The 141,802-nt window shown below is 45.8% G+C and overlaps 5 protein-coding genes across 15 annotated transcripts in view; 3 read left to right on the top strand and 2 right to left on the bottom strand.

Moving 5' to 3' along the window:
* PRKAR1B (protein kinase cAMP-dependent type I regulatory subunit beta) overlaps positions 1–20,736 on the bottom strand; it is a 105,120-nt gene extending 84,384 nt beyond the window's left edge. Inside the window, exons 1-3 of the mRNA XM_044433851.1 lie at positions 20,644–20,736; positions 18,316–18,519; positions 905–1,075 (exon numbers count right to left, since the gene is read on the bottom strand). Of these exons, the coding sequence (XP_044289786.1) occupies positions 905–1,075; positions 18,316–18,492 (348 nt within the window). The 5' untranslated portion in view covers positions 18,493–18,519; positions 20,644–20,736. The remainder of the gene's footprint in view (positions 1–904; positions 1,076–18,315; positions 18,520–20,643) is intronic.
* Positions 20,737–24,799: 4,063 nt separating this feature from the next.
* On the top strand, positions 24,800–57,813 carry DNAAF5 (dynein axonemal assembly factor 5). Its single transcript, XM_044433658.1, has 13 exons — positions 24,800–25,358; positions 28,839–29,023; positions 30,868–30,992; positions 32,546–32,661; positions 36,037–36,269; positions 39,248–39,460; positions 40,204–40,347; positions 43,048–43,216; positions 44,561–44,708; positions 50,095–50,245; positions 53,701–53,848; positions 55,088–55,279; positions 56,041–57,813. The coding sequence occupies exons 1-13, from the start codon at positions 24,800–24,802 to the stop codon at positions 56,184–56,186; spliced, it is 2,529 nt and encodes an 842-aa protein (XP_044289593.1). The 3' UTR covers positions 56,187–57,813.
* Positions 57,814–60,464: 2,651 nt separating this feature from the next.
* SUN1 (Sad1 and UNC84 domain containing 1) lies at positions 60,465–103,818 on the top strand. Of its 8 annotated transcripts, none has more exons than XM_044433870.1 (23): positions 60,821–60,893; positions 73,353–73,449; positions 78,797–78,997; positions 79,870–80,060; positions 81,487–81,513; positions 81,600–81,794; positions 84,188–84,310; positions 85,875–85,958; positions 86,868–86,978; positions 88,302–88,400; positions 89,820–89,913; positions 90,615–90,673; positions 91,797–91,942; positions 92,623–92,859; positions 93,751–93,837; positions 95,658–95,701; positions 96,681–96,819; positions 97,583–97,837; positions 98,147–98,231; positions 98,984–99,099; positions 99,771–99,938; positions 100,834–100,926; positions 101,570–103,818. In XM_044433870.1, exons 2-23 carry the CDS (start codon positions 73,373–73,375, stop codon positions 101,681–101,683), a joined length of 2,745 nt encoding a protein of 914 aa, XP_044289805.1. In that variant the 5' UTR covers positions 60,821–60,893; positions 73,353–73,372; the 3' UTR covers positions 101,684–103,818. The 8 variants fall into 8 exon arrangements, with proteins under 8 accessions (XP_044289810.1, XP_044289807.1, XP_044289805.1 ...); XM_044433871.1 differs by lacking the exon at positions 60,821–60,893 and adding an exon at positions 60,934–61,000; XM_044433869.1 differs by lacking the exon at positions 60,821–60,893 and adding an exon at positions 65,915–66,109.
* A 3,198-nt stretch (positions 103,819–107,016) lies between these two features.
* GET4 (guided entry of tail-anchored proteins factor 4) lies at positions 107,017–125,461 on the top strand. The gene is made up of 9 exons (XM_044433258.1): positions 107,017–107,229; positions 117,059–117,137; positions 117,885–117,966; positions 119,056–119,205; positions 120,267–120,405; positions 122,002–122,142; positions 122,229–122,304; positions 123,666–123,738; positions 124,156–125,461. Exons 1-9 carry the CDS (start codon positions 107,072–107,074, stop codon positions 124,242–124,244), a joined length of 987 nt encoding a protein of 328 aa, XP_044289193.1. The 5' UTR covers positions 107,017–107,071; the 3' UTR covers positions 124,245–125,461.
* A 6,308-nt stretch (positions 125,462–131,769) lies between these two features.
* ADAP1 (ArfGAP with dual PH domains 1) overlaps positions 131,770–141,802 on the bottom strand; it is a 55,358-nt gene continuing 45,325 nt past the window's right edge. Inside the window, exons 9-11 of one of the 4 annotated variants that reach the window (XM_044433254.1) lie at positions 140,493–140,564; positions 138,145–138,373; positions 131,770–136,962 (exon numbers count right to left, since the gene is read on the bottom strand). In XM_044433254.1, coding sequence (XP_044289189.1) covers positions 136,928–136,962; positions 138,145–138,373; positions 140,493–140,564 — 336 coding nt within the window. In that variant the 3' untranslated portion in view covers positions 131,770–136,927. Of the gene's footprint in view, positions 136,963–138,144; positions 138,374–140,463; positions 140,565–141,802 lie in introns of those variants that run through there. The other 3 variants (XM_044433255.1, XM_044433256.1, XM_044433257.1) reach the window with 3 other exon arrangements.

Here is a 141,802-nt window from a genome sequence, read left to right as displayed (position 1 = left end):
GCAGAGAGCTCCATTCATCATGCAGCTTGCTTTTGCATCCTGGGTGTTTGCCAATGTGACTCTGCTTAAACCCTTGCAGAGGTCGTCTTCCAAGAGCCTGCTGAGTCCCTTCCTCCCTCCAGAGAGAGAGAGAGAGAGAGAGATGGGGCTTGTTTACTTATTTATTTAAATTTTTTCTATACCGTCCCATCACAGACGTCTCGGGATGGTTTACAAAAGATTAATACGATAAAATAAAAATAGGAAGGAGTTCCATCCCTCTCCCTGCATGGAGAAAATTAAATAGAGCCAGGGCAGTGTAGGGGTTAAGAGCACATGCCTGGGACTCAGGAGACCTGGGTTCGAGTCCCCGCTTGGCCATGGAGCCAACTGGGTGACTCTGGGCCAGTCGCAGGCTCTCAACCCAACCTGCCTCACAGGGATGTTGTGGGGATAAAATTGAGAGCAGGAGCAGGAGAATGATGGAGCTACTCCGAGATCTTTAAAAAAAAGAAACTCTAATAACTAATGAGCAGGTGGGTGAGGTGGGATGGATCATGCCAGAGGAGGGGGCAACACAGAAGCCAGCAGAATAGGGACCCAGACCCACACTGTCATTCGCACACAGACAACCTCAACACTTGTCTCTCCTAGATTTTGCTCCTGACAATCAGTTTTGCTCCACATGCTTGGTCCTTGGGCCACAGATCTTGGACCACAAGCGGGATTTTCTCAGTTTTGCATTTCTTTCATGCTGTTTGGAGGGGCATTTTCTGCTGGGGTGGGGCAAAATTTACACTAGATAAACAGAGACAACAATCAGGAGATGTGGCAACACTCCTGAGTCCCAGCACAAAAGCGGCTGTGTGCATCCACAAGCCATTTAAAGGCCCATGCCCAAGCCGAGGATCGTGCAGAATGTTACCTTCCTGACGTAAGAAACAGCGTCTTCCTCGGTGTACACCTCAGCACTGACGCCTCCCCTTCTGTGCCGGGCCTTGACCACTGGATTTGGAGGCGGCGGAGAAATCTCATCATCATGGGAATCTGACTGCGAATTGGATTTTTGCCAGGCCAGGATCTGTTTGCATTCTTCCTGCAGGGAGGAAAGAAGGATGAGAAAGCTTGTTTTCCTCTCTCTCCACCATGAAGCTCCTGAACCAATCTGTATTTGCTGAAGTCCATGTGCAAAACTTGGGGTGGATTTTCGGGGGCAACAACCTCTCATGGAATGCAGCTACAAACATTGCTGGTTTGGTTTTTACAGGGCTGAATTTCTGCATAAGTATTTCTGCTTCTGGATAGTCTCCTGGGGAGCTTGAAAACCTGAGATGATGACGGTGACATATATAGCCTCACCTCTTTTCCTCTTGCAGGGAACCCAAGGGGCTTGCATAAACCTCCCCCTCCCTGTTTTATCCTCACAACACCCCTGTGAGGTAGGTTAGGCTGAGAGTCAGGGACTGGCCCAAACTCACCGAGGGAATTTCAAGGCTAAGTGGAGATGCCTACAATTAATTTTATTCTTTTGGTGCCCAATTGCTAAAGACCTCTGGTGCTGTACAGCATTTAAGTGGCTACCTAGGAAGGTCAGACTGCTGCCCATCAAGGCCAGTACCTTTTGCTCAGCCCCACAGCTGCTCTTTCAGAACTCAGGCCGAGAAGGTCTCTCCCATCCCTCGCTACCGGGTTCTCTTTGAACGGTGATGCCAGAGACTGGACCTGGGCACTTCTGACACCAGGCAGGTCCCTACCACCGAGCTTCGGCTCCTCTCCAAAGCAAGCTCGCCCAAGGACATTTGGGATCCCAGCAATCTGGGATCCAGCAATCCAACAAAACAGCCGTGGTAGGAATTTCCTTACTACCAGGGCAAGAAATATAGATAGAAAACTGAGACGACCGTGTGAGCTCAGTGCAGTCAGCTGCCCATTGATAAACGACCGCTTGCATTTCACCCAGTACCTTTGCCCAGCAATGTGATTTTGGTGGGACTCGACTTCTGAACTCTTAGAGCTGGGGTGACAAACATCACGGCCATGGGCCAAATCCGACCAGCCTAAAGTCCCCAGAGGGCTACCCCCCTTCCCCAAATCACCACCCATTTGGGGATGTCCGGGCTGTTGTGCCATTTTTCGCACATTTTAAAAGGCTGAAATGCCTCTTCTAAGAGCTCTTCTTCCCTTTTTCCACATTTCTTTTAGCGTGATGGGTAGTTTGCTTTAAGCTAAAATATGCAACGTTCGTGGCATTTTGTTCTCACCCCCTTCTGCCTTTGGCCACGCTGATCACTGGAGCTTGCCCCAAAAGCATCTTCAAGGCTGAATTAACTTCCCAGGCGGTCTTAAAGGGATTCGCCTAGCAGCTTTCCCATGGAAGAAAACCCAAAATTTGCGAGCAAATTCTTTACTGTGAGCTGCCATGCCATATCCTAAGCCAGACAGCCTTCCAAATCTTGTCTGCTCTTGTATCACACTGGCAAGACAGCTTGGGAAGTGTGTCTTCCATACAGTCGGGTCTGGAGGTGGGAACAGCATGGCTATCGGCGGTAGACATGTGGCTAATTATCATCTTAATCACTTGGTTGTTATCGACACAGGAAATGAGTTATGATTAGCTCATCAGAGGTAGCAGGAGAAAGAGTACGATACTTAGCAAACGGTTTCCTAATTGGATGGCATCCTCCCAAAATGTTGCGGAAAGACACCAGACGAAAGTATCAGTCACCAGGAATAACTGTGAGCCCATTAAAAAGGAGACCATTGAGCTGGAAACAGTGCAGAAAAAGGCAGCCAGAAGGGATGTATTTAATATTTATTTTGGCGATTCGCAAGCTGACTTTTAGAGCAAACCCTAAAATGCTGCAGAACCCCCAAATGCAAAAAAAAAAAAAAAGTAACAGCTAAAAAAACAGAATTTACCCTTAAAAGCAGAAAACAACACATACCAAATTGTGAAGTCAATTATAGGCCAAGCTAAACAAATATGTCTCCCAGATCTACCTGGACTTTTTCCCTCCCTGAAGTCATGAATTGGCCAACATCAAGACGGGGGTCAGAAGCCCGAGTACTTTTCTTAGAAAGGTCAATTGGTGGTCCTTTGCCCAATTTCATCCTTGGTCCTCATAAAGGTATTGTTCACCTGTAAATTTGGAAGGAGTAACCAATAATGCAACCAAAGCAAGTGTTTTCCTAGCCATATTCATAATGCCCATGAAGTGGAGGCATCGTGCCCCAAGGCACACTTGTGTTATACTGCACTATCACCCCCCACCCTTTGGGTACCACTAAATTGTCTCGATGACTTTTTTTCAGATAGCCAGCTCTGATGAGCGGAAGTGATGATTTCTAGAGCCTCTTCCTTAATTTTGATCAAATACTGCAATGCTTTTCGGAGAGAAAACTGTTTCTTGATGCTGATGTGAACAAGGAACTGTTCTGATTGCCACATATCAATTCAATGTGTGACTGCTCTTGGAACAGGTATACTTAAATCTGAATTTCATTTGGTTAGTTGGTCAGTTTCACAGGGAAGTTGAACATGCGACCCAGTGCTGAATGGGGGAACACTTCTGGATCGGTCCTCCCCATCCGGGCATCCAGATGCATTAGACTCCAACTCCCATAATCCCCCAGTCATAGCTTTTACACATTAGTCTATGCACATTTGAAATGCACATTTTTTCAGTCCAAAAAGAGGGTCGAAAGCTCAACATTGGGAATGAGATGAACTGAACTCCGGGGTGAATAAGAAGAGTCTTACAAGCTCACATCTCACGGATTTGCTGTTCCTGAACCATGAGTGGTTTTCTCACAGGCAACCCTTTGCAGGAACCATGGGTGCCCCCATCTGATGCCACAGACGAAGATTAATCAATGCACTGTCAGCACACAGGTTAGCCTTTGCATCGGATGGACTCAACCAGAAGAAGCTTCAACAGGTAATGCAGTGGACGTTCCCAGTGTCCAAAAGCCAGGAAGTTTCTTGCCGCCGTGCCAAAGCCTTATGACTTCAGCTTCTTTAGGAATAGTAGTAGAGATAATTGGCTGGGAGCTGTTTCCCCCAACCATTCTGTAGATAAGAGCTCTTTTTGCTGTGAGAAGGAAACTGTGCACCAGAAAGGAGGGTTGGAAATTCTGAAAAACTCAGAGAGAGGAACTTTATAAAACCCATGTCTGGAAATGAATGGGCATGTTATTCAACTTTGGGGGCCATGCCATATTCAGGGAACCAACAAAGCCGGAGGGAGGTAAGCGTTCTTTTGCTTGTTTCTCTTGTGCTTCTAAATTTAATTGCTATAGTCAATAAATTGTATATCCCCTTTGACACACAAGAGTTCATCTCCTCCCAAACATCCTTGAACCTACAGAAAGGTGCCTTGATTGGATAGGCTCTTGGGGTTGAAACGCCTTCCCCAGCCTGGTGCCCTTCAAATGTTCTAAATGACCCCCCACACACATCCCTGACCACACTGCCAGGGGAGAGATGAAACCCAAACCATTTCAGGGTGCCAGGCTGGGGCATATTGACAACACACTTTGGAATGGGCTAACCCCGCTCATTTCCTCTCACTTTTGTACTCTCCATAATCATGCCAAACCACGGATCACTTTTTCTTTCAACAGACATGTCTTTGCTACGAATTTAAATGGTTTTGGTACCCATGAGGATTTCTGGTACCCAGAATTTTTGGTACCCAGTTAGGTACCCGCAAGAATTTCATTTCCATTCACAAATCATCAGAACTTTCCCCATTCACAGCCCCAAACACGAGTGGACGTGCACTTTTTTCCAGAAAAGGTTCACACATCCCTGAACTTGCAATCACATTAGATAAATGTTGTTTTTTTTTTTGGGAGGGGGGAGAATGCTTAGAAAGGTGCATTTTTCAACAAAAACTCATTTTCACACTATAGCCCACAGTGGGGAAATACACACTTTTGAAAAAATGTACATAGAAACACATCCTTTTCCCAATTCAAATGTGCACTTCCTATGGTCAGATTGCAAAGGAAAATGGAAGAGAGTTGGCACCCAGCTTCAGCGTGATGTTTGCAAAATATCACGAAGTCAAGCATCCCTGGCTCATCCACCCCAGGACCTGTTTAATCCAAAAGGCATCCCTGAAATCCGAGGAACTATAAGATGGAGAGGCTGCTGCTAAGGATAATACTCTGTTTGGAGACTGATAGCAGCTCTCTCAAAAACAGTTCTCAGAGCTCCAGGGAGAGAGAATGATGTTAAACCAATTTAAGTTTGTCGGTAAATAAACCTCGCAGAGCTGCAACACACACGCACATGTACCTCTCCCCGGATGCATGATGGTGCGGGCGTGATGCACAACAGAGCATAACAATGCAAACATGTTGAAAGAAATGTATAGAAGAAGCACAGTACCTCTGTAAGAGTAGTGAATGGCTGCTGATCAACCAAATCGACCATGTTCCCTGAAACTGAAGAGAGCTAGAAGCAGCCTCAGGGTCACCTGCTCCCAGCTTTAGGCTTCGCAAATACCGAAACACCACCTCATCCTCAGATTCCCCCAGCGCTAAAAATTGCGCCACAGTCCGGCCACTCACACGGAGACCTCGCAGTATGTCGAACTCTGCCAAGTGCTTAAAAAGAAGCACACTGTGACTCAGTGACAAAGCAGATAATACGCATCGTTGCAGGAGAATCAGTCCCTTCTGCACCTCAGCATCCGAACACGGAAGTAAACGCTAGTAAAAGCTAGGCTTTGGACCAGCCGGAAAGGCTTTATAATACTTTGCCACCAAAGTACCTACCACAAATCATTTTTGTTTCTTGTTCAGGACCTTTTTGTGTATTTCAAGGTTCCCTCAGAATGTATGTCACACTTTCGCAAGGGTTAAGCACTCCTCCTGAAGTACAGCATAGATTTCCCCCTGCTCTTTCTTGGATTCATCATGAACTTCATGGATTGTCCCTTATTTGACTGGCTGTTCCAAAAAGCACTACTCAGACCAGTCAGGAAGAATTAGTATGATCATTTGAACTGGCCAAGAAAGGTGAAATTGGATAAAACACTCAGGCAAACATAAAAATCGGTGGTTATTAAAATTTACATGCTCAAGTAGCAAAGGACTTAGAACAATAATATAGAACATGACATTCCAGAAGTTGCACCAAGATATACATTTCATACTTTTTCAAAAGGAACTTCCACCCCCTTTGATAAAAACAACAAAGGAAAGATAAAAGAAGTAAGTTACCATATGGTTCAATTTTTAAAGAGAAGTCTCTTCGCTATACACTCCCTTTCTACGCGGTGCAGAAAACTGACCAGCGAGCTTCTCCATATGATGCTATTTGCTGCTTAGGTATGAAAATCCATTACAGGACTCAGCTTGGAAACTCAAGGATATATGACGTCCAAGGCTAAGCTTTTAAAAAGTCATCATCCATGGATCATGGCGGGGGGGGGGGGGGAACCGCACACACACTCACACACACTTTGAAACAATAAATAAACATTTCCAAGAGTGGCCCTTTAAATAACGAGCGTGCAGTCTGGCTTGCCATGAAGGCTTGTACAAAACTCACTTCCAAGGAAACACCACCCGTGCTTTTAAATAATACAAAGCCCATGTTGTCATGACAACAAGCTCTCCTGCCGTACCGGAATGGCACGTACAATTCACAAGTGCAAAGATACCATGGGTTTGGATGGGTGCTTGAACTCTCCCCCATTCTCTCCGGTCATGCTCAGTTCAGAACGAAAATGCTGTACTAGTGAGAACAGAATGGTTCTCCTGCAATGTTCGGAGAGGTGACGTTGCAGGGGATGGAAGGAAGTGGACTTCGGGGAGTGTTGCATGTTTACAGCAGCGGAGGTGGGACAATCTTGTCCAGCACTCGGACCTGTCGCCTTCCAGGTATTCCAGTCCCTCATCCACAGAAGAACTATGAAGCTAGGAAAGATTCGGCCACTGGAAGCCATTGTAAGGCTCTGTCTCGCCAGGACCCAGTTCTCCAGCGGAGAGACAGAGGGATGCTGCCCTGCACCTAGAGGAGGCCCCAGGACCACCCTCAGACCGTTGGGATCCAGGCCGCAAAGCCACTAGCAAGCTACAACCACAACTCTGTACCCTGAGGCTGCCAAAACAGACCAGGACCAATACACGTGTAGGGTCCCCAAGAGGTCTCCCATTCAGACAGTGGTTAGGTACAGAGCGGCTTGACCTCCGGCGTTGCATTATGTGCACTGAGTACCAGGTTTGGCATCACTGGGCATCTGCTGAGGGGGCAGCACTGCCCCCAGAGCTTCTCTTCTGTTTTGCTGCCTGGATATCTACCTCCCTCCAGCTTGGAAGCGGCACGAATGGTGAGAACGGGCAACATTTCCCTGGTCGCCCTTTCTGGGCAGGGGTGCAAACTGGGACCAGAAGCAGAAGGGCCAAGCGGGTGGGCTCTGAGAAGATGTTTCCCCCCAAAATTAGAGGTGGAACCAATGTGCTGTCAGAACAAGCACAAGTAAGCAAGCCATGTTCTTACGAAAGATGCCCGTTTTCATATCATCTTTTGCTACGGACATGGGCATCATGGGATGATAGCGCCCTACACAAAATCATGAGCAAGACTGAACAGCCCAGCCCCAGGGCCTTGAGATCAAAGCAGAGGGACTGGAAAAAGGCAAAAATACCTGCAGTGTGTAAACCATTCTGCTCTGCACTGGGATCCAGCATGATGCACCGGTTAGAGTGTTTAACTGGGACTCAGGAGATCTGGGTTCTAGTCCCCACTCAGCCATTAAGCCAGGGTGACTAGACTCCCTGGGTAGCCTTGGGCCAGTCTCTGACTCTCAGACTAACCTACCTCGCAGGGTTGTTGTAGGGTAATATGGAGAGGAGGAGTATGATGTGAGCCTCCTTGGGTTCCGTGCAGGAGGGGAAAATGAGATGGAGATATACACAGAATAAAACAATAACATAAAGAGGGAAAGAGACAAGCTTTGCTGATATCTAGACATGGTGTTAGTTCTTATTTAGGACTGAGAGACTGGATCTACCCCAGCCTTTCCACCTGGACTACAAACCCCTTTCTCCTGGACCCTCCTGGACCAGCACTTGGAAGGCACCAGCTAAAGGCAGGAGTCACAGGGAAATTCCCAGCTCCATTTTAATACTACAGAATAAGTCTCCCAGCAGGTCCACTAAGCACACCTCTTGCAGAGCAGCCGCCATTCCAAGAAAACCATATTTTCTTCCTCGTGGCTATGTCTGCAGACTTTCTCTGCTATTATCTTCTAAGAAGTTCCACCATATAAGTGCTAGACTCGAAGTAAAGATATGGATTTTTAAAAGAAAAAAAAAACACATTCCGGGAAGAACTTCAAAAGCGAAACCTAGCCATTAAGTCCCACCTAGGTGCTCTCCTGCTGACCTCAATGTTCTAAACATCACAGCATGGAATGGGTTCCCAATAAATAATTCCACTCTTCTCTTTCCATCAAGTTCAATCCTCAAAAATATAAGCCAAATTATCCTGAAGTAAGGAAAGGGCGAATGTTGCAAGGGAAATCTTCCAGAGATGCTTTCTGGTTGACACATCTGTTTTCAGACAGATCTGGCCCTTCGATTATTCAGAGACATTGCACTCTTTGTTCCTTGGCAGCTGGCTCTCCTTCGGTGCCAGTACCAGCAATGGAAGGCAGAAGGCAGCCCTGGGTCTTGCGGGACATGAGCAGGAACCAGCGATGGCTCCAGGTTTTGGAGGGCACTTGGGCAAGGAACCCTTCGTGGGCCCCTCCTCCGTGAATTTACCTTCTTAGCACCTTGCTACCAACCACTTGCTGGGTGGGCAGAGAGCCAGCAGGGCCCTCTCATCTCTGCCTGGTGTGCTTAAAGAAACCCTGTCTCAGGAGCCAGCCTCCTGCGCAGGCCTTTTGCCTGGCATGGCTACAGAACAACCATCTAAGTAGCCAGCTTCATAAAGAGCGTGTTTCCCTGGAGTGGCTCGAGAAAAACGATTGAAGCACCTAGCCTCAGGAAGATGATGTTTGCTAGGCGTGGCTAGAGACCCCTACCTGAAAAGCAAGCCTCGTGAAGAGGACTTTCACCTGGAGTGGCGAGAGAAGCTCTGTCTCAGCAGCCACCCTCGTGAAGAGGATGTCTGCCTGGTGCGGCGAGAGGGCACTTATCCAAGCAGCCAACCCCGCGTAGCGGGGGCTTGCCCAGCAAGAGACTAATCTGGCACTCAGCTCAGGGCTCCCCATGAAGAAGAGGTGCTTTCCCTGGCATGAGTGAATCCTAGCTCCAAGCTCAACTTACTCCCTGAGGGGAGAAGCTCTCCTGCTTCTGCTCCTCTTCCACCCCATCCACCACGAGGGGCCCACAAGCAAGCCAGATGAAGCAGAAGAACACCTCTGGGGGACACCCCTGGCAGATGCCCAGCCATTCCATGCTGGCCCTGGCAGGATCACAGCGCCAGAACCTCTGCCCCAGCAGCGCCTCCGGTCCGTCCTCCTTGCATCGACAGGCCAACTTCTGGTAGACCACCGAATGTTGTTTGTCGGCATTCTTGGAAAGAACGCTGGACCAGCTCGGCCGTTGCTAAGGAAGAATCCCATTTAGGATAATTTAAAACAGGCTTGTTACAACTTAATAAATAAGGAATCCTAGAAACATTTAGATGATAATTTGCTAAGCGATGAATGATGTCCTTGTCTGTGCACACAGCACCCCTTCACACAAGCCAAGAAAGAAACCAAGAAAGGTTCCATTAAGTAGAGTTTCCTGCTTCCTCGGAACTGGAAAACTATAATTAACAGCTTTAGAACAAGCAAGGATCCCGAAGTGACTTCAATGTGTGGTTTCCTAGACCCGGTGTTGTCCTGAAGCTCCTAAGCATCACTTCCAGTCTGAGGTCAACAGAAACACTTCCAGTTTGGTGGATGCCTCCAGATGAGGGCATTGCCCTACCTCATCATGGGATTTTACTGGGGGTCCAGATGGCACTGCCCTCCATTCATACACTTCCCATATTTTCCTACCCTTTTTTCTCAGAGTGAAAAGAACCATGAGATTTCTGCGCAATGCATTCTGCTGCACAGTGCTAGTGAATGACTCTGGGGCTTTATTCACCCCCCCCCAACCCACCCGGGCAGTCATGCTACTGGTGATCACACTTTCCTTGCTTGTAGCAATGGTGAAAAAAGAGCCATCTATATAGGATTGCTGGGGAAGGGGTACAGAGGAGGCTAGTGGCACAGGGAATACCGATTGCACTGCTATAGTTGATGGAAAATATCCTGCTTCCCCCAAGGCAAGGTGCCAAAGGGCAGAGTGCAAGCCAAAGGTTTGCTTGAACCTTGCTGGTGTGTTGAACCTCAGGTGTCCGGGCCAAAGCCAGTGCCTTACGTTCCACAGACAGGCATGCCTTCTTGCTTGGGTCCCAGCTTCGGACTCCCCGCTACCAATCCTTGGTGGCTTCCCGGCACGTGTGTTTGAGTGGTTTTCTTTCCCCCCATTCTAAAATTTGGAATTCCTTTCCTAAGCTGCAGTTGCTGGCAGTAAGAGCTTTAAGCTAAAATATGTCGGGGTTGTTTTGCTTTTCATGTTGGCCTTCCCGCTTTTGCCTTTGCCTTGTTGACCTCTGGAAGGGGCTTCTGGGAGCTTCTCCAACATGGGATTTTGCAGCTTGGGCTGAGCAAGTATATATATCCAATTTCCCTAGTATCTTGAACTGCACCATGCGAAGGCGGTCCCCATGTAGGTGTCCTTCCCAGACAACTTAGAACGCACCAGTGAACCGTCAGAAGATGAAGGCGGCCACGCAAGGCGAAATCTGGCCAGGCCTGATAGGGAAGGACAAGGGCAAGTCTGTGACCTCTGCAGCATCCATCAGCCAGGCAGCCAGCTGTGTCTGGCACACGGTGCCCTTGGCGGGCCTGGACTCTGTGACTCACACCAGGGCCCTCTTGCATCACCAGATCCTAGAAGCCTCTTTCGAAGCACGGAGGTCGATTTTGTGGATCTTTTTGGAACTCGGTCCCTCTCTCTGCTTGTTTCTTTCCGTTTGCATCATTTCGTGCAGGGGTTAAAAGAAAACTTGCAAGAAAATACAATTCTCACTTCAGAGTGCCACCTTTGAAGCAAAAGTATGAAATGCCTTTTCAGGCACAGAAGGGATGTTTCTTCCTTTCTGGAGGTTTAGGCTCCTAAAGGCGAAACAGGTGTACATAATCACCTCTGGGCAACTCTTGTCACTGGGGAGGCTTAGGATGCAGGTCCAGCCAAGCCTACTCTGCATCCCGTCCCTGCATGGGATCCTGGTGAAGGGAGGGTCTCTTTCTGTTGTTGGAGGGTGGGGTGCTCAAGGTGCTTTCTGTCTGCCCCATTTTTGCTGTGAGTTTCATGTGGGTCCCACCCTGCTGGTTAGGCCCCTGAGCACAGACAGATTCTTTAGGGAAGAGTTGGGTGCTGGGTATTGTTCACTGACCTGCTGGCATGTCTTGTGTTCACTTAAATGTGGATAAGCTTGAAATGAGCATATCAAAATTCCATGAATGCTACTTCATTATGTATCCTAATTAGGATTGTTGTGTCTGTTTTGCAAACTGCTTTTGAACACCGTGTATTGTAGAAAACGTGTTATGCAAATAAACGGAGCATGACTGATTTCTTTGGAGAGGGAATTCCTTGTGCTCCAGTGCTTAGACAAGTTATTTTCCTTTTGCCTCACTCATTTGCCATTTCAGAAATTAGTGTTTTCCGATAGCCATTTTATGAATGGACAAGGTCTCTCCATGGCAGTCGCTCTGCCAGAGCATCTCTGAGTCTCCATCAGAATTCCAGATGTGCCCACCAACACAAAAAGATCGGGGCCCCCCTGCATATATCATTTACACAGCTGACCCATGGCACCGCAGCCCTTCAGCTCTATTTCTCCTCCCAAGCTATTCCTTCTCTTATAGGAAGGTGAGCTGATATTTATTTGACCTCTTTAAGAAAACACACGGCGATCACCCCGGGCCATCCAACTGCAAATTACCAGAAGAGTTAGATTCTTGGGAACTGCCTTGTTCACTCTGTTCCCAAGGCACTTCTGTCTTCTGCAGTTCCAGAGCCCCTCCTCAAGATGCTACGGCACACCTCTGCACAGGTACACCTCTGCGCAGGTACGCCTCTGCACAATTTGGCTGCCCATTTTGGCTGCCCATTTTGACTTGCAGCCTGATTGGCTGATGGCTTCCCATCCAAAGTTCCAGGTCACAATTACAACTTGCACACAATTACAATTTGTCGATGCATTCTTGCATTTCCATAACACCCAGGAGGGGACGCTTCCTGGGTGTTTTACAACACAAAGCTTAAAACCAAAACATTCAATGATATAGTCCAACAGAATACCAAACTATAGGTTTCAAACAGAATCAAAGCAGAAAAGTATCCCAGATAAAACCCAGTCTCAGTGCAAAGAGCTGAGAAGGCACTATCTTTAAAGCCGAAGGACTGGGAATATTAAAAGGTCTTTCCACCTGATGCTGGAAAGATCACCGGACAAGCCTTTCTGGGGAAGCCATTCCACAATTGGGGGCCACCACTGAAAAGGCCCTCTCCATGCTAGCTCTACCTCATTCAGTGGAGATCATGCAGATGTTTCTGCAGCAAGTTTACCTCCTACGATGTCTGCAGTGCATTTGGGATGCATAGCCCCGAGTCTCTTAAATAGCAGAGCCAGGTTAAGAGTGCAGTCGGGGAACTTCCAGAGAAGGGTCTCGTATGCTACCAATTCAAAGCCATTGTGCAGTCCCGCCTTTTCCTCCTTAACCAGTTTTTTCCTGCCTGGTACCATAAAAAGGAAGATGCAGCAGTGGGAAAACAGAGGTTGCACCATCTCAGCAAGCCTTAAAACCAGCCCTGTAAGGCGGGCCAGGATTATTACTCCCCTATCGCTAGTGGAGGGAAGGGCTTGAAAGATAAATGGTTGCCAAAGCCCCCCCCCCCCAGTGAATCTGGGGCAGAAGTAAGGGCACCCTTCTTTCCAGATCTTCTGCTGATGCCCTCCTTGAAGCTGAGTCAGCCGCTGACCAGAGATACCTGGTCAGTGGCTGGTCAGGGGCCTTTTTGGCCTTTTTGGCCATGGCACCCAGTTTGTGGGACGAATTATAATGGAATCAAATCTGAATCAGGAACTATCTGAAAATCAAAAGAAACGACTACAGGTAGCTTTGGCAGCTGATGGGTAGAAAAGAGCCTCCCTCCATTTCGGCAGCCATTTCGGGCATGGTTTTTGGGGAGGGGGATCCAGTCCAACCCTCTCCTTGTCAGCACCATGCCACAAAAGCATCCCAGAAACGCCACATCTTCACCAGGCAGTAACGGTGAGGCTGGGTGGGATTCCCCAGGCAGGGCACTCCCAGCATGGGCGCCACACCTGAGAAGGCCCTGTCCCTCGATCTCGCCTGTCGCACTTCGGTCTGGACCTCGCATTGGATCAGGGCACCCAGGTGGGCACATAAAGGGGCTAGCAAAATGCCTCTCCGTCATGACGGAGACAATGTGCAGCTTTCAAATCCAGGTCTTGCCTGCTGCTCCAGAAATTACGCCTCTGCATATGACTTCTGGGATTCATGTAAAAATTCTGACCGCAGAAGATCCGTGCTTCATCTTCACGTTCCTACCATGACAGTGACCTTTTCAGGGCCTCCATCCCTGTTTTCTCCCAACTTGTTTCGCTGTCACGCACATGAGAATCGCATTTTCGCTCCTTCCGAATGCATTTAGCCTAACCGTCGTTTCCAAATGCAAGCTTTTCATGCAAAATTCATGCTCGCATCTCGGCAGACGTCGCTTTTATGATACATTTTGCTGTAACGTCAAGCCACATACATAACATGCTGCTAGGAGCGCTTTGTGAAACATCAGGCACTAATGAGGGAAGGTGAAAACTATTCGGATGAGACAGAAAGAATTGACAGCAGTTCCTTTAAGACAAGCAGGAGAGCACCCAGTTCCTCAGGGTCCCAAGCAAGAGTTGATGTCTTGGTTGGTTTGAGGTATTTTATGCTACCCCTCAGCTTAAAAACGTCCCCAACGAGGCTTCCAGTTAATCAATTAAATCAGGGCATCCCTCTGTGCAGGTTTGCAATCCCAAAAGACATAGCATGCGAGGAAAAAAAGAATGGGGAGGGAGGAGGAAAAATATACTTTCAGCAGGCCTAGGGGCATAGCCCTGCTTTTCCCATTCATCTCCTTCACTGTGGCCAGCTGGACTCTCCTCAAGGTCCCCACAAGTCCCAGAGTGTGACAGGCAGCAAACAGTTCCACAGTGGTCATCCTCCTCTGGAGTTCTGAGCCTGATGGGTTCGAATGCAGAAGACTCCGAAACTTGCAAAGTGGGAGGGGCAGTAGGCTCTGCAAAGGGGATTCCTGTGCATTAGGGACTAGCTCCTTGCTGGCCGGAAGAGAGAACTACAAGCTTCTCGAGCTGGGACACTGGCACGTCAGCCCAGAATCCTCCTATGTCATGGAGGCAGCTGACACCAGAAGGCCAATCCTATGCCTCAGACATGCTTCCTGCACCGGAGATCCCAGATTGAAGACCACAGCTGGGAGCTTTTAGAGCAATGTCGGCTTTGCCTTGAAGCTCTTCAGGGTACCATGCAGCACTCCCCTTTCCCCGCATCTTTGAAGCCCCACATGAGATGGGGCGCTTCAAAAAACAAGAGTTGCCTTGCAGGGCAGGGACAACATGGTACAGTCCATGGTGAGTTTCAGGGAGGACAAGGCATCTCCCCCCTCGCCCCTGCCCATAGCCACTGAAGTGGTCCATCCCTGCCCTGGACCACCAATCAGCCTGCCGCTGACACACCTGCATCCCAGGTACCTGTCTAGCCTCTTACAACACCTTGTGTGTAGAATCCACCCCCTGGGAAGACCATGGGAAAAGCTCCAATATCCATGACCTTTTTTTTTTTTAAAGGGTAAATATTAGAGGCCACATCAAAGTAAGTTCCCTGGAGAAGTGCCCTCGCGCACTTGCCTCTGACATCCACCACGCCCTCATCGTTAGACAAAAACTAATCACTGAGGGAGGAAAGAAAGGGATGGCTGTGTTCCTGGGGGGAGGGGAGAGTCATGATTTTGCTAAGCCTGTATCTTTACTTGCTGGCATGAGGCCAATGCCGTAAGAAACAAAGCTTCTTTCTCGTGCACCGTAGCTGGCTCTGCCGCTGGCGTTTCTCGAAATGCGTTTTGCAAACACAGAGGATTCTTATTAAGCATTATTTATACAGCACTCGCCTGCTGGCATCGCATCCGCGGGGCTGGTGCGCTAGATGGGCAAGGGAGAGAGAGCAAGCGATGAGGTTTCAGGACGCACTTTCAAAATCCTTCTGGGACGTCGCTCAGCCATTTTGCGGGCAAGCCGAGCCTCTGTACGAGCCATCTTTGCAGGTGGGGCTGAGGCACCTGGACTTCTTGGCCGCCAACCCGTCCGTGAGCCACCTCCACCGTTCCTTCAGCCCTTGCCCTCTGAAGCAACAAGGCTGGGCCAGATCGCCAGTAGCCAAGGGCTGCAAGAAGATGGCCAATGCACACCGAGGCTAATTGGAATCCCCTGAAGAAGACACGCTTGGTGGGAAGAGCCCAGTCTAAATAGGAAGGAGGCTTTCCTGTGGGAACCGCTGCGAAGTCCAGGCATCCAGCACAAAGCAGAAGAGGCTGTGCAGATGATCTGCCTTTCCATCCTGCAGCCTGGCTTTTCTGCTAGCCGAGCGTTGTACCTGTCTGCCTGGAGTGTTTGGAGGGGGAAGGATGGTGGCTGGAGAGGACAGCTCCCATCCTTTCACCCCTCTCCGAGGTCACTCTCCCAACCTCAGAGAGCAGCTGCGCAGTGTTTTCAGCAATGCTTTTAACGGGGAGGGTGTTTGGAGCTCCGATCCCAGCTTGATGGTCAGAGCACTATCTCTGACCTCTGACATGGGGCTACACCATATCCAATGGCCCCTCAGCATAAATGATTCAGAGCAAATGTGAATAACCTCCATCCCAGTCTTCTGCATTCTGCAACACGGTGCAAAAGCGGAATTTCCCTGCAGTGACATACCGAAGCTCCAGATTTGGAAAGGTGATGGTGTTCTCCTTTGCGTATCTTAGACTGAATGGGATTGCAAAGAAGGCAGGCAACCAGAAGGACACCAGCCAGGAATGTAAAGAAATCTCCCCCCTCCAACGCAACGGGATTTCCATTTCCTTGACCCTACTGGCTATGGTTACCTCCATGCTGACCAGAGGTGTAGAGGGCCCAGAGTTCACATGGACCCAGGTCTGGCACTTTTTGATGGGCAGGAGGCATGGAGCCATCTGCCAGCCCTCTCGGACTTCCCTTTTCTCTCCGCGTTTAGCTGCGGCCCTCACAACAGCTGGGCAGAAATGGATTTTCCCAGCAAGGGTATCTCGTTCCCTGCTGTATGGCAAAATACGTTGGCGTTGCTTGGTCTGGAACAAGCTATTAAGGCTCATTAGCTTAACACAACAGCTGCTCCCAGCCAGAATGAAGATGGCTCCATTGGGTTTGTCGGCATGGATCAGCACAGGTGCCCGTGCTCCTGGACTTGCCTTGAGGGCAAGGGAATGGGAACTGCCAGGATGAACCTGACACTTCTAAAGCAGGCATCCACCAGCCCTGATTGGCACTCGCTGGCCGTGAGTTCGGGCAAGGTGCTTCTGCTTTCCTTGGAAATGCTGGGAACGCACCCAAGACCTTCTGCATGCAAAGCAAGGACTCCACCTCTGAGCTCCAGTATCTTTCTGAAACCGGAGAGCCCTGGGTTTAAATCTGACCCGTGGCAAAACCTCAGAGTTCCTCTCCTTACACAGTTGGCCAGCCCTGAGCTTTCAAAGGTTGTCCACATATACAAACACTCCTTCCAAGGTTGGAAAAAAGACATAAAATTAAGAAAACAGTCGGTTTTTCTCCCACCGTGTGATTCCAGTTTTGCTTTAGCTTTTAGATGATAGCCATACATCTCAACAAACTGAGCTTCCCTCAAGCTTCACGGTGGTATTGTGCTTCCCCCATCTTTCATTTTCAAAGCAATGCATAGATTCATGTGCACGGAATCTCCTTAGTTGATTAAAAATGCAACAGGGAAGGGAAGGAAGGTTTCAGAGCTGCTCCAAAGACACACATGGAAGGCCGCCAAGCCACAAGCATCTTTTCACTGGTCAAGCTGACCCACACATGGAATCCCTGGACAACCAAGGATGATAAAGAAGACGCATCTCAGTTCCCAGGCGGCAAAACTGTCCCCATCACACCTCCTGCAGCATCATTAAGAACACCCCAACAATACTTCCTGCTATGCCAAAGGCGCACAACAATCTTATATTAGAACGCACCACGGCCTGATTCGGAATTCAAATGTGTGCAGTACGGACCCCTTCCTCAGTTATGGAAGGGAGGTCTGGACTGGTAGCACTGCTTCCACACTACACACTAGGAAATCCCCTATGCAGTTCAGTTTTGCAGACACTGACTGGCAGCAGCCGCTCTCTTTCCAGGGTCTCAGGGGAGATCCTTTCCCAGCCCCACCTGGAGCCGCTGGGGATCAAACCTGCAAAGCACAAAGAGCAAAGCAGGGGCAGTAAAAGTGACCCAGCCATTGCTGCCTCTGGTCCTGCCCACTGCTGACATGTGGCCCCAACAGAGGACTCCCCAGGGGCACCTGACCCTCGAGGGAAACGAAAACAAGGCAGAGCAGAAGGCAGGGTTCTTGCACCCCTGGAAAAAGTCTTCGCAAATGACGTTAGAAGAGTTGCAATTCAGCTTTCAGTATATCCTTAGCGTCAAAATAATAATCAAGCAATTATATTGGACTGGTATGGAAAAAGAGAGACACAGACAGACAGACAGACAGACAGATGGGAGAGAGAGAGAGACAGAGAGAGAGAGACAGACAGAGAGAGGCAGAGAAAGAGGCAGAAAGAGAGAGAGACCTGTCCATTGAACCATTCTGGGAAGAAAACCAGTCTCAAGAAAGTTCTACATTGCAAGAAGAGACCATAGTTCTCTCAAACCATAGTGACTTTTCCCCCCAGTTATTTTTACAGAACAGAACATAAATGCAAACAGTTGAGATACAGTGTATATCAAACCACAGTGACCTGAGTGCCTTTTTTTGCACGTGCAAAGTCTTGACTTCAGTCCTCAACATCTCTGTCTAAGGCTAGGAAAGTCTGAAATTCAGGACAACGGATGGACCATGCTCTGAGCTGGACTAAGGCTGATTCCTAATCATTGGAAAGATGCTGATCCTGATTTGCTCTTAAATGTGCACACGCTGCCACAGCAAATACTGAGCCGCCACTGACCTTTTCCAGTTTCTCAAAGTGCTCCCGCAAGAACTTCATTGGCCGATCCGGTTTGGCAATGCAGAGGTTCACAATGCACTCTTTCAGAATTTGCTGGATGTTGTGCTTCTGAACATAGAGTTCGCATCCCTTCAGGCTCTCGTCATCTTCCACATTGCAGGAGGAAGAAGAAGCCATCTTGGTGAGTGTAAACAGACGACAAACCTAAGTGAGAAAGTGGCGGGATTTTAATGTAGCGGATCGTCTAAAATCTTCATGCACCGGAGTGGATGCAAAGCTTTCAGATACTGGGCATCTTCTCTGCCCCATTACTGTACCTTAGCCAAATTAAATAATCTATATATAGTTTGCATACTGTCCTGAATAGCAAACTACACTAGTGGCCCTAACAGCTGAATGTGTTACAACTGAGCAGCTCTTCATTATAGGATCACAAAAAATTGATGATCCAGGCAATTCTCTTTCAATTGTGCAGCACGAACCCTAAAACACATCAGCATTTGAAGCATTGATGCCTGCAATTCTCTGGTTTGCATTCAGGTATTTTTGAACACAAATATTTGAATATTGGTTCACAAGAAGCTGAGCTGATGGTTTGGCCTTTGGGCATATTGAATATCCCAAGCAAAGTTTTTCTCTGCAAAGGGTAAATGGCAAAGAAATCCCAAAGATGGCATTCAAACCATCGCCCAAGATTCACCACCTTCCTAAATCATTCAAGACATTCTCCAGCATCTGTGGTCCTCAACATAGGCTGTGCGGAAAGCAAACCTCTCCAAACCTTGACATGTATTTATGGTCCTACGTTTCTTTACCCCAATGGGAAGAACTCTCCCATGGAAACAACCTTTGTTCATACAAAAAAAGAACGGCCAGGATGTGAAAGGTACTTCTCTTCCATCAAAGCAAAACAGCAGAACATATCAATTAAAGAATGGATCATTCTCCCAGGGAATCTATAGTGGATGCTACCAAGTTCATTCAAAACAAAGGGACACATTTCCAACTGAAATGGTTGTGATTTGAAATGTCCATAGCAGCCTTGTACAACCAAAGGCCATGCTGGTCAAGAATGGTGAGTGTTCCAGTCTAGCCGATCTGAAGAGCCCCAGTTTGGCAAGTTCATTCACAGAGGTTTCAAATATTATGCATTCGCCACTTCACCCTCCTTATGGGTCCAAGATCCAAAGGTGCTTTGCAGGCAAAGATGCTGCACTGTGAGGCGAGGCTGAAATCAGGGGTCTTTGGAAGCCAATTCCCAAGCCGCCTCAAAGAGAGAAGATACTCCCTTCTCACAGCCAGGAGGCACAACCTCTGTCGGAATCTCGAAATCAAATCGGTTTAAATCGAAACTGATTTAAATTAGGAGCAGGGTTAGTGCCGAAGTGTGGCAGAGAAGGGCCAAGGACCCCAGCCCCCTGCTCTTCCAAAATCGTCTTTAATGCCTCTCACAACGAAGGCAAACCTTTAGCAGATGCTATAGACCACCTTCCCCAACTGGGCACCCTCTGAATGTATTGCATTACAACTCCCATCAGCCCCACGGTCTTTAATGTCTCTCAGCTAAGCCGTGGTTTTAGCCGTGTGAAGAGATTATTTGTACCACACCTTCTGCAACCTGCCGCTCTCCAAATGTGCTGGACTACAATGCCCATCAACCACGTAACCATTAATGCCTCTCTGGACCAAGCCGTGCCTTTAGCGGCAAGAGGCAGCAATTCAGAACAGACACACCAGGCTCAACCATCACCTATAGAAACATAGAATAGCGGAGTTGGAAGGGGCCATGAAGGCCATCGGGTCCAACCCCCTGCTATTGCAAGACACCACGTTACGCCATCCCATGACCTGACTTGGCCACGCGGCTCGGGGAGAATGGGAGTTGTAGTTCAACACATCTGGAAGGGGCCAGTTGTGGGGAGGCTGGCTTTGGCGTCCTTCCTGCACGCAAGGATAGCAGCCAGGCATGGCTTTCGGGGCGGGGGGGGGGGCTGGAAAAGCACCCCTGGCGATCTCCTCGGTCCCCAGCGGGGCATCCCCAGCCCGGCCCCCGGGGTCGTCCTCGCCGGCGCCCTGGAGCAGGGGGCGCCGGCTCGGCCTCCCCCACCCCACCCCACCCCCGCCTCCATCGCCCCCCCTTTGCCAGAACCAGCCCTTTGTGCTGGATTCAGCCTCAGCCATTGTTGCTGTGGGAACCGGCTCCAAAACGCCAGCGAGGGAGGGAGGGAGGGAGCGAGGGAGGAGGGAAGATGGATGAATGGAGGGCGCGGGCCGGAGAGCGGAGGAGATGGGGCGGCCGGCTGCGCAGGGCCGGGAAAGGCGACGTACCTGGGGGCCGAGGGATCGGGCGACCCCTCTTCCTCTCCGGTCCTGCTCTTCCGCAGTGCAGCGCCTTCTCTCCCTCCCCCCCGCCGCTGGCCGGCCCCTTGGCGGAACGGCCCCCCCCCCTCCCCCCCCTCCCCCCCCTCGCCGGCGAGAAAAGCCCCCGCCGGGCGCCCCCGCGCCCCCCCCCCCCGCGCACGCAGGCGCTCGGCCGCCCCCGGACCGCTCGCCCTCCCCTCCGGACTCCGATTCCCCCGCTGCACACAAAGCGTTAAGCCTCCCGAGCCAGCACGGCGCGCACAGGAAGTCCGCGCAGCTGTCAGTCAGGAGCCCGGCTCGGCCTCTCTGCTGCAGGCAGGGCGCACGCAGCGCACACGCACACGCACACGCGCGCCCCCGCGGCTGGCACACGCTCCCGGCCCGCGGGCGTGGGGAACGGGGCGCCCCTGCGCCCGCGGCCCCGGGGGAAGGCTCCCCGGACCGCTGCAGGTGCGCAGAAACGGCGCCCAAGGCGCAGCCGCCTGGGGAAAGGGCCACGCGCGCTCCCGGGGAGCGGCCGGAGCGGCGCGCAGCTGTGCGAGAGGACCAGCCCGCACCTGCGAGGCTTATGCGCTTCGGAATCGGGTGTCTTCCCGTGCGATGCACAGTGTGTGTTTCTAGGCGAGGCACGCACCTTTCGCGAGCGTAAACAGATGTGCTCGCGCGAAATCAAAACGACACCAGCTGCAGCGAAATGCTGCCTGAGAAAATCATTGCACTAAACCAGTGAGTGTCATTGCCTAGCAGCCACTGATACCCTTATATAAGTGTGCAAGAAGAATTAGAAATAATCATTATGATTTAAGTAGAAATGCATCTCATCTGGGTGAGGAATACTGACCAGGTGACACATACCCGCTCCATATTCAGGAGGACTGTACTCTCCCTTCTTAGGGTTGTCTTTAAATCAAGCTTAAACTGGGCAGCCCTTTAAAGAGAGGATTGTCCTCTGCACAGTAACACACATGGCCACTCTAATTTCAAAGCAGACAGACATTTTCTGCTGGAGGCCTTCCAAATCCTGAGAATCACAACCCCAAACAGTTCTTCAATATTCACCTCTCCCATCAAAAGAACCCCAAAAGGGCCTCTGGAAAGTTCATGATGGGAAGTACTGTCTTGAGACTCTATTGCAGATATAATACGTGAGTATAATCCGTAATAAATAGAACGTTTCAACATAGGTTCAGCATCAAGCACCAAATTGCCAAACAAAATACTTAATTTGATTTTTCTGTGTGTACATTTGTCTCCTGCCTTTCCCCAGATGATTCTCAAGATAGCAGACTGCAATCAAATGGCAAGTCAAATACAAACTGAACATAAAAGCAGGGCAGAAAAACATTTTAAAAATCAATACAATTTATTTATTTATTTATTTATTTATTTAAAACATGTCTATGCCACCCCCATCACAACACATTAAAAGCTGTTAATCAGTCACAGCAATTTACAATAGGCATAACATGTTTGTTTGTTTGTTTGATTGATTTATATCCTGCCTTTTTCCTACAAAGGGCTCAAGGCAGCTTGCATCTCCTCCTCCATCTTATCCCCACAACAACAACCCTGTGAGGTAGGTTGGGCTGAAAGACTGTGACTGGCCCAAAGTCACCCAGCTGACTCCATGGCTGAGTGGGGACTAGAACCCAGATCGTCTGAGTCCCAGTCCCATGCTCTTAACCATTACTCCACATGTCCATTTATGAAGGCAAATAAAGTCTGAATTGAAGTCTTTGCTTACTGCTGGAAAACATGGGCATCACAACCCTCCCTCACTCACCCCCCCCCCCACTAAACTGGCTTCCAGAGCAGATGGGACAAAAGCATTGTCCCAAGGAACTTAAAAGCCCAGGCATGCTTGCATGGTGAATATATTTTTGGTGAATATTTTTCAAATATTCTGGTTGCCATAGTGCTTTCAGCTCACTTAGGACAAAACCCCTCCCTAAATATTGTATTCATCTTTGGGAAGTGGATGAAAGTCACCAGCCTTCCAAGTAAAGGGGCTGGCCTTTTCCAGGATAGCTCAGAAGGGGAAGGGGCTTGTGGGGTCGCTAAAAAAGAGGTTATAGCTCCATTCTAAACAATGCTTGAGCATACTCAGCAGTCCACCTGCCCTGCTGGAACACCCCTGGGAACATTGCATGACGACGTAGGATGATTCCCAGGAAGATTCTTAGGGACTGCAGTGGAATGTGGTCACTTCCATGAGTTTTGGGGCAAGACTCTCGGGTCAGCTCTTTGCCCTTCATGAACTTGCATGCTCTACAGTGCAGCTATACAATACGACAAGGGCCAGGACTGAGCAGAGCACACTGCTCCAGCATGTCTGCATGGAAAAGGTGCCTATTTCAATTCCTGGCCCAAGTTAAAACAGATCAGGTAGTAAGTTACATGACAGGCCTCTGAGATCCCGAGAAGGTCATGTTCTGTTCAAGCTCTGTTATGAGGAGGACTTTCACTGGTGTGCACTGGTGAAGTCAGAGTTGCAGGTTTAGGTGGCTTCCAGGGTTGGAGGCAGCAAGAGTTTAATGGAGAGGCCGGAATTCAGCACCTTGGAAAGCTCTGAGGAGTGCTAGAACTGGAAGGCTCACCATTGTTCCAGCAAGGTGCAGCTCAGGACAGAACTTTTACTACGCTTTATTTTTTTGCTACTGCCTCTGCCCCAAGACTTTTGCCTTTTGTCCTGGCCTATTTTAGTGCCTCAGACTTTCTTTAGTGCAAGTTCCTTCACAGCTGGGGTCCTCAAGTTCAGAGACGGCCATGCAACCTCATCCAGATGGAAGCCAGCAAGTCTCTGGGGCTTTCCGACAAACGGGATCCCAGGAAAGTAGAAGCCTCGTGACAGCTTTCTGTAAAGAAACCCTGTCCCTGAACCAATCGTTTTACAGACTCTTTTTTTCTGGGGATGCATGAAGAGGAGTCTCCAAGAACGAGGGACTCCCAGGGCATGGCATGCTGCCTGTCAACGCAGCCGCTAGTGGACTAGCTAGATGCACAAACACTTTGACCTAGCATAAGGCAGCTTCCTGTGTTCCATGCAGTCCATGATTGTGCACTGCTAAGAGCAACATTGTCTGCCATTATTTCATTCCTGCTGCAGAGCCCCTAAGAACTATTGACTCCTGCTGTCGACAGACTCCCGCTTGGCTGCCTTTACGAAGGATTTAGACAAATTCATGGAAGAGAAGGCTATCAAAGGCCATTCGGCTGTATATTACCCACAGTAGCACAGGTGGTGTGCCTCTCAAAACCAGTTCCTGGGGAGGGCACTGTGGCAGGTATTGCGGTCCCAAGACTTCGTAGGTTAAAGCAGCACAGTTGAATTGGCCTCAGGAACATACACACTGCTGCTGCTGCGAGCAGACCGGAACAGCTAATTCTTTAAGGTAGGGGTGAGGAATCCGTGATCCTCCAGCAGTGGATGGATCATTACTCCAGTCAGCTCCAGCCAGCATGGCCAATGGCAAGGAATTTCCTCCAACAGCAGGGGGCTGGACCTGATGGCCTTGGCGGCCCTTTCCAGCTCTACTATTCTATGATTCTATGAATGATGGGAACTGTAATTTAGCACTACCAGGCAGCCACCGGTTGTGTGCCACACTGCCATGGTAAATGCAGCTGCCTAGTGATAAGCCCCCTCTATGGAACACCATGAGGATGCTTCTGAATGAATATGCATAAGGCTGGACTGCGATCTCACTTCCTTGAGTGTAATTCCCACTCAGCACACCTGCCTTGATGGGTTTCCACCCTCAAAGGTAGCCCAGAATTAATTTTAGACAGAGTGGCCTTGCCTAGTGCCCGCTAGATGCGATGGAGTTCAACTCCCATCAGCCCCAGCCATGCTGGAGCTTGTGGTGAGGAAATATCTGGAAGGCACTAAGCTGGAGGAGCCTGCGGTGTTCAGCAGAGATTACTATCGGGTAACGGGAGCAGGAGACACGGGCTAAACGGAACACAGAAGCAGCGCCCCCTGAAGCCGCTTCCTCGATTTCCGGCCGTGCCGTAAAGCGCCCCGCACGCCGTCGCAAACCAGCCGCGGCGGCGGCCGCGCGAGCCGCGGCGAGTCCTTAGCAACGGGCCTCGCGCGCGTCCGCCTTGGCAACGGGGCCGCGGCATGGCCGACGAGGAAGGGGCCTTCGGCGACCACCACCCGCGCGTGGCCGAGCTCAGCCAGGCGCTGGCGCGGCACCTGAGCGGCCTGCAGGATGCGGCGCGGCCGGCGCGGCTGCAGGCCCTGGCCGGCCTGCGGGAGACGGTGCTGGCGCAGCGCCTCCCGCCGCCGGTGCTGCAGGAGGTCTTCGGCAAGGTGCTGCTGCGCCCGCTGACGCGCTGCCTGGCGGACGACCCGGCCGAGCGCTGCCGCGAGCTGGCGCTGGAGCTGACCCGCCACGGCCTGAGCCGCGGGACGCGGCCCGCCAAGGCGCTGCCCTTCCTGATGCCGGCGCTGGCGCGGCGCCTCTGCTGGCCGCGGGCCGACGGCGAGGCGTGCGAGGAGCTGCGCCTCGGCCTGCTGCAGCTGCTGGGCCTGCTGCTGGAGGTGTGCGACGCCGACGCCCTGGCGCCGTACCTGCCCGAGGTGGTGTGCGTGCTGCGCAGCGCCCTGCTCGACCCCTACCCGCGGGCCAAGCGCGAGGGCTGCGCGGCCGCCGCCGCCTGCGCCAAGGCCATGCCAGGTGCGCCCGGGGGGGCTCGCGGCGGGAGGGCAGGCGAGGAGCGCGATGCCCTTGCCGGGGCCGAGCCCCCCAGGGTCCCCGACGACCGCGGGGGCGGGGGCGGGTCACGCAGTGACTGCCGCTCAGGAGGGCGGGTGGACTTTGGCGGAACCGTGGATCCTGGTTGAGGCATGCGGGCGGCCCCAGCCGAGTGAACAAAACATGGCGAACAACTCTCAGTTCAGAACCCACGGTTTGTCCATGATTAACAGACCATGGCTTGTTGGTGCGGCACAGCTCAGACAACATGAGAGTTCCTGTTTCAAGAACACCACATTAATTAATTAATTAGATTTTATCCTACCCCACTAGCTACAAAGCTCCCTGGGCAAGTTACAGGTAACACATGTTTGGGTGAGAAGTCCTGCTCGGCCCTTGAGTGTGGATTATCATCTTTTCTGAACCCAGTGAGTGGCTAGTGTTGATGTTTTCAAGGCAGTGGAAACAAACTCCCATTTTATGCGTGTAGGCAGGGTTAGTGGTGTAACAAGTGAATTTAAAGTACACAACTGCTCTCACTCCAAGGAGATACATGCATACATGCATACAGAGAGAAAGATAGAGAAAGAAACAAAAGGTGCTAGGGAGATTCCACTATGGAACATCAGAACCACTGGTGAGGATGGAAGCAGTAAGAATGTTTTGAATTACTCTGTTTTTAGTTTCCTTGACTTTTGTAAAAGAGGTAAGCATTAAGTAGCACAACAGGAAAAAACAAGGAGGCTCTGGATACAAAGTATATAAGAAAGACAGACTGACAACAGAATAAATTCCAGGTATAGTTAGAGTAAAATAATTAAGTCTTCCATTTTCATCAGTGGCTGCAGTGTTAAACTGGTGCGTATAATCATGAGAGGTGAGCAATTTTGTTGTTCTCAGGGCTGGCATCAAAAGTAGGCATGGTTTGGCCCTGCTGGGGCCCACACCTCAATGGGGGCACGGACAAGAGCTTCCCAGACTTGCTCCTCCTCTTCCGCATTGCTGCCTGCTTGTGCACTCGCTTTGCAATCTGGCCAGACGACAGTGGCAGTGAAAAGGAGGAGCAGCAGATGCCGCTCTGCTTGCTTCCTGACTTTCTGGCTATGGTAGCATGGATGAGAAGGAGGATCAAGAGCAAGCCCAGCTGGTAACAGTGGTGTTGAGAAAGTTGTGGGGATAAGAGTGAGAGCAGGAGGGGGAGAATGATCTGAACTGCTTTGAGTTCCTAAGAAAAAATAAAAGGTGGGATATAAATCTAATAAAATGAAAGGGTAGGGGAGCCATCAAGTCAAGCTTTTCATAGCATAGAAATATAGGGATGGGAAGAGGTGCTCTGGAAGGACTTTATTAGGACCAGCTTGTTTCAAGCCTTGCAGCTCTTCTGCAAGGGCAACTAAGCCTTACCAGAGGACCCAAATGGGGAAGAAGCCCGTATCTGCAGCTGCTTTTGTACCTTTCTGCAGAAAAGATAAACAGCATGAGAGGGAGGCCGGTGCCCCAAAGGGAAGTAACTAACCCACCCCCACTACTGGATCCCTATGGTTAGTGGAAGGAAAGTCAATTTGCTTTATGCGTGCATTATAACTGCTAATTAAATAAGCCTGAATCACCAACTGGAAATTGAAATAAGTCTGCAGCACTGCTTACTGGAAAGTTTCCAGGGAAATAGTTTGCATGTCACAGCGAAAAGCAACAGTCTCATAGTACCTTAAAAGACTTAGCAATTTATCTTGCCACTTCATCTGATGCATGGAGTATTATGCTCAGTTGGCACATTTATATGTGAGGTCAAAAGGGACCGAAATGCAAAAAGTACAGGCAGTGATCATTACCTTAAGAATGGCCATTCACAAGGCAGTTGTCAGAGGATTGCACAGATATCTGTGGGTTGATGAGCTGATCGTGTGATGAAATAGCCATCTTCAAAGCACAGGGGATAGATCTGAATGGCTTGATTGAATGGCAGTTTAGCAGCTTTCTGCTGAAATGTGTGTTTGAAGCTTTGTTCAAGAAGAGCAACTTCAAGGGCAAGGACAGGGTGTCCAGGAGGTTGAAATGTGCCCCTGCTGTGTTTCGAATATTGTAATTTCAGATTTGTGGCCATTTCTGCTTTTTCTTAGAGATCAGGCTCTTTGCCCTGTGTAGAACGCAGCACATTGGAAGATGAGTGGGAGGATGAGTATGAAGCATAAATGAGATCAATAGGATTAGAAGAAAATACATTCAAGACTCAAACATTAATGGGAAATGTAGCAGGATTTCCTTTTTAGCTGTCTAAGCTTTGCAATAAGTTCATCTTCCCCCACAGCCTGCGCATGTTCCTGTTGTCCTTTCTAGGTCCCATCGCAATAGTTCTTTTCAGGCCATCGTAGCAGCAAGTACAGTAGAGAGCAACTGAAATGATCATTTGTTAACGTGTCTATCCCAATTTGCTGTCTACAGTTTGCAACTTAAAAGCAACGGAGATGGGGGCTGGGGTGGTTGGAGCATCCTTACAAGGAAGGCTAAAGTTTTGACTTGGGGAAGGGAAGGAAACAACAACTGGGAGATGGGATATAATAAAGGCTTTGAAAAAGATGCATGTGGAAAGGGAGACATGTGCCTTCTTTTTTAATAGCAGGGACAGTGCCAGGTTTCAGAGGATCTTTGGAAAAGTGCCCTTGGTGGCCCTCCAAGTAATGGAGCGCCCCTCTCCTCAGCAGCAGAGCAGGCCCACCCCCACATGCCCCAGGCCTAGTATAAAATAGCAGCAGGGGTGGTCCAGCAGCAGGGGAGACCACCCCAGGAGGGCTGTGAGGGGAGCGCCCAAGGCCATGGACGAGACTGCCTGCTGCGATGCCAGAGCCATTTTGATTTTCCCAGGATGAAAGGCCCACGATGAAAGGATTGCCGCACCCATGAGTCTGAGCACCCAGTCTCAGTGCTGCTGCCAGCAGGTTGCTCAGTGGTACCCCAGCTGCCTGGCAGTGGCCCTGATTGGAGTAATGGGCTTGTGGCCACCTTTTTAGTTTTCCCCCCCGAATGCAGTGTCCCAGGATGGAAATACAGGTGGTGGCTGTGCCAGTAAGGGCAACTGCGTGAGCCCAGCAGGCCTGTGGATGCGCCAGCCTCCTTCCTTTTTGTGGCGAGGAGGAGATGTTGCTGTGCTATCTTCAGGAGACCTGAGGAGCCAGTAATAACGCAACCCCCCCCCCCCCCGTCTGCTCAAAATCTTCTGGGTTTGCTGGGCTCACTCTCAGGTGCATGTGCACAAGTTTGCAGCCTGCATTAAAGGCAGAGGCTTTGGTATGCTTGTCCTCGAATCTCGCAGCAATATGACAGAATTGTTGCAGTTCACACGTGGCTAGTGTCCTCCAGATCATCCCTGGGTGTTCTGTGCACCTTTACACAACAGTCTGCACAACCAGCCCTGGCAGTTTATAAAGTGTGGGCCTGATCTTTCATTTGTTTTTCCCCTACCAGAACATTTTCACATGCAGTCGGAGAGCTTGATCAAGCCCTTAATGCAAGCGATTTCCCACCAGCACTACAGAGTCCGTGTCGCGGTCATTCAGGCCACAGGAGCAGTGATACAGTATGGCAATGCGAAGTCTTTCGATGATGTGTTTTCTCACCTAGCCCAGCGGTGTTTTGATGACATCCCCCAGGTAGGTTTCAGTTCAGGCAGCTATTTCTTTACAGACCTCTCCAAGAGACCCCGTTTCATACTAGCATTGCATTATTGAACAGCCGGGTTTATGGCTCAGTTTTCTAAGGCTCTCACTTCCTATTTGAAGTAAGGTCTTTAAACGGAAATATAGCCAGTTTTATGTGGTGTCCAATGGCCAGAGGATGTCTTTTAAGGGTGAAAGCAAAGGCATGAGCCGGTTATGTCCCTTCAGGAACACATGCTGCAGGGTATTGTGCACAAGTGCTCCCTGGCAGGGTACTCCACCAGCCACATCAACTGATTCGTACCCCAGTGCCCTTAGAGATCCAAAGATCTGCTTATTTATTTATTTCTCAATTTATATCCTGCCTTTTTCCTGCAAAGGGCTCAAGGCAGCTTACATCAGTCTCGCCCTCCATCTTATCCCCACAACAACAACCCTGTGAGGTAGGCTGGGCTGAGAGTCCGTGACTGGCCCAGAGTCACCCAGTTGGCTCCATGGCTGAGCGGGGACCAGAACCCGGATCGCCTGAGTCCCAGTCCCGTGCTCTTAGCCACTGCACCACCCTGGCTCTCCACACTGGCTTATGGGCTTTTCCATGCTCAATTGACTTCTTCATAGCTCATTCTCACAGCAGCTTCCTGGCCCCTGGAAAGCCAGTTCTAAAGACTAGGAGCTCTTCCAGACCAGTAGCTGATGAACATGAGGGGGCTATGGGAATGGTTATGAAGTGGGGCAGGGAGCCTTCCATATATGTGAGTACTGCAGAACATCTGGGACCTGGATGTGGCCTGAAGTCACGATGCAGTGACCTTGCAGAAACGAAGCAGGGCTTTGCCTCACCAAGGGATTTCCAGGGACTCTGCATGCTGCCTTCAGTTCTGTCATGGAAAACATATAAATCTGGCAACTATTGCAGTGCTCTGTTGAACAAGTGGTTGTACCTTTGTGGTTTGGGAGAAGTGGGAGACGTAATCTATATTGCTTTACAATGTATGGTTTAGAACCCTGAAAGAAGCAACCTTGCACACATGTCCAGCCAAAATGGTTAGTTGGCCTAAACTGATCCATTTACTTACTAATAACAAGCATGTGACCCTTAAAAGTACTCTTTCTTTGTGGTGGCAACTACAGCCAAGACTTATTTACAGAACTGTAGCAACAAGTAGATCCAGTGGATGAATATAGTTAGCAAGTTAGTTTTATGCATGATACCGGTGATACAGTATTCTTGCCAATGTGCTAGGTTCTCTATTATATGTTTTGCTGACCGGCTGCCGGCCGACTAGTTTTGCTGACCGGCAAAGAACTGGTTTGATTAATGCAATAAATCAAAAGCAAAGGACCCTTTGGATCTGGCCTTTATTTGAAAGAAATTCGTTTTGACTTAAGTGGAACGGACTTCCAAGTATAAGGAGTTGATGGAATTAACTAAGCTTTGGTGCAGGTATGTTGCCTTAATATGGTGATGAAGACAGGCATAGTCCTGTAAGAGAGTGTTAAATGAAGATGTGGGCCAACCGAAACATTTGACCAAAACTCCCCGAGATTTCAATCTTACTCTAACAGTTGCAGTACTTATTGAATTGATGGCACAGTCTCATCCACTGACCAGCGGAAAATTCACTAGTATGCTTGAACTCAGAACAATTAATTTTTAGGAATTCTACCTTTGTACATCCAGCATCCATTTTTCATGCATATGCAACCTTTTGCTCCCGTTTTTAGAATGAGCTTCAGGCTGCATGATCACCCCTCCTCATGGTTTGGTTGCACATTAGCATGTCTCTGCATTGCATGAAACCAGGAGATGTTTCTTTCTGTTTCTGGCTTTTTTCTAGGTTAGGGAAGCTGTCATCAGTGTTGCTGGGGAGTGGCTGTTGCACCTGAGGGATCGATATTCTTATTTTCACAAGTTAATCCCCCTGCTACTCAGTGGCCTTACTGATGAAATGCATGAGAACAAGTAAGTAAAAAACAGAATCCATAGTTTACGGCATATGTACACAATCATAGTTCTATGCAGATGGCAGGTCTCAGGCATCTGGGAGAAGGGTGGACCTATACAGGTCAATGCCACCCAAGACCACAGGCTCCCCTGGACTTGAACTGTGTGTGCACTGATGTGAACATAAAGAAAGGGGAAGCCTGTGCACATACAGCTGTGTGCACACAGGTTTCTGCACACCCAGAACACCTATGCATTGCAGTACATAAGGAGGTTTCCTTTCTGCTGGGATTGGCATCAGAGCGTGGATGTCAGAGGGCAGTGCTGTCCAGTTGCATGCTGGGAGCAGGATGAGCTGGCATGGGCCTACATATTCAGTGAACGCATGACACTGACATCTGTACAAGGGTATAAGTATTGTTGATAAAGAGATCAAAATAAAAAGATAAATTGTACACTCCTAAACTTTACATGAAGTGCTCTACCCTGTGCTGGATCTGGTACTTCATTCTGGGGTTGGGGCCTACAGCATGCTCTGCTGGTAAAATTTTGGGGTAAATACTACATTCCTTTTCCAGTCAAAAGACACAGTTCCCTGTACCCAAGTGAGGCAAAGACCTGGAAAGATCAGGGAGGAGCTTGATCCAGTCCTGACAAGTGTCCTTGCTTCACTTTATGGGGACTTCTTTGTACTTTGGGCAAGTTTACACAAGCAACTGCTACATAATCTCTGTCATTTGCTGATTCTCACTTGAATGCATGAACTTACTCTTCCACTGGGTTCCATTTGTTCGTTTGTTTAATAGATTTATATGCCACTTGCTGTATCTAAAATATCTCTAAGGCGCTTTCAAAGCAAATATTACAATTCATTAAAACATCATAACAAATATAAAAGCCTATATGTACAACTTTTTAAAAAGCATCAAACATAAATGCTCATGCATAAATAATAACCAAATTGGGTAACGCTGTCAGGGAAGGCCTGGGTGAAGAGATGAGTGTTCAACTGGTGCTGAAAAGAAGCCACAGTTGACACTTCCCAATGCAAGGTAGGAAGGCATTCCATAAGGCGACTGCCAGGGGACATCAGGCATGCTGGAAATTGTGTCTGTGGAGGGCAGATTGGTTGTGGTTCATTCAGACCTGCAGACTCTCTTGAGTGTCGCATGTGCGTGTCATCCTGATGATTTTAGGAAATGCTGTTATGGTTAGATTGGCCCAAAGTTTGGTGGTGATGATCATGCGAGTATATTACCTCTTCCAGATAAATTCAAAAAGGAAAATCGGAAACTGCCATGTACTAAGTCAGATTATCTTTCCATCTAACCTAGCATTGCTGGCGTTAACTGGCGGTGGCCGTCCATGTTCTCAGGCAGGAATTATTCCAGTCATATGTGGAGGTGGCAGAGACTGACCCAGGCACCTTCTGCGTGCAAAGCACATGATCTGTGGTTGTGCCAGAGCCCAGCCCTCTCGGGATTCCTGTTTGTTTAAGTGACCTTCCAACACTTCTTTGCCTCCTTTGATTCTAATGGAAAGGGTTTCTGATGTGTTTGTTTTATGCTTAGGGAACTGGCTTTAACTTACTGGAAGAAAGTAGGCCTGCAGTGGGAAAAAGAGAATGAAGACGATATTAAAGATAAACTCGACTTCTATGCTATGCCTTCTTACTATCCTCAAGGATGTGAGTATGTTGGAAAATGTTCTGGAATCAAAAATGACTTGTCTCAGTATGCCATGCCCCGAACATGTCGCCCTGTGATGTAGCGTGAGTGGTGCACCAGGTCTGAAAGAGAAAGCCAGAGCAAAAATATAAACCGATAAACTCCAAAACATTCAGAAAGTAATAGTTTCTTTTAACATTCCAAATAATTATTTTGTAAGTGCTCTTTTTGTTGTGTTGGTTTATGGAAACCATTTGAAAACCAACCAATTTCATTAATGGATTTTATGCCACGCTTCTGCTATTTATTATTTACACCTCCCAACACCTCCAACTAGTCTTATGGCTAAACTGCATATTTGACTGAGTTATTTGGTCAATTTGTAGTTACTTGGCATGTGATGCTATCCTCAAGACCATCTCTATTCTAAAGTAGTCCTGGTAGCTTTGGTTAGGCTGATCTAAACCTTGCAACTTAACAATCAAAGGGGCGATAAGCGTTTATGCAGAAGAAATAGCTGGGGAGCAATGCCAGGCATTCTGGGAGCTGTGTGAGATGAGGTTTTTTTTACAAAGCAAGTATAGATCACAAGGCTGGGCAGCATCCCAACTGCCTAGCCAAACTGGCTTTTCACGCATCTTGCCTTCAAATATCTTGTAATTGCATCTTCTGTAAAAAGATTAATAGCAAACTAAGGAACCTTTTAGGCACTTGACCTAGTAAGCTTGCACTGTATTTCTGAAGAAGTTTACAATTGTTTTCTGGCACTGTTCTTGTTATCTCCATTAACTCCAAAACTGTGTGGGATAAGTTCTTATCCAGTTGTTTGCAACTTAGTAGCGGCCAACATTTTTGGCATACATGCCACAAGAGAAGGCCAGAGTATGAGAGAATGCTCCTCTGGTGTGCACTGAGTATATAAGCCATGCTTTGGTGTGGTGTTTACTGAAATCAGGGAGTTTAGGGAGGGAAACGGGGGGTTTTGTGTTATCTATATTAAGAATACATAGCATTACTAACATTTCCATTTGTCTCAAGGCCACAAGACAAACTAGTTTTGGGCTCAATGCAGAGGAAGCTAGTTGGTTGGCAGCAATGTTCAATAGTTGCAGCTTAATTGTCCCATTGATATCAGTAGGATTAACTTTTACATAGGATTAACTTTAACTTTAGTTTTAGGTCCCAATTTTAATTTCCAATGCTTGGATAAGCCATGTTTTTTTATCTGCTTCTCTTTTTCCCTTTCCTGTTCAAAGGCAACACAGATGGTTTGCGAAGGATGAACTACTTTGCCTCTAAAATGCACAGCCATCAGTTCCCTCCCCACTCCCTCCTTCTGGAGTTCTCTTTAAACCCATCCTTTCTAGCTACAAGCTAATGAACCTGACACCTCTGCCTCCTTGAGCTTTGATCTCACATTGACAGAGATTGCAGGTCAGGGAGAGAATTTATTTTTTAAAAGAACTCAATGCCATCCTAACAATGAGGTGACTTTTTTATAGAACAGTAGGGAGAAAATGATTGCCTTAGGATAAGGGTGCAGACAGGTTAGGGAAAGGTGGGGGGAGAGAAGCCTTTGACAGCAGTGAAATACACGGATGAAATAGCTGTATTTGTGCATTAGAAATAAAAGGAACTGTTGAAAAGGACCACTCAAAATCTTTTTGAAAACTGCCTCTGGTCAAATAGGATGCCACTCTCTATCTTTGTCTTCTCAGGGAAGATTTCTGTATTTGACCTCTTTGTTGTTTGCTGTCAATTTCCATAATCCAAATGCTTTCTTCCTTGACAAAAAGAAACTCTGCTTCAGAGTGTCTTTGAAGATCCTTCCCTTTAAGTAGGTGCTTCACAAACACTTCTGTGTTCTATACTCGGTTTAACTTTTGCTTCAGCTTTAAAATTGTAGCCACACAAGCAGAGTCACATGGAAGATGCTTCAGGGCTTTCTTTGTGAAAGTTGGCTTTTTCAGTCAAGAGTGTTTTACCAGTGTTTTGTTAATTTTAATGTAAATAATTTGTATCCTACATTTGTATCTGTTCTAAAAGAAATGTCCAAAGGATTGCACAATAAATACTAATAACAAATGGAGTCTATTTTAACATACAGTAAACATGTAAAGAGCAACATGTAAAAATAAAAGCAAGCATCAAGAATAAAACAAAAACAAAAAAAGGGAAATACCTGATATAACAGGAAATGAAGCTCTTTCTGTTAAGAGTTCTCAAGAGATAAAATCCAGAATTGCTTTGGGCAATGGGCATTGCCAGCTGGTGCCTCCAGGAGCAAGCTAAGTCTTCAGCTGGCTTTGCCCACCCTTCATTATCCAAGGGCAGGACAGCCAAGGGCAGGCAAAGTCCCGTCTATGTGAATGCATAGGTGGGGTCTCTGCTGGTTGTACAGTGGTCCTACCTCCTGCTGGCATGCAGACCCCGCTGTACTCACTCAGAGCCAGGTTAGCCATGCTGTCAAAAAAGCTTCCGCCCATATTGCAGTGGCTGAGCAGCGTGTTAAGCAGTGCACTGTCCCAGTGGCTGATTCTTAGGAGTGTGTTGGGTGCAGTACAAGCTGTATGTTTTTAGCTGCAGGACAGTAAACATTTCATTTATTACTCACAGTTCATGCTGAGCTGCCACCATCTATGTCCATGCACCAAAAGTGTTCAGCCTTGGAACCGAAGATTTGGAAAGTTAAGCTGCAGGCTAAATTTTGGCAGATCGGTTTTGCGTTGTTTCAGTGATACATACTTCTTATAAACATACCAGTAGTACATGGTTATAAAGCAGCAATGTTGAAAGATCGCAGTCTTTGTTGAGGAATAAAATGGCCTAGACCATTTTAGGTTTTGCAGTGAAAGAGGCAGGACCACAATCAAGGGCATTTAGATGGCTTCAGAAATAATTCTATTACGAGAAATGTGTGGCTCAGTTAGAGGTGCTGATAAAGGTTTGTGCTTGTCTGTTTTTATCTACAGAAAGTGGCATATGAATGCGGAAGTGCACATATATCCTGTTCTAAGTTGTTCTTACGATGTCTTAATGTGGCAGTTATAAACAGGGCTCTTGTGGTTAAGACCCTTGTATGTTACCTGGTTCCTACGAACCATTTTTATACTGTTTCGGCTGCACAGACATGGCTTTCTTGCCAGTAGAAACTTTGGCAGCAGCTTCACTTGTGTAAAACCTCTTTTGTCACGAAATGGTTTTGGTCCTTTTGGCACATCCACAAATAATCGGTGCGGGGTGCTGCGGGTACCGTGTTACGTTCTCTGGTGTTACCATAGGCATGCCTGCTTTAAAATCCAGAGATCAAAAATGAAGTCAAACTTTTCCATAAGCTTTTCCTCCACACTGCATATTGGTTCTTTTTCTTCTTTTTCAAAATGTTCCCAACCCAGTGACTCGCCCAGAACTGGGCTGCCGAGAGCTGGTGACTAGAAACATCTTCAAAATACTTCCAGGACTCTGCCACGATATAACTGACTGGGTTGAAGGCACCAGAATAAAGGCATCCCAGCTTCTGATTATATTACTGCAGCATGCAGAAGACCATATTACACAGCACATGGAGCTCCTGCTGAGGACGTTGTACCGTGTGTGCTCAGATGGGGAAGGTACTGTGGTTAGGAATGTAAGTATGCCGTGTCCCTTGCGTTAATGGCATTTATTTGTTTATTTATTTATAACATTTGTAGGCCGTCCAATTACTTGTGTCTCTGGATGGCTTACAACATAAATAAATTGACCATCCACACTGGCTGCAAATAATAAAATGCAACAATAAAATTCAATATTAAAACATATTAAAATATTGATTAAATAAAAAGGGCTTGACCTGGCGCCAAAAAACATATAATGACAGCACCAGGCGGACCTCTCTGGGGAGCACATTCCATAGTCGGGGCGCCACTGCAGAGAAGGCCCTCCTCCAGGTACTCTGTCTCCTAGCATCTTTCACAGAGGGTTTCCGGAGGAGGGCTTCTGTTGCCGATCTCGGGGGGTGGGAGGGCAAATAGGGAAAAAGGCGTTCCGTTAGGTATCCTGGTCCCAAGCTGTTATGCAGGTTTTTCCAAATGTTTTCTGCCACCTTAAATTGGTGGAAATCTGAGTAAACTTGTTTATTGGACATAGGCTGTTGTTGGATTGTTCAGCCCATGGTGACTGTGTGAACTGACCCATCCTCTGATGTGTTGTTATGTGCAAATCATGCCAGTGCAGCTTAAATGCTATGTAGAAACAAAGTCAGGGCTTTATTTGGAAATGTACTGGAATGCTAAAGTACAGTGTACTGCTTAGCTTAGACTCCTTTGAAATGAACGGGAGTTAAGTCACGATGTGCATGCCCTGTTCATTTCAATGGATCTACTCTGAAGGCATATGATGCCTTTCACCCAGTGGAAATACTTTTAAGATACAACAGTTAAGTTATACAACATAAGGGAATATGTGTCCCTTATGTTAGATGTAAAAAAGAAGACAAAGGCACTAAGAATACTTCATCCTAGTTTTATCATGTTAAAGATCTGGAGGGATGAATAGGGATATTTCACCAATTATGTATGCATTCCAGTTTGACTTAGATTGCATTTCTTTTTGTTTGTAACTTTTATGGGTACAATATATTTCTAACTGTTTTTTTCTTCCCTGTGGAAAAATACGAATAATTTCCTAGGAAGTTCAGAAAACTTTCTACCTCTTATCACTATATTCCATGCCTTTGCCCTCAGTAAACGTTATGCATGCTGATTGTAGGTGGCTTTCTTCTTGCATGGTTTTTGAATTTGTCGGGCCTGATCCAGAAGGGCATTCTGCTTTTTGATCATGCTTGTTGCTTCAGGGCCAATGGGAACTGTATATTGGCACTATCCAGCTAAATGTACTTTGGTTCAGTTGTTATACAGATCAATGCTGTTGTTCAGATTCCACTTCACCTGTGCTGCTGGCCAAGCAAAACATTAATAGCCTCTTAAAAATCATAAGCAGGAGATTAAAGTGTAAATGCCTTGTGGGGGATAAATTCCATTTTCAAACTATGTGCAGTTCATGCCCTTTCTAGTTAATTTCACATGTTATCTCTTTCTCCCTCTCTCTGCTCTGTAATCATGTGATAGCCCTAATCAGTGTTCAGACAAGGCAAGTTTATGTTTCCTTCCCGCTGTTTTCCTTTGTCTGTGTGAAAGAAATAATTAGCCCATTTAGTTTTTTGCAGTAGATGCCTTTTAAAACAAAGTCTGCAAAAGTTGTCCATGTTTGTTTAACAATGCAGCGTGTTAAAAGTAACCGTAAGAAAAACATATCTACAAAGAAAAAATGTTTATGGAACCAAAACTGGACCATATATCATATTTACAATGTTTAGAAAACTCTGAAGGGCATATGGCCTGATTCTGTATATGGCAGCTTTGTATGTTCTTATTGGCTGTGTTTACATGTAATGAGAAGCCAGGATTCCTGGCTTATCCCTGCTTACTCTGAACAGCCAGCATGCTGATACATATAGTCTGCTTGCTCCCCCTTCCTGCAAGTGGGTAAAACTAACCAGAAATGGACAGACTATCATGACATCTGAAGCTGGGGTTCTGGTTTGTTGTATCCAAACAAGCCGGGATTATAACAAGCCAGCAGCAGCCTAAGTTTTAATGTTGGTTTATGAATCGTAGCCTTTTTAGAAGAAACAAATTGAGTTGCCAGGTTTGGTTCTCGCAATAAGCTGTCCATTTCTGATCTGGTTTATTTACATACATGTGAAGGGAGTAGTGAATGTCTGGTGTGTGTTTGCCCAGTAAGCCTGGATAAGCCAGGAATCTTGGCTTACCATTATGTGTGAATGCAGCCGTGGTGTGCCTGCATATTTAGGCTCCCACCAATTAATACAAAAAGAATTTCTGGGGATCCAGTTACTTGCAGCACAAGTAGAAGGCCCACCAGTATTTCTTATAAGATGCAAAATGCTCTTCACCTAAATTAACAACAAGGATGAAAGAACTTGTCCCCTGCAGAACAGGCTTGTGCTGCAGTGCGCAGGCAAATGCGATTGGCCTTCAGTCATGCTTCACCGCTTCTCTTCCTCTCTGACAGGAAAGGAGATGAGGCTTTTTCTCCACACGCAATCCGGAGCTTTTAAAATATTAACTCCATTAAGGAAGGAACGCTTGGTTTTGTCTCCTTTTTGGTAGAGAAAGGAGGCGTCTCAAAGGAACACTTAAGAAAAACATCCCTGAAAACCTGAACCACTAAATCCCGTGCAGACGTCTGCTTGATAGCAGGCTAAAAGATCCTGTTAACACTGGACGCCTCATACCTCGCTTTTGTGTCTTCACAATTTTCTTGGGGAAGCTTGAGAGGCTGGTGTTGAAAGAAGGCGTGTGAACACTCATTCGGCACTTTCTCGGAGCATGTCAAGGGAACTTTGTCATGCATATAATTGTGAAGGAGGGAAGGGGTGGAAAGGCCTACCAGGCAATTTCTGAAGCATTAAAAAAGAAAGCAAGCAGCTGGCATCCTCCAGTGTTGGTGTGTGTGTGTGTGTGTGTTACTGGTCGTGTTGGGGTCGATTGGTCTTTGGCATCTTACAATCTGTCCGGCTTTTGTGTGTGTTCCCTTTTATAGTGTGTGAAAGCTGCAGAGCTGATTGGAGCCTTTGTCAGCCCGGCAGTGTCTCTGAAGTTAATTGTGTCTGACCTGGAAAAAGCACCTATGCCTTCTTATCTCATGGTTCTAGCAGCAGTCATGCAAGGCTCTCCAAAGAAGGTCCTGCAGCCTCACTTGGTGTTCCTGGCCAACACACTCTCCCGCCCTGAAATAAGTCAGCGGTCTGAAGAGGTAAGGAGAATGCAAAATAAGGTAAAGCAGATCATACCCATATCTTGCACATCCTCGTATGTAGGTTCATAGGCTTAAGATATGCGCAACATTTTTTTTCCTCTTGTTTTGGCAGCAGCCTATCCCTCTGCTAGGAGTATTTCTATGACCGGTCACCACGGTACTTCTTAGTTGCCGATTTGTTTATGGTCAAATTCAGAGAGCTTGGTTGTAATCTATAAAGACCTGCATGACTTGGGAGCCCAATGCCTTAGGGTCTAAGAGGTCATCTTCAGACTATTCTGTGTATGCCCACACCAAGGAACGCTTGGAGGGTACAGTCGATGAATGGGTCTTTTGTGGTGTTCATTCTAGGCTGAGAGGGTTGGGAAGCAGATGTTGAGTACTGCGTTTAGATTGTCTTTACTATGCCTATTTCTATTTTTATCATGCTAGTGATGGTCTGTATTGAGTGTAGGGGCTGTATTTAACATTAATTATAGATGTCTGTATTTGTAAGTCTCTTTGAGACTCTTTGTTGCAGAGGGAAATGACAAACAGTTTGTGTGGGGTTTGTTTTTACCAAGACTATTATTGCTATTCATAATAATAGCATGATTAGAACTATTGGGGTGGATGGAAGTGTGTTTCAACGGCGAAAGCTTTCACATACCTTAAGGGGAAGAGGTTGATCTGACTAAGACAGAGCAGGACTGGCAAAAAGCGCTTTGTTAAAACGGTCACTTTCCGTCTGTGTTTTGTAGGCCTTTTACGTGGAGCAGTTGCTTTGCTGTGTACAAGTTCTCATCAACGTGTGCCAGGAAGACTGTAGAGAAATCAGCCTCCAACTAACAAAGCTTTTGGTAACAATAACAGCCATACCAAGCGCTGGACACTTGCACGTCAAGGTAACCTTGACCGAACTGCCACAAAGCAGAAGTCCTCATTTTGCTTGCTTGCTTGCTTGCTTGCTTGCTTGCTTGCTTGCTTGCTTGCTTGCTTGCTTGTTTAAACCGGATGTGGCAGAGCTTACTGGTTTGGGGTGTGGGGGTCTCACCTTCAGGTTTCCACAATCCAGAGTGGAGCGGCAAGGCATCGTAAACAGAAACGTCTGAAGAGGCACCAAGTGCAAGGTTGGCAAGACCAGGCCCGCCTGCCCGCCACATCAGGCCTGCCAAAGCACGTTCGTCAGTTCACAGTGCTTTGTGCCGGCTCCATGTAGTGACTTGCCTGAGTGCTCACCCAGGAGACAGAGCTGCTTTATAACAAATCAGATCAGTGTCCAGTACGGTCTTGTTTATCTGACAAGAGCTGCCCAGGGTCCTCATCAGATCCCCATCCCAGTCTGGCTACCTGAAATTCTTGGAGTGGCACTGCCTGAGATTGAATCAGGGTGTTTTCTGTGTGAGAGGCAGGTCTCTGCCATCCGGCTTGTCCATTCCTATAAGCTCCCAGATAAAAAGCTGAGCATCAAAACCTACTTATCACTAATTATGCTCTGTTTTCAGAGCAGGATTTCAGAATATTAGCTGAGCTTCATTGTAAAACCTTTATTTGGAGCTTCCCTGTAGGGAAAAGATAATCCATAAAGAAGTGATCTCAAAGGGTAGATTTGTTTTAATCTGCTAGAGCTACTAGCATTGTTGAGAAAAAACTTAAGTTTTTTCCCCCCTCCAAACTATTTCAGGAGTGATTGTGGCAAAAAACAAAGTAACTTCCAAATAGAACGGCTACCCTAAAATACCTTGTATGGAGAATATGGTAGCTGCTGTGCAGTTCAGGGTTATGCATATTCACAAAATCATAAAAGAGATCAGTTGCAGATCTCTCAGTACCAGAGATCAGGTGATACTGGGATTTTTCATGCTAGTTGTAGTAGCTCAGATTTTAAAGCCTTTGTACTGTGCTTAGTATGGGATGCAGCAGTGTTTTTTCAGTAGTTGCCCTTTTCACCTCCACACCCATCCTCAGCTTTAAAATCTTTCATTTATTATTTAGAATCAGAGGCAGCAGGCAAAGATGCCTTTGATAAAGACTTGCCTTTATTTTTCTGAGTATCACGCCACCATAAATCACTTTTTCCCAAGTAAAATGCCAAATAAATCAGGTGGTCATCTTTTTATAGTACTCTTTGGTGGCCTAAGCAAGCTTTGTTGCCAGACTTAGTCCTTAATTTAATGGCTATTTTACTTCCTGTTCTGTTGCTTCTAGGCATGATAATCTCAGCTGGTATTTATGGCCCTTGTCATACTGACAGGCAATTTCCAAGAAGTCATAGTTCTGAAAGCTAGTTCTAAAACTGTAAATTTAATGCAGGTTGGTTTTGCATTTTTTTATGTACAGGAAACTAGAAGAATATGTTGACATATGGAATCGGAATGTCTAGGCTTGTACAAAGCATCTTTTAGTCTGGGGATGTTTGGTTATTTGAAAGAATAAATTCCTGATGGAACATGATTATGAGGAAAAGCAGTTTGATTAGACAAGCCTTAAATAGCTCTTCAGTGCCAATGAGTCTCAAATAGACATCCTCTAAGAGCACAAAGGCTTTATCTAGGTGACCAATGCATCTGTTAAAATCTTGAGAATCTCACCCCCCCCCCCCCCCCCCCAAATAGGTTGTCTGTTTTTCTTTCGCTGTGCCTTCACTTTGTTCTTTGGGTAGTAATAGTTTTTTCCTGGAATTGTTGGTTAGTGTGTTGGTGTTTTCCGATGGCTTAAATCCTTTTCTGGATTTTGCTTTATTGCATACAGATCTCCTTGTAAGCCGAGTTAAAATAAATGGAAGTTTCTAGGGTTGGATTCAGATATATGCAGAATCAGCTGTGCTCACAGAAATGCACTTCCTTGTCCTGTCCTTGCCACAGGAGCCCTTCTCGCCCCCTAAAAAATGCTGCATTCTGCTGAATGGTGTTCCATGGTATGTCACAGGAGTGGGGAGTCCCCCAGAATTAGTCAGGGGGACCTCCCACAGCCAGGGCCCTTCTTCGAGCATGAAGTCCCTTTCACAGAAGACAGATCCTACTTTCAGCCCTTGCTTGCTCATCCTTTTTGCGAAAAAAGGTGGTCCCATTAGCAGTGTGAATCCAGTCCTTCATCAGTCCTTCCAGGGCAGGGTAAGGGTGGCTCCATTTGCCCCCTGTCCCAGTGCAAGGCGGTTGTGCTAGGAAGAGCTGCCCAAGCTGTGGAGGGAGAGGGCTTCCTAGAGCAGCTGTGGCTGAAGGCAGTTAAGTGGCAGGAGCACTGTGGGCAGGCGGCTGGAGGGTGATCAAGGCTGGGGCGACGGGGGTGCTGCAGAGCGATGCAGGAGGCCGCTGGACGTGAGCATCTCAGGCCAAGAAGAGCGCTCAGAGCAACTTGACCTGTGCTGACATGCAGGCCTAGATTGCTAGGCGTGGGTGGGGCTGGTCACTTAAAGGGACACTTGATGCGTGGCGTGATTTGACAAGTGCAGCCATTGATGGGTCCTGTTTTGGGCAGCTAGTGAAAACAAGAACAATTCGTGTCTGGAAGGTGTGAACATGTAAACAGCCCATTATGTAAGAAGCATTTTTTCCCCTCCAACTGTGTGTAAAAATCTCTCTTTTTTCCTCCTCTCCACCCAACAGTTAGAAGAGACAATTAATGCATTGGCTGAGGCACAGCGCTTAGGAGGTGCTGTTGACTTGTACCGACAACATATTGCTGAGCTCATGGAGTGGGTGTCATTAACTCATGACCATTGGACCTGCTACTCTCCAGAATTACTGCAGTTGGATGTAATCACCTCTCAAGCAGGTAAAGTGGATTGAACAAGGTTAGCGTAGGTTTGTATACTCTTAAATATATGCGTATGTTTCTTTCAAATCAGGAAACACTGGAAAATTTTCCAGAATATCAGGCTACACCCCACCCGAGCCCCTATGGAAAAGGAAGAAATGAAGCTTAGCAAAGAGATGTCCTTGATTATGCATACAGTATTTTGTTAAAGCATCTTAAATGTACATGCTCAAACATCGATATCACTACTTTTTCAACTGTGTAATTATAATTACAGATTTTTTTATTTCCTCAGGCCACAATCCTTTGCACATTCAGCTAGGAGTAAACCCCCTTAAGCACACTGGAACTTACCTCTGAATAAACCCTGCGCAGAACTAGTAGCATCAGATATTCATGCTTAAAAAATAAGCTTGAAGGCAGCTCGCTCGATTCCGTGCATTTTCTATGTATGCTTAACATGAGTACTGTGTACTTAATGGAAACTTTAGACTGTGAAATTGGACATGCCTGGTTAAAGCATGTTCCTTAAATGTTGCATTTTACAATTGAGTGTTTACAGTGGAGCATCCACACTATAATAGTTGTAGCGTAAATACTTTAAAAATGCAATGTCTGATGCTCAAGGGCTGAACATGGCTTAAGTGTAAGTTATTGCTAATGAATCGGTTGTTGTTGAACCATCGATTATCAGGCTGTCTGAATCCAGTCACCAGATTTGTTAAGATTGCATGGCCCAATTGGATTAGCTAGTTGGTGCTCACTGGGGCAGAACTACCTAAAAACTCATACAGGCCACATCCTGATGCTCATGTCTCAGGTGTGTAAGTAGTGCTAAGAACAAGCCATTTTGCTGTATATGCAATCCCTTATTCATCCTTGGTTGTAAGGGAACAACTTAGGAAGTGTTCTGTTGGCTGTAATTTCCAGTTTCATCCAAACTGGGGAGCTGTGGTTAACAGATTCAGAACAAGCCATAGAACAAGCCAGCATATAAAGCCATGGTTTGAAGTTGGTTTAATAGTCTGGCTTGTTCCAAAGCCATGAGCCATAATTTCCAGGTTCAGATGACATAGGAAACTATAGTTAATAGCCTTCCTGGTTTATTCACTCACCCATGGAGGGGCTGCATATGCACTCTCAAGATTCAGTCATATCTTGGTTACAAAATTTGGATATGATTGTAACCATCCAGTCCAAAGCAGCCCAACTCAGATCTTGCCCTTTCCATCTTGACAGTCCTCCATTTCAATGCAAAAGTGTTTAATTTATTGTTCAAGTTTTGCTTGTATTTTGCTCATTGTGCAAGTCATGCCAACACCTGTTACACCAAAACACAGTATTTCTACTTTTCTTTCCTAGGCCCTGTAATTGGCGAAGCTCTTCAAGAATTTATGCTCATCCTTCAAACGTGCCTTCAAATTTCAAGAGATCCCCGGATGCGTCTGAAGCTTTTCACATCTTTATGCCAGCTGCTTCAGAAACCCAATGAGACCATCAATTCTCAAGGGTTAGCACCATTTTTTCATTGTTCATTCAGTTTGCAGGTAGTGCTTTCCCATCCACTGTCAAAAGAAAAGGTGTGGTTTGGTTCTCGTGCACTAGTGCCAGTTCTCAGATGACTCTGTTTGCAGGTTGCCTGGGGCAGGCCTGGTGTGCCCTCCCCTGCTGCCTGAAGCAGAAGGACTTGTGCTGGATCCACGGCGTCATGACCTTCCTCACCCCCCCGCCCTGCTGCCATTGCCAGCCCAGCCTGAAGAACCTGCCTCCCTTTCTTTGCCGCCGCACAGGGTTGGGACTGGTGGCAGCAGGGACAGGGAGGGTCACGCAGTGGCCGCTGCAGCTCGGAGGGCTGAAATATCAGTGGCCCCAGACTCTCACAAGAGTTCAGCACACTGCCAAGAGACTGCAAGATCCCTCAGCCACGTACCCGGAGATCGGTCCCAAGAACCCTGGAGCCCTGCAGCCGTAGAGGGCAAGCTTCTGCTCCAAATACCCACTCCCTGGCTGCTTTCTTTCTCCAGCAAACACCTCGGTAGGGAGGCGGCTGACAGGGCTGCCTGCTGCACCCACCCAAGGTGCCCACGGTGGCCTCCTCAGGCTGGGGACAGGGGACTGATGCTATTCCCCGCTTTTCCAGCCCTACCACCTCATGCGTGAGGGCCCTATTCTGCTTCTTGGCCTGGTGTACAGACCCGGTCGTGGCGGCTTCTGTAGCCCACCAGGGGGAACGTGAAAATCGTGGTAGCTCCTCGTGACTGAGTACAAAAATAGAAAAACCCAGAGGAACAAACCAGAGCTTACAGCTCTCCAGCTACGTCCATGTTGCTTCCCAAACTCCATGCTTGTAGAGCTTTTCTCATAATTGTATGAGCCTGGGAGCTTCTTGTAGAAAAGGAGCTTCTGAACTTAGAGGAGCTTAGCCAGAGATTTTCTACTAAGAGAAAATGTATGTCTAGACCAAATGTGTAGTCCCCCAGGTATTGTTGGAGTGCCAGTCCCTTCGTGCCTTATTATCAGGGCTGTTGCAAATGGCAGTCCAACGGTGTCAGCTATCGATGGGCCAGGCAGCCTCTGTGGTGGTTGCTTACACTGCAGAAAGCATAGGTACGCTCAAGCTGATACAACGGAGCAAGGAAGTCCCCCATCAGATCTATAAATCCCAGCAGTGTTTGGCAACAACACGTTGAACTATTATTGCATAGTGGGATTTGATTTATTTCTGGCAGTGAACGTAAATGTGTGCTGAGTGTATGATGAAGAAATAAGGGGAAGCTCCCAAGGTGGAGTGGCTTTACCGGGGGTGGAGCTGGCTTTAGGGAAAGGCGCAGGAGGGTATTTTCCAGAAGCTGCTGCTTCTGCTTCCAGCCTTATGCTGGGCTTTGGACACTAGCTAAATCTCTGAGCACTTGGGCTGGAGCCAGCCAACAAGTCCCAACACCTGCCTCATCGCCTGGCGAGCAGCCAGTTGCGCATTGTAACCCTTGGCGTCTGCAGCCTCAGGGAGGGTTTTTTGGTTGGTGGTAGGGCAGGAATTCTGAACAACACTCCGAGTGCAGTGATGTCATTCATTGCAAATCATTCTTAGCAACTGCATTGGCCCTGCGAACAAAAGGAACAGGCATGCGGCTGAAAACACAAATCAAATAAAATACATAAAAACCCCACAACCCCACATCCGTGTTAACCTGGTAACGTTGACCCTAAGGAAGTTTGAATAGGAGCCATGTTGATGGAATTACAGACTGTGGCTTTACTAGAATGATTAGGGTCTTCCCCCCCCCCCCCCCCCCAGAATTCGTGTGCCGTATTTCCTATAAAACATTTTCTTTTTAAGAATAGCATGTTTACTGAACATTTCCAAGGCCAGGTGAACCACAGTTCTTGTAGGATTGGCACCTTTACTCAAACAGAGGTTTTGTGGCAGTCCTACAGAAATAGCTATGTCTCAATGCTGGGAAAAGCTGTGTCTGTTGGTTTTCTGCCTGTCCTGCAGCTGTTGTTGGTGCAGTTCTTCTGTTGAGAAAAGGAGTTTTGCATGCTTGCTTTCACAAAAGTCAGCTTGAAGTCAATTAAAGTACCTGTGTGGGTTATGAAAAGGATACTCATCGGAGCCAATTCATTGTTGTAAGGGCTGCTTTAAGGAAGCCGTTGATCTCGTGAATATTGTCCATCTTATTTCAGCTTCTTTCTCAGGAGTAAAGGACTTTCATATGTCTTCCTCTGGTATCCTGCTTGAATTTCCAAAATTTGCCACCTATTTTCAAGAATTAGCTTGAGGCCTGCATCTCTCTTTGCTCTTCTGCTTCCTTTGTGTCGGGCTGATCCTTTTCACTCCTTCCTTTTAACAAAAACAATTTAGAATCATATAATGTCGCATTATAAAGTCATTTTTTGCCGTTGTATGGCTAGCAATAGGTGCTTCATGAATGAGTACAACTGTTGGGTGCAATCCATGCCCTCCATAGCAGGGAGTGAACGGTGCAGTTTAAATCTCATCCTGAGCAACAGCCAGGCATATTTCTATATTTGAATGACTACTTCATCTTTTCAAGCAAGTCTGTGTGTACTTACTTTTTAAACAATGCAATAGCCCTTGTTTTCCGGCAGTAGCGTTTGGGTGTTTTACTGATGTATATTGACAGACTGCAGTATACCTTGTGAAACAGGTCTTAGGCAGACAACTCATTTTGCCAAGATTTTGCTCATGTTTTGCCCCAAAGATATTAAAAAATCACCCACTTTTAAATGTTATCCATCTTAATACAGCATTCCATTGCAGGTGGGTAAGTAGGTCTGCTAAAGCCCACCTTTTGTGGTTCTGACACATTTTTTTAAGGGATTAAAAGAAACTATTACTGAAAATGTGGAAGCTCCTAAGGGTCATTCAACACAGACCACCTTGGAGCTAATTGTAGGTTTGAAATAATTCCATTTTTTCTTCTATGTAGCTTTTCATAACCTGATCATCTACTGTATTAACAAATGCAATTAAACCATATCAGGTTCTGAAAGGTTCACTCAGCTTGGTCAGACAATGGACAGGCTTCATTGTATTTTTGAAAACCTGCCGAGTGCGGCAGCTCCCTGCCTGCAAGCAGCTGGCAAAGTACTGCCATTGCTACACCTTGTTTTGCATAAGTGTGTCTGTATGATCCTCATGCCTGTAGGAAGTCTAGTATTTAGGGGTGCGATTAGCGTGTGAGAGGCAAATCCTGCTCCTGCAACTGCTTATCTGCATCCAGGCAGCTGCTATACATAGCGACTTCAAACCGCCACCAGACGCTCCATTAAACCTTAAATTGATTTGGATTGGAAAACCAGTTCTCTCTTCCAGCTCAGCTTCCAGATCTCTGTGACAATGCACGGGAACCTGCGCCCACATTTGGTGCAGTTTATCCATATTGCTGTTTCCCATAGGATGTGCATTTGAATGTCGGTCCACACTTTTGCTCAGCTACGCCCCTCATGCATACCTCATTTAAAACAGGAATGTTAGATTATCTGAGTGGTGAGCTTTTATTGGAGCTTTGAGCGGTTTTTCTCTCCAGTACTGATTCTTAAATGCCACCTGCCGGAGGACGGAGAAATCGTGTTGTGATGGCCAATTCGCAAAATCGTTGTTTGCAGCCTGGAGTGGTTGCACATGAGAATCCCCAGCCTGTGTGCAGTGGGTTGTCTAAGGCTGGCATCATGTGCACAATTTGTGTCACATGAATCACTGTAAAAGTGCTTTTCCATGACCTGTCACGGCACACAACAGCTGATCATGTGTCAGAGACAACGTGCACTTGTATAACTCTGGGAACCAGTTTTTCACCTCTCTAAAATTGAAATCTTTTTGAAATGAAAATGCTTTGGTGTTGGAGGGATTCAACTTACAGAGGAGACCAATTTAAAGCTGGTGTTCCCAGAGAATTATTGACCAGCCAGTGCCTGGGAAAGTAGCAACACAATTATAAATCTGTACCTATTTAGATATTAGATTATAAATCCTATGCAATTTGAGTCCCAGTCACTGGGAATAGGAAGGAGGAGGAGGAGGAGGAGGCAGTAAAAATCCTTGCCGTAGCGGACCATTGTCAAAATAATATCTTTCCCTTCAATCAAGTACTTCAGGATCAACCTTTTCCATTGAGATCAAGTTAAACATCATAAATGCAGAAATCTGTACTGCATTTGTCTTCTGGGGGAAAATAATTTGTGCAAATAAGCCTAGTGCCAGAAGAGAAGAGGAAAGGTTGTGATCAGTGGAGCAGTAACCATGTTTAAGTTTGATTGCTGATCACTGATATTGTTTGCTTTCAAGCTCTGCCTTTGCTATCTAAATATTTTGAATGGTCCCCAAATGTCACACTTGGGACCAAAGGCATTACAACAATTGGTTTGTCCTTACCTGTACCCTAGCTACAGACGTATGCTTGGACATCTTATACAGTTCGTCCTGATTGTAGCCTGTGACGCATCTGCTGTTGCATGCCGCCGCACTGTCTCTGACTTGTGGCAACCCTATAAATGAGTACCCATATCTTGATGGCCCCGTTTAGCTCTTGTCACTTCAGGGCTGGCAAAACACTTGTTACCGATCCAACTTGCACATCACAACCAGTTATGGGTTAAAGAACCATGGGAAGCCATTGGCATGCCCATATCAGTCGGGCTCGCGTTCTCCCACACATCCACTGCTTCCACTTCGGTTCTGGCTTTGTAAACACCTGGCTCCCAGGTTGTCATGACATACGAACCCGGCAATCTGTTGTTTTGTTTTGTGTTGCTTTTTAGGATTACCCAAAGTGTTATCCAAATAAACATTGGATTCAGGCTCTGCATTGTTAAGTATGGGTTTGCATGTCATGACCACAGCCCAGGAATGGGGTGTTCCTGGGTGGCTTGCTAAGCTGGATGAAAGCAGAAGTGATGCGAGGACACGCATGTTCACTGGGTACCCTCACAAACCGTTGGCTGCATCCTCTGCAAAACGGTCTCTACCAAAGCATGCGTCTCCCCTGTAATGATCATACATTCTGGTTGGATGCCTTGTGGCTCCTTTTTGTCAATATGAAATGAGCCGGCCCCACGGCACCAGAGCGAGGGGCCTATCAGGAGAAGGGACCTTATTGGCAGAGCTGACACTGAAAAGAGAACCCCTTTCCTGAAATGTTGTTTATACAAAGCCCATTTATATTACCTCATTTTACCTCAAAAGAAATTGAAGTAATGAAACATGGTTAACATATGCTGTCATCAATTAGGGACCCTCCCCCCACTTTATGCCCCATTCTTCCTGTTCTGGCTATCTTGTTTTCAAGACTGAAAATATGCCTTTTCATCCTCCCAGTCATTCCATCACGTTTGCACAAAGCTTTCATTCTGCTCCTCTTTGTTCTTGGCTTCAGGCAGTTTTGTAACTACCTTGAGATGGTGATAAAAGACATCCTGGCTCCTAATCTGCAGTGGCAAGTTGGAAGAACAGCAGCTGCCATCCGCACCACGGCTGTAGCGTGCCTCTGGGCTCTTATTTGCAGCGGACTGCTCTCTCCAAAAGAGGTAAACTTCCCTGCTCTTCCCCTATAAGCCGTCCTCTGAACCTGCAGCAGCTACTGTTACCCAGAAGTGCCAATCTTCTCTCTCTCAAAAATAAATTCATGCTGTTGTCAAAATGCAGCCAAAAATGATGGATTTTGATCATGGTTCAGTCTGAGAATGGCACTTGGTGGAAAGGAGTTAGCAAGGACCCAGTGAGTAAACCATCAAGGTCCAGCATATTATGGATAGAATATACAGAAGGAGATCAAGGCAGCAGTGCCAGAACTATTCACGTGCAAACAGTGCTGTAGGGAAGAGCTGGCCCCTCCCTTGAAATCCGGGGTGGTTCTTTCCTTCACCTGCAAGTTCTTAGTCCCTTTGCTCATGGCTTCAAGTCTCGTACAGGCGATATTTGATCCAGATGCCCAGAATGAAGCAAGCTTGCTCCCTCCTTCAAGGCTTCTTGGCTAATGAGTGCAAAACACCAGGCCGACTGACATCCATTTGTGCTTATGTTCCCTTTTATCCAGATTGTTTAAATGTTTAATTTTAAACATATTTGAGGACCTGCACTCGATTCACATGGTGTCACATGAACTTAAATTGATCTAGGATAGGTTTAGCTGCCCCAGCAAAACTGGGGACTGCCAGTTCACACAGCCCTGGTACAGATGTGATGCTTCCGGGCTCTTAAATAAGCCCAAGAGTTTGGGGAAAGACCTTGCGCCGGCTCTCTCCTTCACTTTCCAGTGCCTTAATGTTCTCCGCACACTTTTTCTTGGTTGCTTTGCACTTTTCTTGCAATTCTGGCCACTAGCATTCTAGAAACAAGAATTCCGTTTGATCAGTTCAGTGTACACATTTCTTCCAGTACATTAAAGTCTTCCACACATCCTGTAACTTTTCCTGGCTCATGACATTTTGCGTATTTTTCTTAGCTCGGCATGCAGTCAGTGAGCAGAGCACACAATAAGTAGTGCTATGCAGTATACAGTGTGTGTGGTGGGGGTGGGGGGAACAGCATGTACACAACTATTTTCCAGTTTCTTTTGTAAACTAAATTTGTATACAGTAGTGGAAACTAAACAATCTGCAAGACCATGGAATCCATGTGACTCAAAAGATACTGAGCTGTTGCAAACTCTGTTTGGCAGATCCATAAAAATTTAGCGTCATTTGGATCCATTTCTGATTTTCCCAACATCCCTATTTAAACCTAACCAAAACTCGCACCCTGCCCACGATTGGAACCCACAATATCCAGGGCTCTGTGAAGAAAGTACTGTGTGAATTGGATGCAAAGCAGCAGATTGGGTAACTTCAGTGGCAGCGCTTGCGGCTGCACAGTTTAAGCCTCTCGGCCATATCTGGGCACTGCCTGTATTATGTTTCAATTTTTTGCATCTCTGTGCCTGATCAAGGGTAAGGCCTTGTTACATGGAGGAGAAGCTGGTAGGAGCCAGCCCTTTCTTTGTATCAGTTAAAGGAGAGGAAAGCGGAGAGAGAGAGAGATAAGTTTAGTAATTCCCAACAATGAAGAACAGAGGACAGATACCAAGAGATCATAGCTAGGTGGACAAAGGATTGCTTGATGAAACTGAGTAATGCATGAGCCTCAGAGTGGAGGAAACAATCTTGCAGAAAATAATTGGCAGGCTTTGCGAGAGATCACAGACAAGCTAATTTCTCCCATTTGCCCAGTCCACCTCTGATGCTGTCTTTGTGCTGCATGGTATCTCCAAACTGAAACACTCTCCATTGGCCTTGAGCGAAATGAAGCTGAGGCACGGCTGGGGAACATGGAAGGCAACTTTGGAGGACGCCTGAATCAAACAAAGTACAAAGGCGGGGGTGGGTTAGTATCAACCGGGGATCCCAAATAGCAGCAGAGGTGTTGTGTGGAAAATCTGAGGAATGAGACTTTACTATGCAAGGAAAAAGTGGGCTGATAAAATAGGCTCAAGTCCTTTGAAGATTTGATAAAATTTGGCAGAAGAGCAACCCTAAGTAACCCCTGCACCCAAACATTGGTGTAAAGCCAGTGTGGTGTAGTGGTTAAGAGCACGGGACTGGGACTCAGAGGATCTGGGTTCTAGTCCCCGCTCAGCCATGGCGCCAACTGGGTGACTTTGGGCCAGTCACAGCCTCTCAGCCCAACCTGCCTCACAGGGTGGTTGTTGTGGGGAGAAGATGGAGGAGGAGAATGATGTAAGCTGCCTTGAGCCCTTTGTAGGAAAAAGGCAGGCTATAAATCACAATATAAATAAATAAATAAAATAAAAATAAAGCACGTGGCTATTAGTCAAGTCACTTAATTTTTCTTTCATGACAGTTGGGTGGTCTTTTATAAATGTTCTTTAACCTTACTATGTGTCTGGGAATATTGTGGCAGTTTATAGCCAAGACAGGGAAATTGACTTAACTAACAGTTGAAATGGAAGATTAGACCAAAAAATACCTGCCTTAGGTGGACATAGGACACAAACATGCCACAGGTTTATTTTTTTGCAAATGAAAATGTTTTATCAAATATTCAGAAATGAAATAAACTTTAGTGTGTTTTACAGGCTATTTCATAGGAGAAATTGAGCAACAAGAGAAAGGAGAAAATGGTCAAAAATGGTTGCAGAATAGGCTTAAGATGGGTCTTAGCTTTCAAAATGTTGAATATTGCTTCTAGGTCTGAACAAGAGCAAGAGCGCCATCTTCTGGAATACCTAGGAACTACCAAATTGAAAGAATTTGTCCATTTTTCCAAAACCCTGATAAGGGATGTAAGGGTTTTGCTGTGTTGCCTCCGTACAAACTCTGTGTATGATAACCCTGAAATGTTCGCTTGCTGGGTTTACGGAACTCTCCTTCTCCCCACGGAGCTGAAAGAGCAGCTATTCGGAACACAAAAATGCTCTGAGGAGTAACGAGGAGCGTGGCTGGTATCCAGTGAGCTACTTCAGGCACTCCAGAGGACGTGTTTGTGTACCGAGGGATGTTTAAATTATTTCCCTGTTTGATACCAACACTCTATCACGAACTGCTTTTGAAACTTTCATATCTCTGTGTGTGGTTGCTGCCATGAGAAACATAAATTTAGATTCCCCCACCAAGGGCCATGCAGTTTTCGGGACCTTAACATGTAATTTCAATTGTATAAGCCATAAGGGTGTAAGACTAGGGGCTAGCATTTTCCCTCCCTGTAGTCCCTTTCTTCTCTAGAACGCACGTTTCTCTACTGAACTGCTTACTGAATTGTGTGGTCAAAACAGGGAGGAGGAATCTTCTGAGAGAATAGCGTGTAGCAAGCTTCCCTTACGAGATCTGCCTTGTTGACGCCTGCAGTGGCCCTTGCATTTGGCTGTGTCAGGCAGGCATGAGCTGTTATCATAAGTCTGGCGACAGAAAATGAGCTGATGGCAAGCGACTGAGAACTCCCTGCAGTCCGTTGTCCCGACGCTGGCAAGCCTTTTTCTTGTTTTCAGATGCTGAATGTCAGAGATGCACTGACACCTCAGATAATTGCCACACTGGAGGAAGACTCCAAAATGACTCGCTTACTGTCTTGTCGAATCATCCATGCTTTATTAGACAGCTGTGGAAAAGACTTTGAACTCAGCAAAATGTATCCAGGTATGTTGCACGGTGATGACAGCGGCCAAGCTTTCTCCCCGGCCGATTATGAGAAGTTGTTACATTGGTGTGAATGTTTCTTTAAACAATTGAATTACAGGGCTTACAATCCTTTCAGAAAGGTCCTCGTGTTGGAGGTGACAACTGGATAGTCCACCTTTCTCTTGGGGAATCCAAGGAGAGGTAGGTGGGCTTCCAGATAGTCTCCCATCCAGGCATTGGCCAGACCTCTGCCCACTTAGCTTTAGCAAGGGTGCTCTGTCACGCACCTTCAGGCCATGTCCTTGACGCTCGACTGCTGAAGTTTGATGAAACTTGAGAAAGGTGCTGCTAGAACTGCAAAGGTGACTGCTGGTCACCCCAAGCTGAACTGGTGCATAGTTCGACTGACACAGGTCTCTCCGTGCTGCCTCGTTCATAACAGCTGTTGTGTTGCAGAAAGAAGCACCAAGTCTGCATATTTATTTATTTTTCAATTTATATCCTGCCTTTTTCCTGCAAAGGGCTCAAGGCAGCTTGCATCATTCTCCTCCTCCATCTTATCCCCACAACAACCACCCTGTGAGGAAGGTTGGGCTGAGAGTGTGTGACTGGCCCAAAGTCACCCAGTTGGCTCCATGACTGAGCGGGGACTCGAACCCAGATCATCTGAGTCCCAGTCCCATGCTCTTAACCACTGCACCACACTGCCTCTCATATATGAAGGTAGTCGATTTTTCTGCCCAAAATAGCTGTGCCAGCACTGTCACTTGCCATCCATAGGCACAATGTGTAGTTTTGGTGGGGAGGACAGGGGTGTGTGACAGAATGGTGTCTCTTTACTATCTTCTTTTTCAGCTAGACAGTTGAAGAAAATGAAAGAATGAAGAAAGCAAAGACGAACTAACACAAAAGCTGACTTACTATCATTTGATTTCTCACATCTTTGCCTGTTTAGTTGAAAATGAATGCTTCACATTTCTTTATAGTGTTACTAAATGTTTTTATGTTAAAGGTTTTATATCAATGCTTTCTCTCATGTTTTAATTGGTGTGCATTGCCAACAGAGCTTTGGCTATCGGATAACATAGAATTATACTAAATGAGTTGAATGAAAATGGAATGAATGTTTTCAGTTGATTGTTTTGTGAGTGATCTGCTAGAGCCTCAGCAGAGTATAAATACGAACTTGTGAACTTCTTCACAATGTAATTTGCATCTGCTCATGACCATCTGCTGCTGCTGTCGCTCCTTTTCCAGAACTCTTAAAGCGTTTGGACGACACGTCACATGATGTCCGTTTAGCTGCCGCGAATGCCTTAACCAGCTGGTTCAGGTGTATAAATGATGATGAAAAGAAAGCACTACTGAAAGCCAATATTGAGGTTCTCTATCAGGAACTGTTGGTTCACCTGGATGACCCTGATCAAAAGATCCAGTCTGTCATCCTAGGTAAGGCACTGGGTTGAATAGACTGCATTAAAATATCGGCTGGAATCCAGAGAGGCACTTCAGCAGTATCCAGTTGGATTTGTTGGTGGTGGTGGTGGTGATTAAACAGCAAATACACACGTGAAACACTTGAACTGCCAAATCACAAATTGCGTTTGAAACTCTCCCAGTTTCAAGGAATATTACCATGCAGCCTCAAATGGCTTTAAGAAATCTACTATGTGCAGAAACAGTTGCACGTGTCTCTGGATCATGGCCATAATACTGACTTTGGGACAATGCTGGGGAATACCGAAACAAAAAAAGCCAGTGCGTATGACAAGTGAATTATATATTGTATTAAATCCATCTAGATTTATCTTTCTGTCTTATATGACCAACCTCATTTTTTCTGACGAGAGAGGGGATGTTTGTGAAAAGGGTAGCATTTTACCCTTCCATTCTAAAGATCAGTTTTGAGGCCAGGCCTACTCCCATTTGATGATACAAATGTTTGGTTTCCTTCACAAATCTACTAAGATAACTGGTAATTGTTTTAGAGTCTCATAATTACAGCCATTTGTCAATATGTGCTTATAAGCATTGTTGTCTCAGATCCTTCCATTTGCTTCAAAAGCCTGTTCAAAGATACTAAGCATAGCAAAAAAAAAATCCAGTGGACCACTTCCTTTAAGTTATTTAGGCTATTGCAGATTTAAGAACTGCATCCTTTCTGTACCAAGAAAATAATTTTTGTAACTGTAGAATCTTACGTTTTGCAGATGTTTTAAAAGAAGGAGGTACGCTCTATCCAGATACCTTGGCAAAAGAAATCGAAGCAGTTGTGCACAAGCACCGCACTCCAACCTACTGTGATCAGCTGTTGCAGCACCTTGAATCAACAGGCTGGAGATATTCTGAGTCGTAAAGTTCTTAGTGGCCATGTGCACGCTCTGAAACTGAGCCTTCCCATACAGAGTTGACCCTTCAATAAATGCAGGTGTTAAAATGGGTACAGGCTGACATTCCTATACCTCGATTATTTTATTTTATAAAACTGTGACAGACAAAAGATGTATTTTTTAACAGGAACTACTTAAGACTTTTCTAAATAAGACACTTTTCTATACTATTTATAGAATCCTTAACACCTCTTCTGTGATACTGAAGACACCAAAATGATGTTTAAATGGGTCATCCAGCTGTGCACCTTACAAGTTGCTTACAAGTCTGTGAGGCCCATGTCTCAAAAAAATGGAAGAGCTTTTGTTCAAGCTGATGTCTTCCAGATGTTTGGGACTGTAGTCCCCAGCATTCACAACCAGTTCACCGGGACAGCTGGCATTTGATATTCCAAAACATCTGGAGGGCACCAGCTTGAGGAAGGCTGTTCCAAAGATATTTGCCAATAATTTAAAGACTTACCAAAGAGCAGAACTCCAAACTTCTTAGCCTTGATGGTTTTTAACATGGGGTTTTTAGATCCTGGGCTTAAACCTACTATAGAGGAATGGCAACTGTGTTACACTGATACTAAGATTCAGTGTCCAGACATACCAATTTCATGTATACATGGTGCTAGGCCATTCAACAACAAACAAAGATTCATGTTCTTGCCCTTCAGAAAATACTATAATTTTACTAATATCCTGGGCATGTATCAGTGTATTGCTTTGGATTATAATGAGATGAATGCAGTACTGTTTTGCTCTGTGAAACATTATTTGAGAATCTGCATCTAAACACAGGGTTTTATAAGAAACAATTACCTATGGAGAAGAATGAAATCAGTAATATTTCTTTCTTGATATGTTACAGTTTGGCTTGCTACAATTTTTTTGCTTTCTTTACCTTAGTGCCTTTATAAAGTGAACAACTATTTTTCTTAATTGGTTGGGCTGGAACAAATAGAACTTTTATTTTAGCTAACCGTTTTAGCTTTGATGATATGTTTAATGTTTGCCCTTTGGTTTCTTAATATATGTTACATTTTGTGATAAAGCATGCATCCGCATAGCGTGGTGTTTCAGCTTCTTCCTTTATCAGCTATCGAGTTGGATTTGAAACAAGGCATCAGGAGCCCAACTTCAAGAATGTTGAAGTAAAGAAGGTGACACCTACTCTATGAGTGCAAAATATAATGCTTGCCTCTTCTCTCCAGATAATGCTACATAGTTTTAAGGTGTTGAATCTATATATCCAGAGGTTTTCACTTGCTTTAGGATTTAAAGGGTTTCCTGTTCGACAAATCTCACTTGGGAGTGTGATTGAATGCACCCTGCTAGAAACCAGGACCTATTTGAATGCAAGCTCTGTGGAATAACAATGGGGGGGAACTTGGGAGGATGGAATATGTATATATGCTTTAGGAAAAATGTCTTTCAGATAGATACAATATGCAAGAGAAAGAATCAAGGCCTTGTATTATCATTATAGTGCTCTTGCAATCTGCACTAAGCATTTCTGTAGTATCCAGTAAGGATTTCTTAAAACTTCAAAGCATTGGCATATGAGGATCATAAATGAAGGTACCAGCACAGGCAGAAAGAACTGGGGTTATGACCAGAGTTCACTACATAAGCGGACACAGCAAGATCTATGACAGTCGCTATTAAAATTGCTAGCAGAAGTGTGGTCTGGTAGGTATATTTCTGCTCAGTTGCTGGAAAACAAAGATGTGCACAAACCATTAACAGGAAGATTTTAACAATGAACTACAAATGAGATGCTGATGATCTGCCAGTCATTCCAGTAATGCATTTTAGTAGCCAAACCGCCTTTTTACAGAATTTAATTCAATAGAAAAGTGTCAGGCTTAAGAGAACTGTACATCTCACTGATTTTTTCCCCCAAGAATGGCATTTGAGGAACTATGTGAATATAATTTGTCAAATTAACAGATTCAGTTAGTTTGGCTGGTATCCAGCTGAACTGAAAGCACTTATGATCATTTTAATGAAAGCATTCAGTATAACTAAAATCATAGGATGATTATGATTACATTGTATTTAAACCCCAGTTTTCTTTCTCTTGTGAGTAATTCAAGGTGGCTTACAAAATTCTCCTATTTTATTCTCACAAAAACCTGGAAATTACATTAGGCTGAGAGCAGGTGACCGGCAAGATCAATGCAAGAAATGGCTAATAATGCACCTCCTCCCCAAATGTTGTTGGACTCTTAACTCGCATCACTCTCAACCAGCAGTGCTCAGGCACCATGGGAGTTGTAGGTGAACACCATCAGAAAGTTAACCTGTTCCCCACTTCTGACCTCCAGCAATGAGGCAGGCTGGCAGTGGGGCAAATTTAAGGTCTGCCAGCGAAAACAATGCCACAGCATTGTTTGAGCAAAAGAGAACTGGTTCTGGGTGGGGGAATTCATCAAAACAGTATGTTGCTAACACGGTAACATGGAAGAAATTCCCATCATGTATTTTTACATTTTGTTCTTCGCCTTCCTCATGGCAGCGTAGAAAGCCACTTTATACAGAGACTGCTCCTGAGTCATATAGCTCAGTACAGCTGACACTGACCAGCAGTGCTGGTTCTCCCCTCCAGGTTTCAGGCAGGAGTTACTCCAGAGCCACCCAGAGATGCTGCAGGCAAATAGTCGCTCCACCTCTGAGCTGTAACGCCATCTGCTGTTTTTACTTCTCTCGTTCTTTCTCACTACAACGCTGACCTGGGCTTGGGCTGTGCTATGGTGACTCCCCCAAGGTGGGCTTCATGGCCAAACAAGGATCTGAACCTGCATGTGCCCAACTCTAATCCAGTACTCCAGTGAGAATGTAAATGTAATAAAACATAATAAAACACAGGCACTCAGTTTCCCTTTTCAGTGGTGGCCCTTAACGGTAGAATACCTTCTCCAGGAAGGATCACTTCTGTCATCTTGTCAGGGCCAGGCAAAAGCATTTCTCCCTTCTCTGCATGTCTTGTAATAGCTTCTGCTCTCTCCAAAATTGGTTTTGTGCTGCTTTTTGTGGTTTATTACATCATTCTAATGACATTTTAAAAAATGCGTTGATACTTGTAAGCCAGCCTGGGAAAAGCCTTTCCAATGGGCCAGGTATACATTTAATGGCCAATTTATTATAGTTGATTAAAGCATTTGTGCCCTTTTGCCCTAACCAGGGCCTCCAAGGCAGCTTACAATTAAAATTAATTCAAGAACTGTAATAATTTTTTTTTGTTATATTATCATTATTTATGTATGTATTTATGTATTCTTTGTGAGCCACCCCGAGGCTTTGTTGCAATGGGGGCGGCATAGAAATGTTTTAAATAAATAAATAAAAAATAAATAATACAATTAGATCTAAGCAATTTAGACTGCTATGCATATCTAGCCAAAATGGCCTTCAGCTCCCAGCATTCTCTAGCTGGCTAAACACCCATAGGACTTCATTGAAAATACATGATTTGGGGCAGGGTGGGCAGACCTCTAATTTCTGTGACCTATGCGCAGGGGTGGGGTTATTTATTTTTTTAAAACAGTATCCCAAGATTCACCAAACTGTTGCACCTCGAAAGAAAGCATTCCTAGCCCAGCAATCTAAACCAAATGGACCGTGCACACAGAAATCTACTGTTGCTTTATTCTGGTTTCTGTTATACCGGATTCAGAAATCTTGGCCGATGTACAGCAAATCATCCAGAAATCCACCGGTAGATCCCGATCTTCCTGCATGGGTGGGGAAGCAAGAGGATCCCCTCAACACGGGCATGGTGCCGCCCCCCACCAAACAGGCGTAATTCATTCTCCACCGCGCCCAGCGCTCCTGTCCTCCAGCTGCGCAGAGTGCAACGCCCATAACCGCCCAGCCACCCCCAAGCGGCACCCTCTCCACAGCTTGGACTACAACTCCCATAACACCCCCGCCCCAGATGCCGATCCCCTACAGGCACCCTCGGGCTGCAGCCGCCGGGCAGCCAGAGCCGCGACGCCGCACATCTGGGCCGGCGGCAAAGGGGCGCCCGCCCCAACCCCTGGCGGCGCTTGCGGAGGCGGGGCGAGGGCGGGGCATCGGGAGCGCGGCAGCCAATCCCGTCCCGGCAGCCCAAGCGCCGTGGCGGCCGGGGCGGGGCTAGCCGAGGCGCGCGGAGGGCAGCCTCCTCCTCCTCAGCCAAACGGCGGCGGCTGCGTAAATGGCGCGAAAGCGAAACCGCCCCCCGCCCCCTCCGGCGAGCGCGCTCCGCGGCTGAGGCGACGCCGGTCGCGCGCCAGGTAACTAACGGCCCCGCGCCTTCCCCGCCCGCGGGGGCGTCCCTCCCTCCCGTCCGCCCGGCCCCCGTCTTCGGCCGGGCAGAGCCGCGGGGCGGCGGGAGAAGTCCGTTGCGCGGACTTGATTTGCCCGCCGCCCCTCCTCGCAAGACGGACAGGCGAGGCGGCTTATCGGCGCGAGGAAAACGCCTGAAGGGCGTGGCCACGTGCCCACCCCCGCGGGGGGCAGTTGCGGGGCCTCTCCCAGCCTGGGTGGGATCGCGCCTCTGACGCGGTCGGCGGGAGGTGCGGGATTCCGCCCCTGGACAGGCACCCGAGCTCGCCTGGCCAGGCGCAGGGCGGCCCCCCGAAAAGTGCGCCTCAGTTTAGGGAGCGTGCGAATGGCTGCAGCTCGAAAATGCGCCTAAACTGGTAGGACGTTCATAGGATCGGGCCTCTGGCGAGGGTGCAGCTCCTGATTTCCCGACTTTGGCTGCTGGATAGGGCAGGCGCTCGACTCTCTGAACTGCCCTTAAACTGTAGGACGATTTTCTAATAAATAGATGATATTTCTGCTTCACTCTCTCCCTCCTGCTTTTCTCTTGCGACTTTCCACAATGCTGCATGTTGCGGCTTTACCTTCTTTTTCTACTGGTATTTAAAATCGTAGCGCTGTGTGCTGGTAGTATTTCCTTAGTGTGACACATTCTAGGTTGGTGCATGATTTCTGATCCAGTTCAGAAACCCCTGGAGCTTTTCTGGTGGTCTCTGGAACATAGGAAGCCCCTGTATGCAGAGTCCGACCCTGAGCCCATCTAGTCCAGTATTGCCGTCACTGGCTGGCAGCTGTGGGTCTCCTGGATTCAGACAGGAAGTTTTTCCTGCTCTGCCTAGAGATTCCCAAGGTTTGAACCAGGGACCTTCATGCAAACCGTCTGCTCTGTCACACTGAGCTTCAGCCCCTTTGAAGCCCAGTCTTCTAAGGGGGGCTGCCAGTGCTCTTGGGGAAGGGATGCCTGCTTTGTTGTGCTTTGACACCAGTTATGTTCAAGCGCAAGAACCGAAAACCTTGTTCTTTCAAATAGGTGATAAACACATCTCACCCTAAATTAAGTCAAGTAAAAAAGTACACTCTTTTCCTTACGGCGTGAGCATCTTTTCCCCATCACCATGTAAGATAAATCTTCAGAAAGTATCCTCTTAGCAAGAGTAGCCATGCATGAAGTTGATCCTTCAAGGACATACAAGGAGGTGAGGAGGGATTGTGACTAGATACCAATGACAAGAATGTTGTACATTTAACAGTGTCCTCAAAGTGGATGTTTCAGCAGGTGCAGGCTGTTAACTGTAATTCAGAAAGCTGTGTGGCTAAAGGAACAATGAAAAGCACCACAGACCACAACCTCTGTGTAGCTTCCCTGGGCAAATTCCTTTTCATTGACCAGAAAAGCAGAATGCCTGGATTACCTTTTGGAGGCTTCGGCAAGGGGCGGCATAGAAATGTTTTAATAAATAAATAAATTTAATGGGCTGGGATGGCTATAGGCTGCTGTCTGTGTTTAACTGCTTTGAACTGCTAGATAGGATGGGCTATGAGTTCATGTAAATTAATATGCAATTCAAACGTAACGTGGAAAATGATGCAGCTCAGTAATAAAACACGTGTTTTGTAGGGATGGTTTGTAGTTGACTTTGCATGGAGAAAATCCCAGGTGCAGCTCGTAGTATCTCAAGGTAAAATTGGGAGTCTTGTCCAAAATCTGTAGAGCTGCTCCCAGTTAGCATGTAGCCTGGGTGGGGAATGTGTGGCCTTCCGTATCTTAGTGAAGGGCAGCTCCCTACAGCCTTTGCCATAGTCAGTGGTGAGAGATGATGGGAGTTGCAGTCCAACAACATCTGGGGGGTTATACACTCTGCATCCTCAGTGCAGGCAATAAATGAACCATTGCTCTGACTTGGGGAAATACAACTTCTTGACTGCTTGCTCCTCTTGGATACTTAAAAGTTTGAGCCTGTACGTATTCCAAAATTGGTGAGATGCATTTGTTTATGGGTTTGTTTTTAGCGACCAGTGAATTTATTTCATTTCTCTGTCTCCCAATAGCCGAAGCTCATCACTCACTCTGAAACCTTGGGTTGGAGAAGGCTAGATAAATAAATAAGAAAGGTGTTTGAGAGGAAAAGCAGCCCCTCAGCACTTCCTTTCAATACGTTCTGACAGTTGCAATATAAGAAACAAGGAATAGGAGAGCTTGATTCAACTTTTCAGTGAGAGAGACAATTCCAGTGGCTATATTTTCTAATAACAACACTGATAGAACTTTGTAGATATGAAGCTGTACTGCATATGTCCCCATGACCTTAAAACAAAACAATGGAGCAGAAACTTAAAAAAAGCAAATGTATTATATCCAGACGCACCCCCTCACATTGGAATGTAGCACAGTTTGTCCTGTAAGGATAATCCAGGCTCATGAGGTTTTAATGGAGTTCTGATTTGAACAGCAGCAGCTGGTGCCTTCTGTCTCTTTGGCAGATAAATGCCCCCTCCGCAAAGGAGCGACAAACGGTTGTCTGTGACTTCACTGTTTGTGGTTCTCTACTCCACAGCAGTCTAGGGGTTTGTGACAGGCAGCTGGTAAATAAAACTCCACTTTATCTGGGCTAAAGGATTTTCAGATGAAAAGATGCCCTTCTGGTAGTGTTGCTAGAACTGCTCTAGACTGGCATCTTCCTGGAGACTGCTGATGTATTTTTGTCAACAAAGGAGAGTTTGACGCTGGGTTGCCCAAATGCCAGCAGACACATGGCGATGTCTGTGTATGTGTGTGTGTGTGTAAACTGCTCTGACCACTGGAATAAAGTATTAATAGTGAATAATTCTGTAAGGAACTCTTGGATATGACATCTTCCTGGACTTTGCCCCAGTAGCACTGGTCTACTTTGGAGAGTCTGATAAAGTGCATCTGTATTATTAGTATGTTTACATGGTTGTGAAACATAGAAGTGTCGTTGGGGATAATTGTCATCCAGGAAAAAAGTGGCAGCCCAGCATGAAATGTGTTTGTACTGGCATGGCATTCAAAACTGGAACATAAACTATGTTGTAAGTAATACAACAAGTCCAGAGACGCAAGTAATGGACGGCATACAAATTTTGTAAATAAATAAATAAACTAAAAATACAGGTCTTTGAGGAGAATGTTGAAACAAGTAGAATTTACCCAGGCAGATTTTGAGTGTGCCGTTCTGATACTGGAGGTCAGACATATTACATTACTAGGTGAGAAAAGACTGACCTATTTACGGCCCTCATTTTTCAGATTTTTCCATGATCATTAGTTAAGTCTACTATTTATCGATTTTCTTTCACATGTTTTAAATATACTGTAAGGGCCACTTCAGAAGTTAAATCTCATATTGAAAGCATCTCAACCTTCAACCTCAGTACTTGAACCTTCTACCGAGCAACCTAAATTTAACTTCCAGGACCTCATCCTTGGTACCTACATGGACCATGAGCACCGACTCCACCCCTGCCTTATCTGCAAGAGTCGCTAGACTGCGTGTGACACCTGGTACACTGTTCCACTGGCTAGTTTTCTTAACCTTGAACTATAAAATGTGTACCGTATTAGGGCTGTTCTTGTTGTGGAATAACTTTGCAGAATGCCCTTCCTAGGAAAGCTCGCCTAGCCCCAGCCCTGCATATGTTCAGACATGTTTTTAAGTGCTAACTCCGACACTTGCCTTTTGCTTTTCGGTTGGGATTATCTCCTTTGATTTATTACCGGCTTGTTCCAGTCACGTGGCTGTGTTGGCTCATAACTGCTATTATTTTGTGTTAATTGTTACCCGTACTGTGTATAGTTGAAGTCTGAATGTAATTCGTGCATATCTGAAGAGCAACAGGGTTGAAGTATTTCACAAAGAACAACACTAAACACTGTATATACCCAGCAGTTTGTTTTTTGAGCTTGCCAGTTTGGTTGTGTGAATTGATTCTTATAGTCAGATTGTCTTAAGAACACCGCAACATGGTCTAAAAACTGTTCAGTTTATTGTGAGGCCAGGAGCTTGGTGCAAACAGCATTACAGAATCTGCAGTTGTTGCCACACTTCTGGTGTTTACTGTTTAGACCAAGTTCCATGATTAGAAAATAACAAAGAGGGAGCTTCTGCTTTTACCTTAGCAGTTATTGTCAATTCCTGGCATCAAAATATGCCGTTTGAACAACCATTCTGTTAGAAACTCTAGGTATACGCTTTAGCATGTGGAGGCAGCGCAAGAGCATCAGCCAAACTGAAAGTAGGATCCTTCGTGTGGCAGTTTTGTGGGTTCCTCAGAAGCTTCTGAGATTTCACAGTGAGAAGAGTAGGAAAGACACACGTTTCCCTAAAATCTCTTTGCTTCCTCCTGAAGTACTTTCCCTGTGGTGACCAGAACTGTGCACAGTATTCTAAGTGTGATCTCGTCACGGATTCTGTATATGGCCCCCATTTTTGTAAGGTCTTCGCAGAATCTTCAGGGGTGACCGATAGGAGAGGGGAAAGCTATAGCTCTTTGGGCCTGGGAGCAGGTGGATGAGCGGCATCTGGCAGCGATGTGGGGCAGCAAGAAGCGGCGAATGGCCCAGTGCTTGAAAGCCGGCCAGTGCCTCTCTGGGGATTGGCGGCTGTCTGGACAAGCCACACGGCTGGGTGCAGCGACTGAATTAGTGTTTCCAGATTCCGGGAACTCTAGGAGTATGAAGTATGCAGAGCATTTTACGATTTCATCGAAGGCCAGGTCTTTATTAGCTGAATTAGGAGAAGGCTTGAAATGGACGTTCTGCCTGCAAAACACTCTGCCATGCACATTTTGTTTTGGGTGTGATAAAATGTTAGATCATCAGTATACATAAAGCATGGCCATGCCTGGGCACTGTTGAGCATTTTGAGAACTGCATCTGCTTGCATTTATGCCATTCAAACTCCTCCGGAGTAGGTTTCAGTGGAGCGCTAGTTCCCGTATCTGCAGAGTGGGAGGAGAACTTAACATTATGGAAAGCCAAGAGGAGCCTGATTTTCCTCCTCCTCCTCCTCCTCCTCCTCCACCCACCTTTTTACTAAATGGAAACATGTTGTGGACAGAGTCTTGCAGGTTGCCTAGGAAAATAACAAAAACATGTATTGAGCCCGGGGAGGGGAAGTCTGCTGTGCAGCCCTGTAGCTTCTCCCTGCTAAACACGCAAATTGAAAAGTGAGGATTAAAGTCCCATGGAAACCTGTAACTATAAATAAAAGCCCTGGAAAAGGTTTCCAGCATCTATGGTCTTGGAGGAATTAAGGGGTTAAGTGTTGTGGGCTGGCCAGAAGTCCCTTTGTCCAATGAGTTCAAAGCCTGCCTCTGAGTGACAACGGGAGCTTTAAGAGGCTGGATTAGATTAGTCTGATCCTTCAGGCTTTGTTGAGGCTGGGAAGCCATTTTGGGATTCTGCAGTGTGGAATAGAAAAGATGTGCTGTCAACTCTCAAACTTCTTGTGAATTAACCGGGCTGAAAGATTGCTCGATCGTGGAACATCATGCTGAACTAAAGAATTACAATTTTGTTTTCCTTCCGTGTGGAGCGAATGGTGCTGATTTTTGAAACAATCCAGGTTTGAAGGTGTGCCTCCGCTGCTATTTTCCTGATCAGTTGTGTAGGTCTGATAAATGTGGGGCTTCGCTGGCGAACAATCTGAGTTTGTTTTAGATTTGCCACAGTGAGGAGTTAACTTGGTCTGTTTCAGGAGGCTGAGTTGGAGATTAGTCTCTGGGTAAGTGGGACCTAATCTGTTCCACTTGCCTGACAGGCACTGCCCCCTTGCAGGGTTTCTACCTTGTAAAGTGCAACGAGGCATTCGATATGAAGTAGGCATATTGGATTAACAGTATTTTCATTAACGTTAACTGTGGTAGTGCCTCCAAATTCAGACTATTATTTTAAAAATTAATACGTTGTTATTAGCTTTCCCATCTGACAGTCCCAGCCTAAGTAATATTACAGTTAAGGCTTGCACCAAGTGCTGTATACTAGAGGCGATCAGATTCTTATGTCAGCATGACTGATTTTTACTTCCGATTGTGACTGCTTTCTGAAACATTGTGCTAACCCTTTGCACTAAATGTACTTATTTTGTTCTTTGCCTGAAACTCTTTGCTTTTCAGCCTGTTCTAAATTTGGTAATGTTGGAGGGGGAATGTGGAAGAGATTGCAAAATGTTAGATATTCCCTGTAAGAGAACAGGAGTCGCACATAACCCCAAGCAGCATGTAAAATCCTGAGGTAGCAGGAAAGTTTTTCAAGTTTGAAGTTGCAGGCTGTATTACCTGGATTAACTATATTAGGGAGAAACAGTGTCACTGATTATATAGAACAAGGTCCTATAACATTTTGACAGGGGAATGCTGGGAGTTACAGAATTTTTTTCCTGCGTAAACATGCATACAATTGTGTCCTTAACATGTTGCAATAAGAGTTCATCGCTCTTGTTTGCTTTGTTTTTGTTTTGGTCTGTTTTACTTTTGTTTTGAAGAATGGGTTAGACTGTGCATATGTTTATATTAATATTGCTTGAAGGTAGCGCAATTGTTTTGAAAGGTGTTTGGAGTAGCAAGTACCTATTTTTATAACAGATTATAGATATTTTTAAATGTCTGATCAGTAAACCTTTTAATTCTAAAACAGAAGCTCATTTTATTGCTTGTTATTTCCTTCTGCATATTTGCAGCTAGCATATCCCCATGAGATCTATACAGATATCTTGTAAGTTGCATTGCTCTAAAATATACCTGTTTCCTGTGAATATCTAATATACCCATCCTCTGGTCCTCTTTTTTATCAAGTCAAAGTAAGTTGGAATTTATTCTTTAAACTGCCTTATGTCAGTACTGACACATGTATAGTTCCGCATACATTAGTATGACCTGTACGTTGAAAGACAAAAGAAAAGGATGTCCATGGTTCTGAATTCATTAGAGTTATCGTAGCTGAGAAATAATGGTCAGCTTTGTAGTGCTTAAACATGCTTTAAAAAGAGCATTCTGGTACTTCTGGTGACTCTCATCCCACACCCATACATGAGGGAGAAAGATAGGAAGAACCTGAGTTTTGGCATTAAGAGTTTTGACATTTATGCAAAACAGAATGCTTGATTTACTTAAAGTTGATTTTTATTAGGCACATAGACTTTGGTAGTATCAGTAATAGGGTTTTGCACAGAGAGGATTCACTATATGAGCAAAATGATTTTTGTTTTGTTATATGACCAGTTTGATGAAATATTGGTGTCCTTCCCTGATGATAAAGCCATTCCCCACCTTCTGTGCCACTAAATACATAGAGGGGAGTGGAATTTCACCCACTGGCTTTACTGTCATGGAGCTGTTCATGTGATTGGGAATCCTGCACAACTGTGTGTACACGCATACAGCACCTTTCACGTTGGTGCCCTCTTGTCCATGTGTGCACTGAATGCAGTGCTCCTGTCTCTTCTAGAATAATGTGGAAGGAAGTCCAGAATTTTTTTGTAAGATCAGTTGACCAAAAATAATATGAAAATCCCCCTTCTCTCTGTTCTCAGACTTGTTGCTAGTCACAAAGTCGTGTCCGACCCATCGCGACCCCACGGACAACATTCCTCCAGGCCTTCCTGTCCTCCACCATCCCCCGGAGTCCGCTCAAGCTTACTGTCACTGGGTAAAAGAGCAGGCAGGAATAGGTCAGCATCTTCTACAGTTGAAGTCAGAAGCAGCAAGTTTGATACCCCTTTTGAGCAAATGTGGGGCTTTTTTCATGTGTCTCTTTTTCCTGTTTCTGTTAGCGATTAAGGAGCTGCTTACTAGCTGCTTCTAATAAGTAGGCAGCTTATTAAAGCCAGCGTGGTCTAGCCAAGAGAGAGCCAGTGTGGTTTAGCAGTCAAGAGCACGGGTCTGGGGCTCAGGCAATCCAGGGTCTAGTCCCTGCTCGGCCGTGGAGCCAGCTGAGTGACTTTGGGCCAGTTACAGACTCTTCAGCCCAACCTCCCTTGCAGGGTTGTTGCTGTGGGGATAAGATGGCGAGCAAGAGGAGAAGAATGATAGAAGCCACCTTGAGTTCCTTGAAAGGAAAAAGTGGAGCTGTACATCTAATACATAAATCCGCTGAACTGAACTGTTTGCTTCCCCTGGAGCCCATCAAGTCCATTGTGCGATTAGAAAGTTCCTCGTCCATAGGGCAGGAGAGGAACTCCACTTCGTTTCTGGGTGTCTTCTAGAGATCTCTTCCCTTTCTCTAGCCAAGGGCTTGGCATCCAATACTATTAAATAACAAGTTGCTGTCCTTGATAATCCTGGGGGTAGATTGTTTCGAAAGCTGTTTAGAATAGAAGGAACATTAACCATCAACGTTCTATACTATTCTCCTCACATTAAACATTGCATTACATTCTTTTCTATCAACAGGTTCCCCATTTGGGAACTTAGTTCTGAAATCTCTCGGATTGTGTTCTGAACCCTGTCAACCTTCAGCAGAGAGCTTTCCATTGGAATCAAGATTTCTTTGCTAAACTCTCCCTGATTTCAGTTCCCCCCTCAAAGAAATGTTGGCAAAACTTAAGATTAGTCGAGATAATCATGCATTGGTCAGAGAAGTCTAGCATGTCTATATCCTCAAGCCGTATTTCCAGTGTCTGAAAGTAATTATGTCTACAGTAGAAGGGGTCATCAAGTGCCTTTTCCTTTGCTCTTAAGTCAGGGGGTTGTTCTCCCTTCCCTGAGAATTATTGCCCCATTTAATCCAGGAAGCCGCCATTGGTCTCATAATCGCAATGGGGCTGGAATAGTCAGAAGAAATGAAATGCATATAGTTTTTGTTCTTGGAACCTTTCCAGTGCTTAGTGTGGGAAAAGAATTGAAATGATTAAACAGCTCGTCTTTGACTGGGGAGCGGTTGTATGCAAATAATAGCTCTGGGCCCAGTTCCTCCAGAACCCAGGCACAGCTTACTACGCAGCTCATGTTTGTGCCTATTAAAAATCGTTGCCGGGTAGTCTGACACCTCACATGTGGAGTTCCAGGAGGGTGACAGCAGCTGTTGAGCAGCCAGGTCTAAATTGGAACTGTTGATGCAACGCTGCTTGCTAAGTAACAGTGCTGTGTAGCTGCATTTGCGCCAAGAGGGAACTGTAGATGGAGCCAGGCTTCTCGTTTGTTCCCGGCGTCACTCGCTCCCTGTTGACCACACTGTTGATCACACTAGCCCCATTTAGACAACAAATAGCCCAGCTATCAAGCCAGTCCAGCAGTTGGGAGTGCTGCACAGACTCATGGGCCTTTCTCCATTTCCTTTCTTTTCCTGGTTTCACATTCCATCTGAACCAGCCATAGGGACTGTTGACCTTAGGGCTGCCCCAAACCGGAGACTAAAATCAGAATTAGAAGCTACTTCAACCTCTGGCTGGAGAGCAAATTAACATTGGTGATAACTATGGTATTATTTATTTTAGCAAGGAGAAGAAGGGAAAGAAGTAGGCAAGCTTGTGCATTATTCCTGTTTACTGGACCAATTTGGTGCTTGAGAAACAATGACTTCTGAACTGGGCCATAAGTTACAGGAAATAGCCCAAAGTTGCTTATTTATTCCGGTTTTATTTTTTTCAAGTGCATTAATTGCTAGTAATTTGTTAGGCTGTAGTTTTGAAAGATTGTTATTCTATTAAGAATTATTATATGCTGCCCCATAACCTAATGTTCTTTTTTCCCAAAACTTGTTCCACATTTCTTAAATGTTAAGAGACTGAAAGCCGATACAATTGGGTAGGGGGAATAAAATATTTTCTTTGCATGATATTTGAAACATCTAATGATACCTTAATGTACAAACAACTTGGAGAAAAGCAAGTATACTTTCCATTTCAATTTTCAGAATATACAATTGGTTTGTCCTAAAATGTCTAGGAGGTTTATTTCTGTAGGTATGGAAAGGGCAGGTGTGTACTTTTCATCTTGTTCATAGTACAAGGTGCAGAGATTGTGCAAGGTCAGTCAACTTGGCTGCAAAATCGCTTCTGTGCATGGTCACAGAACTTTTGCAAACAGGCTGCCTGGCCTACTTACTCTGTGTCCCTAAGACTGTGTGTTACTCCGGTGTTTGGCTGTTTCTTCATCAACATATCCCAGTAGTTCTGAAGGAAATTACAGTTAACTAATTCCTGTGACCAAAGTGTTGCTGACTTGGAAAGCTTCCTGTGTTTGGCATAAATTCAGAGTGTTTGCCTGGCAAAAGAACCTTCCTTCTGCTCAAGTCACTTTCGGAAAGCTTTTTTCTCACAGTGCTGAGCTGTGGTTGTGTGAAGACTATCTTTGCATTTCACTGGCCATAGCATGGATTGCCTTGACTGGAATTGCAATCAAAGCTGCTGGCTTCAGAAATGAAGTAAATACTTCCCAAGAAACACCTATAGATTCTGCATTTGGGAAGTAGGTTATTCTGTTGATCATTCATTTTATTCATCATTGAGTCATTCATTCATTGATCATTAATTTTCTACCCTGTTTTTGCGTCATGTTGGTGGCAGATAGAGCAAAACTGTTTTGTAAACATGACACTATCTGAATAACATCTTCCTAGTATATTAAAAAGAGTTCTGGATATTATTTCACTTTAATAAATCAAAACTTGAATGACATGGGTTTTCCTTTCCTCTCCTCCTTTTTGCCCAGTGCAGAACCTTAAGCATTTATCATTATCATGCCCTGACCCGTTTGGAACAAGCTCAGCACTCGAGGCTCACTGTGGAAAGGCCCAACTGAGTTTCTTTGGGTAAAAAATGACGCCTCAGCTCTTCACAGATTCCTACAAAGTGCCAGGAAAGCTGCAGTGTCTGGCATACAGCATCACGGAAGAGTATTTGAAGCTTTAAAAAAAAAAACTTGCATTATCTACCAAATCAAATTTACTGTGATGGGAATGGCCTTTCTCACTCCCAGAAATACTTTGCATACCTGGAACCCAGGCAAATACTATGGAATGTTGCTATATGTGTTAAAAGCAGGTGCCTAAAATTTTACTGGGGCAAACCCTGTAAAAGCAGATGCCTAAAAATATGTTGGGGCAAACGTCAGGAGCTGGAGCATCATCTAGCCGCAGCTGAATTTTTCTTTTCCTGTTGAATTAACATGAATGTTTTGAATCAGTGTGTTTAAAGAGCACTGCACTGTGCCCCCATTTGAAAATGCTTTCTGTTGCTCTAGTGGTGGGTTTTTCTTATACTGCTGCCGAATTTTAATTAGCACACTGATTAGATCCATTTGGAACAGCAGTTATCATAGCAAATCATCTGTAACCTATACCGCCCATAGCAGTTAGATATGTTCCAATGATGTGTGGGTTAAGACATGCTCAACCTATTTTTAAAATGATTCTTCTTGAAATACATTTTAATATATCACCGGCTGGGAGCAGGTGTATTTCTTGATAAGTAGTTCCATAGAATATTGCCTGTGTATTCCTCTGTGTGTCCCTGTAAGTAAACAAGCTAGGGAGCAATTTATTTTAAAAACTGAAATGTCAAGGTGGGGGCCTACAATATCTGAGGGGAGGTTTCCTATATGTTCCCCCCATATGTTGCTCTATTGATTATTACTGGTGTTTAGCATGGTGTAAGCAGTTGGAATAGAAACCCTGGCATGCATGTAGCATAAATACAATTCTAACAATGTAACATTTAGTTGTGTACCTGAATGTCCTTCCTGAAGGCATCTTTTCTCTGTGAAATCTTAAAAATAGCCATCTTCCTGGGTAATAGAGTTCAAACTTTGGGGCATTCTCACACAACAGCTTTCTTCATATTTCTTTTGGTTGCTTCCTATATCTTGCCATTTCGTAATCTTAAATAGTATGTAAGTTTGGTAATTGCTTCAATTTTTATGTGGTATACAATTTACTGCTCCATGTTTGGTTTTAACACCTATTCATTTTATACTAAAATTTATATAAATTTCAATTTGAAAAATTCTTCTCCATTTTAAAAGTATCTTGCTACATGGATGTATGCTACCCCCCGCAAAAAAATTCCCATTTGGTGGGCAAAACTAGTCATGTGATTCTTTATGTCCCACTCCAAATATTTCAAATTGGCTTGCTAAAAACCCAGAGCTGAAACAAGTTCCCATTACTCAGATGCAGCATTAGATTTGTGATTCATAGATTCATGACAGTGTTTTGGGTGATTCTCTGGGTGTGTACACAAAGAGATTTGCCTAATTCCAGGCACTTAGTTGAACCAATTCCAAGAAAGGGAATTCGGAATTCAAACAGAGCCACATCCCCTTCCCTCTTTACAGTGGCACAAGATGAAACTGTCCAACTTGTCTGTATTGACAGCTTACCACTTCGTTTATTTAAACAAAACAATGTGTATTTGATTGGTGTTATTCAATCATCTAAAATTTTTTACTAGTTCTGTATTATGTGTGAATGACTCCCTCAAGCCTTCTGGGGGAAGACTTGCTGCAGGTATTGTGAATTCTTCCTAGTATTTTGGCATAGCACAGTTAAATATAGCACTTTAAAATAACACTGTACTTACGAGCAGGATTTAGCTTTTTTAAGATAGTGTTTCGGGAAACTTGGCAAAGGGCACGTGTTGTGTGCCTTAATACTTCTAAAAAGTTCTCCACAAAAGGAAGTGTATGGTTTGTGCGACTCTCGATAAGGGGTATCTAACACTAGCAGTCACATTAAAAACACACTCCAGTTCTGATACCAGTATGGACTTTTCCCTAAAGCAGCATTTGCAATACTCAGAGGAACAGGCTGAACCAAGCAAGGGCTCTTCTTCTCTCTCTCTTCAACACTGTTATAGCATTGTATTTTCAACTTTTTGCAGTATGATTTGAAACAGTGACCATGGATTTTTCACGTCTTCACACGTATACCCCTCCCCACTATGTGCCAGAGAACACTGGCTATACCTATGCACTCAGGTGAGAATTTTTTATTTGTAGAGAAACTGCATATTATAAAACTTTGTTTCCATGTTGTGGGTTTTGTGATAAGTTTTAAAAGAAATCAAGAAACCCTCAGGTTGGTACGAAATCTCACTCTGTTTCCTATGTCATGATAAATGTGGGAGTTTGAATTTATTTTTTATGTTTGAAATGCATTTTTAACGACGGGTCTTAAGCCAAGACACCCAGTGACTCAGGGTTTGTCAGTCACTAAATAAAGAGCATCAGAACCACACCCAGATTCCGTAGTTTTTTGTTTTATACATGCAGAGTGCGGTAAACATGTTTGTGAGCCGCCCCGAGGCTTCGGCGAATGGGGCAGCATAGAAATTTTCTAAATAAATAAATAAAAATAAACATAATAGAGCTCCATAATTTTATTGAATGAAGAATGCTTGTCAGTTTTGTTAAACAAGTGCAAAGGAATAGCATTGTAGTTACTAACAAATGTACATTTATTGTCCACTTTATCAACTTTTTATTTAATGTGGACTTGGATCATTAGGATGTAAGGATCGTTTTGGCAATCTTTAAGTCTCTGAGTTTTGGTAAATATGGTGCAGAATGCTGCAGGAAAGTCATGCCTCTGTTGTATGGCCAGTGTGGCCATTTTACATGTGCTGTTGTAGTCAGTCCCTCTTTTTTTTTCTTGTGCAAACGTGTTCTCCATGTAGGAAAAATGCCCCATTTCAAGGAGCACTATGTTAGTTAAAGGCCCATTTGTATTAAGTAACACCCTATAGATTACTGTAATTTTCTGTCTCTGCCACATGTTCCAAATATTGCCTTTAAGGGTTTAGGATTGTCCAGGGTTGATACAGTTATTGCCCGACGTGCCTTTCTTCAAGATCCAGCCTAGGCTGAAATCATGGGATATTCTTCAGTGGTCGCTTCTTCTTGGGATCAGATCCCCTTTTGTAATTTAGGAATATTTGTGACCTACTCATATTGGATGGGCAAGTCAGTGAGCTAAGGATTACAAAGTACTACCCATGAATTGTTAATAATAACGAAAAGCTTCACAGTTGTAATCAAACACATTCACAGTGTATGCATGGTCTGAAAGCTAAAGCAGTCACTTTAATCACGTATTCTTTGGCTTCTCACTTCAGAGCACTCTGGAGGTCTGTGTCTCTAAGACAGAGTGTAATAGATGGAAATGCCTTGTCTAGTTAGCTAGTGTGAGCTTTCTCTGTGCAGCGCAGTCACCACTTAGCGCTGATTCCCACAGTGCTTCTGTGCATTCATATCCATGCACATGTGCAAAGAGATATGTATCATATTGGATATAAATAGTTTTTGTTCCATTCAGATATGTATTGTCAGAAGCCAGTGCCTTTATCAGTTCTCATGATACACTTATTTATTTATTTATTTATTTATTTCTGTGCCACCCCGTAACCCAGGGGTTCTCTGAGCAGCATCCCAGAATTTTTTAAAAATGGCACATCCATTCTAGTCTTGTAGTACACATGTAATGCTCACTTGGCTTCAGCCTGCTGGTGTTTAGCTCCACAACAGTGATACAGCTCGGAATAACACTTGGGAGGACAGCAGTGTTGTCATAGGCCTGCCAGACTGCCCCAAGCCAGATGGCATGAGGGAAAAGACAAAGAGGCCACCCTAAATGTTTCGACAGTCAGTAGGTCATCCCAGATTGAGATTTTCATGGGAAGTATGGGGAACTTGTAAGATGCCTTTTCCGTAACTCTTCTCTATTACCCCTCATCTAACCTCAAGGAAGCTTCCCTTCCCCCATCAGTGAAGTGATTAGAGAGCCCTATGGGCTATGGGGAGGAATATAAATGTCATAAATAAGTGTTGGGAAGTGTCATCACAGGCTTGAATAGTTGCTCCTCTGGTCAGCTGTGGCTGCTAAGAACGGCCTCCTGGTGCCCAGGCTAGAAGCTAACCAAGCAGTGGCTCGTTCGTTCAGTCAGTCAGTCGGTCTGTCTGTGTGTCTGTCTTTCTCTCTCTCGCAGTGTGCCACCAGTACATAAGAATATGTGTGGGGGTGGGTAAAGCTGGTAACTGCAGTGGAGCTTTTTCTACAGAATATGGGTCAAAAGTGTGTAATAATTCAAAGCATCTTCTCTTCCATAGATGCTCCCAGGAGGCTGCAGGCCAAGTGCCAAGCTGCGTTTATCAGCAACCCTGGCATGTTATGCCCTTGGGTGGATAGGCGTGTTTGCCAAGTGAACACAGATTGGGCCTAGCGGCAGCTGCCCTTCATGCCTGGTACTTCAATAGCGTGTCTGTACTGCCTCATTGGCACACGCAAAATGCAGGCAGCTGTACGGCGACACATGTGAACTGTGCCTAGCTGCATAAGAGAAACCTTGTTTGTGAGGAAGTGTTCAACTAAGCTGTGACACTCCAGCTCTCCAAAGGCCTAAGAATGAGCACACGTGTGCTAAACCACAAGGGGTGGCCATGTGTGTAAGCCCAGACGTGTAGTCAGAGGGGACAGGTAATTGCATGTAGGCGAAATGCATGAAGGGCCGTGTAGCTGAGTGAGAGGAATGGCAGAGGGAGGTCTGAGCAAACCACCCCTCTTCGGCGCCTAGCAAAGAAACCGAGTGTCCTGCCGGAAGAGGAGATGCTCCACCATGCCCTGTATAGAAATCTCCTCCACCAGCTCCCATCAGGCTAATACGTTTTGGGGGAGACCTGATGTAGGGTACCTGTCAAGCAACCCCGATCTAGTTGATCTATGGCGCAGTGCGGTTGGGCCTGCCATCTGTGGCCTAGTTACCACCCAGATCACAAGCCTGTGGTATGGCTGTACCGCTTCATATGGGAGGGCTCATAGGATTAAAGGTGCCTCCATATGCATAAAATTCTTGCGCTCATTGCAAGACAAGGGCTTTCCTGCCTTGCCTTCTGCCCGATGTGCATGGGATGTTTTTGCAAAGAGGAGCGTTCAGTCGTGTCAGCCCTCACCTGCTCTTTGAAGTTGTACAGGTGTTTTACCTCCTTGGTATTGCCCTGGGTGTGGGAAAAAATACGTTTAGACAGGGGCTGCTCCCCACTAACTCAAATGGACTTGGGAAGACCCCAGATTATTCCCATACAAACTGGAGACAATTCTCCTTTTTAATGTTTAATTGATTAATAAATAATTGGATCTACTCCAACCTCCTCTGCCCGTGTTATGACATGATGTCACACTGATGGAAGAGAGGATTACCTTGTGGGTTGCTCATGTACCATGTTTAGAATTGTAGAATTCATAGGAGAAATGCACTGTTTTTCGTTTTCTTTAAACAGAAGCATAAGATGATATTGGTGTATTCAAACCTGGACGTTGACTTCTACCAAGTTAGAACACTGGTCCAGCTACATCAGTAATGCCTAAACTCTAACTGGCAATGACTCTGGGAAGTCTTTCATAATCCCGCCTAGAGATGCGAGAGATTGAATCTGGCACCATTTGCATGTGCGGCATGTGCAATGTCGCAGAGATACAGCCCTTTCCTGAAGAAGAATGACCCTAATCTTCTTTTAAGACTGAAACTGCCAGCATTCCCACCTTTAAAATGGGAGCTGGGCATGTCCCCATTAAAGCATTTTTAGCAATGAGAGAAACTGGGACCAGAATTCTGTCCTGTTTTCTTCACCTTGAAAGCTGTTACTGTTTGGTCTGGAGTAAATGTAAAGTGTGTGCGCCATCTTACTGACAATTGGCTTGATGGGACCATCTAAACATTCTCCCATGGAAGAGGCTCCCTCTTTTTAAAGTTACTTCCAGATTTTAAGTTCTGAATCCTTCACTGCATTTTTTCCCTATTTAGTTTTCCATGAAAGAAAGTGTATTTCATGGGGGTTTAATTTTTCTGAGTCGCTTGAAATACAAGCATAGAAATGTTCTAATAAATAAATAAACATGCATAGGATTGGCATCTCAATGGCCCCGCCATGTCATAATTTCCCCTTGGTTGCAATATGCAATTTTGATCTGCATGAATATGTCGTCCTGGCAGTGCCTGCTCCCTGCTGGGGCAGCCAGTGACAGGAGCAAGGAGGTATATGATGGGATGGTGTGGCATAAAAGTGAAACCGCGTGGTGAAGGGAGCGAGGGAAAGGGACATCAAGGGGGTGGGGGAGAGAGAACAGTTTCTGGCAGCCACCCGTATCAGCTGTTGATGTCGTTTTGGCTGCATCACCAATATATCACCCATGTTACCAATATAGTATCAATATACTATAAACTGGATTGTAGGTTGCAGCATATAAATTCGGTAAATAAATAAACCTGGACCAATTTATAAACCTCTGTAAAGAGCATGTTCTGCATATATCAGTCCTGCCTATAGAAATGTATGGATTAATGTATTTAATAACATACAGTGGCCTATTTTGCAAGCAACCACAATACACAGTATGGGCTGTCATTGAATTGTGGGTTGTTAAATCAAGGATCGTTATACACGAACAGTGGTTTAACAACTCAGGAAGGGAAGCTATAGTTTGTTGTTGGGTTGTGACCTCTGGATTGTTCATGGTTAACAATTCATGGTCAAAACATGATGTAGGGTTTGCACATAACCATCCATGACTCAGCAACAACCCGTGTTTCATGACAAGCCGTACTCTGGATTTTCATTACATTCCAATGACCAGATAAGAACTATGTAGACTTTTTTTCAATGCAGATGTAACAATTATATTCCAAAGCAAGTAGAACTTTCCCAGTTGGGCCTCTGATCCATACTGGTCCATTGAGGAGAAAATGCAACACTTAAAAAAGAAGTTCTCGGCTTCTGAACTAATGTTCCTAAAGCACTGGAATAGTTATCTAGCCTTTTGAGGCCGCAGAGGAAACAGAAGGAAAAACAGTAGCGATAAATAAAGCAGCATCATGCCCAATCACAGAGAATGATAAAAATGGATTCTTTCATCCTATCCCCAAAATGCTTCCATGAATAAATATGTTTCCCACTTTCTTTCACGCATTAACGCAACGAGAGCACTGAGTGTGGCGGACTTTGGGGAAGTTCCTTCCATAGTCTCAGGGCTACTGCAGAAGAGGCTCTGCTATGCCTGCCTCTGTCCTGTTCCTTCAGCTTGACGGGAGTCTGAGCAGGGCTAAGTTGTGAGCCACGCAGTGGCCTTATTCATGGGGTGGGGGGCACTGCACAAGACGGGCCGGGCCCAAGCCCAGAAGGGCCACAGAGGGTCAGAACCAGCACCTTTGCATTTGACTTGGCAACCAAACAGCCACTCCTTCAGCTACTGCGATACCCATTTTTCTGCCCCTCCGCTCCTGTAGAGCCATTTTATGCCGCACATATAATCCCCCCGCTGGTCCTTTTGTTACAGTTCGAGTTACTCGTCAACAGCTCTAGAATTTGAGCGCAAACACAAACTGGACCCTGTGTTCGACTCCCCAAGGATGTCGCGGCGCAGCCTGCATCTGTCTGCTGCAGCGTGCAGCACACCCGAGGACGCCCACAGCGAGAGCGTCTTCGGCAGTGGCAGCTCCCGCACCGGGAAGAAGGGCTTTGCAGAACAGGCATCCAAGTAAGCATTCCTTTTCATGGCTTCTTCACGTCAGTGACCTTCACGTGTCATTCAGCAGAGTGCATGTTCTTGTTCCGATTTTGTTTCTGTGGCACCGAAAAGCACAATGGCTGCTACTTTTCCTAAAAGTAACATTCCGGTAATAAATAGAAGGAAGGTGTGCTTGGATCTTAGGCGGGTAGGAAGGGGAACTCCTCCGTTCACCGGTAGATCTAAAGGTGGCGCTTGAGTTTTGCAAATACTTCTCTTGTGCTCCACCCTCATGTAATGGTGGATACTTGAGATTCTTAAAAATTGTATCCATCAGTGCTCTTAAGCCTCTTGTATTTTCAAATGGGTTACCCCCCCCCCTTCAGCACATGCCTTTGTGGTTTGAATTCAAGGCCAGCAGGCTGAGCCGTCGTTTCGGATGTGCACCTCCCCCCCATGGAGGAAAAAGAACTCGTTTGTGTATGCAGCACTACTTCAGCAAGCCCACTGAAGGATGGGGCTCCTCGAGCGTAACCGTTGTATAAAACAGTGGATTTAGTAGCGCAGCTTTGCTTACCTGTGCACAGCAAACCTTTCCCTTCAGTACAGCTGTTGTGAATTAGGAAGCCCGTCGGCCTTTGCATATGGGAGCTCCGTACCGCATTAATCCAAGCTGTTCCATGCTCTGCGACTCCCTTAAAAATCCAAGAGCCGGTAGGTCTTGGAAACAGGCGTGCACAGGCCACATGGCACTGGGCCTCATGCTCAGGCCTGCTAACAGCAGTCCCTGGAGAGGGCTTCTCTGAACACCAGGTGACTGGTTGATTTCTGGACCGCTGGGATATATTGACAGCTCTGTCTTCAATGCTGCAAGCCTGCCACTGTTTCTCTTTCTCTTTCAGAATGACAAAGCAGCGCAAAAGCGTGATGAAGCCGCCTGGCTCTGTCAGACGTACGCCAAGAAAAATCGCTCCCAGCTCTTCCATGTTTAGCCACAGTAGTTTCAGCAGCCACGCGAGCGATGGGTCCTTCATGTCCACCATATTGGATGAGTCTTCCATTCAGGAACAGACAGCTGTGGACCATTTCTGGGGTAAGTCGCAATCTGCAACGAAACACACGTCCTTTGGCGTGTTCACACACACCAGGATGGGCTGCATGAGGCCCAGTAAAAGAGAGCAGGCAAGGAAGAGCGGCCCGTCTGGACTACAACTAACGTTGGTCAGGTGGTACAGCCAGAATTCAGTTGCCCAGGCATCTAGTTCTTCATGCTCAAAAAAGATTCGGGTTTTTGCTTTCTAAACTGCAGCTCTTATTTTGAAAAGGGCGGAGTTTCCAAGTTTCTTCTCTTGTCTGTGAGGAGAGATGGGGAGTTCATAGTTTGGGGATTTATTTTCAAAGTCTTACTTTGGAAGAAAGCATTCTTAAAATGGTACATTTCCAATGACAGTGTGAGTTTGCACGTATCTGTCCTGCAACTTAGGTGACTTAATCTTGAAACGGCAACATATATAAGAGTTGGAACATAAATTCTATGAGAGCTGCAGAAGGTTTGCTGATGTTGCCTTTAAAGAAAAAAAAGAAGAAGCCATGTGCCTGAGAAATTAGAGAAGGGGGTAGTAGAGGGACAGAAGACTTGTAAAGCAGCTTACATTCTAGTTTCCTATGAAGGAGGAACGCGGGGGATTGCTAGACTAGTAGAACAAGCTCATTACTTTCCAAGCAGAGTAAGGTGCTAACTTTGTCACACTAAATTGACATCAAAGACAGATTTGAGACAAAGCCTATCTTGGGAACATTGCCTCTTGGTATTTGGAAAGTGCAAACGTCTTAAGAGCCTTGTGGGGGGGTATAGAATCCCGGGAGACAGATGAAGAGTGAATTGTGTACAGCTTTTTCCTTCCTGATAACCCTTCTGACTTGCGGTCTGACCCCGTTCAGGCCAAATTTCCACTTATTCTGGTGTCAGGAATAAAGGACTGGATGCCAAAAAGCAGCACTGCTCTCAGAGAAGATTTTGACCCTGTGTGAGCAGAGAAAGGTGCTAATTTAGTTCTAGGCGGTGTGCTACTTAACTTAGCCTAGTTGTAGGCCTCCCTTTGCTCAGGTTGAAGAAGCCTGTATTAACTTCTAGCCCTGTATTTTAAGTGTCGGTTTTGGCAATAACAGCCTTGTTTTACTATTGTGTGTGTGAAGCTACCGTTAGAGCAACGAAGTGGTAACCAAGCAACAGAAACATCACGTGCTTCTCCAGCCTCCCAAATTGTCACATGGGAAATAAGAGACAGGTTTTTTGTTGCTTTACATTTCTGCCTGGAAATGTAACCTTGTTTGGTAGATAACACAGATGGCTGCTTTTAATAAAAAAATACTTAATGCCTTGTATGTAGTAAAGTTTTCCACTATGCTTTTTGTTGGATTCTAGAAATAGCCAGTGGATTCATGTTGGTGTAGCTGTTAATTATGACCTCCAACTACACACCTTCTTGAATTCAATCCACCCATCTCTTTATTTTCAGGACTCGATGATGATGGTGACCTCAAAGGTAACAGACCGCATTTTTATTCTTGATTGCCTCGCTCCCCAATTTGTTCGCTTTCGTTTGCTAGGTCGTTTATTGCAATTCCACAGGTGGGGATACCACAGTGATTCAGGCTAATGGCAGCATTGTGGTAGGCGAGAACCAGACCGCGCTGAGCAATGGGTACACGTGCAGTGACTGCAGCATGCTTTCGGAGCGGAAGGAAGTCCTCACGGCATACTCAGCCCCTCGCCTGCCCTCCTCTAGGGTTTACTCCAGGGATCGCAGCCAAAAGCACAAATCAAGTAAGTAACGTTCCATCCAGCCTTGCTGGCCTCCAGAAACGGTGCGTGACTGAAGCCTATCTGCAGAGCTGAAGGCTTGCTGTGTTTAAACCACTCAACAAGATTATTTATGTTGCTCCTATGAGAACGTTTGCTTGCGCCCCAGAACAGTTTGGCCTGGTACATGCAACCTGACAGCCCACCAAGGGCAACCAGGCACGGTGGGTTCCCATCTGAACCCACTGAGGTTGCTGTTGGATGGCTTAATTTTCCTGAAAAAGCACCTTGAGACCCCAGGGCTTGTCTTAGGGTTGCTTATAGCCATGGTATCTTATGGCACGGAGCAGTCCTGGCAGAGTGATTCTATCCTGGGTTGGCGGGAACAGCTTGGGAGCCAGTTGCCCGGAGTGGCAAAAGCCCCTGGTTCTCCTAGCGGTCCCACTCGCTCCTTCTTTCTCGGTTGACAGCTGCCTTTACATTTCTGCTGTTTCCCCCGCTGTGGTAGTCCTTGGCCATGACGTTTATCCTCTGTAATCCACATCAAGGCACAGCAGCTAACAACAGAGGGAAGCAAAACTGGCTTGAGAGAAGGCACTTTGCTAATGGGTTTGGGAGTGGGTATGCTTACTTCAGAGCAACAAGAAGCAGCTTCTTTAAAATGAGTGAACGAACGAACGAATGTGTGTTTTCTAGCTAGCAATGCAAGTGCTCAAGTAGATGAAGGGAATACAGGAAAGGTGGACTTGCACAGCAGCAAAGGTTACTTTTTTCTGTTTTGTTTTGTTTTGTTTTTGTTTCTTAAAGCTGGCGAACGCGTTCCTGCATCCCTAAGGACTCGTGAATGTAATTCCATATGATGTGGTGGTGTGTGTATGTGCAAGGGGTGGGGAGTCCTTTAGCAGCCAGCAGCCCCAGTGGGCCAGCTGCAGAAAGGGTGCGATGCAGGGAGAGAGGCAACCAAGGAGCTCTGTCACAAAGGATCCTGGGATACCTGACACAGCCAGTGGGGAGACTGAGGGAAAGAGCAGACTGCGGGGGACCCAGTTGTTTGCCGGAAGTGCCCTGGGTTGTGCAGTGAGCAGCCAAGCCACAGTGGCTAATTCACAGGCCGGCTTGGCATGATGGGCGAGTCCGCCCATTGCGCAGTTAACTTGTCAACAGGAGATGAAAAAAAACCTCATTTTGCTTTATATGCCCTTCCACAGCTGGCCTGCTTTTTCCTTTTATTTCAAGTAAGGTTCATGTATAATGTGTGGCATTTACACTGGCTTAGGAACCTGGTCCTGTGCGCTGTAGAGTTTGGGACTGAACGAAACACTCCAGTGGTGTTTTAGGTATGACCATCTCTGGCTCAAAGGAAGCTACTTGCGTGCTGTTAATCCCCCTTAGAAGAGTGTGGCATTCTTTCGAGCAGAGTATTGAGAGACCAAAGCAGCAGCTCAGAAGCACCTGCCCAGAAGAAAGGTTGTTCTTCTGAGCCTGGTGTGTTTTCTTGATGGCCAGGTTCATTGCCAGTACTGATGGGCCTGGCCAGCACTCATCGCGGTGGCTCTCTGTCACCGGGAAGGCCCGTCCGTGGAGCTAGCCTTCTGTGCATCAGCCATGTGTGTAGGGATCCAAGGCTACTTCAGGGCCACAAAAGTACAGCATAAGGAATACATGCAGTCGCCACCATGCAGTGTATCTTGTGCACAGCATGGCTTTATTTTTTAAATGTGGGCAAACGAAAGAGGACAACATGTTCACTGCCCACTTCCAAGTGCACATTCTCCGGAGCATCTTTTCCAGCGGCTGCACTTGCGTTACCTCTTCTAGCCCCATCCATCCCTTCACTGCGGCTTCTTCAGTTGGCAGCAGCCTCCATGAGGACAAATTTAACGGGTCACCGTGCTGTAGGAGTATTTGCCCCTACCTGGGGCTCTGCATTCTCCTTCCCTGAATGTGCCCCAGAGAGCTCAGAATACCCTTGTTGAGACTACAGTGGAAGAAGCAGCTGAGAGCAGCCATTCCTTCCATGGGCGAAGAAGAAGGGAATCTTTGGGGAAACCCTTTTGTGCGCATTTATTAGAGCCTTTGAATGCCAGCTTGGTGAAGCACAGAAATGGATACTCCTTCCAGAAAAACAAGAATTCTGGAAATACTGTGTCATTCACTGTTTCCCGCATCTGCTACATAAGGATATAATAGTTCAGTCACTTGGTAGGACCATGAAGATATTTCTCACTTAGTGTCCTTGTACTTGTGAAAGAAGAACTAGCTTCTTGTCAGAGGGGTGGCCACTCATATTCCGCATGTTAATTTCACACTCCTAGGAAAAGAGTCTGCATCTCACACCTTGCAGGATTAGCTATGCATTGCATTGTGTTAGTCGACAGAATGGGGGAAATAACATGATATCAATGCTCTTTTAATAGGGGGCCTCTCTTTCTACACAAATAAGATTCAGCGAGCGGCCAAGTATACCGCAACTTCATTCACATCCCTCATAGTGCAGCTATTTCAGATGATCTTGCTGAAGCTGGGCTATGATTGTAAAGGTACTTTTTTTAAGCTTATCTTCCCTGCTATCCATCATTGCCACACACTTTTTAAAAAAGCGTGTGCCTTTTTCTGTGTGTCCCTTTTCGGCTATTTCATACTGCAACTTTATGGCGTCTTCCATAGTAATCTGGTTTCTTTCTTGCATTCACTTGCCCACCTTCTATCTCTTCTGTTGGAAGCATCATTTTGCAGGTACGACGCACTGGTGTGGGTTTCTCCCTGTTTTTCCTCCTTTGAGATGACGGGTGGTGTGATTTTTGATGAAGGCTTAATTTTGATTATGGAACTAGATTTAACTTGCATCGCAGATAAAATTAAATTTTCTCACCTACTATAGCTTTGGTTTTCCCTCTTCTTTCTCTGGTGTTTATACTATGCACTTAGGTTGTATTTGCTTGCTTTGGTCAACTTCTTGTAACAGCTATAAAAGTGTAACTAACCATTGCTGATAATTTGCTAGCTACTTGCATTTTTAAGAGATAACCATTATGCGTTTTTTGCATAAATGCCTAAAACTGTACTGTGCAGGTGTAACCACCTTGTGTTTTCAACTGCGTGTAACATGAATGTGTACCTAAGGGAATGAGACGACCTGAAGCTCTGGCAGCAATCACACCGTTGCATCAGATCATTTAATTCTTGCAAGATTATGCCTGGATCCAAAGAGCCACACATCTAATGCCCAGGAGAGTTTTTGGAATGGTGTTTCTGAAGCAGCAGTCCCATGCCGCATGGCAGACATGTTTTGAAATTGAGGAGTATTGTAAGGAAAATTATGATTTGACTTGATGGTCAGCACATTTCAGCAAAGAGGGTCTGGCCCTTGGAAAGATCTTTGGATTGCAACATTGGCCTGTAATTGCCTTGATGACCTTTTTTTACCAAGGTGTATTCAGTTTCTCTGTCACTATTTACCTATCGAAAATAGAAGTGTATTCAAGTGTTCTATTTTCTCGTTCACTCCCCATTTTACTCTGGTATCCTTTGGTCTCCGTCACTAAAATAGATTTGTTGAATAGTCAGTAATATACAGTCTGGTCTTCTTTCAAAGACATCTAACAGAATAGCAAGCATAAAACATCCAAGAGTCTTAGAAATTCAAGCCACCAGAATCCTCCACCACACAAAAAAATATTTGAAAGGTACACGAATTCCTCCCGCCTACCATTTAAACACGCTTCTGGCTTAGCTTCTTAGTGTTAGTTTCTTGGTTTTCTAACAAAACAGAATAATTTATTTGCTGTTCTCTATGTGCAGCTGGGGGTACTGTCTGTATGAAGACAATCCGGGAAACTTTCAATGTGCTCAGCTAGTGATGTTTGGGGCTTGTGATTTTTCTCTCCATACACGCTTGCTGAAATGCTCTTCTGTCCCTTTCCCTGGGCATCGGGTGGGGCAGCCTGCTGCCATAAATAAGCGCCTTCCAATTCCACGTTGGATTTGTCTCTGAAAGTTACTATTAGAAAAGAATTAAGTAAGTGGTATACTATTGTGTGTACTGCTCCCACCAACATATGAAAATCCCCACACTGTTGTTTTTCCATTTTTCCTCTATTACAGGTCACTCTAATTACTGTGGGAGCATGAATGTAAAAGAATATCTCAGGGAAGATGGCCACCTGGGCATTAACGGGGAATCACTGTGTAAGTATAGCTGGGCATTTAAAAAAAAAAAACAACCCTTGGGTTAGAATTCTGGATGGTACAATAATATTCCGTAATTGGAGGCTGGAAAAGCCAGCCTTGCTGGCAGCGATGCATTGTCCAGCACTCGCAAGAAGCTTCAGCTCCAGCCCATTCTGTGTGCTTTTGCATAATGCACTGCTCATTTTATAAAGGCAACTGTCTTATGCTGCTTAGTTTTGTGATTCTCTCAGACATGGTGTTGAATCCCTTTCAGCCCAAGAAAGAGATTCCTTGTGGAGGAGTGGGAAGGGCTCCATTTCAGAGGCGGCTGGTCCAAAATTAAAAGAGGAGGGCCCCCAAATGCCAGCACATCCATGCTTAAAGCCCTTGCTTCCAATAATTAAGCCTTAGGCGATGCATTTCAGCTGTTTAGAATGTGGAAGGGGTTGCATATAACCCAGGAAACCTTTGAAGGATCAGACAATCTTTCTTTGCCCCCTCCCCCCAGTAATTGTGGGGTGCTGGATTTGTCCAGTAAGTCTGAGGTATGCCCCCCCCCAAATGAGGACAGCCAGCTTGCAGCAAGGGCACTTCCAAGTGGGATGGACTGCAGAGGTTTGTGGCATGGCGATGCAGATGTAGGGGGACCCATCGGAACTGCCACCCACCTCTCCTCCAGGCACCGCTGCCCATTCCCTCTGTGGACGAGGCCCAAACATGCTGAGATACTGGGGAGGGCAGCTGAGTATCTGTGGTAGCATGCACGCCTGTCATACTTTCTCCACACGAGATTTGTGGCCTATCCACCAAGAGCTGAAGCATATGTGGACAATAACTCGCTGTGATGTATCTGCTGCACTTCTGTCTTGTTTGCAGATATTTCTGCTGGATGTGTTTTATTAATTGATTGTTACCACAACCCAACAGGTGATGACTGTAAGGGGAAGAAACACCTTGAAACATACACAGCAGCCCACATGCAATCCTCAAGGTCTAAAAGGGTAGCAAGGACCATGTGGCACATCTTTTCTTACGCAGGTTGACTTGCACCTTTTTTGTTTCTTACGTTTTGATTTCTTTTGCTTCATCGTCATGGCAGTCTGTCCGTAGAAATTCTCGCTTCTCCTTTTAGTGCTTCTGTGCAAAGCAGGTTAGTCTGACTCAATCGGAAAGGCCCCTTAAGAACAGTGATTCCGTTAGCCAATGCCTGTCACACCCTAGCGTGGTTTTAGGTTGAACCCTATTGTGGCAAAAGCTTGTTGCGGATAATTCCTGTTCTTCATATGTTGCGGAACTGTTAGGAAAGCAGAAGATAGTAGCTTATTTCAGCCATGTCTAAAATTAGACTAATGTAATTAGAAAATAAGACTCTTCAGGAATAATGTTTCTGGCAGTACAGTATTCTGCCTTCTGGCAAAAAATAGGTCTTTGTCAGCTTTATGTTTCAGATAAACAATGGTTATTACAACCTTGCATTTAACAACTCACCCCATAACAATAGATGATCAGGAATGGGGGTAAATGAGCAGGATGATGGAAGAGAAATTAATCTTTCCATCCCTGCACTTCTGGTCTCTGCTGCAGAGGGAAGGAAGTTCCTTCTTTCACAACCATGCCAGACACTGCGGAGGCTGGCAGAGGAGAGATCGCACTCTCTTGCTTCTCTGCTGATTAGTTTGAGCAAAGGTGATTATTTAGCCGCCTGCATCATAGTAATAGTCCACAGAAGAGGGAACTCTGCTTGGAAACGGAGGCTCCTGGCCTTCTAGCAGGCTAATAAGAGTTTTTGCAAGTTGGCCACTTTTCGGGGCTTATTTGCAAAGCTGCATCGCTATTTGTAGCAACAAGCTTTCTGAAGGAGACAGGTCTTCTTCCATCTCAGTAAAGAATCCAGCCCCGTGAATGTAAGCAGGTAGAGAGAATCTGTTGCCTTGTTGCGTTCCTTAAGTGGTTTAAAAATTTCTTTGGTAATACAACAAGCAGAGTGTCACTTTGGACTGGGCCTCAGCCTCTTAGAAGCAGGCTGCTATATTTTTCTAACATTTTTTGTTGACAAAAACTAGATAGAAGTTGTAACAGAGTGATTATTACTTTGTTACACTGTTTAGGGGGATATTCTTTCAATGAAATGACACTCTCTTGCTTAAAATCAGTAATATTTTTTTAAGAATCATGTTAGTAAATCAATGGAAAATGGCGTCTGGCAGGGGTATCAGATGGAACGATTGCGTGTTGCATTGGCTTGCATTTTTCTCTGCTAGGATGCTAATGCATTGTTTTGTTCACGGTTTCCCAGACAGAGTGTGGAAAATAAGTGTTGGTTTCCATTTGCTGTGTTCATACTCATCTGTGTTGCACTAGGTTACTTCTTGCTGCATTTGTTGCAAAGACTGGGAGCAACAGGAAGGTTTGTGTCCAGGAAGGTTGTGTCTCTCCTTTGGCTGGCTGTTATGTCTCCAGGTTGTTATTATTATTACTTGCGTGTGTGTGTTTATGCTTTCTGCATGAGAATTCTGCCTTTGGGACCATACTGACATCCTATATTAGAGAGGATCTGCTGATTAATCTGAACACGTGGTCCTGAGGGCTGCTTCAAACACCACACCTTCCATACACGGGAGAAGCATCCCATTTGGCTCAAAGGGGCTGGCTTGCATCACCAGCACAGCTGGTCAGGAATGGCCCATGCTGGGGGACAGCAGTTTCTTCGGACCAAAAGGCAAAACGTGACAGACAGAACCTTGTACCAAGAGAGCCAGGGGATCAAGGGCAAGCAACCATCTTGGATTTCCTCATACATACGTCCCAGTGCTTTAAAAAATAAGAGATTTAGCTACTTGTTTCAACTTTCTCCCTGTCCCCAGAGCAGTGTCAGTGCCCTGCCTATTTCTTCTATTGAGTTAATTTCCATTGTTCTGCCTAGTCCTGCTTTCCTAGATCCTGAGTGCCCAGCATGAAAATTGGGTGCCCACATGCATCTGAACATAGGAAGTGTGTTTTGTTTCAAGCAGCCTTTTGGTACTTCTGCCATTAATCAATGCTAAAATCGGTGGTGTACTGGTGTTCATAAATTTAATAAGTCAGCATACTTGACAGAACAAGTCATTCTCCAGTATTGTGGGGGATAATTGGCTAGTGGCAAACACAGATGACTCTTCTAGAGATTAGGAGATCTTACTTGATGTAATTCCATGGGAGCTTGGACATCTTCATCTTACTCCTCTAAGGTTTCCATCGACGGAATAATATTGTGAATGCGACTTTAATGTGCAAGATTCACTATTAGATTTAACTTTCTGCATTACTAAACTCCTAGCTTGCATGACTTGTGTTTGTGTGTGCCATTCCAGGTCACTAATATAGAATGTAATGTGAAGGGGCTATGAAATTATATTTTTTAAGCTGCATGTGTGCAGTCACGTGCCAATATCCATTCACTCCAAAAATCAGTTGTTCGCAATACTTTTTTCCCCTGAAACATATGTCGGTGCTTCTGCTGTTGTCTTAAGCCACTTGTCTTCAAACCGTATTCCAGGGGAGTTTGGAATTCCTTGCCAAAAAGATCAGAAATTGAGAAGACACCTTCCCATGAGACTTTTCTCCACCATCACAAAAACCTTCTGGCAGCGTGTGGCTTCAGGAGGGTGCAGGCTGTGCCTTTTCGCCCCCCTCAATTCCCAGAGGATGGTCCTGCAGCTCGGCAGGCGTGGACATGCATGCCAGAATGGAATATTCCCCGGAATATGTCCCAGAATTCTCCGCAATGCGCAGGAGGATGTTGAATATTGATCAGTCTCCCCGCCGACTGTAACGTTTGAGGGTGGCTTTCCATGACTCTGTTGCGTTCCCGGCTCATCCGGCATGTCTTTTCTCGTCCAGGGAAGGCAGCTGCAGGAGTGTTCTGGTGGCTTGGGACTGGATGGTATCAACTTGTGACCCTGATTTCTTTGCTGAATGTATTCCTTCTGACAAGGTGCGCAAGCATTTCATAGCGAATTTGACCTCACGTATTTCAAACATACTCGTAAGAGAGGATGCAGTCTTTCAGATCCCCTGGCCATAATCATTGAGGGCTCTATAGATAAAACAAGCGCCTTGAATTGGTCTGGGAAGCCAACAGAAACAGTGCAGTGGTGTGCGCTATCGTATGAAGCCTGCATTTTTCTGTGAATGAAATGTCGGGCAACCCCCAACAGAGCACAGTACCAGTAATCAAGGCATTAGCGTGGTTGGCAGATTTAGTAAATAAAGTAAAATTGAGAAGGTATACTTTTGTGTGATGTGTAAACGCCACTTAGATGTTCTGTTAGCCCCAAGTATTTGAGCATAAATACCTGGTGAAGAAAAGGGCCATTAGAGAGAGCATAATGGGGTGAAAGTGCTCTGTTTAGGCACATTGAAAGCTTTACTTGGAACTTAGTTACTGGCAAACTTGTGAATACTTTAAGGCATGGTGACACCACAGCATGGGCTTCCTTGCATTAGTAAGGTTTTCGTGCTGGATGTAACTATGGGCATAAAATGGAGAGGAAGGGGAGAGGGAAGAATCATGGATTTTATGCTGCCTCAAACTACACGAAAGAAAAGCAGAATTTAAATGAAATAAGCAGACATGGTCAGGCAGCCAGTTGCGATGACAGATGTCGGCAGTGACGGTCCTACGTTCTTTTCCAGATGCCTTCCAAAGATGTTCAGGTTGCTGTTGTTTCTCCTCCCGCTGCTGCTGTTGCTAGGTGAGTGGACACGTATGAGCCTGAAGGCTTGCTAGCATAGATTATCCGTCCATAGCACTTGGTGTATTCTGCCTGGATGGGGTGTGAATGCAGTTCATTTAGTTACACCTCCATTGGTGGCTTTGGGCCAGTCACAGACTCTCAGCCCAACCTACCCCACAGGGTTGTTGTTGTGGGGATAAGGTGGAGGAGGAGAATGATGTAAGCTGCCTTGAGTCCTCTGAGGAAAAAGGCAGGATATAAATCGAAAAATAAATAAAAATAAATACATAAATAAAAACTTTGCATGATTGATGATGGGTTCGAACTGCATAAAAATGACCCTTAAATGAGCAGCAGATAAATTTCTGAAGGGCAGCAGAGTGCTACTTCACAAATTTCAGAAGTATGGCAACTACTCACAGGTTTCCTTGGCACTTCAAGCACGAAAACGTTTCTTGTCTCATAGATGTCTATGGACTAGACGAGAGGCCACTATCAATTGATTGATTCAGGTAGTAGGCACAGGGGGAGAGGTGGGTACGCAGAGGTAGTGTTGAAAAGGTTTTTAAAAAGAGGCATAAGAGATGGCAGTAATTCCACACAAGGCCCCATTCAGCCCAAGATCTAGCCGGAGTTCGTGGGATTAAAGAGCGTGCCCACCTAAGAGCAGCCCATGGTGAGCCAGCAGCACTCAAGGCATCGTGTGCAGACTTACAGAGAAGAGTGGGAAATTGTTAACATTAGAAAGTTGGCTGAGTTTCTTTCGTAGTGGAAGTGATAGAAACTGCTATTTCTGGAAGGGAACAGATGCTCGAGTGCGTTGACAGAAATTTGCTTTTATGCCCACTCAGACAACTGATCCATCTGACACAGTACAGTCAGTACTGACTGGCAGCAACTCACCAGACTGGGGTCATTCTCTAAAGATGCCAGGTGTGAACCTGGAGTCACCTGTGTACAAACCATGTGATTACCCCTGCCGTCTCCCTGTTCATCTGGGTCTCAGCAATTTTGTGTTTTCATTCTGAAAGGATGCACTTTGTGGTAGTGAAGGTAGTTTCCTTGGATGATCTTAACCATTTAAAGGCATGAAATCTTCTTCTTAGCACCTTGTTTCTTATTTTCAATCTTACTGCTTCAGGTTTGTGGCACTGGAGTCGTGAAGGTTTCCTTTCACTGTTGCCAGTTTTGAACTGGACAAGTTTACACAGAACACACAGGTGGGAAGATTCTGCAAAGGACCTTGAGCCACGGCCTGATTCATTCTCTGCTGATCGGTATTCAGAAGTAAGCTATTTTATAGATGCCTTAAGTCTATTCTTTCACAGAGACACGAAGGCCAAGGGACTAGGACAGATGGCAACAATCCGTCTCTGCTCCTAGAAGCTTACACTGTCTTCAGCATTTGCACTCCACAGAAGCTAGTGTGATTAATTTAATTTAATTTAATTTATCGCATACGCTGCTAGGGTCTGCCCTCTCAAATTCTGTTCTAATGTTAATAATTCTTTAGGAAATGCGCGTTAGCTTATATAAATTCACACAAACACACAGAGTGGACATTTTTAATAGGAAGTTGAGTTGAAAAAAGATGAAAACTGTCAGGTTTTAATATGAAAGGAAAACATATTTGAAGATGGCTTGTGGCACTGATATTACTTGGAATACATTTCAGAAATCCGGATTAAGTGTTTGTACCTTTTGTAGGCATGTTCTCTATTGTTTGTTTTCTCAGTCCCTATGTCATTTTCCTTCCCCCTTTGCCCTGCTTGTAATAAGGATTCACTGCAGCTGCTATGATTTTAATCTACTCTTCAAGCCTGTTTTACAGTTTCAGCATTTATTGGTTTTTTTATTTGAATTATACTTTGTTGTGGTTGTGCTGTTATTATTGTGAACCACCCTGGATGATTTCATGGGAATGGTGGGGGTAGAAATACATTAATGCCCTTTTACAAAAATTCCAGGACTCTGTGAAGTTCTTTGGCACAAGTCGTATGGATGATCTGGAAAAGCAAGTGGCCTTCATGTCAGAGAGGTGGCATCACCGAGATGAAGAATTCTCTAAAATGCTATTCCTGCTGCACAACCTTCAAGACAAAGTTACCCAGATGAGTGACAGAAGCGAAATGTTGGTACTCATAAAAAACGTTGTAGGCCAGCATCTTAAAGAGATGAAAGCTGAGGAAGCTGCACACCCTGCGGTAATTTGCTTGGAGCTGAGCTTTCTTTAAAAGGTTCTTAGTGTAACGGTTATGGATGTTTCATTAAAATACTCAATACTGCTTGGTCGTAGGAGGATGCTTAGGAAAGAATTGACATGTGAAATTGGAATGTGTGTGGGTCGACTATACGCATTTTCAGCTTGTTCTGGAAGATTATAATCTAGCAGATCATATTGTTGTAATTCCCCTTAGAAGCATTCCATTCTCATTCTACTAGACCCAAAATCGATTTAAACGGAAGCTATTAACACTAGGGGCATGTTTACCTACAAAGGCAACAAGCGGTACTTCCAGGCTGAATTCTTCTAATAGGCTAGACTTTGAGCCTCTGCATTGTTAGGTGAGGATGCAAAGAACAGAACATTTCTGTATGTCAAACGGGGTTTGGAAGTAGGCCTTTTGACAACAGCCCCCCATCACCCACCAGCCTGCTGTGCTGTCGCAAGGAGCTGCAGCCCACTTTCTGATACCACACAGGGAAGGGAGGGGGGATATGTCTGCTGTTAAAAATAAGGGTTCCAGGTTAAAAGGGCAGTGCAGAAGCCCCTGACCATGCCTGAAGGAGCTCCTCAAGTCTCAGCCAATATCTGTAAATTTGCCAGATTTGAAAGAGAGAGGTTCTGTTCGCAGAACAGAAGGCACCTTTGGGGAGTGGATTTTGAAATGATAACCTTGTACTGTTTTCCCATATTAATGGTAGTATTAAATAGCTCATCTAATGATTTTTCCCAAATCCGGCGTTACTGTGGACAGATTATTTCAGGTTGCATGTTTAAAATCTGTGCAGTATTTCTAGATGGGCAAAAATCTCAAGAGATTCTTGAACTAAATAAGCAATGCCTTTAAAGAATGGTACTTTTGTCTTTAAAGCATGAATATTTGGCCGGGCATCAGGAACATGAATGGCGCATTGTGGCGTTAGAAGATCTCCTTGCAAAACTTTCTAAAAATTCTGAGGTAATGGTAGACTTGTTTTTAATCTCTTAAGTAGCAAAAGGCTAAGCACTCTCGATTACAAGTAAGGCCCAGTAAGGTCCATGCGGCACTTCCAAGCAAACATGCTTAGGAGAGAAGTGTAGGAGAAAAAAGATGTTGCCCATCTCTTGCATTTCCGAGTCACGTGTTGCAGAATATCCCAAGCCCCTTTTGGGCTCCTCAGTGAGAAAATCAGTCATGGTGGACAAGTTTTTTGGAAAGTCAACTTTCTTCCCATCTCCTGTCTTCCCCTGTAACGTCCACCCATAAGGAGTGATTTATTTATTTATGGATTTATATCCTGCCTTTTTCCTACAAAGGGCTCGAGGCAGCTTACATCTCCTCCTCCATCTTATCCCCACAACAACCACCCTGTGAGGTCGGTTGGGCTGAGAGGCTGTGACTGGCCCAAAGTCACCCAGTTGGCCCCATGGCTGAGCGGGGACTCGAACCCAGATCGTCTGAGTCCCAGTCCCGTGCTCTTAACCACTACACCACACTGCCTCTCCTTTTGCTGTGTTGTAGTGAATTTGAATCATGTGCCATGATCAAGGTCCAAACAGCCTCTGGCCCATGTTCTGAGGACCTGGAATTCTGAGCAATGTGCAGGTGTTCCTTGGCAGCAGCTTCCAAGTTCCTCAGAAGACAATTTTATGTGGAAAGCGTCATTTAAAACCCACAAGACCGATGGGCACAGAGAAAGAAAGTGATAGGATAACAATCATAGTGTTGGGCTTGCTTGCTTGCTTGCTTGTTTGTTTAAAACTTTTGTATACCGCCCACTACCAAATGGTCTTGGGATGGCCTTACAATAAAGCAAAGTGAATATGGAAAAGTTAGTCCTTGCATGGCTGCATACCTGAGTTGGTTGCCTTGAGCATATTTCAGCCTCCCAGTCCAACCTAACTTCACTAGGATAAAATGCTTGTCTGAGCCACTTAAAAGTATATAGAAATGTGCTAAGTGTATAGATTTGATGAAAATATCAGAATTCTTACACATGGAAGGTAGGACTCTTTTTATACAGCACTAAGAAAATTTTAAAAAAATACGGTACACAGCTTTAAATCAGTATTAGATTAAACAATCCTTGAAAGCCCCACAAATTTATTATTCATTAATTAATTGGATTTCTAACCAGCCACATCTGCCGTACAGCTCCCTAGATGGGATACAACAAAATACAGAATAGAAGAAAATGCAAATAAAGAAATGTGCTGGGATTAACCCGAAAGAAGGATTTGATGAATCATAGTATCTGGCGGATGAGCTTCGGACAAAAAGAGGGAAGGATTTTTCACTCGTAAGGAGGCCCTAGTGAAAATAAGATTAGAAGCCTCAAGTATCCATCATGCAATGACAAATCTCTATGTGTCAAGTAGGGTATTGGTTGTCCTCTGAAGGAAAGGCTGGGCATTTCCTTCTCGTCGTTTATCCCCTTCCCCCATAGCCATATGTCGAGTTAATTGATGAGAGTTGGGTTGCAATAACAACCACCTTACAGTAATTCAAGAGGGATTTTTCCAAGTCACACGCAATGCCCAGTGGGAATCCTGCACTGCCCTCCCCTCAGTTGCCCATAAGGACGTCTGGGAGACAGTCAGGAGTATGTGCATATATAAATATCTTGTATAGCGTATTATATCTGCCCTCCGCCCGTCCCCCCACCTTTGTATTTTGTTTGTTTGCAAGTAGCTGTTGGGAAACCCTTTCTTTGCGGTTCCTCTTTTACAGTTCTAATTAGGTGAGGTGCAAGACAGGAATTAACGTGTGTTAAAAGTAATTTCATAATTTTTTTTCAGGGCTTCCAAAGGGAACTTGAGCTAACCAAAGCAAAAATAGTGAGGTATGGCTACCATAGTGTTTTGAATTGTGAACGCTGCCACTAAGTGATCGATTGTAGTTTTTCTTCTTGAAAAAAACACCTCTGAATTAAAAAAGATGGTATTATATGGAGTGCCTGTTTATAGCATTGAGCAGTAGTCATTGGTATGGTACTTCTGAATCATGCAGTAAAATTCTAGAAATTGCTACAAAATGCTAGAAGATTTTTCTACTACTCCACAGTTCAGAATGTGACTCAGAATGTATTCATTTACATTCATTTACAGTTGAAATCATTCACTCAGAAAACAGATTCTAAAGGGCTTATCCAAATTTGTGATCACAGGTTTATACGAAAATCACATAGCAAGGGAAACCTGACATCTAACCTGTTCCACACATCTCCCTCAAAGCAGTAGTATTTAGATTTTAAGTTCTTTCCTGCCATTATATAATACTGAATTCAATAATACCATGAAATTCACTCCATTGGATCTATACAAACTTCTAAAGAACCTTCTTGTTAATTTGAATTATACTTTGCTGTGATTGTGATGGTGACCTTGGGTGGCATGAACGGTTTCCCCAAACTAGTGAGACGGAAAGAGTGAGGAATCCCATGCATCCTTCTCCATCTCACGCTTAGCGAGCGTGTCTCAACACAGCAGGTTCCCTTGCATGGAGAAAGCACGTCCCTCTCTTTGGAGACGTGCCCCCATTCCGTCCCTGCAGAAGATACCCAGAAATGGTGACAGAAGCAGTACAAGTGACCCTCCTTTTTACAGGGAATGCCCAAAGCCAGTCCAGTTCAGTAGTGGCTCAGACAGACGCCTCTCTAGGATGCGATTACAGCTCTGTATTAGTCATCATTAGATAATCATTTATAATATCAAGGTCTGCCTTGCTTAAATGCTCTCCTGACTGTGAATTGATGTAAATAGCCCTGATGTTTATTCTCCCACCCCCTCTTTTTACTGTGTGTGTGTGTGTGTGTGTGTCAGCGACACTGACGAACAAACCAAACACCTCATATCCAAGATTAAGCAGCTAGAACTTGAGTTGGCTCACATGAAATCAGAGCTGCTAAATTCACAGGGTGTGAGAACCTGCTGTGACGACATGGGTTCCCTTCATGAAAAGGTAAGTTCAGAAGAGCCCTCTAATGTCATTTTAATAACTTGTATTTGTGCCCTCAGTTCTGCAAGAACATTTTGCGTCCAAGGTACAAGTTCTGGAGTGAATCTCAGGCCTGTGCACCAGAAGTGCGTGATTGCATTCAGGCAGCTAGAAGAGTATGACATTCTGAAAAGATTAATGTAATTCACTATAAAAAAATTAAGCATTACTTGAATATGCAACCTCGTGCTACATAATTAAAAACTAATCCTTATTTCATGATGAATAATCTTTGGAATATAATGTATCATAAATAGAAAACTAACTTTAGATACATCTTTCCTCAAAAGGCATTTTATTTTAAAACATCTAATTCAAATAAAAAAATCTGATTTAAATTAAGAAATCCAATTTAAATTTTAAAAACCGGATTAAAAAAAAATCATTGGCTTTTATCCATCCTGGATTTTTCACTTATTTTCATAGAGCAGCTGCTTACAAACTAGTCTAGAAGAAAATGATTGTTGCCTGACTTAAATATTTAAATGGGATAAGGTTGTAAACAGCAAGAATAAAGACTAAGGGCACAATCCTATTCATGTTTAAACAAATGTGTTCTACTGTTCCCAAAATTCCCAGGCAGTCATGCCCACTGGAGAATACAAAGAGTTGTCAGGCTTTTTGCTCTCTTAGCATGCATTAGACTGCACCCAGACTGTCTTTTAAACCACTTCTCTTTTATTTTGAAGTGGATGTGAGGCCAATTTACCCTGTGGTCTTTTTCTAGGTAGATGCTCAGGTTAAAGAATCGATCAGGTTTCTGCTTTTTGGTAACCAACAAGGAGACTTGCCAGAACCACTGCTTCAGTGGCTAATGTCCAAATTTGTGAGCAAGAGCGACTTCCATGTTCTGTTGCGAGATTTGGAATTGCGCATCCTCAGGAACATAACTCTCCAAATGTCTGTCACAAATACGAAGTCTGTCTCAGAGGTGGTAACAAGTGTTGTGAACGAGGCTGGGATTGCAGGCATCTCAGAAGCGGTAAGCTAGACAGCAAAGTGTTGTGCCTTGTGAATACACTTTTGCAGCACAATTATTACCATATCTGCTGTAAATCTTTAACACTGAAATGTATCAAAGTGCATTTGCAGGTCTGACACTGACCTTTTAGCCCCTTAAAGGCTTGGGCCCTTGCGGCCTTTAAAACCGTGCTTAGGATATATGGGTGCAGCGTAAAGCCATTCTTGCGTGGCAAACGTTATCCCCTTGTCGCGGTGCGATGTTCGTGAACCTGTCCAAATACTGAAATAGCATGTTAACACTCCCTTCCGATTTATTACACATTTTCAGCAAGCACGCCTTATCGTCAATAATGCACTGAAGCTTTATTCTCAAGACAAGACCGGCATGGTAGACTTTGCTTTGGAATCTGGAGGTAAGTAATGGTGAATGGGGCTGCTTGGTTAGCCTGTTCAATAATAAATACAAAATATAAACATTCCGATCTGGTTTTGAAGGTATTTTGCCATATTGTCAGACATCAAGCTAGCATCTGTCAGGGAGGGACTTAGCTGTGGTGATCCCCAATTCTGGGACTTTCTCCCTGGCCTGTATGTTCAAGTGCCTAAAAGAATAACAGATGAATAGCAGCACTAAACAGGCATCTTTCCCACACTCATTTAAACACTGCCCGCATGGTGTTCCGCACAGACGCGCTCTCTCTTTCCCACAGTTACGGGAGTCTGGACATTAAAATACCTAAGAAATCTAGATTGTTAAGCTGCCATTTAAAACCAGCATGTCAGCGCCATTCCTGATCTTAGTTAAGCAGCTACTTTTGTTAGCAGGAGCCACGGTTAAGATCAGGACAGAAGTTTCCCTTTGCTGTTAAGATGGTGGCGATGAAGAATTCATTGTCAGGAACTGTGGGAGAAGGGAGTGCACCCTGATTGCTTAACCCCAGTCAAGAGGGAGCCAACCTCACCTGCACCAGCCCTTAGCCTGTTCCAGCTGGGAAGGGGAAGGTGGGTCTCTCCATGACAGAGAATTGAGTTGGTAGCCAAGAGCCGGGAATGACATTGTCCAGCCAAACTTTTAGCATCTTTTTTCTAACGGCACATGCAGACATAATGTGCACTGTCTCATTAACAAACCTGAATAGTTTTCTGTCTGCGCATTTCTTTCGAGGTGGCAGCATTTTGAGTACTCGCTGTTCAGAAACATACGAAACCAAAACAGCACTAATTAGTCTCTTCGGGATTCCTTTGTGGTATTTCTCTCAGTCTCCTCGGGTAGTGATCCAGGTAATTAAAATGCCACTTATTTAAGAATACTTGTGGATCTATTTGTGTATTGAAAAGCATGTTTCATGCTTAGAGCTTTTGTTCAATGTGTTTCTGTGACCGTCTGAATTCTAAGTAAACTTGCTTCTGCTTCCTGCGGCAGCAGCTTGAGTTGACCACATCTTCTTTGCATCTGACAGTGGCTTCTTTCAGTGACTTAGAGTAAAAAAATAATCCTGCGCTTGTATGGCCTGCATGAACTTTGATGCCAATTGAGTTTCAATCCCCCTTTTAATTTTTCGTCACAATACAAAGTATTTCATGCTATGCTCCACTAGAGAGCATATCATTGAGCTTATTTGAGGCTGGGATGTGCACTACTTAATTAAACACCAGTCAGCTTTCTGAAATAGGGAGACACAACAAGAATGCCGCAGTCGGGAAGTCTGGTGTGTGGCACGTCCACATCGGCGCATTTTTGAAATGCAGTACTTTGCCGCAGGCAGATCTGCTCCCATAAGCGCCAAGTCCATTTTCATGGCCATGGCACTTCCAGCAAGCCCTGTGGTTCAGATTCCGTCTGCAAATATGCCAAATTTGTCCTGACAGCTAATGATGCATGACTGAGTGCAGAAACCTTGTGTGGGGATTTCTTAAAGGCTGCTTCACGACGGTTTGCTTCTTCCCTTAAGCCGGACATGTATCCTGGAAACTGCTGGGCTTTCAAAGGATCCCAGGGATATCTCGTCGTCAGGCTTTCCATGATGATCTATCCTACAGCTTTCACCCTGGAACACATACCAAAATCGCTTTCCCCAACAGGCAATATTACCAGTGCACCAAAGGATTTTACAGTATATGTAAGTCTTTCCTTTATGTATTTATATATTTATTTTATGACTCTCATTTAATAAGTGACTTAGTTTTGCTCTTTTTCAACTGCCATTCTTTCAGAATTTAAAATCATGTCTAAAAGACGTTTGACTTCAACATATTCGTTTATGTAACCCATCCCAAATACACCTACTTCAGAACTCTTCCCATGGGAAACATATTTGAAGGTTTAGGTCCATATTTAGGCATGTGGAGGCTGACTGGCCGAAGCAGACCTCCCTGCCCCTCCTCCCCACAGCAACCCCTTCAGTTCTCCAAAAAGGCCATCCAGAGGATCAAGGGACCCTGTTGAAGGAGGTAAACTGTGGCATGGAGGAGAGGGAGGAGAGAGCCCCCAGACTAGACAGAGGCACCTTCCCTGAGCAGAGCCCTTTGATTCAGAGAAGGCAGATACCACATCCATCCCCAGGATAGGTACCAGCAGCTGTAAGCGCAAACTTGTAAACGTCCTCAGTTTTCAGTATATCCAAGAAGATAACACGGGGTTCCAGTAAGACAGAAAAATGAAAAAATAGAGCACTGCACATTTCACTTTTTGCACGCTGGCCAGAAATGACAAGTCAACATAGAACTTATTCGTAAACTGCTGCTCTTGTACTTAGAACACATTTCATAAATTTTCATAATTCATAAATTCATAAATTGACTTCAGATCCCAGCACGTAATAGAGATTTCTTCTCAAATGAGTCCCACGTGTTGGAGTGCTTGTTTCCCCCCTTCCATAATCTTTATTCTCTGCATCATGGCGTAGCGCACCTGTTTTTTCTTTACAGACACGGACCACCTGGACTTAAAGTGGATTCCTACAGTTGTCTTCTGTGGCAGGAATTCAGAGCAATAATACACATTTCTGTTGACAGGGTCTTGAAAATGAGTATCAGGAAGAAGGTGAACTTCTGGGGCAATATACATATGATCAAGATGGAGAGTCACTACAGATGTTTCAAGTAATGGTATGTCAAAATTTCTAGAAGATACCATTGTAAAATATTTTGCTTCTCTTCATTTTATTCCCATTGTCACCCTTGTAAAGGACTGCAGCTTTCAGTGTTTATACCATGGGGCTGAGGCATGCTAGTATATTAGGTTCTGATTATTTAAATTAATTTACTTTACAGTACTTGAATGCCACTCCAAATCTAGGCAGTTTCTGAAGCCATGAAATGTAAAAACATAGAACAGATCAAAGAATAAAAACGATGGCTTGTAATCTCTAGTTTAACTTCTGTAAAACAAATGGGATCATATACCTGTTAAGTAAAGTGCAACCATAGTGCTTGTTCCAGACTTGCAAATAAATTCACTAGCGCTACTAATTAACCAGTTACTGTAGCCAGTGGGCTCACACATACTCATTAGTGATTCAGAGAAGCCCAGATTCCAACTCAGAATGAGACTGTTGTATCAGGAAAAGTCCATATTTCAACCTCCCTTGTTGCAATCCTTCCCGACGCTATTATTGCTTAATTTGGTTTCGTAATAAATACTTTTATGGGAATGGAAAGCCCACAAGGTATTTGGCTATCATAGAACTTCTGCAGGGAAATTTTCAATTAGACATATGCTAACTTCTAGCTTCTTACTGATCTGTTTTAGGAGACAACTGAAAAAGCATTCCAGATAATGGAGCTAAGAATATTTTCCAACTGGGGCCATACAGAATATACTTGCCTCTATCGGTTCAGAGTACACGGGAGACCTGCTGAATGAACACTACATATACTTTTCTGCTTTTGTTGTACATTTTTTCTCTCTGTATGTGTTGTTTGTATATACATACACACATACAGACACACACACATATAAAGGAAAAGCCTAGAACACTGGAATCCTTAAAAGATGTGGATATGTAATGCACAGCAGGTGTCATATTCCTCCTTGGCTAAGTGTAGAAGACTGTCAACAGAATTGTATACCAAATCCAATGGTTATTTGCTCAGATGCTCAGCTTGTTACTGCCAGGTAGCTTGATATTTTTAATGTGTTCATTCTGAGAAAAAAAAGATATTGCATGCCAACTGCTCTCATTTGCAAAACTCAGTTAATACCTATTTTATTACTTCAGCATATAAAACTTTTAAAACTTCTTTTTGGCAGCTAGGAATCTGTTTTTAACATTGGGGCCCATCTTCACACCAGAGGGCGATTTAAAAAAATGACTGTGGATGCACAGTATATTCCACCCTGTGATTCTGCAGTTCCCTGTCATTCACATGGGGATTTGTTTGAGCTTCCATCACAGCCTTCTTGCAGCAACAGACCATGTTTTCCCAGCGGCTGGTTCATTGCCTCTACAGACAGGCATAGGGCACAGCTTCCCAACCCTTTAAAGGCTTCGTAAATGCTCAGCAGAATCTCACACCAGTGCTATATTTTGAGGAGAAAATGTGCCTGAAGCAGTCATCTCCTGGATTTAGAACATCTTGCTATAAAAGGACTTATATGATAAGAATACATTTTGCTTTAATAGTACCTATAGCAGGAAAAGAATGGCGCCAAAAGCTATTCAGACACCCAACTGGTAACAAAACTAAGAATTAAACAAAAGAAAAACCTCAAGTATCAATAATAGTTGATTTAAAAAGACAAAGGCTTAAAATTGTGACTTTTTTTATCTTCTCCGCTTGAGCAAGTTGATGGTCAGAGTAGCTAGTAGCAATTGAATGAATTAGTATGTTGCCTTGTATGTTGAGAGTAAATTTGATTAAGTGTTTCAGTGTAAGGTCAGGCAGATGTAGAAGGTGAACAAAGTGGAATGAGGTAACATTTAGAAGAAATGGCTTAGGTGGGATTGAATTAGAAGGACTCACAAGATTAGATGCTATGCAATGGGAGAGAATGAAAAAGAAACATAGAAGTGAAACCAGACTTGGATGACAACCCCAGAAATGTTTGCCTTCAGAAAAAATAACTTGCAAACCTGACTCATGCCTGGAGCTTATTCACACATTCTGTTTTGTGTTGTCTACCTTCTCAAAACCTCGTTGGGTATTGTGGGGTTGCTGCTAATCTCTGGAAAGCCAGAGGAAATTTTGCAAGATTGATTCTGTGAATAATCCTCAGAGTCATGATTTTCAAATCAGTTCTCCAGAAAACCCATCTGTTTGGTTAAAAAGTGCATGCACACAAGAACAACTTGGTTATAAACTTCAGGACTGCAGTTGAAGTTTCCCTAGAGCTCTTGTAGAAGATGGAATTTCCCATTACATGCCCCTACAGCTTAATAGCCTTTTAAAATTTAATTTGAAATTATCATTAGAAATCTGCTTAGGAAAAAGATTCCTTAATCTGATGGTGTGTAAAATTTTTACTTTATGCCCTGCCCCCCCCCTTTTCTTTTTGGTGCAGGGGAAACAACTTAGAATATTTTGTTTGTATTTTGGGAGGGAAAGACAAGATGGTGCTGACTGCTTTTCTGGACAGAGTTAATGTATGTTGCACAGGAGTCCATAAATATTTATAAAGAGTTTTATTTCCAGAGGACCATTTGTTTACCTAAGTTCAGCTAGAAATGGAAACAATGGCCTACCGAAGAGTTTATTGAAACCTGTACAGGTGTTTCATAAACTCTAGATTAAATATATAAACCAGAATTAACCTGTATAAACCCAAATTGGGGTAGCTAAGGGAGTGGGGAAATTTTGCATAACACTAACTTATTTTTAAAGAAGCAAGATAGGACTTCGTGCAATGTATTTTTGTAAATGCTTTTTCAAAATATTTGTCTCTGGTATCCTTTGCTGCCTCCAAACTGACAAGAAGCTATTGAAAATGTTTAAGAGTTTTAATTTTTTGAAAATGCATGTAATATTTGGAACTAAACAATAAAGTTTCCTTTTTTGATATTTCTGCTGAATACCTGTCATAATATCAAAGTAAAATGTTTATTCCTTAGAACAACAACCACTAATAATTTCACTGTGATTGTTACATGCAATGTGGTTTGTTTCCAAGAAAAACTAATCTCACAACGCACATTGCTTGCATGAATGTTTATGGAAAAGTAAAATAAGATACTTCTTCAAAGATTCCAGGCATTCAAATAAATAAATCCCCAATCTGGTGCCCTCCAGCTGTTTTGGGCAATAACTCCCATCACCCTGACCATTCACTGCAGTACCTGGGATTGAGGGGAGTGTATGTAATAATATTGGAAGGTGCCAGGTTGACAAAACCTGGATTAAACAAAACCCATGGAACATAGGCCTTTCAATTCCTATTGGCCATGGCCATTAAATAAAACCTACCACTTCCAGAGGTGTTAACCCTCTGAGGTGTTAACCCTCTGACATGCAGTTCTTGGGGTACGGACTAGAAGGACATCACAGCTTTTCTGGAGTCATCCACTTGACAACAGAGGGGGGAAACACATGGCCACTCAGGAATTTAAATTGAATCTAAAAAAATTAAAAATATTACTTTCTTACCTTTTATCATCATCTTGCCTTCCAGTGACCAATCAGCATTCCAAGCACAGCAAACTACTCCTGGGATGTGGAGTATTTTACTTTTATTACATTTCCGTATTTCTCATTAACTGAACTCTTAAGCGATTATAGCACTGAGCAATAGGAAGCATACTGTATGCAATACTACTTTACCTGGGGTGTTTCTTAAATGATCGTGACACTTTCATAGTCATATTCCAAACAGCAATCCCAGTTGCAAGGTTCACACTGTCTGAGGGACTACAAAATATTGTGCTCTAAGTGCTGCAAAAATTGAACTTTAAGGCAGGATGAATGGGCTGAATTCAGTGACCGGGGGGGGGGGGGGACAGAGTTGAGAGTAGATTATGCAAATTATGTCAAGACAGAAATGAAGACCTGAGCAATATTAAGCGCTTGCACTTCCACGTTTCCTGCTACTGCACCATCTTTCAAAGGAATGATGGCTGCATACCTGTTCGCTTACTCTAAGAGGCTTATCTGGACTAGGAAACTAGTACAGTGAAAAGTTGAAAAGAAACCTATTCCCATAATCCCATAGCAGTTGGAGCTCCTGCTCAGCTGCTTTGAAGATCAGTCACTAGAGAAGGAAACACTCCAATCATATATCTGGATCTGATCTAGTTTGACCCTCAGTCTAATAAATGTATTGCAAATTTGGAACAGACATCACCAAACTCACAGAACAAAAATCTTGTGGAGTCATGTACTGAACAATTCAACATCTGAAAGAATGTGTGTAAGGGAAGATTTTCAAAAGAACAAGGTAAGGATGGCTGCTGCTTTAAAGTAATTGTTTACACTGTCAGAAATGTATTGCTATCGTATTAACAGCTCACTTTTCATTTTCAGTAATCTTAGCTTTCCAGTGATACAACAAAAAGGCATTTTGGTTAGAACTGTCAGATGAAAGAACAAGAATTTCCTGGAATATTTGTGCTTGCAAGTTGAATGGTTGTTCATGGCCTTTGTCATACAATATGCATATATTTGAAAATAATATGCTTGAAGAAAGTGGCAAACAGATTCAATAAAACAGGTCTGATTTCTTTTGCAAACATGAAGCCAGTATTCACACAATCTAGCTGGAATTATGTCATACAGAGACACCCTGCTATTGTTCATAATCATACCATTAGCTTAACCATGATCTGTCATTGGGCGTGACGGTGGCACTGCTGGAATGCCAAAACATGAAGCACTGCTTTGCAGGCTTGAACTGTTCTAGGTGAGCTCTGTAATTGCTGATTTTTTTTACTTATTTTTTACTCTGCCCAAGGAGTGGTTCCTAGATAATGACAGTCTTCAGCAACCAAGATGGTGGGCTTTTCTGCACATTTAAGTTTATATGATGCTTCCACAAAGCTTAAAAAGCATTAAATATTAAAGGTTGGCCAAATGGCTAGGGCATTACTGCAGTATAAGAGGGGCATTCCTTTTCTACAGGGCTCCACTTTAAAAAATTCTGGATGGGTACTCTGTAGAGTGAGTCGGTTCTTCAAAGACGGCGCTGTCAAGCATACCACTAGGGTGATTCCAATCAGCATGTGGAAGGGGACGTGTGCAAGGTGTACGTATGGTGTGAATATGACACATGCACCTTCTCCCGCTAAGGCTGTGGGGGCATCCCAAATCCCTCCATCTGGAACCATCCCTGGGCATGACTAGGGTAATAACGGAGACAACAGAAGGGGAAGAGGGTGGTCAAAACCAGAGAAAACAGGAAGGTAACTGCTGTCACTGATGCATGGAACAGCTTCCTTAGCTAGGGTGTCCGGGTGTCCTCCTCTACAGAGAACAGCCCTCTCTTTTGGAGAATGACAATCCCTTATTTGAAGGTGCCCTCTATTTTGCAGTGGTGGCCACTGCAAATCTGGTTTATACTCAAAGAACTCGCTCTTAAGAATGAAGAACAGAGCAAAGCTAACCCTCAAGAGGCTGCCAACTAAGGCACCTGGGGAGCATTCCTCACTCTGGTGCGTTTCATTGCATTTACTATTACGCTTAGGGCCCACCTTCCCTCGTCTGGCAGGGTGGCTTACAAAGTTCCCCTCCACGTTACCCTCACAACGACCCTGCGAGGTGGGTTAGGCTGAGGGCCCAGGGGCGCCCAGTGAGCTTCATAGCTGAGAACGACGCGTCAAATGGGCCGAGTCCCAGGCAACATTCCGAACACGACCTTTATTTCAACTGCGCCTATTCGAAGTTTTCACGGACTTCCAGCCTATGCAAGCCAGTGCCCTTTTCGAAGCGGCTTTTCCCTCGACGGTGCGGAGGAGGCCGCCCCGCGATCTTGGGCGGTAACCCCATGAAGTTCGAAGGGCTTACTCCCGAGTAATCCCCCACCGCAGGCTTTCCGCGGGAGTCCCTGGCTCCTCGATCGCCCCGTCGTCAAGGAAACGCCGCCGGGATGGCGACGCCCCACTGCGGGGTCACGTGACGCCGCGCGTCACACCGGCGGCGCTCTCCCCCGCGAGCCGCCGGCCGTACATGGGCACACATGTCCCTCGCCAGCCACCGTCCTTCTTTCCATTGTTGGCTGGGCAGGGGCGACGGAAGCCGACGAGGCGGGACGTCGCACGTACGCGCATGCGCGCTGGGAGGCGGCTCCGGGAGTCTCACTCCTGGCGTTTCTCGCCGCCCCGCAGTCATGGCGGCGGAGCAAGAGGCCTTGAAGGGCGGTGGGGCGAGCAGCAACAGCGGAAGGAACCGGGGCGGCGTTCAGCGCGTCGAGGGCAAGCTCCGCGCCAGCGTGGAGAAGGGGGACTATTATGAAGCGCACCAGATGTACCGGACGCTCTTCTTCAGGTAACGGCGGCGGCCCTGCGCGCGGTCCCATCTTCCGCGCCCCCCCTCCGCCGCCCGCATCTCTGCCCCCGCCGTCCCTCCTCTTCCAGACGCTTCTAATCACGCACTAGCCCTCGGCCAGGCGCACCGGCGCCCCCTCCCTCCGCCCGCGCCCTTTCCCCCATGCTATTGGCTGAGCCTCTTGCCTTTCTGGCGCTCCCGGCGCCCGATTGGTCCAAAAAGAGGAGGGGTTCTCGCGGGGAGGCTCGGTGGGTCTCCTGCGCAGGCCAGCGTGAGGGGCTGCGGGATGGGAGAGGCGCTTGGAGCTGTGTGTTCGCGTATCTCCGTGGAGATGCATGGACCTACGCACGTACTCGCGTGTCTGTGTGCGTGTGTGTGTGCGCGCGCGCAAAGATAAAATAGATGCTTCCCTCTCTCTCTCTCTCTCTCTCTCTCTCTCTCTCAAGATGGGCAATCAAGGGTTTTTGACTTGAGGAATGGGGTGAGGACAAGGGAAAGGAGTGAACAGTGAAAGAGATGCTAGAGCCATGCATATGTGTGCGTACGTGTGTACATACCTCTATATACACATGTACGCACGTGTAGATATGGATAAAATAAATGTTATATACACTCATGTGCATAAATACTCTTAAAATGGGAAGTCAAAGGGCTATTGCCTTTGGGAACAGGATGGGCTGAAAGATGAGAGGTGCTTAAAGCCATGTGTGTCTGCTTGCATGAATTTATATGTTTATGTGAGTGTATACACGTGTATCCGTGTGAGTGTGCGTGTAGGTTGATATTGCTCACATGCACGCACTTCAGATGGGCACTCAAGGTCTTTTGGCTTTAGGACTAGCGTGAGGTCAAGGAACGGAGGCTGAATGATAAAAGGTGCTTCAATTTGTGTGTGCGCACACACATATGAGTATAAACAAAAGTGCGTGTGTACTTGGGTACATGTATTTATTATTATTATTATTATTATTATAACATTTCTATGCCGCCCCTTGCCGAAACCTCGGGGCGGCTTACAACACGACATATTTGCTTAAGATGGAGAGTCAAGAACAGGGTGATGGAGAGATGAAAGGGCCACTGTCTTCCTCCAAACCTGGTATGAGTCTAGTTGTTATAGTGGATGTATTTCCTTCCTTTTCACCATCTTAACCAAAACACCTACATACCCATATATAGATCCTATTTCTGTTATAGTGCGTAGGAAAGGGGTCTTGCGGCACCTTAAAGAGTAGCACATCTTCTATAGTGTAAGCTCCTGGAGTGGTGAAGCCATTAGACAAATACATGGATGGTACTGTGCTATCAGAAGCTATTCATCTTGATGCCTAAACTGACACGCCATGTTCAGGAGGTCAGCCTCTGAGAACTGGCACTTTGGGGAGGCCAGCTATGTTGTCCCCCTGCCTGTAATCTTCTCTTGTTAAGTCTATTGCAGCAAATGCTAACTTTCATGCTGTGATAAATTTGTTAGGCTTTAAGGTGCCACATGACTAGTTTGTTATTTTTGGTGCAGATGACTAATAGGGTTACTCCCGCTGGAAGGATTATGGCATGCAGATATGTCATTAATCTATGCTCTCTTATTGCTATGGTTGTCATGTTACAGTTGCATCGGTAGTCTAGGCAGATGCCTGAGTCCGATGGAAGTTCAGTCTCAAATAGTGGAGGGACAGTGGGGAGGGGAGGACATAGGTTAATGCCATTGACTTAGTGACATGCACACAGGTATAAAGGGAAAAAAGAGGGTAGCAAGTAACAAAAACCTCTGTTAATCTTTTGTCCTAACAGATGCGTACCTTTGCAGAGGAACCATAGTTCAGTTCTTTGCATAGAAGGAGACCCATATTCTGCTCCTGTTGTGTCCCAATAAAGCATAGGTAGCTGATGACGGGAAGGGTCTCTGCCTTTCCAGCTGTAGTAAGCAATATTGGGCGAGATGGTGAAGAAGGAGTCTGATCTGTATTCTTTCTGCATTCCTAGCAGTGAGACTAAAAGACAGCGTTGTGCAAGAGGTGCACTGTGACATTTTTATGCACAGCTGAAATGTATATCAGATAAGGGTACATGTCAGTACCTCTTCTGGCCTGTTACAGCAAACACATGAAAAGGACTCCTTGTGGCATATTAATGATTAACAGGCAGCTTTTGCATGTGGGCTGGAGCCTATCCTGACAGATGATTACCCTCAGAACAGATCCTTGATGAGAGAAAGGTAAACAGGAGCCAGAAGGCGGTGGAATGTAAAAACTATGCAGTCTGTGACATTTCTGTGCAAAGATCAAGTGTATTCTAGATTAGTACATTGGCTGTTCACAAGCGCAGTCCCTGGAAATGGTAGAATGCCCATGCTAAGGACCCATTGGAAGGGTAATGCTGAATCACGCCTCGTCACGTGGAAGTGAGTGCCAAATACACACACACACACACACACACACACACACACACATATGGGCATTCCAGGTCTCTTTGGCAGCTTCAAAAGGGGTTGGAGAACCTACGGGGAGTAGGCCTGAAATCAGCTACTGACTCTGAACACTAAAGAGGGAGCTTCCATTTTCAGAGGCAAGAGCAGCCCCCTCAGGAGAAGAAGTTGAGGACCAAACAAATTGCCTCTTCTTGCCCATAGTGCAGATCACAGCTAAAAAAAAAAAACTGCTGGACTAGACTAGACAGATCCTTCATCTAGGCCAGCAGGGCTGTGCTTATAACATTGTGTCCACCTTTTCCCCATGCAAATCCAGCAAAGGGATAGATTTCTTACTGATCCTTGAGGAAGAGAAGACATGATTGTTTTTAAAGATGAAGAAATTTATTCTTCTACTCTTTTGTCAGCTGAATCTTACTTAATCAGACATAACTAACCAATTGAGTTTTGTTAATATTCATGCTACAATCAATCTGTTAGTCTTTATTTGGAGGTAAATCACTGATTTCAAAGTTAATATTTAATTGTGAATAAACAGACTTATAAACAAGGAGTTTTAGATCCTGTACTTGTTACAATAGGCTTATTATGTTTGTGATTTTTAAAAAATTCAACCATACTCTCTTGAAATCTTAAACAACTCCCACCCTTGAAACATGGGGCAGAGAGGAACAATTTGAAATATACCGCAATAAAAACAGCAAGGTAAGACAAAGTTAAAATAACACATTTTGTTAAAAAAAAAAAAAAAGGTTTTACTCCCATCAGTTAAAAATCAGTCCAGGTAATAAATATTGAACTGTGGATGAATCTGCCCAGGAAAGGAGTAAAGCGAATGTGGATTATTCCCCTCAAAAGCCCCATCTACAGCCTCTTGCTGTTTGCTGTATGCATAAGATTGGGGTTATGGATATGATGTATTAGCTGACTTTAAAGATTGGGATAATCAGTAAGAGGAGGCAGCCTATCAGGTTTAAGTCACCTGTAGCATTTTGCCTCTTGAGCTTGGTTAGCGATAACAGTTATAACCCATTCCCCATCACTAATGTGGATTCATCGGGGCAGAAGGTTTGGGAACTGATGCATTCCAGTTTAGGCATGTCTGTTTCACTGTAGTTGAAATGCTAATGGATAAGTAATCCTTGGTTATCTTCAATACACACTCAGTATCCAACCTGTGGTTACAAGCTGATGGGTGTGATGGGAGAACAGGCCACAGTGAAGCACTTAGTCCCAAGCGCCTTGATTCAGTGTGAGAGCTATAAAGGTTGAAAGGCATTGTTCTAGAGCAAGAATACAGGCTCAGTATTGAGATGGTCGTGGCAGCTTTGGTGGCCTTCCTGGGTTTGGAAGCTAGAGGGGAGAAGGTTTTAGAAGTGTGAGCTAAGAGGAGCTCTGTCACAGGTCATGTGCCTCCGCAGAGGTCTGACCAAAACTGAGCAAGGGTATGTGGGTGAAGGAGTGTCGCCAAAAGCCAGCAGTTTGTACACTCATCTTTCAGGTTGGAGTGGATAATTACTCACTTCAGCTCTCCTCTTTACTTTAATCTGCAGCATTCCCCTCCTCCAGCCAAAACAAATCACTGATTGGGAAAACTGGATTACTTGGAGTGAGCTTTGCTTAGATCTCAGTGATCCAAGTTCAGCGTGTTGCTTAGAAAGAAATTCAGGGCCTTGTGAAACATGAGCTGTTGTGCAGAAGCCATTTTGAGGTGGGGTTATTGGCATTCGGCTGCTGTATGATCTAAATGTGTGGCAGAACTGCTTCAGCTGTGCTCTGATCACACTGGTGGAATCAGCGCCACTTTCTCGGTCCCCTAAAGATTTGCTGCTGTATATAAAATCTGCTGCTTTGCCCTATTCTCTCCTCCCTCACCTCTTTCTGGTAGCAGCTACACTTCAAGAAAAATGCTGTTTCCTTACCCAAATGTCATTTATGCATGAATGCTACGACTACAGCAGGTAGGGTGAAACCTTTTCTTGGCCAGGGTACCAGCTGTGCTAGGAGTTGCCTTGAGATTAGACTGGAAATCTATCAGTGTGCATCACACAATTAAAATAATATACCTGTACTGTACAGCTGATTCTAGAGCCACAAGCTCTTTTCACAGTTTATTTAGAATGAAAGCTGTGATTGTTATGATGTAGGATTTAATTGTAAAATGGAGGAGTACCAGCTCTTCTAATTAAAACATTAGAGTGCATATTTCCCCCTGACTTTTCTTAAAAAGATCTGCATAACAGGGTTGGTTTTATTCATGATTTTTTTTACCTTCTCTGATTCCTAATTCTTTGCAATAATTTTAGTATTTGTATTTGTCCTGCCCCCAAGCATTTTTCCTATTATATCTTTGCAAGCAGGCCTTTGAGAGATTTTGATGAGAGATTGCAGTTGACCAAAGACTACCTAATGAGCTTCATGTTTCAGAAGAGATCTATACCACCAGCTTACTCCTCACTTCAGAGAGTAGTTGTGTTAGGCTGTTGCAGTAAAAACAACTGGATCCTCTAACATTATATGCTGTAATAAATGATAAATTTTTTACAGCATATGCTTCACTTCAGCTGGGATTGATCATCCATTTCTGTCTTTACTTTCCTCTGTACCATTTCTTTCATCTAAGTAATACAAAGCATTTTGCAGTGATCAAAAAGTAAAATTTAGAGCATTTGCTTGGAAATATGTATAAAGCATTCTGAAAGCATCACCTGCTACAGAGAAGCCATACTGCAAAATGTTCAGTCTGCTGTACTACATTCTTTCAGTGCTTTAAATGGAAAATCAAAATTAGGCCACATTCTTTAAAAAGTTGCTGGACCATGTATCACAGGAGCAGCTTACGAAAATGGGATATAGAATATGATTTAAAGAATAAGAACCTGGTTAAAAGCGTGGTGGGTGGGAGGGGAGAGCAGGAAGAAAAAAAAATTCATAAAACCTTAACATCTGGTTTGAACTTATTCATCCCAATCCGGTTCTAGTCCTACATAAAAATGGCATTTTTGCATGACCGTTTGCTGCAGAGTGGAGCCACATCAGTGATTCCATGTGGATTGGCAGCATCTTTAGCTAGATATGCACCTGAATCTTCTTCATAGCTTCCTAGTTCCTGATCATGAAAGTGATGCGAGTGACACAAGCTTACATCTACCCAGGAATCTTCTTATCTGGATAAGAGCAGTTGAAGGAGCTTAGCGAAATAGTTACAGATTCCAGGCATAGCTGATAAATGCAAGAAGCTGTTTGTGTGTTTACCTATGGGATGGGCTGACATGAGAAGTGTCAGGATGCCTTGAACATGTTTGCCTTCCCAGCTTGAATTAATCCAGCAGCGACAAAAAGATTCAAATATATATGAACTGGCAAAAAAAGACTGTTGCGCCAGATTTTATTTCTTTATTTATTACACATGCATTTCTCTGTTCAACTGCTAGTAAATTCCTACAGAGGAAATGGTAGTTCTGTATCTCATAAGAATTCTTGTTCAAAGTGCTAAAGGATTTGAAAGCAGTCTTATTTCTGCTCCACTGCAACCCAAAGTCTCACTTACAGTGTTGGGTTGACAGGTAATAAATTTCTCAAGAACTTTAGTATCTGAATATTGGACTGCAGGGATGAACTTGTGTTGGTGCTGACCATGAAATGATAGGAATTAAACCTCATTGTACAAATCTGGTAAAAAGCTATCATGGCACTTGTAATGGTTTGGTAGGAATTACTGCTTCTATACAATAGTGCTCCAGGATGCTTTCAGGCCCTGCAAAACAAAACTTGGGTTTGCTGTCTTGTCCCCAAGTGGATAGCTACAAAGTGCTTTACTCCTCTAAAAGATAGTTTTGCTGGATTATTTCTAATTCAGAGAAACTTCTGTTTTCCTGTACAGTTTATCCTTTTGTTAATGTGGTACAGCTTCTCTAAAGTAAACTGATAAAAGGAAAAAATTGCATATTATGAGTTATTAATTACAGCACAAACATGTGTTTCATTTTCTTAGGTGTGCTAATATTCCAGAATAATGAGGAATGATTCATTGTTTGGACTCCTAACAAAAACAATCAAGGTTATAATTAAACCATGACCACAGTGATAGTGTGTGCCACCCTGTCTGTGTGAAGAAGATGGAATTTGACAGCCTTTGAAACTTAAGAATATGCATGTCTTAAGCATATTTAGGCAGAAGTCAATGCTACAGTTCCCAGCTTCCCTCAACTCCCATGGCCTTTCTCCTGCCTAAGTACGCATCAGATTTAGCAAATTTGTTGGCCTAACTGCCCCTTCCCAGTAATTCAGTGGGGCCATGGAAATAGAATGGAAACGGTCTTCCACTAAGAACCAAGGAAGAAAATACCATCCTCTGATTTGGTTCAGTTTTGTGATGCCAATGTGCAGCCCAGCCTGATCCACTGCATGGCACCATGATAATATTTTGATTACACGATTTGTGATTAGATCATGGAATCAACAGAAACCCTGCTTTTAAAAAATAGTGTCCCAAAGCAGCAACTTAGGCAAGAGTGAAAGCGTGCAAAGAATCACCAGATTCTGGGAATGTTTTAGTGAATACTTAAGGGTTACAGAAACTCATTATGTCCTGGTGCTTTGGGGCCTTTACATGACAAGGGGCAACACTCTCCTTAGTAGACTTCCCACAAATACCGACACTGTCTTTTTTTATGCGTACATATCCTGAACGTGACGAAAACCTTTGTATGAGAAAGGTCAAGAGAAGATTTGTACCATCAGTTTAACCATTATAGGGGGAACATTAATTTCTGGTAGTCCTTTGCGAATGGAAGCTGCAGTTGCTGGCACAGAGAGACTGTGGTGAAGACACTGCGCATTCATGGCCACGTGTGTCTCAATAAACCGGAAACATCAGAAATAAGGGGCATGCTATGGTAGTTTGGGGAATTTAAGAAACCGCTGTGGGCTCCATCACAACTGGTCTAACTGGTGGGTTGCCGTTTGGCATCTCCCTGTCATGTCTTGGATCGAGGCTCAGCAGAAAATTTTGTTTTGTGTCTCTTGGGTGCTGCAAGTCGCTTTCGTAAGGGATTGGCTGGTTCAGCTAATTGCCGGTGGTGCAGTATAGCTAATGCTGCTTTTAAACATGTTCCAGCAATGCCCGGGAGTTGCTTCCTTTTACATAAATCCTCGTTAACATCCACTGGTATATATATTTGTTAAAATTATTCGCCTGCTCCATAGAAATTAAGGAATGGAAAAGGAAATAGGTTTTTTGTGCCTTTTGACAGGTAAAAGACTGATAGTACCAACTGGAAGAATAAATAGTCAACTCCTATAAAGCAATGGATTAAGGACCTTTCAACATGTTTGACATATGAGCTGGCGACATACAGATGCCAACTTTGCTTGCTTGAATATTTGCTCCACTTTTGTTCATGCTTATCTGTGATTACTAGACAGTTTGTTTGTTAGTTTGTTTAAAACTTTTGTATGCCGTCCCTTGTGCCTTGGCATCTCAGGACGGCTCACAATCCATAAATTGTAATACAATAAAATCACATATCTAAATAATATAATTCAGTAAAAATTTACATAAAAGACAAAATCAAAGTGACTGTTCAAAATGATTAAAGTATTAATTTTTAAAATAGTGATTAAATAAAAAGGTTTTGATCTGGCACCGAAAGGAATATAAACTCGGCGCCAGGCGCACCTCTCCGGGGAGTGCATTCCACAATCTGGGCCCCACCGCAGAGGCAGTAGTTTGCATTTCATGTCCATCCATATGCAAGTAATTAAATGTTTAAAAATGTGCTGGGGGAGATGCAGTTACCTGTAAGAGGGGCGCCTTCACAGGTGACATTGAAAGTGCTGCATCGAGCACCCCACCCTAGGAGGTGCAGAGTCGCTGGAGACGCCAAGGTGTGTGGTCACATCACAGGAGCTGTGGCTGCTGCCTATGTGATGAGAGTACGAAGATCGGGTGGTGCTCTGGCTGAAGTCACGCAGGCACTCAGCCGCCAGGATCGCGAGCATCTGCCGTCAGTGTAGTTCTGCTCCTCCGTGTCCGGCCGGTCTCTTGCCGCTCCGTTCCCCACCCACAGTGCCGGTGTTAGCGAGCATATGGCCCCGGGTGCAGCAAGGGCTGTGCTGTGCTGAGGTGCCAGGAAAAGAAAAGGGCACCCGTTGACGATCCCTGCTGTGTTGGCTTCCCTTGATGCTGGCTTGGCACGCAAATGCCAGACCAAACGGCCATCTGCCTGTACTTTTCCCGTCTGGCCAGATTTACCGCAACTGTGAGTCTTGACTGTGGTTTGCTGCCACTTTGCCAGATGCCGCCCTGTGCTTTGGGATTTGAGTAGCGGGAAGCAGCAGCCTGGAGGACGCCTCCTTTGTGAATGCCGTGTACACAATGGTGATGGCTAGTTAAAATCAGAGGATTGGCAGATCCAGAAGAACAGGGCCCCTTGATGGGATGTGGTCGTTTCTGCAAGTCCAGGCAACTTGGAAGAGGGCAGGCTCGGGACAGATAGTGGCATCCCTCTGGCTAATCCGCCCACCCCCCTCCTGCTCGTGTTAGCCTCCCCCAAAAAGTGCTGTTTGCCTTTCCTGGAAAGTGCTTCCAGCAGTGTGGGGAAGAAGAGGCATTGGAAGGAAGGGGGCATTTGCGATGTCTTTTAAGTGCTGCTGCCAAAGAATCCTGGGCCCAGCTTGGTAGAAAGCCAGTCTCTGCCTTCTTTTATGTATGTTGGATTGCTATTTGCACACTAGTTCCTTGGGGTTGGGTGGAGAATCGGTGCTATTTCAGCATTAAAGGTGGTGGGCAAGGCCAGCAGAAGTGCAGTGCTTGGCCAGGGATCAGCTGTTAGTGCTGAGCACTCTCTGCAGCTGCCTGCATTGGTGGGGGCGGGGGGGGGTTCAGTTGCCGAGATTGTCTTGCACTGAGAGGGTAAATGTGTGAATCGGGCTACTCGATGAGGAACACTTGGTAGGTGTGAGCATATACAACTGGTGGGTGTGGTGTGGTGAAAGTGCTGAACGGGGGTCCTGGGAGATCCCCCTTCTCGTCTCCACCCACCCTTGAAGTTCACTAGGTGGGCCAGTCACTCCCTCTCAGGCTAGCCTACATCACGGGTTTGTTGTTGCGAAGGTAAAGTGGAGCTCTGTAAGCTACCTTGGCTTCCTGACCAGAGGGGAAAAGTTGTGATATAAATGCCATGTAGGAACAGCAACAGCAGCAACAATGGATCTTTCACATGGTCACCTTCCGATGGGTGTGTTTGGTAAAGAATATAGCATCTTTTCATCTGCAGTTTGAAAAAATCACGGTTCATTCTGAGCAAAGCCATTTTCAGTCATTGGAAAGCTGTTCTCTTTATGCCATATTCTGAATATCTTTCCCTCCTTCCACACATGCATCCGTGTGTTTTGCAGGTACATGTCTCAAGGCAAGCATGTGGAAGCCAGAGAACTCATGTATTCAGGGGCCCTGTTGTTCTTCAGTCACAATCAGGTACGACCCATTCCAAATTGTGTGGAGATTATGCAGTAAATGGTCCCTGGCACTGACAGGTCGGGTGGGTGCTAACGGCTCCTGGATGGTCACCGGGTGTTGTGATTTTCAGGCAGCCTAATGCTCTGCTGTGTAAGCACTTACCTTGGAAAAGTAGCTGGTAGTCCAGACAAGCTCCAGGATGGCAGAAGGCCACAGCGGACATAATCTCACTGCCTTTATAGTGGCTCCTTGACGTCGGGGAAGAGGCCGACTGGAGCCACAAGTGGTTTGATGCATAGTGCTGAGCCCAGGGCAACCCTGAACTGGCTGCTTGGATTCTCTCTCCCCTCCCCTCCCCACCCCAAAGGCATGCAGGGTTTTAGGGTTCAAAGAGTAGCTGAGACAGTGTACCATGTGACCTGGGCACCCCACGCCCCCATGTTAAAGTGACCTTTACAGCTAGAAGAGAGGGCACTTGGGCGGCTGCATTGACAGAGCAGCACCAGCAGCTCAGGTGAGGCATAACCGCACCCTGACTAATTACTCCATAAAATGTTGCCAGATCTGCTCTGCTTATCGAGACAGCAACCTTCACCACCTCCAGGTTTGACTCAAACCTTTCGGGAGACTGAAGAGAAGTCATCAAGCAGCATGCGAAAGACTTGGCCTCTTTCAGATGTATAGTTTCGCATGTTTCCCTCCGAATGTCTGTGGGCTTGCTGCGCCGTTGTATCTGTTTGGCATTTCTTCTTCTGTGTTTTCTAGCAAAACAGCGCTGCTGATCTGTCCATGCTAGTTCTAGAGTCCCTGGAGAAATCGGACGCAAAAGTTTCAGATGAACTCTTAGGTGAGAGGCCTCCTCAGTCGTCTTCATTGCCGCACCTCTAGCGGGCCGATGTATAACCACTGGCGCCATCTCTTTAGATGCATTTTTATTGTGCTTCCCCATCGGCCTGGTCTTGGAGGACGTGGAAGCTGCCTTTCTAGAACAGACCAATATCCATCTAGCCCAGTATTCCATTTCCAACAGCAGCCAGCCAGGCGCCTCTCAAAGTTCACCAACAGGCCATGAAGAGAACGGTCATCCCGCTCTGTCTGTTTTCTGCCCTGTAATCGGAGGATGGCTCCTTCTGTACGCTTGGCACTTCTGGAGCTCTGTAATGGATGGGTAGGGATTTCTGATAGGTTGGTCTTCCACTGGTACCACATCACTGGAAAAGACCATCTGAATGAGCTGACCATGGTGCTGAACAACTACCACTGTTTGTAGGTGGAGCGTGATCTTTGGCACTGTCCTCTCCCCAACACAGGCACAGCTTGTAATGTCTGCACAATAATTGACCTCTTTGCCGTTTTGATGGACAGCCACGTCTCCAGTCCGCTTGGCGATGCTCTCCCTTCTCATGGGCCGACCTTTTTGTCCTTTGCTTGTCTGATTCGGTAAGCATGTGGTTGATAAAGCTCTCCTTGCAAGCGGCCCTCTGGAAATCCTGTGAAGAGGGGTTTTTCCCCACCTTGACTGCCCACCCCCAGGGGTTGTGTGAACAGGATCAGGGCTGGCAGAGAGAATGTGTTCTGTGCGTCCTGCCGGCGTGTTCCTGGGACCACGCTCCAAACTGCAGGCCTTGATCCTTGGCAGCATTCTCTGCCTGCCTTTGACTCTGGTAGTTTCAGGACAATGCTGTTAAGCCATTGGACAGGAGATTCTTTTTTTCCCTCCATCGCGTGCAGCGAAAGGGTGTGGCTGCTGGCACTTCAGCGGAGAGGTCAATTAAGAGGTTCTGGCCAACCTCTAAATAAAGCAATTTGTGTTTTAAAAGTCTAACTGTCTTGAGAGTTTTTCTGTCAGCTGTGTTAAAGCACAAAGATGCAGTTGATGTAAAGCACACATACACACACACACGTGCTAAGCTCTGTCTGTCATGATTGCATCTAGAGAACCTGGCAAAAGTCTTCAGCTTGATGGATCAAAATTCTCCGGAAAGAGTGGCCTTCGTGTCGAGGGCACTAAAGTGGTCCAGCGGGGGATCTGGAAAACTCGGGCATCCAAAATTGCACCAGCTGCTAGCCATCACATTGTGGAAAGGTAGGATTGGGTCCTTAAGTCCGTTAGGAGCTTGTTCTTCTAAGGTTCCAGACCTTGTGACCTAGACCTCAAAGAGTTCCAGGCTTCAGAGAGACTTTCTCGTGCCGTATGTCAAGCCATTTTGGAAACCGAGAAGTACAGCCTGTGATATCGCATAGGGAGCTGGTTTGCCATTGTAGGAGAAAGCAAAAAAATTCCGCTGGGCACATTCAGCCCCATGGGAATGCTTAAAATAACTACCTGGGGCTTGCTGTTCATTTTCCAAATATCTTGTTTTTATTCTGTTCTGCCTTCGTTCTGGTTTGCTCAGTTTTGTTCCACTAAACCCACGCTGGCCCTGTTGCCAGAGATTATGGCAACCTGGATTAGTGCGTGTGCTCAGTGTCTGACTTATTTTTAAATCCAGGATGAAGACACCAGCGATAAATTAGAAACCTGGCAGCGTGTCTCAGTGGATTTTTTTAGGAATCTGATCCCGCTTGTCCACAAAATGAACCCTACCCACCAGATTTGCGTTAGCGTGCGATACAGTTCAAAGAGTCTAATGCCATTGAAAGGGATTTAATTACAACATATGCCTACCATATATTCTGCACTGCAAGGTTGTTCATATTCTCCATGGCTGCTCATGACCCATCAAGCTCGGTTATGCAAGAACATAAATTTGACAAATCTCAGATTTGCATTGTGAGATTTCCGTGGCAAGCACTGGTTTTGTACATGGAAGAGAGGGCACGCAGGAGGAGCCTGGGGAGGGGTGCCGGGGGGGGGGGGGGTTCTGCATGTTTCTCATGTCTGACTGCCCAAACAGGCTACAAGCTAACAGGACTAGAAACTTTTTTTTTAAGGTTTTTGTGATTCTCACTTCTTTGTTGCATGCTAAAATAATCTTATCAGCTTGTTCAAGTTTTCTGCAGAATTTCTGTACAATAAAATGGTTCCCACCAAGGCCATGAAACCTGAGAGATGACTGCTTTTATGATCATCGTCTGAAGAAGAGGGCACATTGATCTCTTTCTGTCTCTCTCTCTCTCTCTCTCTCTCTCTCACTTCTCTTTTAGAGCAAAACTATTGTGAATCCCGATATCACTTCTTGCACTCCACAGACGGTGAAGGATGTGCGAACATGTTGGTAGAATATTCCTCATCCCGGGGGTATCGTAGTGAAGTGGACATGTTCGTAGCTCAAGCAGTGTTACAGTAGGTTTCTTGCCACTGCCTGTCTTCTGCCTTTTCTTCTCCCGCGTTCCGTTTTGCTGAGCAGCGAGTGAAAGGGGGAGCAGCAACATTTGCAAGCTTCAAGACATGAGGCTAGTCTAGAAGTTGGATAAGGACATTGCAGTTCCCTCAGTTGTCCGGTTAAAATGAGCTAAAGGAGGCATTTTCCAGACTTTTGACTATTCCAGTGCATCGAGTATGGAATTGTTGAGTTATTAAAGCACCTTTCTGCCAATGCACTCAAGGGTTTGCAGTGTAAAATAATTCCTTACAACACAGTAAAGGGAACGGGAAGATGCAGGGAAGGTGAAGGAAAACCAAGTAGATTCAGGTATTATGTCTGCATGAAGTTGCTCTTGGTGGTCTTGCACCAAGAGGTGACTGGGGCTCAGCTGAGCCAGGAATGGACGTGGCTGCTGTCTCATGTCAGCTTCCGGGATAACAGCCACAGGTAGAAATAAGTCCAGATAGTGAGTTGGTGCCTTTGCATCAGCATTTATATGTTCCATTTAAAATGTTGCATGCAACTGTGTTATCGTATCGATCCACGCAACAATCCTGTGAGGTAGGACAGTTTTATTCTCCCGCAGACTCAACTTGGGTGGGAATGACTAGCGAGGCCGCCTGTTCAGAATGTAGGGCAGGTGAGAACTGTGGCCTTCCACACTTTTTCCTGAAACGCTTCACCAGTGTCCGTTGCAGGAACACCCTTCTCTTTTACTAGTCTCATCCTCTCTTTGAAATGGCGATGCCAGTGGTCATTGTGAGGACAAGCCGGGCCTCTCAGGATGGGGCCTTCTTGTCCTGGAACTGATACAGTGGGGCTTTTCCCCATTGCTGCAGCCCGTCATGGGTTAATTGACCCAGTTTGTGGGGACATGTGCTGTGGGTGAGCCATTTCCATTTTCTGTAAACCCGCAATCAGTGTGATCAGATGTCAGCGTGAGACACGCCAGTCTGAAAGCTCTGGATTGTTCAGGGGCTAAACAACCCAACAGCTAACCCAGCAGCAGACCATGGGTTAACCATTGTTTAGCCCCTGAGCCAGGGGTGGCGAACCTGTGGCACACATGCCACAGCAGGCATGCAGAACCCTCTCTGCTGGCACGCGAGCCAAGTCGCCCCAGCGGCCGAGCATCGGATAAGCGTGCACAGAGGGGCCATGCGCATGCTCGGAAAGGAGTAGTGGCGCCAGGTGATGACGTCACGAGCCGCGACTCGTCCGAGCTTCCACATGGCCAGTCAGTGCACTGCCAAGAGTGTGTGTGCGTGTGTGTATATACATATTTGCTTGGACTAGCTGAAAGTTGTTCCTTCTAAACTAAAACCTCAGTTTTCAGGTGTTATTGCCCTGTTCGCACCTGGCGATAAATAAGTGGGGTTTGGGTTGCACCTTGGGCACTCTGTCCCTGAAAGGTTCGCCATCACTGCCCTAAGCCCTGGCAGCCTCCACTTGCACTGCCTGGAGGTTGTTTGCAAGCTGTAGGTTAAATGAGCCACGATTTGCCATTATGCCTTGCAAATTTTTGCTTCATCTTTCTCTAAGAACAGTGGTGTACCTTATATTTTCTTTTTCAGATTTCTCTGCTTGAAGAACAAAACCAGTGCATTAGTGGTTTTTACAACATACACGCAGAAGCATCCTTCCATAGAAAGGGGCCCGCCCTTTGTACAACCCTTGCTCAACTTCATTTGGTTTCTACTGCTGGCAGTTGATGGGTACGACTTTAATTTCCACCACCAAGCAGAAAGCCAGCTTTTTCCCCTTCATCCTGATTTTATATCATGTGTTCCTTCTATTTTAGGGGAAAGCTAACAGTATTTACAGTATTGTGTGAACAGTATCAGCCTTCATTGAAAAGGGATCCCATGTATAATGAAGTAAGTTACTTTTAAACCTTCAGCATTTCATTCCATACAGTTATTTTGTACCAGTTCGCTCCTGAATCTTCAGTCCCATATATGGCTCTTGTAGCTGCTTGTATCACAATAAACCAGTGCATTAAAATGCATGCTAAATTAAAAACAAAAAACCAACACCCTTAAGGCTTCGGCAAGGGGCGGCATAGAAATATAATAATAATAATAATGATGATGATGAGTTTAGGACAGCGGCTTCTGAAACAGAACTCTGAATCAAAGAGTAGAAATTCACTTCTAAGCTTCACCACTCTCTCAAGTGTTCTTGTCAGAAAGCATTAGCATGGGAAAGCGTTCTTAAAGCATAGCCTGGGAACCTTTCACCTCGGCGTCTTATCAGACAAAGGCACAAAGGGCTGTCTGTGTGTGGTACTTTTTAGAATCCAGAAGGAAAAAGAATACATGCATAAAGCAGTTGAAGTATTCCGAGCAATTCATATTTTCATTATCCCTAGGGTAGGCCAGCATTATTGTCCAAATTTTGCACATCAGGTACTGACCCTGAGAGAAGGGTAGAATCCCTTGAGGCCACCTAGCATGTTCATGGCTGAGCTGGAATCTGGACCAAAAAAAGCATAACCGCACCTAGGAAGCCATACCACAGACCAGCCATGGGTAGCCATAGTTTGATGAGATAGTCATTCACCCATTCAAAGCTTTTAATACCATCCACGACCTAGATCTCGGGGCAGTTTAACAGTAAAGCAGAATAAAACAAAATAAAATGCAGCATCCTAAATGATGTCTAGCAATAAAAGCCATATTAAAATGACAATCAAAGCTTAAAATGTTGGGGAAATAAAAAGGTGCCTAAATATGCTATAATTACAGCCACTGGTAGGCCTCCAGAGCTTGCTGTGACATGGGAGTCAAATTATGCAACATTTGCAATTATGCAAAATTATGCAGGCGGCGACATACACAGAACTTTAAACCGCAGTTCGCATGTGCTGTATTAAGGGCTTTTAGCTGTAGGAGGACTGGCCTCTGGTGAGTCGCAGCTTGCTTGGCTCAGCTAGGAAAGCGTGAGGGATGCATTCCAGGGGTGAGGAGCCATCGGATTCCCTGGGCTTGGCCGCCTGGACTCCTGTCTGCCTTGCAACAGCCCCGGGCCCAAGTTCCTGGCAAAATCACCCAGTGTTCACACCAGAACCAAATGCCACGCAGTTGGCATCCCTCTCCCATGTCACATTCAGCAGCCCGGGTGTTTCGGAAGGCCAGACCACGCTTTGGATCCTGATCAGTGGATCATCAACGCCGCAGCTTGCGTGATCTCCGACCTGAGCTCGTGTTGACATTTGCTTTCCCTTTCCCCTTTTTAGTACCTAGACAGAATAGGACAGCTCTTCTTTGGTGTCCCACCCAAACAGACATCGTCCTATGGAGGACTACTAGGTGAGTTTCACTTAAAGGACCACAGGGACTCCCATGAAGTGACAGGACAGCGATGCGCTGCCACCCCTTGCTAATTTGACCTATGTTACTGGACAAAGCTTTAGGGCTTGTGGGGATGGAAACCTTATAGGAGCACGAAGGCACATTATACCAGTGGGGGTCTGTGCCTTACGAAAACGGAGATCACACCTGTCCTGCGCTGCTTAGAACTGTGCTTTCCAGCCAGGGCCAAATGATCTCTTGCCAGGCGCTTGGGGCCTCACGCTTGCCCTCTCCTCAGCGGCCATTGCCTTGAAGGAGCGGATCGATCCCCATCATCCCACAGGCGCTTGCCTGCCTGTCTCAAACGGTCTGTGGGCACTCGCCAAGGCAGGGGCCGTCTCTGACGTTTCCCCGTGTCCTGTGCTTCCACCCTAGGCAATCTTTTAAACAGCCTGATGGTAGCTGGGGAGGAGGAGGATGGAGAAGATGGGCAAGAAGACAGCAGCCCCATCGAGCTGGATTGACCCCTCCCAGAGCTGCTTGGAATCTGGCTGTGTGCTCACTTTCAAACAAAACAAAACAGACACGCTGAGAACGAGTCCTGCGATCGCGTCTCAACATGTCAAAGGGCTCCTCTGTTCTGTTTAAAAGAAGGTTGCTGAGATGTTCATAATGTTTTGGTCTATATTATTTATGTAAACATGCAGTGGGGTACCCAAGAGAACCAATTTGGTGTGATCGTTAGTGGACCTTTGATAACGTTGGCTGGTGACGGACCGAGGCGGAGCTCTCTCTGTGATTCCGTAAGCAGTATTCCCGCTTCTCACAATCACACTAAATAAAGCTGGAACTTGCATTTGTTGCTTTATATTTCTAAAAAAAACAAAAACAAAAAACCCTACATTTTTGTTTCAGCAAACTAACAAATTAAGCTCTTGATTGTCGCAAAGGGGTGTCCCAAAAGGCAGGGCTTTAGTTTCTTGAGAGGAGATCCGTAGACCCAGTGCCAAAAGCATTTCGAGCCAAAGAAGATGCCATACAAATTTGAGAACCCAACCAAGAAATACCAAATTGGTTTCCATGGTAGAAAAGTACACATTTTGGAAACCCAGGAGGATGCTGAATAGTGTGTGCTGTGGACATCGGTGAGGCCTTGCACCACTGCCGGGCATGTAATTTGACACCACTGGATCATGTGAACACCAAAGGCATAGCCAAGTAGAATGTCTCTTATTTCGGTGATGCTGTATGTGTTTGTACTGTGGCTGAAATACTTCTCATTCTCTGGGAGATGGTTTAATTCTGTGACTCTTCAGCTGTCTTGCTACAACCCAGCCAAAGCATCTACATTTTGGCAGAATCAGCATGCAGACATTTGAAACAGGGTGAACCTTAAAAGAAGGGGGTGCTGCGGACCTTTGATATTTATTTTTATGGGATGACTTATTGACTCATTTTAACACTTTATGTAAAGAAAGAACAATGAAATTACAAGTAACTGCAAACCACATGCCTAGACTTCACAGACGCTGTCTCCATTAATACACACACCAGATGTTAGCTGTATGATTAAAAGATGAAAGGGGAAAACACTTTATTTTTTCACATTTAAAATAAAAGGCTTAGATTAATACAGTGATCATGCATGAGGGGAGATAATACATTTTTATTTACTGTAAAAATAATTAAAAGGTTGAATTTGTGTTAATTGTTGAGTATTAAATAAATACTTTATACTGGGCTCTCCAGCACTGTTGCCTTTCGAACACAGTTGTGGATCAAGTATTTTTGAAACCTCTGATGATAACCTTAAACAGTGACTTAGCCGAGTTTTTGGTTTCTGCAGCAACTAGCCAGGCGTGCTGGGAGCTGTCATCCCGTTTTTTCCTGCATAGCATTGTGCCCTTAATACCTTTTATATTGCTTTTCAGTGAATGGTGTGATGGAATCCAAGCAGGAGAACCTGCAAACAAATCTTGCAGCGCTGAGTGCTCCTGTTCCTTCCCTCTTCATTCCTCTGTGCCATTTCCCCCCCCCCCACCACCACTTTCCTCTTCCTCCTCCCCCCACCACACCGGCAGCCAGCGTTCTGTGACTCACAAGCAGCTCCAGTCCTCCCTGGCCATTTTTGGAGGGTTTTAAAAAAATATTATTAGTATGCCTGCTAGGCTCGTGGCTTCCCTGTACAGCTTGCTGCCTCCACTTTTTGTGTGAGCAGTGCCATTCTGACCACAGAAGAATCCGTACTCATCTTTGAGCTTTGTAAACAGTGACTCATTGGTCCTATTTTCCCCCCAAGTTCCACTAAAACTGTTAAAGCAAAGTATTCTATCTCTCTTCTTCCTACATCATTTGGTAGCTTTTATCCGACTTTTCCACCAAGTTTGGCTCTTGTTCATCACAAACTACTTTCCCAGTTCTTGGAAACCAAGACATAGGACAGAGCCCCTGAACATCATCGTGCTGCTTGCAAACACACCCAGATTTTTCAGTCTACAAAGAAAAGTGACCTAGGAATTGAACAACGGTGAACATGGACTGCATTCTTCTCAAGAGAGGAGGACTTAATATCGATACCTGAGGAAGCAGCGTTGCTGCTTTGTCACTTCGAGACGTGTGTATGCTTCAGCTATTTGCTTGCCAAAGCACCCAAGCAATGCAATACCGTGGCGCTGATGCACACCTAGCAGATTAAAGAGGTGCAAAGGCACAAACGGGTTCCTTCTGAAGGGTTCAAGCTGCTTACTCTGCACAATGATGGCTACCCTTAAAATCCCAGAATGGATGCTTGTCTTCTCCCCCATTGCAGACGGAAACTGAAATGTGCAAGAAGCTTACCTGGGCGTTTTTTGGCAAAGTTCAACTGGAACGGGGGGAGGAGAAGTGTCCCATTTCTTCCTCCTCGATGTAATGCTGGTCCAGCATCTTTGGTGCTTCACTCAGGAGTTTCTTTCCTTAGAGTCCCTCTTCTCCGAAGTCCCACTAGTAGTTCTGTGGAGACCTGGCACTGCCCTCCCCTTTCTTGCTTTCTCCTAGAAAACTGACCTTGCTTGAGGGAACCAAATGAAATTCAAGTTGTCTTGATGAGCTCTGTGCAGTCGACGCTCTTAAATCTTTGGGATGCTTCCATTTAGCAAAATCACGCCTTTTCACTCTGGAGCTAAGCAGTTAACCAGACCTTATTCTCCCATGGTTTGTGCTTAAATCTCTCATCACAAAAGCATGTTGGAACCTCTGCCTCACCTGCAAGTATGAGTTATAGAAGGGCGGAAATATTTTGCCCTTCTAGGGTCGTTGCTTTCATAATTCCTGCCTCCTGGGAACCATCTCCACCTGCATCAACTCAGCTGCTCAACTCGTGCAGGTCTGACCTGTGATTTCCACCTGTCCCATAGGGATCCTCAGCACTTTCTGGGGTACATCCACAGTTCGCATAAGCTGCTCATCATGTTGGTGGAAGCTCCCAATTGCACCACTCAGAACTTGAACGGGATCTAAAATGGAAGGTTAGAACAGAGATCATGCGCTCTCCTTGGTGGCAGGGGTTTGGTTTTACTAGAACCTGTGGATCCCGCAACTTGGGCTAGTTGCGGAAGACAAGGTTGGAACAAACTCAGTTTTGCTTTGAGTGGGCATGGTTGACACAACCCAGGTGGCTTATCGGGGCTTGTTTAACCCCCAAAGAGCCGTGCTGTATGCAGGGAGTAATTTGAATATATATCACCTTGAGCAGGGGTTGTCCTATCAGGGAAAGCCAGTCATGGCAGGCCGAGAGTGAAACCCAGTTGTGTGAAGGTTATATGGCTCCCAGCGGCTGTCTTTGCATGACCCAAGTGGGTGTTACATACTCAAAAAGTCGTCTCCGTGTGTCTCAACTTCTGGTGCATTGGGCAACCCTGTAAAACCCACGGTTTTGTGTGAGCCAGTCCAGCGAGATCAAAGCCTGCCCGTTCCTCGACTCCAGAGAAGCACATTGCATTATAGCCGATGTCCTGTTGGTTTCACTGCCTCTTCTCAGCATGACTAAGCTGGACTTCATGCTCACCCTTGGCATTTTAAGAACTATGAACGCAGGGCTTTGGTTGAGTTCCAGCCCTTCCGAACATTCCTGCTTACCCCAAGATTTCTGTGTTCTTAGTGGGAACAGCAGGGCCCCAGGAAACCAGGAACCCTGCTGAAGTAATTCAAAGCACCCAGAGGTTCTCCAGTCAACCTCAATAAATCAGTGTTGATTTAACCAGTGCTCTGTAGCTACGCAAAGGAGGTGGGCAAAGGGCCCCCCTCCTGGAAACAAAGTCACTTGGTTTCTCTCCGTCCTGGACTGCTGCCTCAGAAGCCTTTTTAACTGGTTCTTGCATAACTTGGAAAAGTTGGCAACCTTCTTCCCTGGACCCCTTTCATTGGCGGAGCCGGCTGGTGCTGGAGGTCAGACTAGATGGCCTGGGAGACTCGCTCTGTTTCTGTTTTTCTTCCCTGCCTTTTCCTTTCGTGGCATGACTCTTAGATCGTAAACCTGAAGGCAGCGCTGGCGTCTCACCTTTCAGCCTCTGCGTTGTGCCAGCAGCCATGCATCCAGCTGCTGCTTTAATACCTTCCGGCATGGGTCAAGCAGCTAAATTGCCTCTAAGGCAATGAAAGGAAGGATTCCCAAATCAGTGTGCAGAAAATCAGAAATGTGGCACCTGCACCATGGGACCTGCTGCTGAGAATGGAGAGGCATATACTTGGCATTGAAGGGTTTCTCTGGGGGGCTTTCTTGTCACTTGGAAACACTTGTGCCGAACGATAAGCCTGCAGCCCATTTAACAGTTCTTACAAACATACTTCTTGCTGATGTTTATCAGCATCTATCCGTGCGTCCTTCCTTCCTTCCTTTTATTCCTCCCTTAATGAAAGCAAAACCTACATGTGGGAGAACTGCCTACAGCCACACCAGATCAAAGCGTTGCTTCAAAAACTTGTCACATGGGGACCTTTTTTCTGTTTTACTTTGGATCACTAGGTGGTGCTGGTGCTTAGATTTCCTCCCTCAGAAACAAGAGGGCTAGTTCCCTGAGACCAAGGCCCACCCTCCTTACAGTGTTAGGAAACAGTGCAGAATCTTTGGAAACAGTTCTCCTTTCCCCCCTTTCTTTGGTGAAGCTGATCAAATCGCTTTCAAGGCTGTTTCCAAATGCCAGCAAGAGCACAGAACACTTATCTAGCTAAACAGCACAGAACACTTATCTAGCTAAAGACCTTTTTATTCAATCTATATTTTAAAAATACGTTGCGAAGATTTATTTATATTTTAGATGATGTTCAGCCAGCGTGGAATAGTTAGCTTATTTTATTTTGAAATAATGTTGTAAGCCGTCGAGATGAAAGTAATGGACGGCATACAAATTTGAGAAATAAATAAATAATAAAGATGGGCAAACAGGACTTGAAGCAGCACCCCATGCACTGGGTTCCCTCAGTGCCCAGTAGGAATCCCAGCTCCAGCACAGGTGCAGGCTTCTGCGACCTGCAAACGCATCTCATCCATATTGTGCACTGCGATTGGTTCCTTCCAGAAAAAGGAGCTTTGCAGGAGCTGAGGAAGGCCGTCAAGCGCAGGACCAGTTGGAGGGCATTTATTCACGGGGATCCCATTGGCCAGGTGATCTGGTGGTACAGAGCAATAATGACAGAGAGATGGAAGATTGTGCAGCCGTGCACACACGCCGGAGTGTCCACGGAAATCAGCGATCAAGTCGGTTAATATTTCTGTTGCCGATCTGAAGTCTCCTTCGTAAAGTGTCAGCAGAGTGCTTTATGGTTATTCAGAAAACATAGATTTTTCGTTCTCACGAAAGCCCTCTTTGGATAGGCCTTCTCCCCCATACTGGAAGAGAACTGCTTACCCAAGGAGGAGCATTTTTGGTGGTGTGGGAATCGCATGGGAAACTGCATGTGGCACCCTGAGTCTTGCCTTCACGTGGCGCTGCTCTAGCCCCACTGCCTTCACCCAGTCCCTCCTGGGAATATGGGGTGGGGGGAACGGTCTGCATCTCTGTAGCTGCCAGGATTGGCCTGGCCAGTCTGTCCTGTTTCAGACAGACTGCTTAGTTTCTCTCCCCGCACCCTTTTCTAAGAAATGTGCACCTCTACAAGAGTCACGGCTCTGGGGTTTCTTCCTTCAGATCCTCCTCTGCCTCAGGGCTGTGACTTCTGCAGCTGGACTCTTCTTCACGTGCATTAGCGTCATTACCGATTACCGGGATGGTGAATGGTGGCTTGACTTACATAACCTTGCATCCGTTTAAGCTTCGACTGTAGTGTCACAAACCTGTATTTCTCTGCTCGTTGACGCCACCAAGTGCCCTGTTCCTTCCGGGGAACCACCCCTCTCTCCAGGCAGGAGGAAAGCTGTTGTGTCTGATCAATAGCTGATCAAAGCGGGAGAGTTTTCTCGCTGTTGTGCAGAGGGAAAAGGGGGATTTCATAGCAGGTGGCAGGGTAAATGTCGCCAGAGCTGATCTGCAGAGAACGGCCGGGCGGGAACTGGAAGTGTGCGTGAGAGAGGGCCACTGGTTCCAGTCCACCTCTCCATCCATGAAGTAGGACGCACAGGCTGGCAGCCCTCCCAGGTGTCCATATAAGCATCCTTGGCTGGAGAGGGCTAGAGGAGGAGATTTTCAGCCTCCTTAAGGCAAGCAGCGATTGGGATTAATTTAACCCAAACCTTTATCCCAGGCTTTAAACTCAGGCCCTTTTGTTCGTAGGCCCGAGGATGGAGCCAAGAACGCCCCTGAGGCCAGTGTCTCTCTTGAGGAACTGTTCAAAACTGTCCACATCCCTCTTAAGCCGAAAGTGCCCCTATCCTTCAGCCTCTCCTCGTTCAATTTGCATTCAGGACCTGCCACTGCTGCAGTGCCTTTCCGAACACAACCTGGTTGATCCTCACAACAGACCAGCCACACACAGGGGCCAAATGGGAGTTTGACTGCTTGACTCTGCTACTTTACTGACTAATCCTGGGAAGCTTTGACCGCTGCATCAGAGATGTTTGGTTTCCCTGGCAAAATAACTGTTTCCTGGAGACAAGGAGAAGCGCCTTTGCAAAAACAATGCATGCCAGTGAAAGTTGAGAAATACTTCCTGGTTGCGAGCGACTTATGAAATGAAAGCGCATGTTGTGAAATGTTGCCCGGAGCAAGAGCTGTGCATGTTTACTGCTTGACCAAGTGAAGCACGGCAGGCCCAGCTTGATCAAGGAAAAACAGCCCCTCTCTGCTCTGCTTTGTACTCTTATTGACCCTGAAGCATTAGAAGCAAAGCTTGTTCTTTAGCGTTAGCCTTGGAGGAGGAGGAGAGTATGAACCAGATTGTGTGTGGCTCAAAGTGGGCCCTGCTTGTTCATTTCTCCGTTTTCCACTAGCTTCTAAGAAAAGGAGGGCTCTCTCTCTCTCTCCCTGCACAGTGTCAGCTCTTACACTTAGAAAGGGCAGCCAGAGGGCAGGATTACATTGCTGATGTCCTACTGCAGATGCACTGGTTGCACGAAAGCACACCTCCTAGCTCGACCGAGGCAACTGCATTACCCTGGAGCATTCTTGGCAGGTGCAGGAAAAGCACACGCAGCATCCCAATGCCTGCATTTACATGGTGCTGCTCTGGCCAGTTGCCTTCTCTGTCTCCGGGGGCGAAGCAGGAAGGCCAAGTGGATGAGGGGTTCAGTCCGTAGTTAGGACAATTGGACGGGTCGGATCCTCCTGTTTCAGACAGGCTGCTTAGACTCTGCATCCCACCAACCCTTTTGTAAGGAGTGTGCAAGCCGCATCTCTGCAGGAGTCTTTCAAGGCAGCTGCCCACTGCTGCTCTGCTTCTAGCTGGCTGTCCAACTCCTTTGCAGACAGGGGATTCCTGTCCTTCATGCTCTAAAAGGAAGCCATGGGGGTACAAAACTAGGTCTCCCTTTTCATTTTTTGAAATGTGCTTCTGCTGTTGGGTGTTTGGAAAACTCTGCTTCATATCGTGTTCCCCGCACCCCCAAATCTTTGCCCCTGCGATTGAACCAGGCACTGCTTCTCTTTTGCTGACAGAATAATAATTTATTGGTGCAGTTGACATTTAGTACCACGATTGTATTACCAGCGACGTGACGTGTACAACGGACAAGAAGGGATTTCAGCTTACAAAAAACACTGACTTAAGAAAGAAGTGTGTGAGTGTGTGTGGGGGGGGGGTTTGTTTTTACATTTAAAATAGATGGGCTCCCCCCTCCCTTTTATTAATTGGGCAAATGTTTTGGAAAAAAAAGATCATGGCCATGTGATACACAATACTGTTAACAATCATTAACTGCAGTGCTCTCCTCTTGTAAAAGTCTGTAACAATCATAGCTGAGATTGCGGGGGGGGGGGGGGTCCCCCCGGGAAGGGGAGGGGAAAAACGAAGCACCAACCCCCCCCCCCCAAACCGGTCAGCAGACCAGGCGGATGTCAGCAAAGAAGAACCGCTGCTGATAAATCTACTCAGCTGACTCTTGTCAGTATAAATATAATCAAAAGATAAATATGGCTACAACCAGGAGAGGGTATGTGGCTTATTAAGGTAAGGCAGAAGTATTTATGTATTGCCCGGCCATCATATGCAACTGGGGAGGGGAGCAGGGTGGAGAGACTTGAGCACTTCAGTCCAGTAAAGTTTCTTAGTTACGGGCAGTCCTCTTGCAGCAGCAAAATCCAAGAATTCCGGCACTAGGAATGGCCTCTGGCGTGACAAGGGAAGCCAAGGCCCCTGAGCTGTGTCCCGCCCACCACAGCAAGTGGAATTCTCGCCCAAGCCAGGATGTTGCTTCCTGGCATGTTTCAGGCGTGTCGTACGGCACTTCGTTCTGGGGGAACTGTGTGAACGATAAATGCTGGGGCGAAAGGGAAGAAAGGCTCCCTTCCAGAGCCAGCTTCCCTCCACCAATGGGACCTCCTGGCTACAGCAGCAAACTAAGCATGGCGGCCACCACTCCCATTTTCCCAGCATGCCCCCAATGTAGTGGCTCCAGGGGGCATTCTGGGAAAAGTCAGGGGCAACCGTGCTGCTCATGTTGATTCCGTCAAACCGGTCGGTGGCCATTTGTCCTCCAGCCTCCAAGCCACAAACTAACCAAGGCATCCTAAGGCGCAGGCCTCGTCCATCCGTGCCCCTGCCTGGGTGCCACTCCTTTCAACGGGATTTCCTGCCAGACGGCTCTCATTTGCCCTGAACGGGTTGGTGGGCTTCCAAACGCAACAGTCGCTGGTGCCAAAACAAATGACGTACTGAGGACCGTGACGAAATGACCAGAGCCAGTGCAAGGTATTCAGTGCAGGTAGAGAGTAATGGATGCTTCAAGAGAGCAAGTATCTAAGAGACTGGGTGAATCAAGCAATTCCGAGACCCTTTATAGAATGATGGTGGGTTTTTTTTTAATGTTGGCAATGGGACACTGCCCTTTACCACACCTAAGCCTGTTTAGGAAGTGCCAACGCGCTCACGGCTCTGCCAGCTCCTGCTTCCCCCTGCCGGTCTCCTACCTTTGCCTAACAGGAGGGCAGGCCCTGGGACAGACAGCAAGTCTGGGCACTCCACAGTAGTTGTGAACTCCCCCCAGATCTGACGGCAATGCTGCATCTCGGCACGAAGCGAGAGCCTGCTTTGGCTGTGCCGTCCCATAACTATCGAGCACCCTTGGTGTGGCACTGAGAATACGGGTGGAACAGGAACAAGTGAATTATTCATAAAGATTTCACATCTGCGGCCCCCTGACTATTGTAAGGATTGCGTGCAGCCAGAATCGGATCAGAAACCTAAGGAGGCTTGATGGCCAGGGCTGATGGGAGCTGGGATCCACCCAAAGCAAGGTTTTAGGACTTCTGGCAGGCCTTTGTGCTGCCTTTTGGCTTGGATCCCGCTCAAATGCTCAGAGCACTGGAAGACCACGGATTCCCACTCACCTGGCATGTGCTGGATGATGCCCTGCCTTTAATCGGCCTCTGTGTGTCTCTGGGTTTTATTCCACCTCCTCAAGTGGGCTACAAACACGGGGACTTCTGTAGGCTTTTGCGTGGGCCAAAGATGCAGCCTTCTCAAACAGGCCGAGGGCGAGTGTGTGTGAGAGAGAATCTGGATGGGAGTAACTCGTTTCTTCTGCAGCGGATCGCATAGCTAGCGTTCACCCAGATTTATTTGCTCTCTTACTAAAGAAAAATAAATCAAATCCGTCACTGGCAACGTCTTTATACACATCATGGAATCATATACAATCCGAGCTCGCTGGGCCCCGTTCCATGTGGGCCTCCCACCAAGCTGGGAGCAGCGGCCTTTACGTGGCAACCGTGTGCTTGTCAAAAGGACGGCAGATGCCCGGGGGGCCAAGAGGCCCCTGGCGGAAACTTTCAAATGCTGGCATTGCCCTCGCTGTGGCTCTTGCTGGGAAACGGACGCGCAGTCACCATCCCCGGCATAATGAGGCAATGAGCCTGCAGCTTGGCCCGCTTGCGAGAGCCACCTGGGCAAGGGCGTCCCTGTTTCTTACCCCGCCCTTTCTGTGTAAAGGCGCTCATGGAGATCCTTGCTCCGAACTCACCCCCAAATCTGCATCTCACTGTTCGGAAATGGGCAGCACCCCACCTGGAGACCGCCTGCCCCTACACCTCGCCTCCGGAGGGGTTGGCCTATGAATCTGCAGAGAACTACAGAAGCTGGAGCCTGGCACATCTGGGGAGCACGCGGTTGGGGAAGGGTAGCTGAGTGACTTTGCTCCGCAGACAGATCAGGGTGAGAGATGGAAAACTTTTGCTAACACAGAATTGGTTTAAGCCTGGCCACATGCGCTTTGGTTCAAGAGGACAGGGAGGCAGGTCCGTCCGTTTCTTAAAGACAGACTTGAAATTATTCCCCTTTCCGTGTCCGATTGAATGACTCATTTCCCCACTGTTTTCTCAGAATGATGTGATAGGGTCAGCTCCCATCTAACTTTCTAGCAGTCGAAGAGGAACCTTGGAAAGAACCTTCTGCCTGCAGATGTTCTCAGAGAAGCTATCTTTGCATCCATTTCCCCTTCACTTCTGTGGAGCGATTACTTCTGTGCTAATCTAGTCAACTGGCAATTGCAATGTACAGGGAAGTGACTCAGCCGGAGTGAAGCAGATTTACATTTTACCAAGTCCAATGCAAAAGCTGGAAGCATCAATCCCATGCATGCTTTGCTTAATTTTTTCCCCTAAAGACTTCCTCAAGGGACGTTCTAAACAGTGTACAACCCATTCAGCCAGGTCAGTCCAGCCTGGCCTTTCTTGTAAAAATAAAACAAAACGCAGCCATATTGTTTGGCCAATCAGTTTCTCAACGTCTCCAAGTCTGAGAGTCACAAGAAGGCAGCAGAACTGGGTTTTGCAAAGCCTCTCGTGGGCCATCTTAGGCAGCTGATGGGCTGCATTCAAGCTGGGGAGGCTAACACAGCCCAGCAGGAGCTAAGGGACAGAAGGTGTAAAAGGGCTCATGAAACTCTGCCCCCCCCCCACCCCTGCGCTTTTTACATGACGGCCAACCCTTGCCTTGTGAGGAGTCATTTGTACTGATGGAAGCCCTGAATGCTAGTGGAAGCCATTTCTTTTAATTTAACACAAACAAACCAACCCTCACCACAGTTCAGAGCAAGGGCAGGGATGACAGCCCTCACTCTGATTTGGCTTCATGACACCTGATCTGAAATCATCATGCAATAGGGCTTTTCTGCATGAGGCATTTATCATGCACTCGTCATTCCCTACTCCTGGTTCTTTAGATGTGACCTTACGACCCTCCAGTTTTACTTCCGTGTCCAGCCAGCATTCTTGCCGAGGATGCTTTTCAGAAAATGCAGCGTGTACGGATGAAAGTGCGACTTCCTCTTGTGCATTTGTGCTGGTCCACTAGACCATGGTGCCACCTAGAGGCTACACAGCAGAAAAGGAGGAAACTCCAGGTGTGGCAGTCAGGCCTCAGCTCCGGGATGAAACCAAAAGCAGATGCGGCAGATGAACAGCCTTGTAAAGCTCACGATCAGGGCAAAGGCACACTGTGTACCGGCAAGTGCCGTCTCCACCACTGGTAGGGCTCGCCCCATATTTCACCCCTCTTTGTGTCCAATGCTCTTTGCAACTGGTACACCAGAACTGAGATGGTTTTGAAGTCAGCACTAAGACATTCCAACCTGCCTTAGCCCAGAAAGACACCAGACTGCACAGCCATACATGGCTTAGAAGATACTGGCTTGGACCGGTGCCTGAAGCCCGAATTCATGACGAAGCTCATCTTCTTATTCACGCACCTAAACTCCTGAAGCATCACAGAGCAATATGGGACAAATAACCCCCTCCAAAACAGCAAAAAATAGCATCAGTGGCTAATAAAACACCTGTGTTCAGTGATAGTTTTGTCTTCCGCTCGGACAAAATTTCAGCATCATGCAAAACACAATTTTGGCAACAGACCATTTCTTTCCGGTCACATAAGCACAGACTGTGGAATCCAATCTTAAATAATTAGCATTGTTTTTCACTGGTGGGGTTTTTGAGGGGGTTCAGTATAAGGGCTGCCATCCACTGGAATTTCAATCTTGGTTGAAGTTAAGAACTGAAGAAGTTAATGGAAAGTGCTCTGGACGAGGGTGTGTTGTCTTTACAAGTTGGGCAAGAGCCAAGTCTACAGAGAGGAGGGAGAGAAGAGCATCGCGTGAAGAATCATCCCTATATTCTGCTCCATGTGCCAGGCCTCCAGGAGAATCCCTTACCTCTTCCAGTGGGCATGCCAGGTCCATGCACCAGCTCCCTGTTTCAAAGGGAAGTGCCTCAGCCAGCTCAGGAAGTAAGAACCGCATCACCTCTGGTTTAGAAAGCACTTTTTAAAAGAAAAAAGTGATCCCCTTTGGCTCAGGAAACCATCAGCCCCGGCGTAGCTGCAGTAATTAGCACCTCCCATCTCGTCCAGTGTGATTCGCTTAATATTTTCGTCATCGTTAGCATTGCGAAGTCCAAACAACGTCACTGTGTGTTGTAAACAGTTTCACTTCTTGGTTCTGTCCATCGTGAGGCCGCTACGGTTTATGCTTGAAATGGGCTTCCACTTGGGGTGGCCAGGCGGAGCAGCGGGGACAAAACCAAAGATAGAAAACAAAATCTATTGTTGCATCCTTTTGTTGATTAATATAGGGCAGAGTCTTCCATTAAAAACCTTTGGATTGCTTCGAAAGGCATCCTGCTTAATGAAATGCATTAAAGTGTTTTCTAAACACGAAATAAGAATTGCAGGCATCCAATCGTATCTTATCTTGGAAGAGGAATGTTCCCTTCACAGGAGCAAACCTCGTCTAAGACAGCACGAGGGCTTAAAAACCAAGTATGATTTCCCTGTTCCTGAACACACGCCCCTTTCTGTAGGGTCCTTTTATGCAAATTTATGCTCCCCCTGGCAAGTTGCCCTACCTGCAGGTTGAAATCCTATCAACCCGTGAACTCTAGTACTATCATTTATTTCTGTTCTATAGAAATGTAGCCACTTTTATATTCTATAAAATGTATATGTTTTTCTATAGAAATGTAGCCAAAGCTTTCTGGGCAGTTTATAACTCTACCATGCAACTTACCTTTTCCTGCTATTCTCAAGTGGCCATAAATATATGTGTGTGTTTATTTGGTTTGCCTTTGTTGAGGCTTCCATATAGTTGATATATTTAAATGTATGCAGAGATATGAATAGATCCTTTTTTGTCAGATTTTGTTTCGGTGACACGTACAGTACAAAAATTATAAACACCCCTTTGTTCTCCCTAGGGGTTTGTTAAGTACACAGTGTCCATACTTCAGTTCTCCTGCTTTCCGCCCACTCTCTGGAGAAATATTTGGAAGAGGACTGCAGCGCATTAGTAGAGTCACACAGAAAGTTCAGGTTCAGCCTTTGGCACCCCCCGTAAAACAATAATCAAGTAATGGGGAAATCCCATCTCTGCCCAAGAGCTGCTGCCAGTCAGAAAAGGCAGCACTGAGCTTGATGCACTAGAAGTCTGACCTTCATATAACGCCGTCTCGCCCTCTCTCCTGTCCTTGCCACGCCAATCTCCAAATCATGTGTTTAGCAGCAAGTGCTAGAAAAGGATTCTACGAAGCAAGAGGCTTCACCGTGCGACATTGCCCACAAAAACCGCTCTCAGGAATTGTCGTTGACATGTGGGTTGTCATGTCCGCATCCAGCAGAGAGAATAAACTGTACCGAACAACTCACAGTGTACAAGCAACGACAAACCATGGGCCCTCTTCATGGGTTGTTGGTCAACAAGCCATGACTTGTTTGCTTCACTGAGTTCAGAAAGCACAATCAACTGCAGTTCAACAGCCCATGCTCAACCCTTGAGCGCGGGTGAACCCAATCCACCTGCAGCCTTACCTGCATATTCCTGCGGCAGCATCGGCCGGCTTATCACTTTCTGAAACGCCGAGATCCACTCCTGCTGGTCGCTTTCTGTCTCGCAGGCGAAAAGGAATTTTCGGTCTGGGGTCACGATGGTTATCCCGTACTGCCAGTGATGGCCCTGGGTAGCAGGTGGGAGTCCTTCCAAGACCTTGTAGCTGTTCTCTTTGCTCCCAATGAAAACTTCCCCTCTGGCAAATGCATCCTGTGCAGACAGCAAATGGAAGGGACCGGCCCTTGCAACCCTTTGCAAGGCCCCACAGTAGCTACTCCCAGGACTCTAAGACCCACACAGAGGAGGATTGTTCTTACGCAGGGGGCACGGATTTTGACAAAGGAAGGTGCTAACACGGAGCCGTGGTAGGAAGGCTCTTTTCATTAGCCTCTTGGCAACATTGGGGACACTCTTGGAAGCTGCCTTGCCGTGGGAGGTGCAATGAATGCAGCGTCTTATAGCTTGAAGCCATTGCTGCCAGTAATGGCCGTGGGGGAGGCATTTCGGCTTTTCAGAATGGGGAAAAGGTGCAAAAGCTGGAAAGCCATCCAGGATCGGGGAAAGAGGGACATGGCCATGTGAGGAACTCCTGCTGGCCGCTCCTGCAGTTCTCCAGCCCTTACTAACAGGCTGGTGGGTGGCTGTTCCCTCTTTGGAAGCCTTCCAGCAGAAGTCGGGGATGTTCTCGGTCTGGATTTCCTGCAGCAAGCAGAGGGCTGGACTAGCTGCCCCCTCCAACTCCTGCATACTGTGAGTCACCATGCCAAATATCTCCCCATGAGAACCTTGCCTTCAGCTGCAGAGCTACAAATGGCAAACCCAGTTTAGCTCCCTTTGGGATCAGGGCCTTTCTTGTGAGACTTGGCCTGTGGGCAAATAGGCTTGGATTAAAAGCGAAAGGGGACTTGAGGTGCAAAGCTATGCATGTTGAGATGGGGGGAAAGTGCACAGCTTTCAGCGAGTCGCATGAGGGGCTAAGTTGAACATGTGCTCTGTTAAACAGCTGGCCCGCTTCAACACTGGAGGTGCATGTGCAGAATATCCTCCTCGGAGCCACAGAGGACTTGGGGGAAAGAATTCTTGATCCGGAATATACTCAAGCATTATAAGCACTCTGTGGCATCACTAGTTCTGCCAGTGTGGGCTGAGCGAGGGAGAGGGGGAGACCGCCCTGAAATGGAGCATTCGTCCGTTTTCCAAAATCCCCAAAGCCTGATGCCGTTATCTGTTTTGAACTTCAGCCTAGTTTTGGTGTTTGACAAATTGCTGTTGTCTGCAATTTAAGCACACACATTTCTCCCACTCTGCAGCCAAGGCATCTTGTGCGATGGCGGGCAAAACGACAGCAGATGTGCTGAAAGAAAGCCGTCTGCTCTCAGCCAGAAAGATTCAAGCCAGCAAGACTTGGAGGGCACCACTGACCGCAGGCGCCAACGCAAAACTGCCTCTCGTGAGACTCTCGAGCCGAAAGCAAAGGGTTGCATCCAGTTTTAAGCTGGATCCAACAGTCCTTCCCAAAGCAGCCCGTCGGACATGCTGAAGTTGCTTCACAGAGAGGCAGGAGTTTAGGTGTGGTGTGGAGGCCGGAGGGGGCGGCGAGCTGCAAGAGTTGGGCCAAAGGAGAGGAGCGAGAGAAGCCCCTTTGTCTCAGAAGGAGTTTTCCTTGCAGAACGCGCAGCCTGGATCCATCCCAAAAAATGACCATTGAAAAACAGCCATCCCAAAGTGCAAGAAAGAACAAGCTACTCCGAAAGCAAGCATTTTGCAGCTTCCTGGTTCCCAACATCCTCGACAGAAGCAAATTCACAGAAAAATACAGCCCAAAATGGAAACACTGCAACTGACCGTCGTTTATTCTACTGCCCATCTGTTCTCACACTTAGACTTGCTTTCTCCACCATCTCCATCGATCTGGTTATCTAAAACCCAAGCCTAACAGTACTTTCATCTCTGCTCTGGCCCATGTAAGAGCTGGATTCCCTCTACGCCATTTCACGACAAAGATGTGGAGCCACTTTCAGCCCAAGGGCCACATTCCATTCTGGAGAAACCCTCGGGGGCCCCATTCCAGTGGGGGGGGGGGCAGGGGGAGAGAAAGGAGAAAGGAAAGAGGGCAGGTGCAAAAGGGCTGGAGCAAAATTCGCCAGCATAATGTAGGTTTAAGCTCCTACGGATGGTAAATTATGCCCTGGGAGAGAGATTTCAACCTGGGAGCCGCTAAATGGATAGCACCTGTGTGTGACCCCCCAGGAAAGAAGGGAACCCAGATGGTTGGATCTGAGGTTCAACACCCAACTTACTCTCTGGGCAGGTCACAAGTGGGTCTTACCAGAGGATCTTTAAAATACATTAGCCTTCTGTCATCCATTGTGAACCAACGCTTCTTGAAGCCTTCTGTTTGCTAAGGAATGAGAAAGAAGCATTAACCCGTGGAGAGTTTTTATTCTAGACAAGTCCCCATCCATAGGTGCTCAGCCGGCCACATTCCCAGCACCATGGCCGCTCATTTCATGTTCATGCACACTGCAAACATGCAGGCCTCCTTTGAGAGGAAGGAGCCCCGGTCGACTAGCCCCGGGACACAAGGCGTCGGACACGTGGCCTGTGGCAAAGCAGCAGGGACGTGGCTAGCAAGCACGGTTCCACTCGCCATTCCCAGGAAGAAGGTGGGATGCACATGTAACTTTTGTGGCTCATGCTTCCAACATGGAGCATTATACTAGATAAGGTTTCAGTTCCCAATTTTTATCAGTCATTCACATCCCCGAAGACACAGACACATGCCCTTAGTGTACTGAACCGTGTGGCGGTGGTGTTAGACCATCGGGTCTGGGTTCAAGTCTCAGCCACGACATTCACGGGGTGACTGAGCTTTCTCAGTCTAACCCGCCTCGCAGGGCTTGGTGAGCGAACGATTGGGCAGGGCAAGAACTATGTCAGGCAGCCTCAGCTTTCTTCCAGTGAGAGCGGAATGGAAAAGAAGAATGCAAGATAGCGATGGAGCGGGAGAAAGCAACAAAACTGGCAGGACAGCTTGTGTGCCACAGGGTTGCAGAAATGCACAAACACAGAGGACTCCATGCCAGCTGCAGAATTCAGCTCCCTGAATTTAAGGCAGCACCAAGTTTCTAGCCCTTAAGAAGATGTGCTCGAGGATGTGTGAGGGGATCTCTTCAGTCCTTTCCATTGCTCCCCTGCCCCACATGAGGAGCAGCATCTTTCCTTGAGCTCTGTGTTTAAATATCTACGCAAATAATCGGCTAAAATAAGTATTTCCAGTAACTAAACTAACTAACAGACAGTCCCATCCTTGGCATGTTTACTTGGGAATCGGTCCACAGAGTTCAGAGGGGCTTTGTTCCTAGAAAGTGATGTCAGGGACAATACATTACCTTGAGGTATTGGCAGAAGCATATTAAAATGCAGCTCCCAGATTAAAGTGTGATGGCTTTATTAAATTATTTGCAACAATGCTTCCAAGGCTCAACCCCCCTCCCTCCCCAGGTCAGTTGGCATTAAATTCTGGTCCAAATCCTAGACTTGATTAATTCGCAGCTAATGAATTGGTTAAACACAGAGATGAAAATGCTCTTGGCTCACAGCAACAAGAGAATAATTAGTTTTTCAGCAACCCTTCCT

This window comes from Varanus komodoensis, unplaced genomic scaffold, assembly GCF_004798865.1.
Source record: "Varanus komodoensis strain SLA01 unplaced genomic scaffold, ASM479886v1 scaffold26, whole genome shotgun sequence".
In the NCBI taxonomy this organism is placed as follows: Eukaryota; Metazoa; Chordata; class Lepidosauria; order Squamata; family Varanidae; genus Varanus; species Varanus komodoensis.
Note: the sequence above shows the minus strand (reverse complement) of the source record. Positions and strands in the feature narration are given on the sequence as shown.

What these genes read in the sequence shown, in the direction of transcription:
- DNAAF5 (XM_044433658.1), top strand. Translation starts at nt 24,800, where the DNA reads ATGGCCGACGAGGAAGGGGCCTTCGGCGACCACCACCCGCGCGTGGCC. An exon ending in CTGCGCCAAGGCCATGCCAG is followed by an intron (nt 25,359 to 28,838) that starts GTGCGCCCGGGG and finishes TTCCCCTACCAG; the next exon opens with AACATTTTCACATGCAGTCG. An exon ending in CTGGACACTTGCACGTCAAG is followed by an intron (nt 40,348 to 43,047) that starts GTAACCTTGACC and finishes TCCACCCAACAG; the next exon opens with TTAGAAGAGACAATTAATGC.
- SUN1 (XM_044433870.1), top strand. Translation starts at nt 73,373, where the DNA reads ATGGATTTTTCACGTCTTCACACGTATACCCCTCCCCACTATGTGCCA. An exon ending in AGCTGTGGACCATTTCTGGG is followed by an intron (nt 80,061 to 81,486) that starts GTAAGTCGCAAT and finishes CTTTATTTTCAG; the next exon opens with GACTCGATGATGATGGTGAC. An exon ending in TGATGATGGTGACCTCAAAG is followed by an intron (nt 81,514 to 81,599) that starts GTAACAGACCGC and finishes GCAATTCCACAG; the next exon opens with GTGGGGATACCACAGTGATT.
- GET4 (XM_044433258.1), top strand. Translation starts at nt 107,072, where the DNA reads ATGGCGGCGGAGCAAGAGGCCTTGAAGGGCGGTGGGGCGAGCAGCAAC. An exon ending in TGTTCTTCAGTCACAATCAG is followed by an intron (nt 117,138 to 117,884) that starts GTACGACCCATT and finishes TGTGTTTTCTAG; the next exon opens with CAAAACAGCGCTGCTGATCT. An exon ending in AGTTTCAGATGAACTCTTAG is followed by an intron (nt 117,967 to 119,055) that starts GTGAGAGGCCTC and finishes GATTGCATCTAG; the next exon opens with AGAACCTGGCAAAAGTCTTC.